At 50.8% G+C, this 142,417-nt stretch overlaps 3 protein-coding genes and 1 long non-coding RNA gene across 5 annotated transcripts; 2 read left to right on the top strand and 2 right to left on the bottom strand.

Annotated features, from left to right (window-relative positions):
* Window positions 1-5,915: 5,915 nt before the first annotated feature.
* On the top strand, window positions 5,916-55,436 carry WNT3 (Wnt family member 3). The gene is made up of 4 exons (XM_068212194.1): window positions 5,916-6,420; window positions 44,425-44,666; window positions 52,417-52,682; window positions 54,582-55,436. Exons 1-4 carry the CDS (start codon window positions 6,341-6,343, stop codon window positions 55,059-55,061), a joined length of 1,068 nt encoding a protein of 355 aa, XP_068068295.1. The 5' UTR covers window positions 5,916-6,340; the 3' UTR covers window positions 55,062-55,436.
* LOC137486777 (uncharacterized) lies at window positions 22,339-29,420 on the top strand (the record flags this gene model as incomplete). Its single annotated transcript, XM_068212261.1, is given in 13 exon segments — window positions 22,339-22,381; window positions 22,425-22,517; window positions 22,555-22,800; window positions 22,803-22,903; window positions 22,906-23,038; window positions 23,076-23,162; window positions 23,194-23,276; window positions 23,279-23,560; window positions 23,563-23,691; window positions 23,693-23,821; window positions 23,823-23,933; window positions 23,936-24,111; window positions 29,372-29,420. Coding segments are annotated over 13 exon segments (1,662 nt in total), but the record flags the coding sequence as incomplete, so codon positions are not given.
* On the bottom strand, window positions 46,625-50,210 carry LOC137486734 (uncharacterized). Its single transcript, XR_011005789.1, has 2 exons — window positions 49,733-50,210; window positions 46,625-46,900 (listed from the first exon to the last, which is right to left on the bottom strand). It is a non-coding gene; the product is annotated as an uncharacterized lncRNA (long non-coding RNA).
* Window positions 55,437-59,959: 4,523 nt separating the features above from the next.
* Window positions 59,960-140,099, bottom strand: NSF (N-ethylmaleimide sensitive factor, vesicle fusing ATPase). Of its 2 annotated transcripts, none has more exons than XM_068212191.1 (21): window positions 139,983-140,099; window positions 126,953-127,038; window positions 119,027-119,126; window positions 116,187-116,226; window positions 111,517-111,683; window positions 109,678-109,785; window positions 109,014-109,089; window positions 103,975-104,130; window positions 91,211-91,410; window positions 88,654-88,819; window positions 88,065-88,139; window positions 86,176-86,363; window positions 83,204-83,299; window positions 82,465-82,621; window positions 81,216-81,349; window positions 79,713-79,779; window positions 79,444-79,523; window positions 68,853-68,987; window positions 67,923-68,036; window positions 60,750-60,805; window positions 59,960-60,158 (listed from the first exon to the last, which is right to left on the bottom strand). In XM_068212191.1, exons 1-21 carry the CDS (start codon window positions 139,992-139,994, stop codon window positions 60,140-60,142), a joined length of 2,232 nt encoding a protein of 743 aa, XP_068068292.1. In that variant the 5' UTR covers window positions 139,995-140,099; the 3' UTR covers window positions 59,960-60,139. The 2 variants fall into 2 exon arrangements, with proteins under 2 accessions (XP_068068292.1, XP_068068293.1); XM_068212192.1 differs by having other exon boundaries at window positions 59,960-60,358; window positions 139,983-140,098.
* Window positions 140,100-142,417: the final 2,318 nt, after the last annotated feature.

The following is a 142,417-nucleotide window of genomic DNA, read 5'->3' as shown; positions in this document are numbered from 1 at the left end:
CATCCTACTCATGCCTCCCCTGTATCCCCAGCTACTGCTTCAAACTGCTGCAAAAATCACATCAGTGTGCAAGAAAACCTTCATTGTGCAAGAAAACCTTCTGAGACCTTTCCTTAGACTGCCCTAAGTGGCTCAGGTGAAGACTGAACAGAGCCCTAAATGGCATCTGGAAATAATTTTCCCACTAAGAGCTGATGGCTGATGGGAAAAGTGTCCTAGAGGACCAGACTTAGATTTCCCTTTACTCCAGGAGAGAGTGGGGATGACTTGGAGCAGGGATGGCATGGACAGAAGAGCAGGAGGTGAGCAGAGAACACTTTAAAGCTGCAACCCAAGCTCTGTCAGCCCAGAGCAGTGACCCCACGTGATGCCAACACTATTTCAGGCAAATCTGTGCCAGTCAAACATAATAAAGTCCTTGTGTTTACTGAAGTTTGAGATGGGTTTCTCTGCTCACTCTCTGTGCTCCACGTTGCCATAGCCACTAAAACCCATGTGTTAGGCCTTCATTAGGGTTGGGTTTTGTTTTTGTTTTTTTTTTTTTAACATCTCCTTGGGAAAATAGAGGAAAGATCTGAAAATCTAACAGAGTTTGAAGGAATTGGAGTGGATGACAGTGAAAGAAAGGTGTTTTTATTGACAGTCTGTAGCTGCTCCAGTTCATGGGCACCCAGGCTCTGAGGTGAAGTGTCCTCAGAGGATTTCTGGCACTTCCACTTCACTCATTTCCTGTGATCCCTAAGCCACAGAGGATTTTTGTGAAGAGGTGAAGAACTGAACCCTGGGCAGCACCATTTCTCCTTTTTCTGCCCTTCGGATATGAAATCTGGGGTTCCAGTTCTGCTCCTCTGCTCATCTGCTCAGAATTTATCAAGCCTGTGATTCACAGCTGTCCCTAGGTGTTCCAGCTCAGGGCTGCCCAGAGGGGGAGGCAGCTCCTTCCTGCAGCACCAATTGGGATACACACAGAAAATGTGATTTCCCCAGGTTTACAAGAAATCCAGGGACAGATAAAGAACATGGGCCAGCAAAATCATGTGAGGAGCTCTTGGGAAAGTTGAGAACACAACACAAGTTTCTTGATTTGGATCTGAGAACAGGCACTACAGCAGGTTACACTGCTGATGTTTTAAAATGCAACCTTTCACTTGTAATAAAAATATATTTTTTGGTTTCTTTTAAAAAAATCAAATTTTTAACAAAAATATATCTTTTGGTTTTCCTTCTTAAAGGGGTAAAAAAAACAAAACAAGACAAAAAAGACACAAAAAAACCAAAAAAGCCCAACAAAACAAACAAAAAAAAAACCCAAACAAACCAGAAATCTCAGGGCCTTGGCCACAAGACTGGGATATTGCAGGAAATTGGCTCAAAAGAGTTTCTACCATCACTAGCAGACAACAGATATCCCAAGTGGAGGAATTCTACTTAGAATAGTTTATAAATAAGTGGAGTGAGGTAAAGGATATTTGCAGGGAAAAAAAAAAAGAGCTATAAAGTTATTGCTAAGCCAGTAAAAGCAGTGGCAAAGGGTTTTGTTAATCTCAGAGGTGTTGTCACAGGATGGCTCTGCCCAGGTAGGACCAGCCCAGGTAACACCAACTCACAGCATCCCCACCAGAGGTGAAGAGCCAGGAACAGCAGAGGAGCAGAGCCTGAAGAGCCAGAGGAAACACAAGGATCCAGGAGAGAGGTTTGGCCAAGAAAAATAAGAGCAGGGAAGTTTAGAGGGAATGTTAATGTTACCTGTCACAGGTTAGCAGCAAACAGAACCCTCAGGATTTCAGTAGTTTAAGATGGAAGGAGTCAGACAGTTCATCAGGCTTCGAGGAAGGATTTCCTCAGCTCTTTACAGATTGTCTATAATTATTTACCTTAGGGCTGATGAGCCATCAGAGTACTAATGTCCTATTTTAAGTCTAAACTTCCACTTTAGACTCTAACAACAAAATTTAGGTCTTCAAACCAGCAAACCCAGCTTGTTTTAGGACTTGCTAACCCTTGAAAGACCATTGCCCAAGAGATCCACCTCCAGTTCTGCTCCTGGCCATGCCCAGAACTGAAATTCAACCTCAGCACCCACCTGTGCCACCCTTCACCTGTGACCTGGGGTGGACCTGCAGGTCAAGCCCTCTGACGCCTCTCACTTCTCAGGGCTGCACCACAGGCCTTGTACATCCCCTGCCATCCCCAAAACTCTGAGCCAGGGCTCTAAACCCCCTCTGAGAGCTCATCCCAGTCATCCACCTCTTGCTGTGAGGTGTGGGTGGTCCTCTTCACATCACCCTGAGCCTGGGGTGACTCCACCAGGAGGGGTCTGAGCTCCTGGGGCCTCCCACTCCTCAGGGGTTCCACACGTTGAAATCCACACCGAGCACAAATCCAGGAGACTCCATGGTCCCATCACCTTCCCCAGGCACTTGGTCTCTTCCTGCTGGTACATTCAGATGGAGAAAGGAGGAAAAGCTAAAAGAAGGCAAAGTTGCACAGTTAGAGCCCAAGGGGAAGGAGAGGCACGTTTCCAATGGGATCACAATGTTCCTTTGCTGAGAGCTGTTGGAATAAACCAAAGGATCCCCTCCAGCAGCTGAGCTTGCAGTGCCACAATGTCCCACAACACACAAGGACCTCTGTACTGACATTGTAAAGGCAGCAGGACTTTTCTTGAGCAGCCAAACCTCTGATTTCCTCAATTCCTTTCATTTCTGGGCATATTGAAACTGGGCTTTGAGAGTCAATATTGCCAAACTAGACAGAGTGATGTGATTGAAAAGCCCCTCAGTTAATAAAACTGTCACTCAGCAGCACAAGGAGGTATCTATGAGTGAAATTTTGAAATTGTACTCTTTTGGGTAACTGTCATTTGCTCTTAGAAATTACATTTAAAATTAATGTTTGCTGTAGAACTTATAAATATTTGTTCAGGCTAGCATGAAATATGCCCAGGATAATTTTAGCATGTACGCATCAGATTTTCATTTCGCATCAGAGAAGACTCAAAGTGAGTCTGTTCCCTTCACAGCCAATGGAGTCTTCATCCCTGGGAGACAGGTCCTCCTCCCTGAGGAGCCGTGCCTGCTGCCTCAAGGCTTTGGGGATCAAGGCTGACACAGCCAAAGACACAGCTGAGAACTGCCAGTGGTTTTCTGCTCGTTTTTCTGCTCATTTCACTGGGAGAATCTGGGAGCCAAGAGTCTTCTGTAGTTAGATCAGGGACAGGCAGGACCTTCTGCTCCCAGGGTCTCCAATCCAAAGCAATTACAGACACACCCCAAACACAGTCTCCTCACAAAAGGTGGGGCAACGCAAATTCCTTATGATGCTGGGACAAGCAGATATTCAGAGAGCAGTGGAATGGAGAAGTTAAAGGATTTGGGGGGATGAGCATCTCCAGAAACTTCCTCAGACACCTGTCAGAGCCATGGAGAGCATTCCCATGAATTCAGTGTGCTTGGGATCAGCCCTTCACTGTGCATCTTTGAGGACCTGCCCCTGGCCACATCAGTGTGTGGGAGCTTTGTGTCTCTGTTCTTGCTGTAGCACAGCCTGTCCCAAGACACACTGAGAGCTCTGCCCCACCACAACAGCAAATAAACCTCTGAATTTGGGTCTGGGGTCACTTTCCCTCCTAGTTCCTGCAGAGGAAGCACTTTGTAGCTCATTATTGGCTTGGTTTATAAATACCAGCAGCCAGAAATGGATAAGGAGCATTTTGTATTCCCCAGTGTCTGATGGACAGGAATGTCTCAGCCACCACAGAATCATTGAGGTTGGAAAAAACCTTGAAGATCATCAAGTTCAACCATTAACCCAGCACTGCCAGGTCCACCCAGACCGTGATGATGGTCTCCAACCAACAACACCTCAATTCAGATTTCCCCAACTGGATTTCTACAGTGTCTGAGGATTTTCTCCTCTCCCATGGGCTCAGCCACCTCCAGCATCACCTGAGACAGTCTCTCCATTTGCTGCCTCTCTAGCAGTGACACTTCAACGACAAAAATTCTGCCCCTTGGTACTTATTCTGTTTGTGCAGCTTCAAAATATCCACCAGTACACACCTGGGCAGCACTTCCAGTTCTGCTTTTGCCAGAGCAGCTCACAGGCACTTCAGGGCATTTCACACAGCCCAGGGCTTTGTTTGGGCAGTAAGGGAAGACTGCCTGGGACCATTCCCTGGCCCTGGAATGAGGCAGACAGGGACACCTTCATCCATCCTGAGAAACTCCCTTAAGCTCCAGAACAGGTGGGTCATTAAGGGTCTATTAAGGGTCTAATTGGATCAGCTCCTGTCCCACACTAACCCCAAACTGTGACATAAATCTGCTTAGGGCTGGGTAAGTTGGCTGGGCCAGCTCCACACCAGGGTCCATCTTCCTGCTTAAAAACATGGGCAGTAAATTTCAAGATCTGGAGAAGATTTCCAGCTCGTGTTAAATTTACTGGAGCAGCTTAAATCCATGTGTCCCCAAATGTCACTGGACAATTGCTGCTTTCTTAGACCCAGTTCAATAAAACCCATCTGGGTTCCAGGGAGATTTGCCAGGACACCCAACATCCCCTTTGGGATTCAAAACCCCCCAAAAGAACAAGAATATTTAATACCTATGGTGGGTCACAGTCAGCTGGAAAACCCATTGGAGTCAGCCTGGAGGAATTTGACCTCAGTCCCTGCAGCAGGTGCAGGCAGTGATGGAGAGGGGAAGAGTTGCTCTGTCCTCCCTTGGGTGTGCCATGGCCAGGACAGCGACCACCCCTTCTGAGAGCAGCACTGCCCCAGCTCAGCACCCAAACACCAAAATCAGGCAGAGCTGGCAATCAAGAATGGCAGAAGCAAAAGGCAGATGCATCACAGGATCATGGAATGGTTTGGGTTGAAGGAACCTTAAAGATCATCTCATTCCACCCCTGACATGAGCAGGGACACCTTCCACTGTCCCAGGCTGCTCCAAGCCGTGTCCAACCTGGCCTTGGGCACTTCCAGAGATCCAGGGGCAGCCACAGCTTCTCTGTGCCAGCATGTGAAACACAACAAGGAATTTGTTTGTGCCCAGAGCCTTAAGATCCAAAGAAGGTCTAGAGCTTTCAAAACCCTGAGATGCCTTGAGCTGCCCAAGACAGGACCTTGAATCTCCATTACTGCCATGGCTCTGAAATAAACTGATTTGTTGGCTGCTCCTAAAGCACCTGATCTCGAGGTGGTTCCACCCCAGGGCAACAACAGAGCTGCGGTTGCTGAGATGCTTTAGGTTAAAAAGCAACTTGTTTGGCTTCTCCCATTTCTTTGTCCCATTCTGTCGAGTCATCTCCTCCGACTGCACAATAGCTCCTGTTAAAACAGGCTCTCTACCCAGTAACAAGGATTTTTAAATAAAATCTTTGTTGGGTCTATTTGCAAATCATGAAACTGATTAGGGTTGGTTTTTTTTTTTTTTTTAGGGTTACATGTATGGGGTTTTGATAATATTTTCATCTTCCTGCACCCAGAGATGCACTTCACAAGCAATCCTTTTGTGGGACACGTCCCCATCTGCCTGCTCCCCTCTCACCATGACATGGCATTTTTTTCTCAATAGAAAGCCAGACTGCCCCTGCTCCCCCCTCCATCCATCACCCCCACACGCTGAAAACCTGGGCACTGCAGGTTTCATTTCAACTTTATCACCAGTTTTGCCCCCACCACCACATGCAGAGGATTTTCTGCCCCTCTGTGCCCCCATCCCTGTCCATCTGAAGAACAAGTTCTGTCTCACTCCCACTGTGAGATTAAGCTCGACCACAGCCACCCCTCACCACAGCCACCCTTCATCCTTACCTTGCCGAGTCCCAGCATTCAGGGGCAGCACATCCTGGGCTCCAAGTGAAATTGGGGTGGGGGGAAAAAATTAAAAATTAAAAATTTAAAATCCTCGCCCCAAATCGCAGTGCCCCAGTGGAGTGTGGTGCACAGAGGGTTTGTCCGTGGCAGCGAGGGCTCGGAACAAAGTTGTGGGGTGGAGGGGGAGGAGAGGGTGATTGACAGCCCTGGGCTGAGCCTCATCCCTCACCTTGGGCCATGCGGTCTGATTGGCCGCCTGCTGACATCCCCGAGCCCTGCACTTTTTAATAGACGCTTTTGGATGATCTACGGGGGAAAGGCTTGGAGAGGTGTGTTTCTGACAAGCCAGAAAGTCACCCGAGCCACGAGGGACTTGGCTTCACTCTTTTACCCCCTTTTTTTTTTTTTTTTTCCTTTTTTTTTTTTTTTTTTTTTCCTGGGAGGAGGGGGATTCTTCATTTTGGCACTTCATGTTTTTCTGAAAACTTCGCGGCGATTTTCCCCTTGCACCAGCCTGGACTAATGGATTACCACCTGCTTGGACTAATTCTGTCTTTTCTCTTCAATGGCACAAAGGTCTTAGCCGGTTACCCAATTTGGTGGTAAGATTCCTTCCTCCCCTCGCCCTTCCTCTCCCTATGATTGATTAATGAATTCATTAATTATTAGCCATGGGAGCTGTGTGTTCCTTCCTTTTCACCCCTCGCCCTGCGGAGCTGCCCACGGCTGCATGGTGGAGTTGAAGCGTAATTTCTTCAGATTTGACCAGTAATTAATGAAATCAGTGAAAAGTTTGGGGGTTATTTTGAAAGGGTTTCCCTTTGCGCAAATGGAGGCTTCCCTACCACTCTTAATTTCTCCATTTTCGGCACTGTAGCGATGGGCTCTTGGTTCAGATGTGAAAGGATGCGGTTTTATTTCCTTGTGCAATGGGAATTTTGCCTCTCGCATGACTCTGCCACAGGGATTTTCTTCCTTTCCATGAAACTGCAATTGATCCTTAAAAAAAATTAATTATATTTTCTGTTTGGTTGCTGCGTTTTTTGGACTTCTTTCCCTTCTTTTGTTGTATTCTGTCATGTGAATTTAGTCCGGCAAATAACGCAAATGGCACCTGAGAAAACATTCATTAGTAAAATTGCTCAAAGGTGGATTTTGTTAATTTTAATTATGGAAATGTCGCTAATTTCCTTGCACCAACGAGAAAAATAAATTTTAAAAGAATTGGTTGTATCTTGTAATGAGGCTGATAAGTAACCTGAGTTACTTATTTTAAAAATAAATCTAACTCTATATGAATGAATACAGTAACAAAATGCAATTGGAAGCCCTTTAGAACAAGAAATATAGAATTAAATATTCCAGGTCATTTAAATCCAGCAGACAGCGAGTTGCATAACAGAATATTTCAGTTTATTTCTGTCTTTATGTAGGATTTCTTGCTGGAATATCTCTTGTTAAGTTTCTGTATGTGCCAGGTAGGGGCTGTGAGCCTGATGATCCGTAGGGAAAAGAGGGAGATGGTGGAATTTGTTGCTACTGAGATTCTTGGGTTATTTTCACCTTTCCAGAAAAGTCTCTCTTCTTTATTACTGAATTAGATCCTTTCAGTGCCAACATGGAGATGGCGAGAAGTAGGTGGGAGTGAACTTGGGAATGGACTGCCATGTCTGGGAATATTTAGAATTCAGGAGGGAAAAGACTATTTTTTTTTTTTTTTAATAATCCATTTAATACCGTGGACTTTGGGAATGAGAATGTGCCATTCCAGAGGAGAAAGACTGAGAGCACAATGAGAAGTCCCCGCTCAGGAAGCGTTTCAAAGCTCCGCAGGTTCATGAAATGGCTAAATCACAGCAGGTTTTCCTGGAGAATTAAATTATTTCCTCGCCCTGAGCGTGGCTGCCGAACTTCAGGCCCTCAGCCCCGGGCAGGGGAGGCTCCTGAAATGCAGACAGCAGCACTTTGATTCCTTCCATCCCTTTTCTCCCCCATCTGGGCACCGCTGTGCGGGCACGGCGCACGCGGTGGAACAGGTCAGAGTGCCAGGGCTGGGTCTGAAGGCAGGAGCTGCCTGGGGCAGAGACACCTCGCCATGACATCAGCTCATCCCACCAGCCCCTGAGCTGCCTCAGGCTTTGATATAAATCAGGATTTAATGCCCAAATCAAGGAGGGTTTCAACTCTCAGAGCGAGGAACCAAAACCTTCTCGATGAAAAGGTCTCATTTTCCCCTGTGAAGCAAAAATGTCCCTGTGAGCAAAATGTCTTCTGTGCCTGTTTTCAGGAGCAAATGCTGCAGACAGGTGTCTGCCCCATTCCCTTCTCCCAAACCCCTCTAAGTTCACCCCAAAGGAACAATACAGAGGATGTAGGGCACAGACACCAGGGGCATGGCAAGCAGCATCCCTGGGAAAGGAGGCAGTCGAACACACTCTCCACAGAATTTCATCCACAGATCCAGGTTTTGCGTATTTTTGTAGATTCTGGCAACACTAACATGTCAGAGAGTCTCTGCTGCTCTGGAGGGACGTGAGGAGGTGCCCCATGTAGGGCTGAGGTTGCAAATGCTGTGGGGTTTTAGAGGTTTGTTTAAGGCTGAGGGAGCAGGAGGGCAGGAATACCTGGGCCAGGGCTCCCTGGTGCTCAGGCACAGACAATGCTCCCAGAGCACACAAATTCAAGGTCTCCTTTGGTCCCATTGAAGGCTTTCAATATCTGCTCTGTGGAAATGAGGTTTACGTGGTGGACTCCGGCACGGTGTTATCTATGCTCTTAAAAACCCTTCATTTTCCAGTTGTCTTCCTGATCCTCTGATCTTTAGGCAGGCACAAAGGAGGCTTTGGGGGATGAGCCCCACTTGCAGGGTTCAGCACACCCCAAAACAGGCCAAGGAGAGCAAAGGTGGGGCTCAGCATCAGCCTGGCTCCCTGTGCTGGTGCCCTGCAGCCCTCCAGGCCAGGCTGGACTGGGGCTCCCCTGGGCTTCCTTACCCCCAGCTAAACCCATCTCTGGTAAACTCGAGACCTTCAGGGGGACTGCTCATGTGGGAGCACCCCAAGGATGCTGACAGGCAGTGCCCTGTCCTGCTGGCACCACCTTCCTGGGGATTTTCCTGCTGGATAGGGAATGTTTTGGCAGCAACATCAAAACAGATCCTTTCTGCTGTGGGACAGAAACGAGAAAAAGGTTTATTCCTGTGGTGGGGAGGAAGTGCTTGTGTGTGCCCTAGCAAGAGTGATGAGAATGGGTTCCGATCACCTTGGAAATGGGTTTGGAGTGGCTGGAATAATCCTGCTGCTCCACGGTGCAGCCAGACAATGCCAGGAGCAGTGACACTGCAGGGGATGAAGGCAAAGGATGGAGCTGCTGAGGGTTTGTGGGGTGTGTTTTACTGAGGAGCCAGGGAAGGACGTGGTCCTTCACCTTGTCCAGAGAGAGAAGAGCCCAAGGGTCCTGCCCCAGCTCTGGGCACAGGCACAGGCTGCACAGCAAAGGGAAGGTCCCTGTGCTGCAAACCCAGAGCTTGGGGTCCAGACCTGCTGGTGGCAGCAGGATGGAGAAGCCAAGAGGGGGTTTCAGCCCAGCTGGATCGTTGCAAACTCCCTGACATCGCCCTGTCCCCAGCCAGGCAGCTCTGAGTGAGCTCCAGGGGTGGCTCAGGCTGTGGATGTAACCTCCAGTGAGGTATTTTGACACGGGTCCAACCCTTCTTCACATGCTGCCATCCCATTACAGCCGTGAGAGGGAACAAATGGGGCACAGATGGGAAAAGGTCAGCGAAATGCTGCCTGTGAGTGCTGACAGGAGGAGCTGAGGCCAACAAAGCTCCCTCACAGATGTGTCCAACACTTTGGCTGTCTGGTTAGTGCTGCTAAAAGAGAAGGAGGAGACGGGGAGCTGTGGTGGGGCCATGCAGGCCAGGCTGCTGCTCCTCCTGACCCCCCAGGAGTGGTGTGGGTGGGGGCAGAGTGGGCAGTGGGGCTGTGGGCAGTGAGGGGCAGAGCTGGGCTGACCTGTGGCTGTCCATGAAAGCAGCCCTCAGCACCTGACTGGCCACAAGCGTTCAGGATCTTGTGGCTCTCAAGGGTTTTGTGGGCTTCAGGGTTTTCTTCAGCATTTTCCCCAGCCAGGTTTAGCCAGTGGGAATCCCCATCCCCACCCTGCCAAGTGGGATGGTCAATCCATGCCATGAGAACCAGAGCCTTTGGAGCTGGGGTTCAGGGCCATGCTGAGTCCTGAGCAGCAGCACAGCCCCAGCCAGTGCCAGAGCAGCTCTCCAAGGGTGCACAGCCTCCTGAGCCTCAGCACACCCAGCACTTGGCAGGACTTCCAGGTGGCATCTCCTGCTGGTGTTGTCCCTCCCCTGTGCAGAATCCCAGCGTGGTTTGGGTCGCTTTGTTCCACCCCTGCCAGTGGAGTCCTGAGCTCAAAGTGCTCCCAGAGCATGGCAGAGCAGAGCAATAAGCATTGTGACACTGCTGACCTTCAGGGGGTCTCCGTCCCTCAGAAATGTATCCTGGAGTGCCCCAGCCCCAGGACAGGGCCAGGGCAAGCCTGGGGCCACAGGAGCCCAGGGAGAAGGGCTCTGACTCACTCAAGAGCCCTTCTGCCCTTAAGACACAAACCTCTGTTACCAGTCCTGTAACTGAAGTCAGAAGTAAATGTAAGTGGCCACAAAGAGCTCTGAAGAGGCTGCTTAATTGCAGCCAGTTGTTCCTCATCTGACTCCTTCACTGAAAGCAGCATTTGCCAAAGTGAAGCACTTGCTAAAGGCACCCCAGGGAAGAGCACAGGGAACTCAGGGGGGATGTTTGGCCACCCCACCCTCTCCCCTGGAGGAGCTGGGGTGGGGGAGGCCACAAACCAGTGATTTCCCATGCCACCTGTGCTCCCTGCTGAGCTTCTGCCCCAGCTCTCGCCCTGATGGGGTCAGGTAGGAACTCACAGCCTGTGACAGAGCCAGGGTGATGCCTTGAGAAGGCTGAGCTGGAACAGAGACTGCAGGAGCTAAAGAATAAAGTAGGGATTTCTTAGGAGGCCTCAATGGATCCACCTTGGGCAGCACCAGAGCCCAGCCAGGGCTGCACCCCAGGTGAACCCAAAATGGTCACAAAATGCCCCACAGGTCACAGGGTCTCTCACTGTGATCAGCTCTGCTCCATTTGCACATTGGAGTTCATTGTCCCATTCCAGCTCCAGCCCATGAAGTCCCATCCTGCTCGTTTCTCTCTCTTCAGCCCACGTTGTTTGTGCTCTTGGGCCTGAGATCTGGATCATTTGTCCTTGGTCCCCAGCTGGGGAAGGAATTGTTTTGTCTCCCTGTTCTGTGCAGAGAGCTCACCATCCCCTCATATGAAGCCCAGACCCACACACTAAAGCAGCACAGAACCTGAAAAATAGAAAAGCTCAAACCTGAGGCATCAAGGGGATGGTGACAGGAACAGGAGCTCAGAGAGGGGCTCACCTCAAACACAGTGAGCTGTGGGGCTCTTGGGGCTCCTGTGCTGCTGAGTGGAGGCAGCTCAGGAGGGATGCAGAGTGACTGGAGTGTGGCCAGTGGGGCTGGAAGGGTGCAAAGGGAGGTCCTGGGTCCTGCAGAGTGACCAGGGCAGGTGAGGGCTGCTCAGGGCAGGCTGTGCCTGCTTGGAGGGCTCTCCCAAACAGCACAGGGCTGATCTCTCCTCTCCAGTGCTGGACAATCCAGTGAAGGGCAGTTGCCCAGTAAAGGCTCATTCCTGAGGGGACCCTCCTTGCTGCAGGGAGGTGAGGAGGGACTGTCCTGGGACAGCTGTAGGATCAGACTGCAGCGCCCCGGCTGGTCCCACTCTGAGCAGGAGGTTGCCCTAGAGACCTCCAGGGATCCCCTCAGGCTCCCCTCCCGTGGCTGTGGCACACTTTGCTGAGGCCAGTGCCACCAAAGGTGGTGCTTGAGGCTCCTCCTGACAGACAGCTCCTGGGTCCCTCCATTCCCAGGACACATCTAATGGGGGTTGTGCCCTCACCAGGGCTCCCAGCAGCTCAAACCCATGTGCAGCCACGGCCCCAGGACAAACCTGGAGGCCCCTCCTGTGTTACCGTGGAGTCAGGGATGACACAGACCCCAGATTAGGAAGCTAAAAGCAGCCAATTTATTGGAACCCCTTCTTTATAGCCTGCTCTGATACAGGTGGACCTGATTGACCATTTAATCAACATATTTCACATGATTCATTAATTAAGAAGACATCCATTAGGGTAAACAAATTATGAGAAAAACAAGTTGTTATAAACACCACCTGCAGATAGCTTACAATTCTTTCTCTCCACCTCCCTAAAAGTTCCCAGACCAATTAATGGGAAAGCTTATTTGGCTTTCTCTCTCTCTGACCAGGCTGTCATATCCACACTCCTGCCCCCTGCTCTACAGGACACTCCTGGACCCAGGCGCAGCCACCCCAGCTGGGTCAGGACAGGATTTCAGCTCGTGTTCTCACTCACCTCTCTCAGGGCGGTGTGGGAGCCCAGGGAGGCGTCTCCAGCCCTCCCTCCCTCCTTGAGGGCAGCCTGAGCCCAGGGACAGGGCTCTGGGTCACTAAATCATCCAGACTTTTGAATTTCACCTTCATCCTCTAGCTGACACCCAGGGGCATTTGATTTCTGCTGCTGTCCCGGAGGACAGATGGACATTCCCTGCATGGGTACCAGGGCTGTGGGCAGCAGTAGGAGGGTCTCTTCCCCCTGACACTGGTGATCTGAGTCTCAGTGATGCTCATCAGACCCTTCCATTGCCAGGTCAAACAGTTCAGCATGGCTGGATTTCACGTGGGAAGGCAGGAAAATGTCCAAGCAGCCAGTTTTTGAGAAAAAAAAAAACAAAAAACAAACATTGCCATGGAAGTAATGAAGAGTAAAGATTTGAGCTGTCTATTGGAACATGCAGGTGTGATGCACAGCATTTCCATTATCTCTGGCATGTTTTAACTCAGTGACATTTTCCTCTGACCTGTGCTCCTCATCTCAGTGTCCAAGGCTCAGCGTCAGCCCTCTGGGAACCCCCCTGGTGTGCTGCTCAGGCCTGGGGGCTGCTGGGGACAGAGCCCTTGGTGTGACCCCAGTTCAGCACCCCCAGCACATCTGGCGGTGGTGCTGAGCTGGGCCAGGGCTGACCCTCTCTCTGCCTCACTGCTGACCCTCCCTGCCCTGTCAGCCTTGCCTTGAGCCCAAGTTGTGTCTGTGGCAACCTGGCTCAGCCTGGGCCTGCCCTCTGATTCGTGCCAGGCCTGAGTGAAGCGCCTTTGGCTTGTCCAGCAGGGGTTTTAAGCAGCTGCCTGAACTGGCTGGTCTGTCTCACTGGTGTCTGGTGGTTCAACGTGTGACACCATATCAATATGGAACATTTTTGAGCATTAAGATAGAAAGAATTCTGGATTCTGGAGTCCAGCCATTCACCAGTGTGGGCACATCACAGTCCTTGATGAAAGTCAGGGCTCATTCCATAAACACTGAGTAGCCATTATCATTTTACAACATTGTGAAGCTCGTGCCAAAGGCTTCTTGAAGACAGATTCATGATTTTCTTTGTGTCCACATGGGTGTGATCCTGTCCCAGTACATAGACTGGAACCTGCAAACTGCAGTCCAGTGCTCTGACACCCCTGCTGTGTTTAGGACCACTCTTCCTCTCAGTTTCCCACAGGCAGCAGCTCTAAGTGGAGCTTGGATGGAATTGTGCTCAACCTGGCGCAGCTCTGAAGAGCTCTGAGCTGCACCTCGAGATGCTGATCTGCAGCCAGGGGACTGTGATGGGATGTCTGAGCCAGGGTTCTGCTCTGGGAAGTCACCAAGGCACCCTCTGCTGCTGCTGCCCTTCTGTGAGGTGCAGAAGTTCTGTCTCAGCCCTGATCTTGAGGGGTTGGAGCCTCCTGGCCTCAGCTTTTTTGGTGGGTGGAGCAGCCCAGAGGCTCCAGACTCGACACCTGCTTTTCACTGGCTTTTGTTGGGACGAGACAAATTTGATGTTCACCTGCTCCTGCTCATGCCCACAGCCTCATCCAGTTCCCAGCACCAGTCAGAGGCTCTGTCAGGGATTTTCCCAGAGGACCTGAAATGGGGAGGACTTGTCAGGAACTCGGCAATAAATTCACACATCACGTACACAGCTCATGTTCCCTCACTTACCTGAAGCTGAATTTCAGCCTTCTGTTGGCATTGCAATCTAATTCTTACTGACCTGATCTTTCATTTTTGTGTCTACAAATGGCAGTGGTTCAGTGATATTGATGTTTGCAGAGAAGTCACAGCGATGCTGGATGTGGTGAGAGGTTTCCAGTACCAGGCTGTGCTATTTAAGGTTGTTTGGGTGAAGTTTTCAGGATAAAGGCAATGTCTGGATGGGACATAGGCTGAGATTTCTGTTTGTTGTGCTGTGATTAACACTTGGAGCCCTTTAACACCACCTGTGCCCTGATTTGTTGCAAATCAACATATATTATTAACACAAAAGGTATTAAAAATCTAAACAGCCTATACTTAAAATAAAAACAATTTTTCTGAAGGAAATATAAATGGTGTCTGATTGGAAAATAATCTTTTTCTGGCTCTGGTTATAATTGGAGCCATCCCAGGCTTTGTTGCTGTGTTTGGTGATGGTTCTGCAGGAACAGCAACATTGAGAGGTTTTTTCTCTGAGAGGCCTCTCTCAGAGAGAGGTGCTGGTCTGAGCCTGCTGCAGTCCAGGAGAGCCCTTTGGGATTCAGTTGTTAGAAATCCCAGAGAAGTAATGTCACAGTTCCCTCTTAATAAATCAAAAAGCAGAGAAAGCTCATCATTTACAAGTCCCAAAACAGGTCTAGTCAATTGTGGTCTGTCACATCTGATAGGTTCTATTGAAGTATTAATTCCTGGGAATTAATATTATTCCAGCTTTTAAATATATTAATTTTTAAAAATATTAATATTTAATATTAATTCATGGGAATTAATATTATTGCGGCTTTTTTTAATATTAATTCCATCTTTTCCTGGGATTAGCTTTCCCTGGGCACAGAGGTGTCCTGAGAGGCCTCAGCTCTCCCACTCCAGGAGCCCTCTCTTCCCTGGGTATTGACTGGGACCATACCCAGAAATGGGTATGAAATCCCGTTGGGTCAGAAATCCCAAAATATGGCTCAGAAATCCCAAGGCAACCCCAAAACCAGTGTTTGTTTGCAAACCACGGGGTGCTGTACTGCTCACTGCCCTGGCTGGGATCCCTCTCTCCAGTCCCACATCCAGCAGCCACCGAGGCTGCTGCTGAGGCACCAAAACATCCACGGCCAGGGACTGGAGCCTTGGCTGGAAGGGCTTCCAGGCCTGGAAATGCCTGTCCATCACCAGGGCTGTCAGTGGTGTCTTCTTTGTTTTTAGGTTGGAATTGAAAAAGTAAGTTTTGGGGATTTTTTTGTTTTTAACATGTGTTTTTTATAGAGGTGTGTTTCGTTTTTTTAGCGGTTGGCAGTATTGTAATTTTTTAAAAAATCTTTTTAATGTAAAATTATTCTATTTTATTTTTTGATTCTGTGAAATATATATGTTACAAATTATTATTAAAATTCTATTTTATATATTATTTTTATGTAGAATAGTAAAATGCCATCCCTGGAACATGAAAGAATTATGCTCTGAAAAGCAAATTTGCCCTGATAAAGGAGCCAAAGTCTCTAATTCTCTAATTCTCTAATTCCACTTCTGAAGATAGGTTCCCTGATTTGCTAATTTGCTCATTTGTCTTTTTTCACAATTCACTGAACCTGTCTGCTTTTAATTAATGTTGCAAATCTAATAAAGTCTAACTGGCACCTTTCCCAGTGCTCACACTTCTGAATGAGAAACACTTTCCCTGCTGCCCTCCAGCACCACCCTGGCTCAGGCTCCAGGTCTTCTGCCCCCTTTTCAACAAACAGACCCTCACTGGGGCAGGAAGGGTTACTGTTGGGTGATAAAACCTGGAGGGTTTTTATTCTCATCCCCTTTCTATGTCACAGAGTCACCCAAGTTCCCTGCAGTTACTTTCTAGAAATTGTGGAGATTTATAATTAAGAAATTTGCAGTGGTCCTTGAAGAATGTCCCAGGAGCTTTTCACGGTCCTAACAAGTGCCCTCAGCTCTTTACTCCTCCCTCCTTCCTCCCGTGGGCTTTGGCAGTTTCTCGCTGCCAGGGGCACATTTGCAAGGCAGGTTTTACCTGCAGAGGTCTCTTAGATGTTTATGGGGGAGGGGGTTCTTGTTGGGTTTTTTTGTTTGGTTTGGTTTGGTTTGGTTTGGTTTGGTTTGGTTTTTTATTGTTGCAAAATATTTCAATTGTCTTTTTAAATTGTGATTATTGCATGTTATCTGCTCTGGCCTGATTAGGTTTGGTGACAACCAACTCCCCTTTAATAAGTTTTAAATGAAATTCACCTGTTGTCTGTCTGACAGGGAGTTTATGCAGAACACCGAGCAATAGCTGTCTCTATATTTTTACTTTTCCTTTCAATTTGCTCATTTTTTTCCCTTACAAATCTACAAATAAGTTCTCCAGAAACCAAGTCCTGGTTTGTGGGTTTGGTGGGGCACAGGCTGCTGCTTCTGTTGGTTAAGTGAGAACGTAAAAGGAGCTGGGAGTTGATATTAAAGAGACTCTTTGCCTCAAACAGCGGTGCAGTGCTTGGGATCACAGTTTTGGAGGCAAAACCCCCAAAGGAGACCCTTCCCTTGTGTGCTGGGGCTGGGGCTGTGATTTTCACATCGTCTGGGGAGCAGTGGCCCCTTTGTGACGTCCCTTACCCCAAAGCCAGGAGGGCTGGGAAGAGCCAGACAAGAGGGGGACAGCACCACCATGGCCATGCTCAGAGGCTCTGGAAGTTGTTGAAAATCAGCCTTTGGTGCCCAGAGGACACAGATGAGCCCACCCAGCTGTGCTGTGACCCTGTGGAGTGCAGATGTTTCCTCCCACCACAGCCCTGCTCTGCAGGAGCTGCCTTTGCCCAGCCCAGTCCAGGAGTCCTGGCTCAAGGGGTTTGGTTTCAATCCTGACACTGTCCATGCTCCTCGTGGGACAGGAGCCTTGGTCTGTGGTGTAAACCCAGCCTGAGCTTTAGTTGTGCCTCCCCCTAGAGCCCTGAGCCCAGCACCCAGACAGCTCCTGGGGCTGCTCCATGGACCAGGGCTTGGGTTCCACCTCAAGCCTTGAGACCTCGGCTCAAGGTGTGCCTTGAGCTCTCTGCTTGGGTGGAAACCACACACAAAGTGGAAAATCAGATTTCTGGTGTGGTTCTGAAGGCTGTGAATTCAAGGCTTGCTGGTGACACCTGGGGAAATGAACAGCTGGGTGTAAAATCTCCCCTGAGTGCTGGAATGAATTCCGATAGGAAAGTGTTCAGTGGGAGAAGACGTAGACTGCTCAAAGAACATTTGCCTTGAGGTTGGGCTTTCAGTTTCTTGAGTCACATCAGGCCCCAGTAACTCCCCAGTTCCCTGGCTTTGCACAAAATATCATCTACGAGAGGGTCCCCATCCCTTCACCCACCTCCCCAGCTTCAAACTCAGTTAAACTTTACTGTAGCTGGTTTAGGGCTGGAAAAAAAATCCATATTCCCAATGATTAAAAAGAAGAAATTTATCAGCGATAATAAACCTGTAAGAAAAGATCTAATTTTTCAAATTGATTCATCTCTGTTCCTGACCAAAAACTCTGGGATTAAAGGATATTTCTCATAACTCCAGATCAGATTATTTTTTACAAAATAGAGAAAATGTGATTTTTTACATTGGTGAGGAGACAACGTCAGAGTTTTGCAAGGACACAGAGTGTCCAACAGAGAAGGGTTGGGGTGGGGGGACAGAGATCAGAGTTGTGGACAAACCTGGGCGAGGGGAAGCTGTCCCTGCCCATGCAGGGGTTGGGATGGGATGAGCACTGAGATCCCTTCAGCCCAAAGCATTCCATGATTTTGTGGGGATTCTGTGATCAAGTTTGGTGATGGCCACACTGCTCAGGGTGGTAAAGCACAAAGGAAACCTCAGAAGACAGGAGTGGATGGCACTCAGTGAATAATCAAATTAATTGTGAATGGCCATGAAATAATGCAAATTGGGAAAAGGGTCCCAAATCTGCACAACATCGATACAAGTGAGATTTTGTGTTAAGGCCACTTTGACAGACATTAATTATTATGGGATGGTCTCTGCATGTGATGCTTCAGTGCTCACTAACCAAGAAGTGAAGCTGAGCAAAATCTACAAGAATTCACTTTTCTGTTCCTCCTCCTGCCCAATTTTTTGGGGCCATGTTGGCTGATAAGTGATAGGAAAGGTCTCTTAGGAGCTGTTGTTGGATTTGCTCTCGGGACAGAAAATACCAGCATGACATTATTTCAATCATTATTTATCTTATTGTTGCACCCCCAGTCTGTTTGCAGATCTTTGCATTTCCTATAAAATCAGGAAAGCACACCAAAAACCCAACACGGGACTGGAAAGGCTGAATTTCTTCAGGTGAGGAGACAATATTTAGATTTGCTGCTTGCACAATTCCAAGTGAATACAAAACAGATCCTGCAGATCACAAATGATGACAAGAGTGTGGTGAGGAACACTTTGTTGCTCAGATTTAAGAACCTGTTGTGGGTTGGGTCAGGTGGGCAGCCAAGACCCACACTGCTGCTTTTCCCTGCCAGGGCCATGGGGAAAAGAGTCAGAAGAGTAAAAGTGTTGGATTATGTCCTTTTCTGACCCAGAGATGGGGCAACTGAGAGGTGTTTTAAAAACCTTTATTCCATTTTCAGTCTCATATGAAGGGTGAGACAATACAGATGTTATAATTCACTCCATCACAATCAGAAGGCAACCATTTCCTAATTACAGTACACTGTAAGCATTTCTTGGTCTATCAGACCACACCATGCTGTAAATGCCTTAAAGCCACTCATCTAAAATTACCCCTCTTGAGCCCTACTACCATGCATTTTTTATAGTTTTTTATATAGTTTTTAATAAGTTTTTTTTAATCCATTTCCTACATAAAAGTATAAAAACTCATGGCTTGAACTAAAGGCAGTTTAATAGGGAAAGAAAAGCTGCTCACAAGCAAAGCCAGGTGAGGAGTTCCTTCAGTCCAGCCCATCACAGGCAGGGGTTCAGCCTCCTGCAGGGCCCCATCACCCGTGGGGGTTACCTGGGAGGCAAATACCAGAACTCCAAACATCCCCCACCTCCTCCTTCTTCCCCAGATTTTTGGTTAGTTGGAAATTCATCATCCAGGGGCCTCTTCAGCACAAGTCCCCTCCCCTGGGGATGCTCCCAAATATTTTCCTTCCTCCCAGCATCCAGCCCAGCACATCAGTTGAGGTGCCCAGAGGAGCTGTGCTCCAGGACCAACCCCAAACCCTACAGATGCTGCCGATACCCCTTCTCCATTTGGAGGGTGTAAAGCACATCTCTCACATCTTGTCCTGACTGGAGTGGCCCAGAAGCCACCATTTCATTTATTCAAAAGCTTATTGTTGCTGCCTGGTGAAATTATTGGACTTCTGGGATTAAAATTAACTGAGACAAGTGCGTAATCAGATTGTGGGGCATGTTCCCAGGAAGGGCTGAGGGGGTGCACAAACCATGGGCTGAGAAAACCCCTGAGCATCACCTCACTCACAGTCCTTGAAAACAACTATCCAGAGCCAACTTCAGCTCAGGCCACCCTGATGCCTTGGGAAGGCTGAGCTGGAACAGAGACTGCAGGAGCTAAAGAATAAAGTAGGGATTTCTTAGGAGGCCTCAATGGATCCACCTTGGGCAGCACCAGAGCCCAGCCAGGGCTGCACCCCAGGTGAACCCAAAATGGTCACAAAATGCCCCACAGGTCACAGGGTCTCTCACTTTTATAAGCTCTGCTCCATTTGCACAATGGAGTTCACTGTCCCATTCCAGCTCCAGCCCATGCAGTCCCATCCTGCTTGTTTCTCCCTCTTCAACCCACGTTGTTTGTGCTCTTGGGCCTGAGATCTGGATCATTTGTCCTTGGTCCCCAGCTGGAGAAGGAATTGTTTTGTCTCCCTGCTCTGTGCAGAGAGCTCACCATCCCCTCATATGAAACCCAGACCCACACACTAAAGCAGCACAGAACCTGAAAAATAGAAAAGCTACAACCTGAGGCATCATCCCCACATCCCATCCCTGCTGGGACCTGAACTGGGCTGAGCCAAATTTTACCCTTGTCTTGTTGCTCATGGTGCTTCCCAAGAGAGCTGAGGTTCCCTGGGAAGGAGGCAGCACCACCTACACTGAGCTTTGAGCAGAGCCAGTGTGGCACATGCTTCAGTTTTTCCTGCAATATTCATGGCAGTTTGTGTCTCACACCTTTCCAGAGCCCAGAACCTTCCACTCTAAGTGCTTTGCTCTCGATGGAAAGAGAATTACACTACTCTGTAGTAAAGCTGCCTAATTTTTTTACCACAAGAAACCAGCAGGACTGGTTCTAGACCTGGTTTCCACAGGATTCAATTTGCTTTTTCACCCCAAGAAACCACCTAATCTAGGACTAATTCTAGATCTGGTTTCCACAAGATTCAATCTGGTGTTTCCATTCTGGATCTGACACAAGACTTTAAAATCCAGTTCCTCCCGCTGAGACAGAGCGGGTGCCTCAGTCTCAGCCACAGTGCCCAGGATGGGCAGCCTAGCTGACCACTGCCCCCACTGACCACTGCCCCCACTGTCCCCTCTGTCCCCTCCATGCCTCTGTCCTCCTGGGGTAACCCCAGGCTGTCCATAGGAGCAGAACCAGCCTGGGGACTCCAGTGCTGGTCTCAGGGTGCAGGGAAGGACCCTCCAAAGAGAGGCAGCCCAGGCATCCCCCTTCAATCCCCCTTCAATCCCCCTTCAATCCCCCTTCAATCCCCCTTCAATCCCCCTTCAATCCCCCTTCAATCCCCCTTCAATCCCACCCCAGACTGTGGCACAGCTGAGTGCATGTGGCAATTCCCATCCACGGGGTGTTTTCCGTGATGTCTGAGTGTTGGGAAGCTGCTTCCCAGTGCCAAACTGTGATTCACCCTGGGTGATTTCGGGACAGTTGGCACCAACCACTTCTTGAGGCCACCCACCACCACCAAAGGGACTCCCTAAACTGGAGTTTGCCTCCCTCAAAGGGACTCCTGAAACTGGAGACATGGCTGGAGGGCTTGGCTGACCAGTGGGAAATGACCAGCACCCTCACTGGCCGGAGTAGAGAGCTCTTCCTTCTTTCCCTGGGTTTCTGATGCTCGTTCTGGTCCCAGTGTCCTGTCCCCTGTCCCTGGCAAGACACATTTCCATCCCCGGTGCCAGCTTTGGGAGGGAGGCAGGAAAGGAAGGTGAGTGGTGCTGGGAATGGCTGGCAGGCAGTGGCAGCGAGGGGACAGCAGCCCTGGGAGGTGGCGTGGCCTCGCTCACAGCCCTGCCAGGACCCAAACAAACCCCAGCGTCTCTCTTTGGAGGAAAGGTTTCACAGCGCTGGAAATCTCGCTGTTTATTGCTGTCACAGCCTGGAAGCCTACATTTGCATATGCAAATCATATGCATTTATGTAAATTCCAAGTCGAATAATATTATCACAGTCCCCGCAGAACAGATCCTCTCCCATGGCAAATCAGTTGATTGTGTTTTCCAAGCCGAGAGTGGCACTGCTTTGCGCGGGCATTGCTGAACATAACATTTCTATCTGGTGTGGGGAACAATGCAGGACCCGGTTCTGGGCACACCCAGTCCCTTGTCAGCAACTTCATTCAGGTTCCAGCCGAGGAGAAGCGGCTCCAGCCCCTGCCCCAGCTCCATCCCCAGTCCTATCCCCATCCCCAGCCCCATCCCCAGCTCCATCCCCAGCCCCAGCTCTGTCAAATCCCCATCCTGCTCGGTTTGCAGCAGAGTTTGGGGTCAGTCAGACCTCCACCCAAGTCCTGACAGGGAATCCCCTCTGTCCCCTCCTGGCACAGAGAGGACAGAGGGGGCAGAGGGGGCAGTGGTCAGCCCCATCCCTATCTCCAGCCCTAGCCCCATCCCCAGATCCATCCACAGCCCCATCCTAGCTCCAACCCAGCTCCATGCCCAGCTCCATCCCCAGATCCATCTCCATCCCCATCCCCATCCCCAGCCCCATCCCCAGCCCCATCCCCATCCCCATCCCCATCCCCATCCCCATCCCCATCCCCATCCCCATCCCATCTCCAGCTCCATCCCCATCCCCATCCCCATCCCCATCCCCATCCCCAGCCCCAGCCCCAGCCCCAGCCCCAGCCCCATCCCAGCTCCATCCCCAGCTCTATCCCAGCGCCATCCCCAGCTCTATCCCAGCCCCAGCCCCATCCCCATCCCCAGTCCCATCCCAGCTCCATCCCCAGCTCTATCCCAGCCCCATCCCCATCCCCATCCCCATCCCCATCCCCATCCCCATCCCCATCCCCATCCCATCTCCAGCTCCATCCCCATCCCCATCCCCATCCCCATCCCTATCCCCATCCCCATCCCCATCCCTATCTCCATCTCCATCTCCATCCCCATCCCCATCCCCAGCCCCAGACCCATCCCCATCCCCATCCCAGCTCCATCCCCAGCTCTATCCCAGCCCCATCCCCAGCCCCATCCCCAGCCCCATCCCCATCCCCAGCTCCATCCCCATCTCCATCTCCATCCCCATCCCCATCCCCAGCCCCAGCCCCATCCCCATCCCAGCTCCATCCCCAGCTCTATCCCAGCCCCATCCCCAGCCCCATCCCCAGCCCCATCCCCATCCCCAGCTCCATCCCCATCCCCAGCTCCATCCCCATCCCCATCTCCATCCCAGCTCCATCCCCATCCCCATCCCCATCCCTATCCCCATCCCCATCCCCATCCCCATCCCCATCCCCATCCCCATCCCCAGTCCCATCCCAGCTCCATCCCCAGCTCTATCCCAGCCCCATCCCCATCCCCAGCTCCATCCCCATCCCCAGCTCCATCCCCATCCCCATCTCCATCCCAGCTCCATCCCCATCCCCATCCCCATCCCTATCCCCATCCCCATCCCCATCCCCAGCCCCATCCCCATCCCCATCCCCATCCCCATCCCCATCCCCATCCCATCTCCAGCTCCATCCCCATCCCCATCCCCATCCCCATCCCTATCCCCATCCCCATCCCCATCCCTATCTCCATCTCCATCTCCATCCCCATCCCCATCCCCAGCCCCAGACCCATCCCCATCCCCATCCCAGCTCCATCCCCAGCTCTATCCCAGCCCCATCCCCAGCCCCATCCCCAGCCCCATCCCCATCCCCAGCTCCATCCCCATCTCCATCTCCATCCCCATCCCCATCCCCAGCCCCAGCCCCATCCCCATCCCAGCTCCATCCCCAGCTCTATCCCAGCCCCATCCCCAGCCCCATCCCCAGCCCCATCCCCATCCCCAGCTCCATCCCCATCCCCAGCTCCATCCCCATCCCCATCTCCATCCCAGCTCCATCCCCATCCCCATCCCCATCCCTATCCCCATCCCCATCCCCATCCCCATCCCCATCCCCATCCCCATCCCCATCCCCATCCCCAGTCCCATCCCAGCTCCATCCCCAGCTCTATCCCAGCCCCATCCCCATCCCCAGCTCCATCCCCATCCCCAGCTCCATCCCCATCCCCATCTCCATCCCAGCTCCATCCCCATCCCCATCCCCATCCCTATCCCCATCCCCATCCCCATCCCCATCCCCATCCCCATCCCCATCCCCATCCCCATCCCCATCCCATCTCCAGCTCCATCCCCATCCCCATCCCCATCCCCATCCCTATCCCCATCCCCATCCCCATCCCTATCTCCATCTCCATCTCCATCCCCATCCCCATCCCCAGCCCCAGACCCATCCCCATCCCCATCCCAGCTCCATCCCCAGCTCTATCCCAGCCCCATCCCCAGCCCCATCCCCAGCCCCATCCCCATCCCCAGCTCCATCCCCATCTCCATCTCCATCCCCATCCCCATCCCCAGCCCCAGCCCCATCCCCATCCCAGCTCCATCCCCAGCTCTATCCCAGCCCCATCCCCAGCCCCATCCCCAGCCCCATCCCCATCCCCAGCTCCATCCCCATCCCCAGCTCCATCCCCATCCCCATCTCCATCCCAGCTCCATCCCCATCCCCATCCCCATCCCTATCCCCATCCCCATCCCCATCCCCATCCCCATCCCCATCCCCATCCCCATCCCCAGTCCCATCCCAGCTCCATCCCCAGCTCTATCCCAGCCCCATCCCCATCCCCAGCCCCATCCCCAGCCCCAGTCCCATCCCAGCTCCATCGCCAGCTCTATCCCATCCCCATCCCCATCCCCATCCCCATCCCCAGCCCCAGCCCCATCCCCATCCCCATCCCCAGCCCAACTCCATCCCAGCCCCATCCCCAGTCCCACCTCCCCCTTTGCTGGCACACTGCTCAGAGCCAGCCCGTGTGCAATGCCAAGACAAAGCCTGGAAGCAGATGCCAAATCACTTTGAAGCCCATGACAGAGCCTTGAGTCACCCCAAGTGCCGCAGCTCGCCCAGAACGGGCTCATCTCACAGAAGTGCTGTTGCTGCAGATCACTAATCCACAGCCGGTGGCAGAGGGATGCTCAGAGGGACCCGGCACGGCCCTGCTCGCATGGGGCTGCTGCTGGCCCTGCAGGGATCTGCATGCCCTGCCACGGGCCCTTTCTTGTGGGGGCAGAGGCATTCCCTGCTAGAACATGGGGTGGGTCTGACTTCATTCCATTTGTTTTTTCCATTCTGGATCTGACACAAGACTTTAAAATCCAGTTCCTCCAGCTGAGACAGAGCGGGTGCCTCAGTCTCAGCCGCAGTGCCCAGGATGGGCAGCCCAGCTGACCACTGCCCCCATTGACCACTGACCACTGCCGTCTCTGTCCCCTCCTGGCACAGAGGGGACAGAGGGAATTCCCTGTCAGGACTTGGGGCGGGTCTGACTGACCCCAAACTCTGCCACAAACTGAGCAGCATGGGGATTTGACAGAGCTCCTGTTGCTGTCTGGGCTGAATTCTGACTTCTCCACGAGGCCTCTTGAGGCCTCAAAATCTCAGCTGGGCTGTTCTTCACACCCAGTCTGATCTCAGGAGCGTTTTGGCCCCAATTCTTCCCCAAGAACCTCTTTGTCACCCCCAGGCCCCACTGCCATCAGCACTGCAGCAGTGACCCTCTCTGTGCCCTTCCTGTCCTGCCCCGCTCCAGGGAATCACAGAATGTCCTGAGCTGGAAGAGACCCCCGGGGATCATCCAGTCCCACCCCTGGCCCTGCCCAGACACCCAACAATCCCAGTCTGGGCATCCCTGGGAGTGGTGTCCAAACCCTCCTGGTGCTCTGTCAGCCTGGCTGGCAACAGAAAAGCAGAGAGGGTGACTCGAGGAGGGGAGGTTGAGATTGCAGCATGAGGCAAGAGGGTTAAAATGAGCAACAGAACAAAGTGGAGCAGAAAAATCCAGGGGTGGGAGATTTATGGAGAAAGAAATTTGTGACTGAGCAAAGGGACTGTGAATAGGTGACATTTTGGGGATAAGACCTTCTCCCGTCAGAAAGTTAATGGCTTTTAGGGTGGGATTTTTCACAAGTGATGTTGGGTTTTAGAACCCAAACTGGAAATGAGAACCCAGAACGTGATTTGGGGTCAGGTGCTAAAAAAGCAGGAGATTGGGAAGTTTGAGATTTGGGATCATTCCCATCTCAGTATTGACCAAGGAGGACACAGGAGGGAAAGGGCAGAAAGGAGAGGTGGGGAGGGGAGGAGGAGGAGCTGCCCGAATGTGGGAAATGCATTTGCAAAGGATTTTTAAAACTTGACAGAAAGTTTCTATAGTTTTGTATATTTGTATGTAAAGACTGAGATAGGGCATGCTGGCTTAGGAAGGCCATGGAGTAGAGATGACATTATTGAGAGAGATTGCACTAGAAACAACTTTCAACAAGTTTCAAAAGATGGCCTTACAAAAAAGACCAGATATTTTAGAGAATTAGAATAATTTTAGAGAATTAGAACTGTAAAAGATACTTTGTAACAAGACCATGTGAATTAAAAATAGAAGTGATTAGTGTTAAAAGGTCAGCCTTCTCAAGGCATCACGTAGGGCTGTGTTCCTGCACTAGCTTGTGGGAGAAACATCCCCCTGGCTTTTCCAGCAGCCTGGCGCCTTTCTGCTTACCTGTTCAAAAGGTTACCTGTTTAAAAGGTGAAGCACCTGCATGGTTGGTGCTTGCAGCCTCATCCCGCTCCAGTGGGGCTGGAAAGTCAGGAAGGGCCATTTGGGAAAATCAAACACCCAGTGCCCAGCCCACGTGTCCAGAGTGCAGTGCAAGAACCTCATCAGAGGGGAACAGCTGAAACAGGGCGCTGGATCATGGCCTGAAAGTGTAAATGTTCTCTGTTTGGCACAAGGGGAGCCTGAGAAAGGAGCTCGGGGGGAGATGACCAGAACAAGGACACCCAAAGGGGGGGTCCCCTGACCACCTCTCAGTGTCAGTGGATGGATGAGGCACTGACGTGGGTGGGTGTCTCCAGGCTCAGGTACTTCCCATGGAAAAATGGGAAGTGAGGTCCCAGGTGTGCCTGTTCTCTGCTGGCTGGAGGAGGATCCAGCACAAGCAGGGTTTGCAGTGAAGCCCCCATCTCTGAGCACACAGCCACACTCCGGGCCACTGCTCACTGAGTTACGGTGCCACAGAGCAATCATTTAGGTTCATCTGATCTCCAGGGTCATCTGCTGGTCTCTCACCACGAGAGCCTGCCCAGAGCAGCCCCCCTGAGCACTGTGCTGGTCTCCACTGCACTCCCACCTCTGTGTCCATGGCCTGCCCATCCTAGAGAGCCCCAGCCTGGACATGGGGATCCACCTGTGGTCTCACAGGTCCTGAGTAGAGGGGGAAAATCACATCCCTCAATTTTCCAGTCTTGCTAATGGAGCCTCAGGATGCAGCTGACCTTTTTGACTGCATGGACACAACAGATCATCCAGCTGTTCCAGCTGTTGCCCACCAGGATCCTCAAGTCCTTTTCTGCAACTTGAGTCAGCCTCCAGCCTGTCCTGCTGCATGGGGCTGTCCCAGCCTGGCTCAAGGCCTTGCGTTTGCTTTTCTTGAGGTTCCTGAGGTTCATGGAGGTGTCTGAGGCCAGGCTGGACAGGGCTTGGAGCCACTTGGTCCAGTGGAAGGTGTCCCTGCCCATGGCAGGGTGGAACAAGATGATCTTGGGAGTCCTTTCCAACTCAAACCAGTCTGTGGTTCCATGATCCTCATTCTGCCTCCAAAGCCAGCTGCTGGCAGGGAGAGGAGGGGATTATCTCCTAATTATGCTGTGATTGAAATTCCTGTGCTCAACTCATTTAACAACAAGCCAATATCTTCATCTTCCTTCTGTGCTCCACACAAGCCTCTGAATTTCATTATTTCTTTAACTGTCAGGACTTTGAGACCCAACTCAGTTTTCCAGCCACAACCAGACAACCTCTTGTGCTTCTTGGTGCCAGGTCCCTGGCAAGAATCAACACATTTCTGGAGAACTGATGTTGGCCACTGAGTCACACCGTGTGACCCAAGAAAGAGTTTTATTTGTGCAACAAGGAACATTCCTGAGGATCAGGTATTTCTTTTCTTTTAGTTAAGACCCTCCTCACTAATAAAAAAAAAAAAAATAAAAAAATAAAAAAAAGCCACAGGGATTTAGCACAGGTTGCCCCTGTTCTCTGCCAAGGGTGTAATTTTGCCACAGCCCTTTGTCAGTTGTTGTGCCCAGGGATCTCCATCTGCCTGTGAGAAATGAATGTGAGCTTCTCTGACAGGAAAAAACAATAAAAAAAAAATCCATGGATCTTTCTGAGATCTACAGTACAGAAGATGCCTGGACAGCTCTCACAGGAGCCAGGACCCTTCTCAAGCAGCACTCCTGGCTCCACATGGGCTCTGTGAAACAAGAGGAGACCACCAAGGTCCTCATCTGAGACACTGAATCTCCTCAAAGGGCTTTGCCCAGCCAGGAAAAATCTAAGAGCAGGAGGGCAAGCAGAGTGGGCAGGGCAAGCTGCAGCTGGCATGGAGTGACAGGAATGGCTTGACTGGATATTGGGAAGGAATTCACAGAATTCAATTTGCAGAATCACAGAATCACCGGGTTGGAAGAGACCTTCCAGACCATGGAGTCCAACCCAGCCCCAAAACCTCGACAAAACCCTGGCACACAGTGCCACCTCCAGCCTTGTTTAAACACCTCCAGGGATGGTGACTCCACCACCTCCCTGGGCAGCCATTCCAGAACTTTATCACCTTTCTGTAAAAAACCTCTTCCTAATATCCAACCTCTATTTCCCTTGGTGCAGCTCGAGGCTGTGTGCTCTGGTTCTGTCAGTTCCTGGAGAAAGAGCCCAGCCCCACCTGGCCACAGCCACCTTTCAGGAGCTGTGAGAGCGATGAGGCCACCCCTGAGTCTCCTTCTCTCCAGGCTGAGCACCCCCAGCTCCCTCAGTGTTCCTCACAGGGTTTGTGTTCCCAGCCCCTCTCCAGCCTCGTTGTCTCCTCTGGATGCGCTCGAGTGTCCCAAGGTCCTTCCCGAACTGAGGGCCCAGAGCTGGGCACAGCGCTCGAGGTGTGCCCTCAGCAGTGCCCAGCACAGGGGAAGGATGAGCTCCCTGGTCCTGGTGTGAGGGTGGGCAGGCCCTGGCACAGGTGCCCAGGGCAGCTGTGGCTGCCCCTGGATCCCTGGGAGTGTCCAAGTCTAGGCTGGACAGGGCTTGGAGCAGCCTGGGACAGTCATTCCCGTGGCAGGGATGGAATGAGATGGGCTTTAGGGTCCCTTCCCACCCAAACCATTCTGGGATTCCATGGTTCTCGAGTGCAGCTCTGGAAATGCCAAACCAGGGTTGTGTCTGCAGAGCAAATTACCTCTGGTGGGGATGGGTGGGAGGAAAAGGGTGGGCAGGGAGCCTGTGAAAGGTCAATGAAATGACCCAGGTTTGGCCCAGGGACACTGAACTTGGAGTTCTGAGGAAGCCTGAGGTACAGGAGGGCTCTGGAGCAGAAATTGTTTCTGCTCCTGAGCCATCAGGAGTCAAAACCCAGGAGAGCCTGTAAGAGAGGTGCCAAAAAGATGGACACAGCAGGGCAGGGAGGGGACCAGCCTCACACAGGGGTTGGAGCAGCCCCCAGGATTCTGGGGTTTGCAGACTGTGGATGTTTCTGCAACGTGAGCTGCAGACAGAACACTTGGGAAAGGTTTCAAGCTGATTTCTTTACAAAGCTTCTTTGGGTCACAAAGGAATAGAGCAGCAGGGGGAAAAAATCAGCAGGGGACAGAGGAATTTTCCTCAGTGCCTGTGGGTTCAAGGAACCCTGCAGCACCGTGAGCCATTGCACTGGAGGGGTCAGCACAGCCCATCTGGGGAGCCTCTGTCCTTCCTCCAGCCCTGCATGAGGGAGCCCAGGATCCCTGCGTGCTTTGCAGTTGCCACAGTGTTATTTGAAATTACTGGGTCGCCTTGGACTCATGGTGTGCAGAACTCCTGTGCCCTGCCCATGCCCTGCAGACCTCAGGTGTTTTACCAGAGGCTGCTGGAGGACTTCAGCTTTAGTTAGAGAATATTGATATATTCAGGAATGTTGATAATATTGATCCCCCCCTACACAACAGCTCCTGTGCCATCCTCCTCTGCTAGCACAACACCCACTGAGTGGCCTCTCCCTCCTCACGGGCACAAGGGGCAGGAAAAATCCCCCTTGCGATGCCAGGCAGGGCAGTGTGACCCCTGAGTGTGATCCCTTCAGCCCGAGGGTGAGCAATTCACCTGCCCTGGCTCCAACAGCTCTTTTCAGAAAGGTACAGGCTGGATTTGAGGACACTCAGTGTAAGAGAATCTGCAACAAGTGTTGGGCATTGGTCTTTTGCTTTGAGATTTGTGCCTTTGCACTCCCCTGCTCTGAATTCCCACTCACCAGCTATTGTCCTGCCCTCTTCTGCTGGACACAAAGTCTTAATCTTCTCCTTCTTCCCACTGTAACTAAATAATCTCTCAGAAGTCTTTCCAATAGACTGATCAAACTGTCAGCATAAGCCACTGCCTCAGCTCACTGCTATTGCTCCTTTGTCCCCTTCCCGTGTTTAACATCCCATTTACAACAAGGAGGAGGCTTAAACCACTCCAGCTCCTGCAGCAGTGCCTGCAGCATCCTGAGCTGGGTGAGACAGCACAGCCCCAGCTGGAGCTCCACAGAGGAAACAGAAGGACAGAACCACCCTGAACACGTCCAGGAGGGAAGCTGTCGGCAAATCCCAGAGCTGAGGAATCCAATTCCATAACCACCACCCTGTCCTCCTGCCCCTGGATGTCTCATTTACCTCTGCTGAATGTGAGGGGTGGCTGCATTCCCCTGGAGATGCCACTGCAGGTGGCAGAGGCTCAGCCTGCAGCAGCCCCAGGGCTGTGGCACGTCCTGCCTGCTCCCAGAGAGGTGACATTTGTGCCCAGGCTGTGGCTCACACCCCCAGACACCTCACCAGGCTCCTCTGCCAGCATTTCCTGGGCTTTGCTCAGTACCAGGGGGTCACGATGGCTTTTCCTGGCTGGCAGCTCAACTTGGAGCTGGTCACTCCTCCCTCAGCTCATCCTGCCATGTGCCGGGGGATAAGAGAGGTCCCTGCTCCCCCCAGACCACCAGGAGAGCATTCCTGAAGGACCTCATGCTCTGGCATCCCCCATTCCTCTTGCCCTTTCCATAGGAATTTCTGAGCTCCCCATGTCCCAAACACAATTCCAGTACAAGAGATGGGCTCTCAGCTCAGGTGTCCTCTGGAAGCTTTGCATTTCTTCAGCCAAACTCAGCTGATTTCCACCCAGAAGGGCTTTGATGCAGCAAGGTCAGGGTAAAATTCACCCTCTCAGAAGGGCTCAGACCTGCAGCTCCGTCTCTGCTCCCCTTGGTCCTCCCTGGAAGCACTCCCCACCCATTCAGTGGAGTCAGGATGCTCCCTCCCTGGGAGTGCTCAAGGACAGGCTGGATGGGGCCCTGGGGACCAGGTCTAGTGGGTGACATCCTTACCCATGGCAGGGGGTTGGAACAAGATCTTTAAGGTGCCTTCCAAGCCAAACCATCCTGGGGTTCCATGATCTCTTGGATCAAAGCAAAAATCCCTTTGACTTCCCAAACCATCATAACTCTGACTCAGTAACCCCAAGCCGAGGGTCAGTGGCAGAGGAACACCTGGGTCTTGTGAGACCCTCTTCTATTTCCATTTATTGCAGCCCAGCTGCCACCTGCACCTACATTATTTTGTAAAACTACCAAACAATGGCAGCAGAGATGTGGGTGGTGGGTGCACACACAGGAGAGCAGCTCATGCCATGTCTACAGGGCAACAGGAGGCAAGGAAAAAAATGGAATAAAACAAGATTTATTTCTGTTCATGGGACAAAAAACTCACCACAAACCTTCTGGGGGTCAGTCCTTGGTCATCCTTCACCCAGTTGAGGCCCATGTGAACTGCACTGTCCAGGACCCAGGGGCAGGCTCAGCTGACCTCATCTAAGTCCTTCTCTAATTCTCTGTGGGGTCAGGGAAGCTTTTGTGGGGTGTGACACCTTCTCTCTACAATAACTCTCCATGGACCAGAGTGCCTGGGCCCTCTTGGTGCCTCCTTCTCTCCACCAGTTCCTGGGAATTTTCTCTGGGTTACAGCCCCTGGAGTTTAAAGGGGAGCAGTGAACCCAGTGACAGGGGGACAGGAGATCCCTTCAGCTCAGTGTCAGCTTACGAGGAAAGCTACAGAAATCTGTGTTCTTTGAAACCCTGGTGCACCCCACACCTCCTGGCACCCATCCCACATCCCCAGCAAACCTTCACCTCACTAAGACTCTTCTGCCCTTGGTCTGCACCTGTTTGCACTGCCAATATCTGCGTTTCTCCAAAATATTCCACATCAGAGAACTTAAACTTCTCAGGTAGCACTGATCCCTCCCAGGGCAGGAGCAGCACTCCAATGGTGCCACTGGAATTCACCCCCCTCAGGGTAACTGAGCCATTTGGCCATTTCAGAGCTGGATGTGGATTTTCCATGCTCCTGTCTGAAGGAAGATGCTTCTCCCAGGTGACAGGAGCCAACTGCAGCCCCTCAGAGCACACAGGATGTGGAACAGGCCAGGGTGAGAATGCCCTGTGTCCAACAGCAGCAGCCCCTGAGTGTGGGGCTGTTTTCTCCCTGCTGAAATGCAGTTTGCTCCTTTGCCTTGTGTCTTGGTTTGAAAACACAGGTGTGTGCTAAGGAAGGCAGGAGCCTCCCTTGAAATGGAAAATGCAAACCCCCTCCCTCCAAATTATTATCATTTTGAAATTAAGAGGCTCTCGGGCAAAGATATGGGAATAGAAATAACAGTTCTTTATTGGGAAACATAAAAATACAAATGTAATAGTTCAAAAAAAGGAAATAAACCACTGCCAGAGTCAGAGCAGGCCCTGGCAGCCTGTGGGTCAGGGAGGTGGCAGCAGTCCCATCCCATGGTGGCTCAGCCCTCCTGCAGTGCCATCTGTGCTTCTGCTGGAGCAGGGATCCTGCACAAGGCTGGAGTTTTCCTCTGAAGCTCCAGGGCTGGTGGGGATGGGCCTGGGCTCCCTCTGGGAATGCAGCGGAGAAGAAAGCTGCTCCTCTGGGAATGCAGTGGAGAAGAAAGCTGCTCCTCTGGGAATGCAGTGGGCAAAGGCTGCTGTGGTGTTCCAAGGTCAGATTGTATCCAGGTAGGAATGCTTGGCTCCTCCCCTGGGCAGAGCCTCTCCCCATGGATGATGGAATTTTCTCAGCCATGCAGGGACACTCACTGGCCATGAACAGCAGAGATCTCCTGGAGGGAGGATTGGCTGTGGGAGAGATAAAGAAAACTGCCCCATGAACAGCAGAGAGCTGCCCCAGCTCTGACAGATGGCAATGGAATACACACCCCCCTGAGACAGGTCTGCAGTCCAACCTCCCCTGGGGCAGAGACATCCCCAGCACCATCCCAGGGCAGCAGGGGCTGTGTGCAACCCAAACCCCCATGGATGAGATCCCCCCTCTTTGCTGGGCACCTGCAAAGGGAATTTTTCCTCATGCCCATCCTACATTTCCAGCTGCGCTTCCAGTTGTTTCCCATCATCTGGGAAGAGTTTGGCTCTGCCAACTGTCGGGATCTGTGATATTCAGATGCTCCCGAGATTGTAGAAAGTCTCTGTCTTTCAGCCCCGCTGCCAAAGAAGGAGTCGTAATTCGTCTGTGCTGGTTTTCAAGGCTGTTTATTCTTTCTTATCTAAAATATTTTCTCTCTGACCTGCAGTAGGTCTGTCCTGCAGGACAGCGTGCAGGGCTCTGCCCCTCAGTGGGATGTTACAAACATTATATACCAAAAATTACATGTGCTATATTTACAATAATGAGCCAATACCTATCACCCATGTTGAACAGTGTGTCCCCAGCCCAAACCAGCAGAAAAATGCCAACACCACAGTGAAACAGGGAGGGCATGAAGAAGAAGAAAAAGGACAAGGCACACCCAGTTTCCTCCATCTTGCCTCCTTTGAACCCCTTACCTAGAATCTTAAAATTCTACTTTTGCACCCGTGCCACACTAATTACTATTTATATCAAACACTCAGAGCTTGTAACTCATCCTGAAAGACTGAAAACTCTTTTGCATGGACAGAGATCAGAGACAGTGTCTCTCGGGGCTCTGTACAGGGGGTTCCTGACCCCCTGCCAGGGTCCCAGACCTTCCAGGGCAGCCAGAGGGATGCTCTGGATTCCCACATGCCACATCTGGAACTGCTCCACAAGTGGTTGTGGGCTGTTGTTGGACCCCTTCAGCCTCCTTTCCTGCCCACTGACCCTGCCCAGCCCTTCCTCCTCTCCTGGGACCCCTCAGCCACCCAACCCCGAGCACATGGTCACATCTCCTGGACAATGTCCCTTTCCTACACATCCCTCTGTTTGCAGCATTCCCAGCCTGGAGCAACCAGCACCAGTGAGGCCCCTGGATGTGCTGAGCCCACACTGACCCATCAGGAGAGGGTTTAGACTGGTTTGGGTTCAAACTGGGCACGTTCAGCCCATTCACTCATAGGAGCTGTGGGTGAAGATTGTGAGAGGAGACAAATGACCCCAGGAAATTCACATAATTAATCAAAGGTCTGGAAAAGCTGTTAGTGGGGCAGGGCTGGGCTCTGTGGGGCAGGGAAGGTCTGGCTGGGCACTCGCTGGGGAAGCTGCAGTGAGAATTGCTCAGCACAGCCAGGTGGAGGGGGCATTTCTAGGGCAGCATCCCACTGGCATGGAGAGCTGGTGAGTTTGGATTTGTGTGGATCAGGAATGGCTGTGGGACCAGAAACAGCAGCAAATGTGAGGGGGCTTAACCCTGGGAGAGAGGAGTCGCTTTCACCATGGTGATGAACACACCCCTTGCAGCTCCACACCTTCACCACCTTTTCTGCATTTGCTCTTCTTCTAAACCCCAAAACTCCCCAGGGTTTTGAGGGAGAGCTCAGCTCCCTCTGCTCAGGTGGGTTTTAGGCACTGCCTGCTCCAGGAACCGGCAGAGGGGGATCCCAGGGAGCTGAGCTCTGGGAATTCCGGGATCTCCCTTCCTGCCTCTTCCAGAGCTCAGGGATTCCCACAGCAGCTTTTGCTCGGCCCAGGCCCCGGGAATGGTTCAGCAAATCCAGGAGCCACACAGGCCAGTGCTAGCCAAGGGCCAGCCCCAGGTTTGGGGGTGATCTCGATGGAGATTTGGGAGTCTCATGTTCTGAAGGTCGTGCGTTCGGTCCTCACACAGGACACCATTAAATGTTGAGTTTTGGGGGTTTTTTGGTTTTGTTCTGGTTTGTTTCGGTTTTGTTTTTTTTTTGTTGGTTTTTTTTTTTTTTTTGTTTCGTTTTTTTTTTTAATTTGGGATTGAAGTTTTTGAGATGACATTTTGTGTTTAGGTTTAGATGTCTATTTTTTTTAAATCTATGTTATAGTTTCATAGATAGTGAGTTTTGTAGTATTTTATTAATAAGGTATAAAATGGTTAACTATGTTTTGTTAGGATGTTTTTCAAGGTTAAGCTATCTAGTTAAGAAATGACACGTTAATTATTTTTATTTTTAACATGAAAACTAATTACTCTAAGTCTGCAATGCAGACTTTTTTTGTCTAATTATAAAATACTACTTAAATTAATGAAAAAGAAAGAAGAAGAAGGTAAAAAAGAAGGATTAGTTTTTGGTTTAAAACTTCTATTTTGTTTCATATATATTACTATATTTTAAAACCTTAAACTCTAAGTTTTTTACTTTGTGATATTACATACATTTAAATTAACTACACACTTGTAATTTCACTGTTCTCAATTAATTTTGGAAGCCTTTTCCACGGCTTTAGGTTAAATGTAGTGTTTTCTTGGGAGTCAGAGTTTGTTAGCATAGAAAGTGTAAAATTTTTAGTATCTAGAACTCTAACAGGGCAGTAAGTCAGTTCTTCTTACAGAAGATGGGTCCTGAAGCCAAGAGAGGGAACAAGAGTGTGAGCAGGAACCCTCAGCCCACAGGCAGGGCAGACCAACCTTCAGTGGGGAAAACCCCCGGTTCCCAAACCCTCCGTGCTTGGCAACAGCCTCAGGAGACAGCCCTGCCCCAGAATTCCTGTCCCACCCCAGAACATCTCCCTGGCACGGTGGGATTCCTCTCTCACCTGCTCTGTGCTCATCCCCACCCCGATGTGCTCAGGACAGGGGGATCCTGGGGCTGCTCAGCGTGTGAGACTCAGCCCAGCAGATGGATTTGGGGGTTTTGGAGCACCCTCCTGCCACGTGAGCAGCAGTGATTGCCAGCAGCACTCAGGAGCTGGAGATGGCAAAAGTGGCACCAATTATTGGGTAGGTCACTGGGAGATTGGAGAAAACACATTTGGAGTTTAGAGACAAAAATCTGCCCCAGCCAAGCACAAGTGACTCCTGCTTTCAGTAAAGAAACCACCTGGTGACACAAGCCCTGAACAAATGCTTGGGGCTTGAGTGATGTTCTCCCCTCTTTGCCCCTAAATTTCATTAAATCTGAAGGATCTGGGTCGATTTTTAAAAGGAAAGAGGGAAACCCCATCCCACAGTGACTTTTTTTAGAGTACAGGAAGAAGATAAAGCACAACCAGATGCTCCTCTTTGTGAGGATGATCTGTCATCACTGGGTGTCATTTGGCAATTTTTAAAATGATTGATAGAGCACAATGAGAAATACATAAAATGCTGGTTATTATTCCCTGAGTGCAAACACTCACACTGAGCAGGGCAGCCTCCTCCCAACACTGCCCTTGATGCTTCCCCCTGGATTTTCCCTGTTCTGGCTTTCCCTTGCTGCTGCATCACTGCACCCCTGAACCTCCTTCCCTTTCAGTCTCCCTGGGATTAGACACTCGGAGTGAAAATTATCCATCCTCTGCCAGTCTGTCCACAGGGAGAGCCTCTTCCTGCCTCCCTACCATCCCTCCATCCCTCCCTGCCATCCCTCCATCCTTCCCTCCACCCCTTCCTGCCATCCCTCCCTCCCTCCATCTCTCCATCCCATCCATCCCTCCCTGCCATCTCTCCATCCCTCCCTCCATCCCACCCTGCCATCCTTTCATCCCTCCCTCCATCTCTCCATCCCATCCATCCCTCCCTGCCATCCCTCCATCCCTCCCTCCATCTCTCCATCCCTCCGTGGTTGATCCCCCAGGGGACAGGAGGGGATCCCCACCCTGGGGACATCGGGGGGGTTGTTCTCTGCTGGTCATTCCTGGCCTCAGCCCCAGGGATGGAGCTGTGGGGCCACGATCAGTGCCCAGCTCAGGGCTCTGGGGTGGCCTCACTCCTTGCTTTTTCCAGCAGATCTGAGCAGTTTAGTGGGAGCTTTCCAGAAAGCCCCACGCCGCCTCTGGCAGCTGCAAATGCCCAGCTGAGGGTGGCAGAGCAGCCTGGGCCCCTCTGCAGTGAGCCCAGCACTCAGCCAGGCTCACCAGGAGCTGATCCCACAGATCCCACACTCCAGCTCCCCTTGCTGCCTGTCCAGCCCTGGTCTCTTACCTGCTTGCCCTGCCAGCCTCAGGTGACCCTGAGGGCATTTTTGTGATACCAGCATTGCTCACAAACCCCTTTCCCCACCCACTGCACACGGCTTCCCTTCCCAGGGTGTGCTGGTCACGGAGAGGCACCACCGTGTGCATGGCCAATAAACAACAATCACCCAGGACCCAGAGGAATTGAAATACCCTGAGCTGAGGAGAGCTCTCAGAGTGATGATTAAATTCTTTCCAAGCAGCCACAGGTTTGAGAGTGATTTCTAGATGGACTTTTGCTTTTTAAAAGGATTATGGCCCTTAGTGACTACATTAAGGGGGAAGTTTAATGGGACAGAATCTGGCCTTGTGGATGTTAAATGTTGTTCAGATCATACAACTCATGCACACTCTTTAACGAGGTCATTTCCAAGCACACCAAGTGGAAAAAGAGCTCTCTGCTTCAAGGGGTCACACTGGGCTGTAAAATCCGTGGACACTTTCCAGGACAGTTAAAGATCCCATTGCTGCCCTGGCCCTCACCCTTGGCTGGGCCATCAGCCTCTAATGCTCAGGCAGCTGAATCCCCTTTTAAAAAATGAATTTTTAGTCTGTTTTACGGACCCCCAAGGACTGCAGAGTCAGGTGGGGAGTCTGTGGTGACACAGGTGTCCCCTCTATGCAAAAGATCCAACCTCCAGACATGCTCAGAGGGTGATTCCTGAGTGAAAAGCTGCTATCCAGTCCCTCTCCTCGTTGGAATTCTGTCAGGTTTTGTCTGTTCTCCACATTCAGTCAAGACCTGACATTTCCCCCCTCAGATGTGAACATCCATTGCATGCTTTGACTTGCAAACTTTCCCTCCTGCTGCTCTTGATCTTCAGGCAAACCCAGGAATTTGTGTGCTCCCCTGCCCACAAAGGGCTGCAGTCAGCACAGTACCAGAATTAAAACACGTGAGTGTTGCAGCAGGTGTGAGACAGAGAAAGAGCCAGGATGGAAACTGCTGCTCCCAGCGCCGTGTCCCCAGGCCAGCACAGCCAGGATGCACCAGTGCCACTGCTCGGAGCAGAAACATTGACCAGAACTGGAAAACACCAAATACACCCCAAACCTGTGCAACAAACCCCCCTCCAGGCAGAGACAGGTTTTCCCAAAGGCAGCAGGTGGCAAACAAGGTCCCAGCTGTGAGCTGCTCTTTCCTGCTGGTTCCCCAGTGCTGGGTAAGAACCTCGGGATCAATCTGAGGCATTGATTGGTGTCAGAGAGCCAAGCAGGACCATGTTTGTAACTCTGTGCTGCAGGGACCTGAGCTGCTGTGGGAGGAAACAGCTCCTGCCCAGAGCAGCTCTGGCTGCCCCTGGATCCCTGGCAGTGCCCAAGGCCAGGCTGGACAGGGCTTGGAGCAGCCTGGGACAGTGGAAGGTGTCCCTGCCATGGCAGGGGTGGCACTGGATGGGCTTTAAGGTCCCTTTCATCCCAAACCATTCTGGGATTTTGCAATTGTGGTTTCAAAGAGCTTCGCTGGAGTTCCTGGGAGCTCTCAAGGAGTGCTGCTGGCCATGGCTCTGGAGGAATTCGGGAAGAGCAGGAGCCACCAGGACCAGCAGCACCCTCTGTGCAGCACTCATGGATCTCCTCGTGCATCTCCAGGTGTGCTGGAGGCTCCAGTGAGGAAAATGTAAAATCTTTCTAACAATTTTGTCAGGCTAAATTGTTAGAAAGGTGGGTTTAGACACTGGATTAGAGTGGGATTAGACAGAGTGAAAATAATCCATCCTCTGCCAGTCTATCCACAGGGAGAGCCTCTTCCTGCCTCCCTCCATCCCTCCATGTGCCTTGTCAGGGCAAGTGGCACAGAGGGGCCCAGGATCCCTGCAGCTTGTCCCCATTAATGTGGGAGATCCCTCGGGAGGGGAAAGGGAGAGCTGCAATGCAGGGAGTGCCCCAGGGGACAAGATGTGCCCTTGGTGACAGCCCAGAGCTCTCCTGCCACAGGGCTGGAGCTGTCCTGGTATGGGGAGGGGGAAAATGAGTTCTTCAAATTCATCTGCTTCCAGCTGCTGGGTTCAGAGCCAGAAAACATTCCCAGAGCAGTGCTGGAGCCCTGGCTGCTGAGAATTTCAGACTTTCTGTGCTGGCAGGCACTGACCCCCAGGAGAACACTTCATTGACCTGAGGCCGTGGAGAAGCTTCTAAAATGGAATGATAAAACTGGGATTGTGGGTGTGGAGTTTGGATAGGAGTGTGTGATATCACAGAGTGGAAAACTTAGAGTTTAAGGGTTTAGAATATAGTAATATATATATAAAGCAAGATGGAGGTTTTAGGGTGGAGGCTGGTCCTTCTTTTTCACCTTCTTCTTCACCTTCTTCTCCATGGGTTTGGGTGGTTTTGTGTAATTGGATAAAAAGTCCACACTGCAGGCACCGGTGGTTGGTTATTGGGTTAAAAGTAAAAATAATTGAGGTGTCATTTCTTAATTGGACAGTTTATCCTCAAGAGGCCTTGTAGGGAGAGACAGGGCTCCATTTTTAGTTTGTTAGAGGGAAGTGCTGCAGAACTCAGGGTTTGTGAGACTGTCGCAGAGATAAGAATTAATGAGTATCTGAGTCTGAACAAGAAATACCACCTCACACATTTAATCCCGACCCTGGCAATAAAAAGAAGCAAAGATTCCTCACAGAGCAGCACACCCCAGGGAGGTTCTCCCTGCATTTCCAGTAAAAAGCTGCAGCACTGAGCTCAGGCTGACACAGGTGCTGGACTCCCACAGGCTGGAGCACACTCCTCACACAAATGCCAATATTACCCAGGGCTGAGCAAATTCCTGTTCATCTCCAGGACCCCAAGAGCTCCCAGGACTCATCACAGACAGCACCAGCTTATGGGATTGCAGAAGAAAGAGAAAGGGGTGACCCAGCAGTTGTTCCCCAGGACACAGGGTCCCCTGCTGGCCCTTTGCTTATCTCTTATCATGAACCTGTAAAAGCACACGTGAGCACACCCCAAGGGCCAGCCCTGACCCACCCTGATCACACAGCACAGGACAGACCAACACCTTCCCAAGGAGCTGCTTTCCTGGAGGGCAGCACCCCCAGGGGGCTGGGAGCCCTGTCCCATGGAGGGGTGTCATGGTTGAGACAGAGACAGCACAAAGCAACACTCTCCATTTTCAGAAGGCTTCAAACTGTTTTTATTATAGCCTGCATGCTTTTTATACATTCTTACAAAGCTCAGAAGTTTACACTTTACTCATTGGTCACCAGAGACAAACAAAGTGCTGATTGGAATAGGCAGTTGCAGGTTTCTCTTATTTATCCTTCCTTCTTTCTTGGTTTCTGTGTCAGCAACCTTGGAAGGAAATTCTTTCAGGGGCAAACATGGATCCTCTTATCAAACTTCTCTCTGGCTCACAGAAGTTGCTGTAAAACCTCTCCCGCAGAGGGGCAGCTCACAGGGTTGGCTTTGGCTGGTAAATCCCAGCTGCTTGAGCAGCCCCTAGCACACAGTGGATCCACCAGCCCTGAGTGCCCCCAGCACTGCTGCCTCCAGGGAGGGAGAAAGAAATGTCCCAGAACCTTTTCATCTCCCTGGCAGGAAACCTGCCCTAAATGCTGCTTTTCATGAGCCCAGGAACAGTTCTGACCTGCTGTTTCCAAACACTGCTGGGTCTCATCTCTCTGGGTACCTGGGGCCTCTCCAGCCAAAGGGAAGATGAGTTTGTGGCCAGCTCTGCCGGGAGGATGAAGATGGGCGTGGGCACATGTGGTAACCACATATCCTCTGAACAGAGAGAGAGATAGCTCTCCCAGGATTTTCCTGGGAAGCTGTGAGAAAGCTCGGTCAAAAAATAAAAGAGAAACAATTCTTATCTTCACTTGCTGCACTTGTTGTGCACACGTGGAATGTGTTATGGAGATTTGTTTACCAAAGAGTGGTTTCTTAATTGCCCAGTAGTGATGGTGTTTAGATTTCAATTAACCACTCTGGTCTGTCTGTATCAGACTGTCTGCAAGAGTGATAAGTTTTTCTTAATAGTGTAATATAGTATAGTACAGTAAAGCAATTGATCAACCTTCTAAAATCATTGAGCCAAGGCTAATTATTACCCAGCAGGGACAATAGGCTCAGCTCCTTCCAGGCTGGGGAGTGGGAAGAGTCAGCTCTCCAAGGGTGGAGGGAGCCCAGGAGCAGCCACAGAAGGAGGAGCTGCACAAGAACTTTCACTGCCAGGGCTTCAAGGGCTCATCCCAGACCATGGGAGCACAGAGTCAGCTCACCTCTGCTGGATCCACAGCCCTGCTGTGCCTGGCATCATCAGGGGGGACAAAAGGAGCCCTGGCCTGGTCAGGACTCCTGAGGGGCTGAAGGGAATGAGCAGAGGAAGAGCAAAGGGATTTGCTGTGTGTCTGTGTCTGCCTCAGGCACTGCTGCTCATGCTGTGTCCTGCTCTCCCACAGACACAACGCCAGCCCCTCTGTGTACATCCATCCCTCACACCATGGGAGCCACAGCAATGTGGGACCCAGGAGGGACAGAGAGCAGGAGAGGGAAATGGGTCTGGCAGTCCTGCAGCTGCCAGCCTTGGGGTTATGTTTGTGCCTTTAAAATTGTGCTTTTCCTCCATCTCTCAATCTCTCAAATTCACCCTGTGACCCTTCCTCTCTTTATGTGCTTCCTTCATCCCCATGAGCCCCTGTGATTCAGATTTAACTCCTCTGATTTAGATTTGATTCCAGTGATTGAGATTTTAGCTTTAACGTCTTGTGTAAGACACAAGATTTGCCCCTGGGATCCCAGATCTGGATTTCAAAGAGGTTTTGTTTCATCTTCACATCTCAGCCACTCTATAAGGAAACCATTGGCCCAGGGACCCCTCAGCCACAGCTCCTGACTTCTGTGTCTTCCCAGCACTCCTGGGGAGACCTGGATGATGGGGCAAGAGGAATGAAGTTTTTATAACTGAGTTGCAGTGGGGAAATCACAGGTTCACTGACACGAGAAGGAAAATGAAAATGAGGTGATGGCTGGAGAGAAGGTGCTGCCTGTTCACTGCACCACTGGGGCAGGGTCTGTTCCTCGGAGCTCAGCACTCGTCCCAGCAGGGCTGAGCCCCATCCCATGGGATGGGAGGGAGCTGGAAGCACAGAGCAGCTCTGGGAGCCAGTCCCAGGGCACTGCCCTTTGTGCTGCTGCCTCCCAGCCACATCTGGCTGCCTCCACGTGTCCCATCCAAGAGTGGGGGATGTGGAGCCCAAAGGTTGCCTGAAGCCTCAGGCAGGTGCCCCAGGGGGCAGAGAGGGGCAGGAGGAGCAGGGAGCAGGAGCTGTGGCAGAGGTCAGCACTGGGGCAGGGGTGGGAGTCAGGTCCCCCCAGTTGGTGTCTCCAGCAGACACATTTCTCCTGAGCAGGTACCCTGGGATTCCCTTCACATCCTTAAAGTCATTCAGGTGTAATTAAATCAACTGGTGCCAGCTCAGCCTCCAGCCTGAGACTCCAGCCTGGGAGAGCAGCTCTGGGTAAGGACAGTCACCTGTGTGTCCCACGGCATCTCTGTCCTTGGAGGAGCTCAAATTGTGGAAGGACAAGGCCCTGAGAACCCAATTGTGACCTGGAAATGGCCCTGCTCCGAGCCCTCCTGAGGGCTCTCCCTTCCTGGATGAACAAAGGACTACAAATGATTGTTTTATTCCACACAGTCTCCAGGAGCTTGAGGAAGAAACACAAATGCAGTGGGGGAAGTGGTTGGTCCCACAGGTGCTTGGAATGTGATGGGAATGGGATGAACTCCAACCAAGGGAGCTGGGAGAAAACAGCCCTGGGCACCTGCAAAGGCTGGGAGCAACCAGCAAAGAGTGCAGAGCAAGAGCTGGGTGTGCTGCTGGACCAAAACCTGGCTGTGGAGCAGCCATGGGACATGGCAGCACAGAGAGCCACCAGGGCTGCCCCAGGGACAGCAGGGACAGGGAGGAGATCCTGCCCTGCTGCTCAGCACTGCTGGGGCCTCACTCAGCTCTTGCCTGTGAGCTCCCAGTCCAAAAGAAACTGAATCAAGGGGCCAGAGAATCTCCTGAGCTGGAAGAGACCCAACAAGGATCATCCAGGCCAACTCCTGGCCCTGCTCAGGACACCCCAGCAATCCCACCATGGGCTGAGAACACGCTGAGTCAAAACTCCTTTTATCTGTCCACAGTGGTGCCTGCACAGTGAGGTCTGCTCTGAGTTCCTGATGGTCACTCTGGCACAGAGCTGCTGCTCACACACTTCTGAACCCACCTTCTGCAGGGACACCTCAGGCTGTGCAGCACCAGGTGTCTCAGTGCCTCTTTAGGCCCTGTGTCGTCACCCTTCAGTGACAATTCCTGGCCAAATAAGCAGTTTGACTGGGCCACTGGCAGCTCCTTGGAGCAGTAAAAGGATCCTCTCAAACCTGTCTTGCTCAGCTCACAGCTGCTCCCTGAACCTGGTGTCCATCCAGGTGGAACTGTGCTGGTTCAGTCTCTGCCAGGGCCACCTGCACAGGTGTCCAGCCAGCCTGGAGCAGAGGCACTGACACCTCTGACCCCAGAGCAGCCCCTGTGCAGGAATGTTGATCCCTCTGCTGCTGAACTCGCCCTTGGACAGGGCACTTTCCACCTTGGACACAGCTGAGAAGCTCTCGTGTCAGTTCTCCTAACAGCTGAGAGATCCCAGCGTATTCCCCAGGTTCCAGGTGTTGCTGCCCTGGTTCCAGTCCCTGGCAGGTCCTGTCAGATCCTCCAGCCCCTTGGGGAGTTCTCAGGTGCTCTGGAGCACCCAGGATGGCTCCATGCAGAGCTGAGTCCCTCTGTGCCCTCCAAGGCCCGGGGTGCTCCCAGCTGTGAAAGCCCTTCCCACAGCAGGGCCATCAGCAGCACTTCTGTGCTCAGGAACCCCTGGCTTTCAGAACTTTGTCCCCCTGAGCTCTTGGCTCATCAAACTCCCCCTGTGTTGGACAAAGCCCTTTTCTGACCCAGAGATGGGGCAACTGAGAGGTGTTTTAAAAAGTCTTATTCCATTTTCAGTCTCATGTGAAGGGTGAGACAATACAGATGTTATAATTCACTCCATCACAATCAGAAGCCAATTATTTCCTAATTACAATACATTATAAGTGTTTCTTGGCCTATCAGCTTTTGCCACCCCATGCTGTAAATTCCTTAAAGCCAGTCATCTAAAATTACCCCTCGTGGGTCCCACTCCAATGCATCTTTCATAGTTCTATTTCTCCAAAGTATCTAGTGTTATTTGCAAGGCCATCCTTTGAACTTGTTTCTGGTTCCATTTCTCTCTCAGCAATGTCTGTCCTATTCCATGGCATTTCTAGGCAGCATTTCTTATCTCAAGGTTTGCACACAGATGCACACTGTGTGAGCCTTCTGCCAGGCTTGGAGAATTCCCTATATATCCATTTCCCACACCCCTGGGGACGGTGGGGGCAGGGTTGGGGTGATCAGTGGCACCAGGACAGGGCACAGGCAGGCATGGGGGTGTTCCCCAGCCCTGACCCTGTCCCTGTCCCTGTCCCTGCAGGTCTCTCGCCCTGGGCCAGCAGTACAGCTCCCTGGGGTCCCAGCCCATCCTCTGCGGCTCCATCCCCGGCCTGGTCCCGAAGCAGCTCCGCTTCTGCCGCAACTACATCGAGATCATGCCCAGCGTGGCCGAGGGGGTGAAGTTGGGCATCCAGGAGTGCCAGCACCAGTTCCGGGGCCGCCGCTGGAACTGCACCACCATCGACGACAGCCTGGCCATCTTCGGGCCCGTCCTGGACAAAGGTAACCCCGGGGGGCAGCTGGGCTGGGGCAGAGCTGGCACAGCTCCCCTGGGCTTTGGGACACACCAGGATTGCCCTGCTGCACGGGGAAAGGGGCTGATGTGCCAGCTTTCAACCCCGATTTCTCTAATTTCGTTCTCTTCCAAGTTTTTGGCATGTTCCATCACAAGGGGTAATGAGGGAAAGGTTCCCATCCAGGAGCTCAGAAGGGCCAGGGAGGATAGAAAGGAAGGGGAAGGTTTAGCCCCAGGCACTCTCACATGTTCTGGAATCATGGGCTCCACCTCCCTGTCCTGGGCATGCAGCATTTCCAAACAAGGTCCAGCAGACCCGTGGGAAAAGCCAAGGAGAGGGGACGTGGTTGAGCTCTTTGGGATCGAGGCAGAGCCACTGAAGCACAAACTGCCCACCCCAGGAGATCCCAGGGCTCAGGTTTCCTCACCAGTGAGGAACCACGGTTGAAATCCATGGTCCTGATCAGGCTTAGTTCAGGAAATCTTTTTTTTTTTTTTTTTTTTCAATGGGATTTCAATGAATATTTTCACAAATGAGCCCAAAAAGCAGGAAACAAGGAGAGGTTATAAATTCACTTTCCCTCTCCTCTCTCCAAACTCATCCCCTGCTCCTGAAATGCCACCTTTCTAAAGTGGCACAGATCAGGCACACTGGAGCATTGATGAGGCACCATAAAATTGGAATTCCCAGTGAGATCATGGGGCATTACACTGGGAAAAGTGAGAAAGGGCCCCAAAACAGGCTGGAAGGAGGTGCCGGAGGGGCAGATCCTAGAATCACAAAATTCCCTGAGTTTGAAGGGATACACAAGGATCATCCAGTGCAGCTCCTGCCCTTCCCAGACACCCAACATCCCCACCCTGGGCACCCCTGGCAGCACTGTCCAAACGCTCCTGGAGCTCTGGCAGCCTCGGGGCTGGGACCATTCCCTGGGGAGCCCGGGCAGTGCCAGCACCTCTGGGGGAAGAACCTTTCCCTGAGATCCAACCTGACCCTCCCCAGCACAGCTCCATGATAACCTGTCCCACATCTCAGATGCCCCAGAGCCCAGATTAAAAGGCATTCCCAGAAAACTGAACCAAGTGCTGAATTAGAAACTCCCAGTGGATAAAAATCTCCAGTTTCTCCTGTGGATTTTGTTCTCTCTGTGCCACATTCAGTACAGGGCATATCCACAGGTGATATCTTGGTTTCACAGCTTCGTGAACACAACCAAAACCATTTCCCTCTCCTCTTCCTTGGTGTTGACAGCACTTGGGTCCCTGCAACCCAGATTCTCCTTATTGCACAGAAATTATTGTTTCCAGTGGTGCTTTGGAAATGGGGATTTTATGGTACAAACTTCAAGGAACTGGAGAAATTGGGGTGAGAGCAGGACTTTGGACTCTTTCCCAACAGTGCCCTGGAGAATGCAGGAGTTCTGGTGAGCCTTTCTTACAAAGCCCCAATATTCTACAAAGAAACAGCTCATAATATTCTTTTTTTCAAGTTTCAGCCTCCCAGTAAGGCTAGGTATCGTTTCAGGTCCCTGAAATGTCAGTCGAGTATTTCAGTGAAAATCATTTCTTTGTGTTAATGTGGGATTCTTTGCAGGAACCAGGACTGTCAAACCTTATTAGAGCACTAATAGGCACCATGAGATTCATTTCCCCTCTGTTGTGCCAGGGTGTATTTTGGGGTAACTGTTGTATTTACTACAAATAACTTGTCAGCAGGGCTCAACACACTCTTGATTTGCTGCCTCATAAAAGCCTGTCCTAAATTTCAGCACTTAAAAGATCAGAAAGTTTTAATTTTCTTAAAAAACGGCCGCTAAGAAACTGTCATTAAAATTCTAAACAAGTTATGAAAGAACTGTTCAAGCATTGAGACACTGAAAATCTCTCACCACCATTTCTGTCAGCGGGAAAGCACTTAAAGATTAGATTTGATCCATCCTCCCTGTAATGAGCAAACTGAACTTTGAATTTATGGAGAATATTTTAAGATTCTTTCGGCTGCAGGGACTCGAGCAAAGCCTCATGTGTGGACTTGCCTCAGCATCTCCACGCACCCCGAGCTGACAAGGTAAAATATCACCCAGAGCTCTGAAACGCTTCTGACAGATGGAGAAAAATGAGTGAGCTCGTTGGATGTTCAGCTTTCCCAATCCCACTGTGACACATCTCCAGACAGCCCTGCCAGGCTCCCAGGGCGTATTTATCCTGATGTCTCACTAACCTGTAAGTGGAGCAGTTAAAAATAAACAGCATCATCTGCAAAGGAGGACACATCAAAGCCCAGCCCACCTGATCGTGGGGATTATTCACATTTTTGAACCGTGCTCGTGTCTTTTCCCTGCTGCCTTCAAAATTAATGAGCGGATTGGGGATGGAACTGGTGTCATTGTGTGGCAGTGAGGAACACGGAGCCTTTGAGATTCCCAGTCTGCAGGACAGGAGCCACTGCAGGGAAAAGCAGAACCTTTCCAGCCACGCTCCCTCAGCTGAGGGAGGAGAGCAGGAGATGTGGTCGAGCTCACAAGGTTGGTGACAGAAGTGAGAGGTGCTGTCGGCTGTGGGCAGGGTGGGACAGCCCTGCCTGTCCCTGACAGGGGCTGTTGGACACCCCTGGGCCTTCAGGGGTTCATGGAACAGCCTGAGCTGGAAGGGACCTTTCAAAGAGCATCTGGTCCAACTCAGCTTCTTCCGTGGATGCAGCAACAGGAGTCACAGACTGGTTTGGGTTGGACAAAGCCCATCCCATCCCACCCCCGCCATGGCAGGGACACCTTCCACTGTCCCAGGCTGCTCCAAGCCCTGTCCAGCCTGGCCTTGGGCACTGCCAGGGATCCAGGGGCACCACAGCTGCTCTGGGCACCCTGTGCCAGGGCCTGCCCACCCTGCCAGGGAACAGTTCCTTCCCAATATCCCATCCATCCCTGCCCTCTGGCAGTGGAAGCCATTCCCTGTGTCCTGTCCCTCCATCCCTTGTCCCCAGTCCCTCTCCAGCTCTCCTGGAACCCTTTAGGTGGTCCTCAAAACAAGAGTTTTGGGCCCATAATCTGGATCCTATGGCCACCCTTGTCATGTTCCCTTTTCCTGACTTCCAGCACACCCAGGGGTGCAGCCCCACAAACCAAAACCCAAACCCAAACCAAGACAATCCCTGTCACAGCTCACACGCTGCATTTGGCCAACAAAGGGTGGGGGTTTCACCTCACAAACACCTGGGTGAAATCCCCTGTCAGTATTAGCTTGCATAATCTCAGCTCCCTCAGGTAGACTGAGGCTATTTTGGAAAAGCTTCAGAGGTGCAGTTCTCACTACAACAGCATCAAAAATCCTTTCAAACAGAGCCTGAAAAGAAACTGAGGATAATTTCATTTTAAAGGAGCTGCAAACCTGTTAACCATGGTCACTTCCACTGAAGGAGGGCTCAGCCTGCAGAGCAGCAGTGTGGGAGGGCTCAGCCTGCAGACCCTGCCCTGGCACACGGTGTCCAAGCCTTCCTGGGCTGCTCCTCCTGGGGACATCCTCCAGGCACTGGTGCCAGTGTGGGGCACAGGGCTGCCCTCCCTGAATAGCCAATACCCCTGAATACTGCCTCCAGGTCCTCCCCTCCCATGCCCACCTCACTTCTCTCCCCAGTGTCACCCACAGCTCCAACCTCTCCTCCTGCAGCCCCTGGCAGGGCAGAGAACACCAAAGGCAGCTCAGGGAAACCCCAGGAGCTGAGCCCATTTAGGAGCTGCTGAACAACAGCCCTGGTGAGGCTCTGCCCTCACCCACCCGGGTTTCTCCACATTTCCCACCCCAGAGTCAGACTCACAAGGTTTTGGCTGCTGTAGCTGCCCAGGTTTTGGTTTCCTGAGGCCACTGATGATCCTCCTGCAAGGACAGGCTGGGAGAGCTGGGGGTGCTCACCTGGAGAGGAGAAGCTCCAGGGAGAGCTGAGCCCCTTGCAGGGCTCGAAGGGGCTCCAGGAGAGCTGGAGAGGGACTGGGGACAAGACTCTATCAGTGAAAGGACAAGAGGAATGGCTTCCCACTGCCAGAGGGCAGGGATGGATGGGATACTGGGCAGGAATTGTTCCCTGGGAGCGTGGGCAGGCCCTGGCACAGGGTGCCCAGAGCAGCTGTGGTGCCCCTGGATCCCTGGCAGTGCCCAAGGCCAGGCTGGACACTGGGGCTTGGAGCAGCCTGGGACAGCAGAAGGTGTCCCTGCCGTGGCAGGGGTGGGATGGGATGGGCTTCAAGGTCCCTCCCAACCCAAACTGTTCTGTAGTTCTGTGAGTCTACGTTTTCTTTTTTCCATGTCTTATTTTCTAACGCAGGCCGTTAAAAAAAAAAAAAAATCCCCGAATGTGGGGTAAGATCATGTTTTTACAAGCAGATTCCCCCGGATGATTTATACTGCAGGTGTGCAGTCTGGGATAAGGAGGGAAGAAAAACCTGCTTTCCCCTTCCCTCCTTTCCCTTTTCTTTGTAAAATAAGGTCAGCTCTTATCTAAAGCCAATGGCTCTTCCAGCCAAGTCCTGCCCAGACCAGGGCTTAGCCAGCAGCCACACGTTGCTGGGAGGGGGAAGCAATCGCCTTTCTCGGGGCTAGTGATGAAATCCGTGATTTTGGTTGAAGCTGGCAGCCAGACAGGGCCGGCTGTGAGTGCCCCGCGGGCAGCTGGAGAGCGGCAGGAGCCTTTGCAGGCTCACACCTTTCCCCACTCGCTGTGCTCCTGTCCCCTCAGCCCGGGCTGCCCCGGCTCCTCTCCTGCTCCGGGGAGACGCCGGGGACATTCTCCGGGAAGATGCTCCCGGGCCGGGCAGCTGCGGGGGCGGCAGCTGGGCCCGGGCTGCCCTCGGGGGTCCCCGTGAGCTCGGCTAAGCCCCTGACACGAGCTGTGAAAAGGCAGACCCGCACCACGATAACCCATGGCTTTTCTCAGCCATGACACTCGCAGTCATTTGCATCTAAACAGGGGTGTGTGGGATCAGGGGCCGGCTTGATATAAACTCAGCAGCTTAAAGGGAGGGGGAGGGAAAGGAGAGAGGGAGAGAGAAAAATAAGCTTATACCGATGAGAAAGAGCTAAGCTTCCTCCCCTACTGTGAGGCAGGGCGAGCGATACCATCGCAGCGCCGCAGTCGTTTCAAATCGCTGCCGCATTCACACGCCCTTTAGCCATTCTGGGGGGCTGGGGAGCGCCATCAATAGGGATTTCCCAGCCGGGCTGGCGGGATTGGAGGGTGACGGCAGGACAGGGGAACATTGCCCCGTTGCTACGAGGTGCTCCTGGGGAATGCCAGTGCTCTGTGCCGTGGGTACGCTGGCCGGCGGAAACATTCCGCATTATGCTGGTAATACAGTGTGACACCGCGGGAACAATGGCAAATTGAGTGTCCCAGCAGGTAACGGGCCTGGCTGGGAGACAGTCGCAGTGGTGCACTGTCAAGGCGGCTCTAATCCTCCCTCGCCAGCCCCTCCCCTGGTTCTGGGAACGCTGCTCCCGCATTTCATCTCTGGGAAATTCTCCCAGCTCCTCGCCCAGACCCAGGAGAGAATTTCAAGGCGAGCGGTTTGGTCGCAGCTCGCTCCCCCCCGCGCCGGCACCGTGCGGAGGGACACGGGGGACAGGGGGACACGGGGGGACACGGGGGACACGGGGAACACGAGGACACGAGGGACAGGGGGACACAGCGGGACACGGGGGACAGGGGGACACGGGGGACAGGGGGACACGGGGGGCACGGGGACATGAGTGACAGGGGGACACGAGGACACGGGGGGCACGGGGGACAGGGGGACACGGCGGGCACGGGGGACACAGGGACACGGGGGGACACCGGGGGCACGGGGGACACGGGGGACACGGGGGGACACCGGGGGCACGGGGGACACGGGGGGACAGGGGGACACAGGGGTCACGGGGACATGAGTGACAGGGGGACACGGGAGACACGGGGGACACGGGGAACACGAGGACACGGGGGACAGGGGGACACGGGGGGACACGGGGGACACGGGAGGACAGGGGGACACGGGGGGCACGGAGGACACGGGGGGACAGGGGGACACGGGGGGCACGGAGGACATGGGGGACAGGGTGACACGGGGGGCACGGAGGACATGGGGGACAGGGGGACAGGGGGCACGGAGGACATGGGGGACAGGGGGACAGGGGGCACGGGTGACACGGGGCAGCTGCCGGAGCCGTGTCCATCGCGGCCCTGCCCGGCGGGCACTGCCAGCCCCGCTCGGCCCCAGCCCAGCCCGCAGTGATGTTGCTCCCCGTGCCCGTTCACACCTCCCAGGGAAAGCGGAGCCACATCGGTCCCGAGAGCGATTCGTGTCCTCCCCCTGTCCCCGGGCTGTCCCGGGAGGCTCGCTGGCTCCTCCAATCTGATCTGCTTTGGATCACGGGCCACCCAAAGAGCCTTTGTCAGGCTGAAACACCTCACTGGGAGCAGGGACCTTCCACCGGTGCCCACAGCCCCCAGTGGTCCCAGTATGAGCAGCTGGTGAAAGATCCTCGAGGAAAACCCTGCTGGGTAGAGGCTGGATCCCTGCTGGCAATCGGAGATGGGAAGGGCAAGGAGGGAAGAGTTTGAACTGAAAGGAGATGAAAACCTCAGCGGGGTGCTGCCGGCACAGCCAGGACTGAGCCGCCCTGCTTGGAGATCCCATTTGGGAGGTCCCCGGGCAGGGCTGCACATTCCCACAGCTGGCACCCACCCACAGCCACCTCCCCTGAGAGCCTGCTCTGCTGGCATCAGCTCAGCTTGGCAAACCTGGCTTTTGGGAGCCAGACCCACCTCTGCAGAGAGACTGAGGCTGGGGAGAGGGGCCTGCTGTCCCCGGGCACCAGGCAGGAGCAGGGCAGGGATGCAGGGGACAGCTGAGAGATGGCTCCTTCGTGGCTCCCACTTTGGAAGGAGTGGACTGGCTCCAAGGTGGTTTTCTCAGCAGAAATTTCTGATTCATCCCACGTCTGCTGATGGCTGTCCCCATGATCCAATCACACCAGACCCACGAGGCAGTCAGAGCCCTCCAGCCCAGGCACCACAGCCCCTGAGCTCCAGCCTCCAGCCCCTCCCAGCCCCCTGCACACTGGCACAAGGTTGGATTGGCTCCAACATCTGCTCTGGATTTAGAGACCTGAAGTCTTCATCCTCATAGATGGGCTGAAGCAGCCCAGTGTCACTGCCATGGGGCTGCACCTCTGCAGAGCTCTGAGACAAAAGGTGTCCCCAGGGAGAAAGCTGGTTCTGAGATACTGACTGTGCTTGGGAGAGCCTGGGTCAGTGCAGCCACTGAGGCCAAGGGTCAAACCCTGTTCTCCCACAGTGTGTCCTGCATCATCCAAAACTTTTCCCCAGGTCAGTGAGCTCCTCCATCTCTAACCCCTGGCATGCAGCCCTTCTCTGGGTTCCCAGGCCAGGAATTACTCCAGTAACTCTCTCCTGAGGCCCCTCAAGCTGCTACTGATGCCCTGTTCACCCCTGAGCACTCATGCTGGATCAAATCCTGGATCCTGTGTTTGGGAAATGCTGCACGTGTGACCCCCAGAGCTGGAGTCACACCCCTGCCCCACCTCCTCCTGCCCAAGGGTAATGCTGGCAGCTCCCAGGAAACCTTCATTAACAAATTAACAAAACAACTTATTGCTTTGCAATGAGGTTTAGGTGCTGCTGGGGGAGGTTGGGAAGGAGAACACCAGTGTAGCACTGACCAGTGTCCGCCGGGCTCTGTGTCTCTGCAGCCACACGAGAATCTGCCTTCGTCCACGCCATCGCCTCGGCTGGGGTGGCCTTCGCTGTCACCCGCTCCTGCGCCGAGGGCACCTCCACCATCTGTGGCTGTGACTCCCACCACAAGGGACCCCCGGGGGACGGCTGGAAGTGGGGGGGGTGCAGCGAGGACGCCGACTTCGGCGTGCTGGTGTCCCGGGAGTTCGCGGACGCGCGGGAGAACCGGCCGGACGCGCGCTCGGCCATGAACAGGCACAACAACGAGGCCGGCCGGACGGTGAGTGTGCAGGGGGGACAGGCTGAGTGAACAGAGGGGACAGGCTGAGAGTCCAGTCCTGCATGGACGGCCCAGTGCAGCTCCTCCTGACAAAGTGGGACCACAGGAATTGCCAGGCAGCGACTTTCTAGGATTATTTTCCAGGGCACAGCATTTCCTCTCCCTCCAAACAGACACATGGGGTTAAGAATTAAAATATTCCTTGATTCCAGTGCAAACAGAATTCCAGAAAGGTTTGGGTTGATGGAACCCTAAAGCCCATCTTGTTCCACATCTCTGCCAAGGGCAGGGACACCTTCCACTATCCCAGGTTGCTCCAAGCCCCATCTTGCCTGGCCTTTGACATTGCCAGGGTGGGGCAGCCACAGCTTCCCTGGATATCCTGAGCACCTTCCGAGGCCGTGCATAGAAACCCATCCCCAGGTCAGCACTGGATGAAGAGGATTTTCCTCTCAGTGCCTCCTTCCTGCATGTTCCCTGTTATAACATTATCCCACCCAATGATTCCTTGGAGTAGATGACAGTCACAGCCCCATCCAAATGGAATATTTCACTCCACTCCATTCCATTCCATTCCATTCCATTCCATTCCATTCCATTCCATTCCATTCCATTCCATTCCACTCCATTCCATTCAATTCCATTCCATTCCATTCCACTCCATTCCATTCCATTCCTGCAGTCAGCAGGTACCTGGGCCTCTGCCTGCCCTGGGTCATTTGCAAACCTTTCCATCAGTGCTTGAAGCTAACATTGATATGGGTTTTCCATACCACAGCAGGTAGAGGTGGAAGGAGAGAAGCCTGACAGCTTCCAGTACAAAAATTCCCCACCAAACTCCAGTAATTTTGTTCAAAATCATTGATTATTTTGCTCTGCACAAAGGAGATTTTGGTGAAGAATCCTGTCTGTAGATTCCCAATTTCACACACTTTTTAGTACAAACTGTTGGACTTGGGACATAAATGAAGGGTCATTAGCAAGGAGAGGATAGGGATCAGTCTCTATCCACAGGGCTCAGAAACATCTCCAGCCCTCAGCTTCTCTGGGCTCTGACTGTCCACACACATAGGACAGGAAGGACCCCCACAAAAGGATCAGACATTGGGATTAGGTTAGACTGGATTAGAATAGATTGGGTTGGGTTGGATTGCATTGCATTGGATTGGGTTGAGTTGGGTTGGGTTAGATGGGCTGGAAGATCAGAGCAGCTGCCCAGCTCAGCTGTGCTTTTGTAGTGTGACATCTCTGGAGATCTTTAAAGCCCCCCAGCATCTCCAACCAGCCCGTGCTTACAGACTTACAGAACCAGAGAATATCCTGGGCTGGACAGGACCCACAGGATCATCCAGTGCGGCTCCTGTCCTGCACAGACACCCCAGCAATCCCACCCTGTGCATCCCTGGGAGCAGTGCTCAAACACTCCTGGAGCTATGGGACCATTCCCTGGGGAGCCTGGCCAGTGGCCAGCACCCTCTGGGAGAAGAACCTTTCCCTGAGATCCAACCAAACCTCCCCTGGCCCAGCTCCACCCATTGCCTTGGGTCCTGTCACTGGTCACAAGAGTGAAGAGATTGATACCATCCACTGCTCCTGTTGAGGGTGCTGAGGACCTCAGTGAGGTCCAACCTCAGTCTCCTCTCCTCCAGCTGAACAAACCAAGTGCCCTCATAAGGCCCTTCCAGACCCTTCCCCATCCTTGTGGCCTCCTTTGGACGCTGTCTAGCGGTTTAATGCCTTTTTTTATGTTGTGGGGCCCAAAACTGCCCCCAAAACTCGAGGTGAGGCTTCCCAGACCGAGCTTAGATCAGACATTTAAACCCAGGTGGCAGAGGCGGGTGATGGAGAGCAATCCCCCATTCCACCCGCTGCTGCTGACTGTGCTTTTCCCCCGGACAGACCATCCTGGACCACATGCATCTCAAGTGCAAGTGCCACGGGCTCTCGGGGAGCTGCGAGGTCAAGACCTGCTGGTGGGCCCAGCCCGATTTCCGGGCCATCGGGGACTACCTGAAGGATAAATATGACAGCGCCTCAGAGATGGTGGTGGAGAAGCACCGGGAGTCCCGGGGCTGGGTAGAAACTCTCAGGGCCAAGTACGCGCTTTTCAAGCCGCCCACGGAGCGGGACCTGGTCTACTACGAGAACTCCCCCAATTTCTGTGAGCCCAACCCGGAGACGGGCTCCTTTGGGACGAGGGACAGAACATGCAACGTCACCTCCCACGGCATCGACGGCTGCGACCTCCTGTGCTGCGGGCGGGGCCACAACACCCGGACTGAGAAGCGCAAGGAGAAGTGTCACTGCATCTTCCACTGGTGCTGCTACGTGAGCTGCCAGGAGTGCACGCGGGTCTACGACGTCCACACCTGCAAGTAAGCACAGGTGGGTCTGCACTGGTGGAGGTTGCTCCAGAGCAGGGCCCAGGGGTCCGTCAGCCCCGCGGTCAGCCCCACGCGTGGCCTCACCCTGCAGAGGACGGCACAAAACTCCTGGTGGCCCCGGCCAGGGCACACACCCAGGGCACGGAGAAGGCTCTGGGCAGCTCACCCAGGCGAGGTGCGACTGCTGATCCCCGGGGCAGGACAGACTGCCTGGGGAGGGCAGGGACAGGACAGGGAGAGCAGGGACAGGACAGACGGCAGAGACCAGGGTCAGCTGAGTCCCAGCAAGGCACAGCCTCACGAGGCAGAGCTGCTGCCACAGCAGCCCCCGAGCTCCCAGCTCTGTCCTGCTCCACAGCCCCTGCAGGCACCAGGCTCAGGTGGAGATAGATTTTTCACAAAGCTTCCCCAGCTGCTGCTGTCCTGGTCTCAGCAGATGCAGTGGGGAGAGGAAGGAGCCCCCACCCCAGCCCAGCTCTCTCCTTCCTGCTCCAGGGTGATGCTGGAGAACCAAACCTGTCTGAGCACACCAACAGAGCCCACGCATGGTCCCTCCTTCCCCCTCCCCTCTGCCCACTCTGTTCCCCACAGCCCCACGTCTCCCATGGAGGACTTCAGGAAGGCAGAGCCCAGAGCTGACCCTCTGGCACCTGGCCCAGGACAAGAGCAGGCACAGGGCACTGCTGCCACCTCCTACAGGGGACAGCATCGTCCCAGCCACCTCCTCACCATGCAGCTGCCCAGGAGAGGATTTTAAGGATCAGGGCAGTGCCTATTGACTAAACATTCCCTAACACGACTTTACATCCCAGAGGGAGCTCAGGGATCTCTCTGGGGACAGGTTACCTGCCAGGTGACCTGCTGCACCAGCCCTGAACATGAGAGACTCCAGGGAGAGAGGAAATCTCTGTCCCAGCCTCCTCGTCAGCCTTCCCTCCAGCCAGTTGTGGTCCCACAGCACAATGCTGGGCAGAGCCTTCCCCTGCCATGGGATTTACTGAGCTGTCAGCAATCATCCAGGAAGTGCCCCCAAGCACAGAGGCTCTGTGCCATGAGCAGGGATTTGGGCCCCCCACATCCCACGGCCCTTCCCAGGCAGCAGAACCAGTGTTTGTCCCCCCTTGCTCCCCAGGCCATCTCCTGTCCCTGAGCACATCCCCTCTCCCAGGGTTTACCTTCTCCAGGAGTACTGACCCATGAAATTAAAAAATAAATTAAAACTCCCTCTGTCCTAGTGGGCTCCAGGACCAACAGCCAGGCTCAAACACACCCCAGTCAGTGAAATCCAGGGAATGGTGGCCACTCGGGCTGGGGCTGCTGCTCCACTCTCTCTTCTCCTGGGAATGAGCAGCCCCTGGAGCTGCACAGAGCAATAACGGGGAGAGACCCCTGGCAGGGAGCAGAGGGGGCCCTCAGGCAGAGCAGAACCCCAGGTCCCTCCCGTGCAGAGCATCAGGACGAGCTCCAGACCCCCTTCAGAGGAGCCTTTGCTCCCAAAAATTCAAATCCCAGAGCTCCAAAAGCCTCCCCCAGCCGAGCCACGCCGTCCTCTGATATGCATCTATTTAAAGTATATATTAAATCCCATGTCTGGAAAGACTCCCAGTACCCGACTTTAAACAAAATCCCTTCTTTGGTTGTTTGTTTTTTAATCAAGAAAAGGTATTTAATATTAAATAGAACATTTATTGCCTTGTAATTATTTTACTGTAGCCAGGTATTCTAGCACTGAATGGAAGATCTTTTTCCATCAATCTGCTGTATCCAAAGTTTTGTATAAAGTTGTAGAGGTCGATTTTTTTTTATTTTATATTCAGAAAATTTCTCTTTTTATAAGCATTATTTATTATACAATGTATATACTTGAGTTAACTAAGATTATATATTATATAAATATATATATTTGGAGAAAAATATATTTCAACTTCCATTTTTTTTTGTGGTACATCATTAAAGAAAAGGTAAAAATTCAAAAAAATGCACTTGCCAGCTTGTGTGGTTTGGCTCTGAGGGTCCTGCTGAACAGCTACAGAGCAGTGGGTCATCACCCAGCTGCTCATGGACAGGGACAGCCACGGAACCATGGAATCCCAGAATGGTTTGGGTTGGAAGGGACCTTAAGGGTCACACAGTTCCAACTCCCTGGCATGGGCAGGGGTGTCTGTTATAGGAATCAAGACAATGATGGCAAAAAGAAGAGATTTTACAGCTGAATGCTGAGATTTTGATTCAGGGAGTGCCAGGGCACAGTGTGCACAACTGAGATTCAGCACAGTCATGGAACCCTTGGGGTTGGAGAAGACCTTTAAGATCATTGAGTCCAACCATTCCCACCACTGGTCCCTGTCCCCAAGTGCCACACCCACACAGTCCCTCCAGGGATGGGGACTCCACCCCTGCCCGGGCAGCTGTGCCAGGGCTGGACAACTTTCCATGAATAAATCTCCCAAATATCCCATCTAAACCCTCCCTGGCCCAGCCTGAGGCCGTTCCCTCTCCTCCTGTCCCTGTTCCCTGGCAGCAGAGCCCGACCCCACCCCGGCTGTCCCCTGCTGTCAGGAGCTGTGCAGAGCCAGGAGATGAAATTAAGCAATGGATCAAACCAGGCTCCAGACTTTGCACACTCCCCATGTGTACTCACTCACAGGCTGCCTCTGAATCACCTTCCAATGTGCTGGACAGACCAAGGTCCACATTTTCTCCTATAAAAACCTATTCTCCTGTCCATGAATAATCCAGTGGGTGTTTCTGCAGCATCCCCTCGCATCAGCAATGCTTTTAGGTGCACACCATTTTCCACTGCACTGGCCTCAAATGTACCTGTCTGAAGGACAAAATAAATATAGAATCACTCATATTCTTGCCCTGATCCCCAGATTACACACAAAGCCATCCCATGGATCCACGTGCATGGCCAGGGTGTCTCTGCTGGTGCCACCACCACTGACATGTCCTTCCTCACCAGAGAACCTCACCCATGGAGGGTTATGGACTTCCCAGCTCTGGAGTGAAGCTGTCCCTGTCTGCCCACCTGTCCCAAACCTTCCTCCACCCCACACCGTGCCCCCAAAACCCATCCCAGCACCTTCAAATCTGCCTCTGGTCAACAACTCCATTTCAGGGCCACATTTCTGGAAAGTTCAAGATGAAACAGGGAAAGGAATGGGGTGAAGAATTCAGCCCTTACAATGAAAGCAATATTGTGTATGTATTATACAATTAAAGCCTCTCTGCCAGGAGGAGCCATGGAGAACACACAGGTGGTGGGAAGGCGCTGCCCTTCCCTTGTGCCACCTGCAGGGAACATCTCAGATGGAGATCTTGGAGTAGAGGTTGGAGTGGGTCAGGTGTCACACCCAGCAGCCCAGCCTGGTTTTCCAGCCTTCCCCAGGTGTGGGATATCCCCACCCCACACACACAGACACACACAAGGCTTGCTCAGCCCTGCAGAGGCCACACAGCTCCAGAATGGGCTGGACCAGAGTGCTCTCACTGACTTCTGTCAGAGTAAGAGGGGCCAGCTACTCAGGCTGGGCTAAATTCAATCCATCCACACTCAGGCACACTCTGAGCACCTCTCTGGCAGCAGCAGCCCTGGAGCAGCTCTGCTTCTCACACACACCAGCACCAGACACAGATGGCACCCAGGTCATCACAAGGAGTTGTGCTTTTTATTGAATCCATTGAATGTGCAATTAAACCAGATATTTATTCATCAATATAGTTCTGGACACAGACACGATAAGGTTTACATCATTTACTCTGAAATATAAGTTACTGTGTGCTGCTGTCACTCGGACTGGCAGAGGGAAGGGAGGAACAAATAAATTCACAAGATCATACACAAAATGAGAGGGAACCACCACTGGGACTCACAACAGCATCACAACACAACAGCACTGCCAGAGGAGCAGAGTGGAGTGGCTGAAACACTCCAACTGCTGTGAGCACACTGAGGACAACAGTACCTCCACCTGGGCCTGGAAGGACGTGGGGCACCCTCCTTCCCTGGGAACACCCCTCTGGACACCACTGTGGGTCTGGTCGAGTTTAGGAAGCTACACTGACTAACATCTGCTAAATGGCTTTGATTTCATGCCCCACCACACTGAGGTATGTTCCAGGAACCTTCTGGAAGGAGTGGAGCCCAGGGCAGCAGCCTCAGCATCTCCCTGAGGCCACAGGAGCACGGGAAGGAGCGCGGAGCAAGGTTTGATACATTCCTTTATTTCAGTGCAAAAACATGGCCATACACATCTCGTGCACCTGCAGAGCATGGCTTCCTCTCTGTCTCTAAGGAGGAATTTCAACCTTTGGTAACATGGCAGGAAAAAGGGATAAAATGAGGCTGGAGGATACCAAAGCTGCCAACTACAGGAACTCAGGAAGAGCTGGAGGCTGTAACCAGCATCGCTAAAACTGTTGTTGAATTAACAACAAGGTTTGATGCCTTAAATACTGGATTTGGAAATTTCCTCTACTCTGATCAACACTTCCCTGCCCTCTTCCAGTCCCCAGTGCCACCAGCAGGGTCCCATCAGGCCCCAAAATACCTGGCTATAAATAAAGTGGGTGCAGCATCCAGGCACTCCTGGAGCTGGACTCCTGTGGGCTCTGTCTGTGGGGCGTGGGTCTGGCTCAGAGTTCAGTGAGGGCTGGGGTGACACCACAAAAAGCCTTCACCTGACCAGCATCAGGCAGAGCAGTGCTTCAGCATCCCTCCACCAGACTGGCAGGATTACTGAAAGCCAGAATCTCTTTCCTACTGCAGGAATGCTGGACACAAGTGAGGGTCAGCCCCAAACCTCACAGGACATTCCCCCTGCTCACCCCAAAATGCACAGAGACAGAAGCACAGTGTTCCAGGAGACACTTCCACATGACATCAGAATATGAAAGACAAAGAATAAAGGTACTGTATTGCACTACACATGCAGGTTCCACACGGGGCTCTGGGGATCAGGGGAGCATTTCACTTTGTCCAGTGTGTTGAGCACAGGAGAGTAAAGATCCCAGTGTTTGTTCTCCAGGTTGGTCACTTTTCCAGCTGTTGATCTTGCACTTGGTCCACCTTCAGTCTAGGGTAGGGACTCTTGCAAAAGAAGCCAAATCCATCAGGAAAGCATCATGCACATGTATAAAGCATCAAGCACACACTGGAACCCACTCACATGTAGCCAGGATAGATAGTGGTGTGAGTTTCCCCAGCACAGGTACTGCCCTACATGTATTAGAAAGTCATTCTCTAGGAGATGCCACTGTCCCACTGGGTTCAACTACTCCCTGTGGCACCTATGGGGAAAGAGTAGGACAGCCTTCTCTCAGACAGCAGACACAAGAAACCAAAATTCCAGATTTTAGATAAACAGCTGGATTTTAACTCAAGCAGAATCTCTTTTGATTTACTTTAGTTAAAGAAAGGTAAATTTTGGCCCAGTATCTCATAGACACTTTAAAAGTCAAGGGTAAATTCAGAAAAGCAGAGAATTCAGGCATGCAGGTTCCCAAACCTTCAGGACCTCCCCCCTCCCAAATTGCTCTAAGAACTGATCTGATACAGCTCTGACAATACAGAGGGGCCAACAATGAGAGCAGATCCACCCCAGTGCAGGCTCCCCTCACAGCAGCTCATTTCTGAGCAGAAAAGAGAATTTAAACACTGCTTTAAAATAAAAGTACTTACGTTCCTTCTTCTCTCAGAAGAGCCAAGAACTTCTTCACCCGATACTCAGGATCCATCTAAACACCAAACAGATCCCCATTAGTGCCAGGCAATCCTTCAAGCAGCCAAAAAGGAAAGCATAGAATCATGGAATGTCCTGAGTTGGACAGGACCCACAGGGATCATGGAGTCCAACCCCTGGCCCTACACAGACACCCCAACAATCCCACCCTGGGCATCCCTGAGAGCTCCTGCAGCTCTGGCAGCCTCAGGGCTGGGACCATTCCCTGGGGAGCTTGGGCAGTGCCAGCACCTCTGGGGGAAGAGCCTTTCCGTGAGATCCAACCAAACCTTCCCTGGCACAGCTCCAGCCCTTCCCTGGGTCCTGTCACTGGTCTCAGAGAGCAGAACTGGGGCCACAAAGGCTGCTGGAGCTGTGTTTGCTTTGCCTGGTCCTGCCCTGAGCAGGGACCAGCCTGGCTGTGCAAGAGTTCTGGAGCTGCCAGGGCAGGCTCAGCCCTGCACCCCGAGAAAAGGTGAGTGGCACAGGCTGTTTGTGTCACAGGGCAGGAGACGGGAGCACACACAGGCCCTGTTCCCATGGCACCTCACACCCACACCCTGCTGCCAATTCCAGCCAGGCCCACTCCAAGTCTGCTTCCACCCACCCCTTCCCAGAACTGGGGCAGCAACTCAAACAGGAGGAAAGGGGCTGAGGATGTTCTGAGGGCTCCTGTCCCCCCTGAGGTGCAGCAGCACCAGGGCAGGGCAGGGGCAGCACAAACCTGAGCCAGCACAAGGCTCCAGAAGGGGCAGCACCAGTGAGTGCTGTGCATCCATCAAACAGGAACAGCCCCCAGGGAGCAGCCCTGCCTCCCCCAGGACAGGGACAGGGACAACAAGAATGGGGGTTTCCATCCCTGGGTTCCCATCCCTGCTTAAGCAGGGCGGGTTCATGCGCAAACGTGGCCATCCTCCATCTCCTGGGATACCTGCCTCTCAGCTGTGCCACCCTCCCAGCAAAGAGATTTTTCCTACTGTTCACCCTAAACCTCCCAAGCACCAAGGTGTAGCCACTGACATGTTGTATCTCATGAATTTTCTTTCTTAATCAAAAGCTATCAAGGATATTTGAATGACAATTCAAATCGTGACACGGCAGGGACTGCAGGGAAGGACAGCTCAGCAGACACCCAAGCTGCTGCTGGAGGACACCAGCTGTAGCTGGATCTGTGCCCTGTGCTGGTGCACAGGATTGCTGATCCTCTCATGGAATGGCTCCAGGGAAATCTCCCTTAGATTTGCACCAAAATACAGTGAGTGATGACTATAAACATTTGAAAATCAGAGGCTGCTGTTTCTCAGAATCTTGATGTTGTATTCCAGAAGTTCTTGTGTCCTATAAACTCCAACTTGTGTTCCCTCTGCAAATTCCATCACCAACTGTATCATCACAATACAGGGGATTCCCTCTGGGAACACCCAGGTGATTTATGAAGTCACCTGGTGTGAGATTCCCAGCTCCATCACCCACTTGGCAATACACAGGCCAGCCTCTTTAAACATAAAACTGGGACTCGTCCTTGGAGTGGGGAAGCAGTGTCAGCCTGTGCCCTGGCCTCCCACCAGTGAGGCCACACGTGGGTCTGGAACTCCTCCATCACATCACATCACATCACATCCATTTTACATCCCTCAAGGAGAATTTCTTGCCATCCCAGATGTGAAGAAGCCACCTATTTAAAATTCTGACTGCTGCAACAGAGGGCAACACAAATGCCTTCAAAAACAGCTCAGAAGAAAATAAATCCTAAACCAACAACAGTGTCCCAGCAATGCGGGGGAGAAAGAGCCAGCAAGAATTTCTCCTTTGTGCTAAGAAAAGCCTAAAAATGTAAAATCTCCCATAGTCGTGAGATAGGAGAGCAAGGCCAGTTCCTCAGTAGCAACTGCTGAGCTACTTTTAGATCAGAAAAATAATTTCACTGAAACAAGAAGATTTAGAGGAACTTACTGAGGCTCACTGAGCATTTCATTTGGGGTTTAAGCAGCAAAGAGCACTGGCAACAGTCAGGGTCCAGGAAGAGAAGAAAGGTGAACCCCCCCAGCAGAGTGTTTGGAATGTGAAATACTCAGGGACTGAGAGGGACTGTGGTACCACCCACAGGAGAGCAGACAGAGGGTGTCTGCAGGGTCCCTCCAGCCTAAGTTTTCTCCACAACCTCTCCCAGCTGACAAGGAAAAGCTCACCTGTCACTGTGCCAGTCTCACCTTTCTGTGGGGGATGTGGCACTTGGGGACATGGTCAGTGGTGTCCTTGGCAGTGCTGAGGGAACACTTGGAGGGCTCTTCCCACCTCAGTGACTCTGTGGTTCTGTCAGAAAGGCTGAAGGCACAGGAGCTGGCACATGAACCCTGAACTGATCACCTGGACACCCCCTGCCTCTGGGGGCATCCACAGGTCAATCCACACCCCCAGACCCAGCATGGGACCCTCACCTGGCAAAAGGTCCTGAGTCTTCCCCACCCACAGGGCTCTGCTCTGACCCCGTGGCTGATCCTGCTGAAGCACGAGGTTGGACTGAGCACAGAACACCCTGGGTGGGAAGGGACCCATGGGGAAGGATCATCCAGTCCAACTCCTGGCCCTGCACAGACACCCCAACAATCCCACCCTGAGCATCCTTGGGAGCTCTGGTGGCCTCAGGGCTGTCCCTGGGGAGCCTGGGCACCCCTCTTTCCCAACAACCCCCTTTCCCCACAGCCAACAGATGAGACTCCCAGGTGCATTCTGACCTCGCTTATCCTACAGTCCCATGACAACTCCACCACCTCCCTTCCTGTATTTCTGAATGTTCCTGGCATTTCTGGATAAAGCCTGAGCCCAGCTCCAGGTGGGCCCACAATCAAGGTGTCATTCATAGACCAAGCCCAGTGGATTGAACACTGCTCAAACAGCTGGGCCCAGGGAGCAGGGCTCAGGGGCACAAGTCCCTGTGTGCCCACATGCCAGGCATCACCTGGGAGCCAACATTCCTGAAGCTCCTTAGTAACCAGCGGGGCTGGGGCAGGCACACCCTGAGCCTGCAGGTGTGGGATGGCACCAGGAGAGGAGAGTCCTGCCCTGCTGCTGGTGCTGCCACTCAGGCAGCCTCAGCTGCAGGGAGATCCAGCCCCACACACCCCTCATGCAGCTCAGTGAAGGGGAATGCCAGCTGGGACATCCCCACACACCAGTACAGCCTGGGGACAACTGCCTGCAAAGGGATTTCTCAGACAGACACAGGCTGTGTTTGTAGATACCACACTGAATGTGTCTCCTTCTGAAAGGGCTTCTTCAGAGCAGATCCTGAGGTGAAACCTTAGGAAACCATGGGAAGTCATCACAACCAGGAAATAGCAACGGTCCAGCCAGAGGGTTCTGCTAAAAACCCAACAGGACCTGACATAGTTAGACAAATCTCTTCTTTTCATCCTTAGAAAGCCTGTTCTATAGCCACCAGCTGGAATTCAAACTTGCCAAGGCCATTGTTCTGTTCCCCAAATGGAAGATGCTGCCTCCCACCCCTCTCCACCTGGACACCAAGGCTGTCCATGGACACTGAGTCCATTACCTGCACTGGCTCCTGGGGAGACACAGCATTTACCTGCACACACAGCTCCTTGTTCAAGAGACTACAGCTGGCAGCTGAAAGGCCACAAAAACTCAAACTTGATCAAATTTTGTATTAAAAATGCAGGCACAAACCCCAGAGGCTGGGAAGAAGCAGAAGCTGGAGTCAGTGGAGCACAGGGGCAGCAGGGTCAGGACTCCTGGACATACCTCTGGTGCTCTGTGAAACAGGAAATGCTGCTGCCAAACTGGGGGGAAGATTCTCTGGAACAGCAGCGTGGGGACTGACCCTGTGACAGAGCTCAGAGAGGTGACAAGAACCTGGATGTTCCTTCCTGGGGAGTGCAGCATCCCCAGGACATCCAGGACCCCTCAGGAAACAAAGGAACTGAAGGGAGGTTGTAAGCCTCCAGTCCAGAGAAGGAGATCGTCCACCAAGACGTGACCAGCCCCCAGTGCTCCTGAAAACCTGCCATGAACCCCAAACCCTCAGCATGTCCATGTGCAGCGTTTGGTTTAAAATAAAGCAGGCAATATTCTATGGTGATCTTTCAAAGTTCCCATGAAAGTTAAGATACATTAAAGACAAGCAGCTTAGATTAAGTTTTCTTTATGCTGATTAAGCTTTATTTATGCTAAACAGAAGTTACCAAATCAGGAAACCCTGGAGGTGCCAGAAGGGGCTTTTGGGAACACTGCCTGACTCATCCAGGCTCAGGAGACAGACCTTGGCTTTGGGAGTGCTGCCAGCAAGGTCCAAGAGCAACAACACAGGCAGGGAGAGGAAGCAGGAGAACCAGCCCCCAGCCATGGAGAGAGCACCCAGCAGTAGCCAGGGCAGGCTGAAGCCAATGTGGGACCCAAGAGCACTGGAGGTGGCCCTGTCCTGCAGCCAAGGCCACTGCAAACACTTGTGGATTCACATTGCAAACCCTGAGTGTATCCAGGGATCAAAGGCTTTGTTTGAACAAGAACAGAATCATTCCAGGATACTCAGTGTACACAAATGTGCTTTAAAGAAAGCCAAGAACACCAATAACAGAGTTTGGGGGAAATTAGGCTGCCAGAAATTATGGGGTTACACAGCTCATAAACAAGGTGGTAATTCACCCAGGGGACTAGAGCAGTTCAGGTATCCCAAGAAAGGATTTTGATACTGAGGGTCTGGTTCACTGTGACTTTAGCCTGAAACACACTGGAAGTTATTTGAATAATCCTCTGCAGGAATCCCTGCAGAGAACTGAGAGTGGAGCCACTGCTTTAAGAAAACAAAACCCACCATTAGATTCAGAGGAAGACACAATGTGCACATTTTTTACAAAGAATTCAGTCACCTGGCATCTAATCAGCTGAGCTCTGAGAAATTTCTTCCATCACTTGGAATTCTTAAGTGATTCCAGGCTGAAATCTCCTTTGAAAAGCTGTGGTACAACTCAGTGACAACAAGATGCAGTGCTGGATTTCTTACCTAGTGCAATTGTGCTTTCCTGTAAGAGCCTGGCAGATCCCAGCTCCCTGTGGGCTCCAGTGCCCAGATCCCAGCTCTGCTCCCTGAGAGCCTGCACTGCTCTCCTGTATTTATAGCACTTCAGCAGATGGAGTCATGGAAACACCTCAGACCTTTTGGAACAGAGCTGGTTCATATTTAGCTGCCATATGCTGTTACCTCTGCTGTTACACAACCACCTGAAGGCAGTGCCAGAGCAGGAACCACCCTGCGGCTGCCAACCCTCCACGGGCAGCAAAGGGACACCCTCAGTGGCTCTAGGGACAGTGGCAGCAGTTCATGCTTGATGTTCAGTGTGTGAGAAAGGGCACAGTCCCAACTCTGCCTGTCTCCTTCAGGTGGTCCTGGACTCACCTACACAACAAAGGTCTGCTGAAAAAAATTAATGCCCGAGAGCAGCTTGCCTGCACAGCCTCAGGCAGAGTGAGGATTCTGTGTCAACAGTGTCACTGGTCACAGAATCATGGAACACCCTCAGTGGGAAGGGACCCACAGGGATTATCCAGCCCAGCCCCTGGCCAGGCCCCCCAGCAATCCCACCCTGTGCATCCCTGGCAGCACTGTCCAAACCCTCCTGGAGCTCTGGCAGCCTCGGGGCTGGGACCATTCCCTGGGGAGCCTGGGCAGTGCCAGCACCTCTGGGGGAAGAACCTTTCCCCGATATCCAACCTAAACCCGCCTGGCACAGCTCCAGCCATTCCCTGGCTCCTGTCCCTGCCCCAGAGCAGAGATTGGAGCTGTCCCTCAGGAGGAGCTGCAGCCCCACTGAACTCTGCCCTCAGCCTCCTCTGCTCCAGCTGAACAAGTGACCTCAGCTGCTCCTCCTATAGCTTCATCTCCACACCCTTCACCATCTTCAGGTCCCTCCTGTGGACACTCTCTAATTCCTTTCTATCCCTATGACATTGTGGTGCCCAGAACTGCCCCCAGGAGCAGAACGGGCACAGGGGCCAGGCTGGGAACAGGGCTGGGGTCAGCATTCCCACCTCAGAACTCAGAACTGCCCATGACTTACAGAACCTCCACCTTCAGCTTTGAAAACAACCAGCACTTGAGGAGAAAGCAGCACAAGAGCACGTCCTGTGTCACAAGAAGGGAGCCATTGTCAGGGCTCAGGGAGCACGAGCGTGGCAGAGCCCGGCAGTCCCTGAAGGCCAGCACCTCTTAAATGCTTTTAATACATGTGAGCAATGACTTACTGACTTGCCTCTAGCTATGGAATTAAAAGCCAAGGAAGAAGAGGAAAAAGTAATCTAGATAAATGACTTTATTCCCTGAGGTGACGTGCAGTCAGAGCATATCCTTAGTGCTGAGCAAGTTTTAACAGAATTGTGAGGAGTGAACAGAGGGGTACACGACTCGTCTGCTCTGAACTACAAGTCTCTTCACTTCTGCCCTGCCTCTGCGAGGAAGATCTGAGAACAGCTCACTCAGCTGCACTAAATCCATTTGATGGGAGCAGGGGGGGGCTGGGGGAGCACTGGGATGTCAGGGGAGGATTAGGGCTGCACCCTCAGCCCGTGTCAGCATGAGCATGAGCTTGCTGGCTGGCTCCAGGCATGGGTGCTGCTGCGGGGGAGGGCTCAGAGCTGCATAGTTTTACCCTCTGCAATTATTTTCTTTAAAGTGCTGAAAGTGGTAAATAAAGAGAAGAGCAGCTGAACAGCCTGACAGATTTATCTTCTTCAGGGAAAGAGCACATACACCTGCACAGGCACCTTCTTCTTTAAAAAAAAAAAAAAAAAAAACTGAGGTGATTGCTATCTGCAATCTTAACATGCTGGGTGGAGAAAAGAAATTCCATGAAAGGTGAGTTAATCCAACCCCTCCCATAGCCAGATGGTCAGATGCTCTGAAGTGCAGCTCTGAACAGTCCATGGGCACGAGGGAGGATTTAAAGATCTCTGTGGACCAAGATGTAGTGATTTCTTTGTTCTGAACATTTCCCCTCACTGCAACTCTTTTCCCAATTAAACCAATGCAGAGGCTCCCACCAACACCACGGCTCTGCAGAGAAGGGAACCTCCAGCACTGCTCTAGGGCCCCAATGCTTCCTCCCCAGAAGCATTCCTACCTGTAAGGACATTTCTATCAGCATCAGCAGCTTCTTGATCCCGATCCACACCGGCTTCCCTTTGACGTTCTGTGCAATCGTGCTGCGCTCCTTGTCTTTGAAGTTACCCAGGAGCTGGGGGGGAAATCATTTTAAAAAATCAACAACAGGAGACTGAGAGTAGGAATAATGGCACCTACCTTGGGAGAAAGGGAATGGGGAATGGGTAGCTAGAAGCTTTTACTAGCTGAGAAGGAAAATGTGTTGCAATGTATCTAAGACAAGGCAAAACACAAAGAAAATTTCTTTAATTCCCTCATGTTTTTTTCCATAATATCCCTTATCCAGCAGTTAGTGCTGTGCTTTTATGCTGCACTCCAGGTCTTCTCCAGATCAGGGTCTACAAGGAAACTATGGGTCAAGCCACAGGGAGTTTCCACAGCTGCTGCAGGAGTGTCTGTGTCTCTCAGGCTCCAGTGACACCACCACTGGGACAAGTTTGCCAATGGCACCAAAGATTTGCCTGTTCAGTTTATTTTAACAGCTTTCAGTACTCACTACAACTCCCACTAGGGCATAGACTAAGGAGACACTGAAGGCAGGAATATATAAGGAACTTATAATTTCTCAGCACCAAACACCTTCAGCTGATGCTGTTCCAACTCAGAGCTCAGCACCTCCAGGCACGTTCAGTTTAAGTGTCCCAATTATACTCATTACCCACTTCCCTGCCCTTGGAATGTTTCGATCCAGACCACAAACCCTTCCCCAGACCTACTGTTCTCTAATTTTGCCTTAATTTAATTCATTAAAAAGCAAATTGAAAAGCCTCAGAACTGCTATGTTATGACATGATGACAAGTGGGATGGGTGTTACCAGACACAGCTACTGCAAAATCCCTCATTGCCAGCAAGTTTTGAGTCTTTTGTCATCCTTGAACTTTTCCTCACCTCTAAAGCCTCCATGAGCTGCTCCCCAGTGGCAATGTTGGGCACGTGGATGGTGGTGCTGAAGGCATTCAGCATCTCCATCTCCTGCAGGACGTCCTTGCGGCTCGTGGTCCCGATGATCAGGAGCTTGCGGCCCTGCCCAGGCAAGGGAGCCAGAGTCAGGAAAGGAAAAACTGCAGAGAACCAGCCTGGGGAAGGTTCAGCTAACTACAAATGATGACTGGGAAATGGCCATTTAAAAACCCACTTCAAACAAAATTAATGGGATTAAATCTGTCAGTAATTGAAGTCACCAACAGCAGCCACAGGAGACCAGGATCAGCTCTCGGAGCAATGCCACCAACAGGGTCCAAGAATTATGGTGCACAAAGCCCCACCACACTCACAGCTCCTTCTGAACCCATCATTATAAATAGCTGGATCCTCATTAAATTTAAAAGCCTGAGCAAACTCCCACTCCCAAAAGCTGAATTACAAATGACTTCTCGGGGGAACAGTCTGTCTTTAGGAATCTGTGGGTACAGTGAATTCCCTACTCCTGCACAGGCAGTTCCAGTGGATTTCCAGCTCATGCTTTTGAGCAGAGGCTGCTGTGAGTCCCTGAGTTCCCCCTGCAGCTGTACAGGACAGTCCCACTCCAGCAGCCTCCAATTCCCAATCCAGAGTGCACAGAGTAACCCCAAGTCAGCCCAGGCAATAACAGGGTTTAAGAATAACAGAGCAAGTTGTGGAAAACATCAGCTGCAAATGCAAATCCACTGTTGTTTGTTCACCCTGTAGAGCCCTTTCCACTGCTATTTGAATTCCCTGTGCAGGGTTTGGACACTGATCAATATTGGCTGACAGAAGGAGCTGCTGGGATAGTCAGGCAGGATCATCAGTCCCTTTTCTGTCCCAGTACACAGGGAGCTGGGAGGGGCCTGCTGGCCAAGGACCCCCCTCTTCTGCTGTCCAAGAAGTTTGGCTGAGGCTCCAGGAGTGAAGGGAATGTCCAGTGCCCACCTAGAGGATGCTGGGCACTGCCCAGGCTCCCCAGGGGATGGGTACAGCCTGGAGGCTGTCAGAGCTCCAGAAGCATTTGGACACCACTCCCAGGGATGCACAGGCTGGGATTTTGGGGTGTCTGTGCAGAGCCAGGAGCTGGATTTGATAATCCTTGGGGGTCCCTTCCCACTCAGGATATTCTGGGATTCTGTGCAAGTTCTATATTTCAACTTCATGACACAAAACTTCATCATTCTAAAATCTATTCCCATAATAAATCCTGTTACTGCTTTGCATTCCCTTTGCAGAGGATGAAAACCTATTTAAACACAGTTTTGATGCACAGCGCATCTGCACAGGGTCTGTTCTTCCCTGCACTCACTGAACAGATTCTGCTCCAGGTGCTGGACACTGAGCAAGATCCTGAGCTGGGAATAAGCTCCAGTGCTCACTCCAAGTTGGGCTTTAGTCCAAGAGAGCAAAGAGAAGGAATACCAGGCAGGTGGAACCGGAGCATGTCCCAGGTCTCCAGTGTCACACAGGGCTCTGCAGGGGACACTGTGCTGCCCCTCCTGAGTGAATCCCCGTGTGCAGCTCAGGAGGCACCACAGCACCACTCAGCCACCTCTTTGGAAAAGAGAAAATGGGGAAAAACAGCCAATTCCTGAACTGAAAATGCAGCTTTAGAACTGCAGCAGGATGTTTCAGGGCTGAGGGTCCAACACTGCCTGCAGGTCACCTGGGAAAGGACACAGTGTCCTCAGGAAGCAGCAACACAGCCACTCCATGGTATTTCTGCCCAATTCCACAGGTGCTGCTCCCACTACATCCTGCACAGCCACAGCTTTACAACTGCACAAGATTTATTTGCTTTTTGATGGTCCAGCAAGGCCAGGAAAATATTACAGCATTTTATAAGTTTGAGCCAAATCAGGAAGATCTGCCTGGCAAGATGAAAACCCAACACATGCAGTGGAGGGAAAGTGAAAGGAGTTTGATCCTCACTCCCACAGGAACTCAGGAAGCCCCATTGGGGGCCCATCTTCAAGGAACCATGGAATCATGGAATGGTTTGGGTTGGAAGGGACCCTAAGACCTTCTTGTCCCACGCCCTGCCATGGACAGGAACACCCCCATGGGAGATTTCCAGCTAAAGCACTGCATAGACCAAGAGGATTAAGAGATGCTCAGCAGCAGAAAAGCTTTTTGCCTGCACAAAGACAAAATTCCAGCAGCTTTCCACTACAGAAAGGGTTGGTAAAACAGGGTGTAAACACTGACCTGGAAGCTGTGTGAGATGAGTCCCCAGAACACCCGAATCACGTCCTGCTCCTGAGCCCACAGGCGTGGGCCAGACAGAGACATCTGCTCCCAAGGACAGGGCTCAGAGGTGCCTCAGCCTGCTGAGATCTCCTGGCAGGGCAGCAGAACTGCTCCAGGAGCACTCAGGAATTAGCAGCAGAACTGACTGGGAACATTTCAGCTATGCCTGCCTTTGCTTTCACTGCTCTGAATTTCCTCACCACCCTCTCCTCAGGGAGCTCTTGCTCCTCCTGTGGTGCTGCTGTGGCTGATGTGGCAGACCCTGTAACTCAGCAAAGGAGAATTCCTGCTCCCTTAGCCAAGGAATCCTAATGTCTTAGGTTGAAAGATTTAGCTGGGGGTGTGTATTCTATCACTATCTGTCAGAGCTGGGGCAGTTCTCTGCTGTTCTTTGGGCAGTTTTCTTTATCTCTCCCACAGCCAATCCTCCCTCCAGGAGATCTCTGCTGTCCATGGCCAGTGAGTGTCCCTGCATGGCTGAGAAAATTCCATCATCCCATGGGGAGAGGCTCTGCCCAGGGGAGGAGCCAAGCATTCCTACCTGGATACAATCTGACCTTGGGAACACCACAGCAGCCTTTGCCCACTGCATTCCCAGAGGAGCAGCTTTCTTCTCCACTGCATTGCCAGAGGAGCAGCTTTCTTCCCCACTGCATTCCCAGAGGAGCAGCTTTCTTCCCCACTGCATTCCCAGAGGAGCAGCTTTCTTCCCCACTGCATTCCCAGAGGAGCAGCTTTCTTCCCCACTGCATTGCCAGAGGAGCAGCTTTCTTCCCCACTGCATTCCCAGAGGAGCAGCTTTCTGCCCCACTGCATTCCCAGAGGGAGCCCAGGCCCATCTCCAGCAGCCCTGGAGCTTCAGAGGAAAACTCCAGCCTTGTGCAGGATCCCTGCTCCAGCAGAAGCACAGCTGGCACTGCAGGAGGGCTGAGCCACCATGGGATGGGACTGCTGCCACCTCCCTGACCCACAGGCTGCCAGGGCCTGCTCTGACTCTGGCAGTGGTTTGGTTTTTTGTTTGTATTACTGCATTTGTATTTTTTAATTTTCCTAGTAAAGAACTGTCATTTCTATTCCCGTATCTTTGCCCGAGAGCCTCTTAATTTCAAAATGATAATAATTTGGAGGGAGAGGGTTTGCATTTTCCATTTCAAGGGAGGCTCCTGCCTTGCTTAGCACACACCTGTCTGTTCAAATCAAGACACCTAACCATCCATACACATGCCAGGCACCTCAAACAGCTTCACTGCTACACAGCTGAGGTACCAGGGCACAGAGGAAGCCAAGGACAGTCTCCTGACCAGAATTGAGGCCTCCAAAACACAGAACAACCCCTCCTGCAAGTGCTGGAACACCCAGACCCTTCTGCTTCAGAAGTGGTTCTCCTAAAAACTTATTTATTACTGTATGGAACTCTCAAAATCCTGAACAGCTTGGGCAAGGGGCTGTGTTAATAACAGTTTCCCATGAACTATGAGCATTTAAGAGGGAAAAAACTGCTCAGCTGCACTCAGGCAGTGTCTGTTCCCCAAATATAGCTCCCAGCATGTGTACAGTGCCTGGCACACTGATCAGGCATCAATCAAGGGGATAACTACCTCAGAGTGGCTGCCTGAGGGATGCTGCCCTCATACATTAATGAAGTCTGTACCTGACTACAATAAAAATGGAATTTATCTTGGAGTTTCATCAGGAAAGGACACAGGCAGCACAGGAATGCCACAGTGAGGGGAGTTTTACCTGCTGGCACTTCAGGTGGCCATGACTGATCTCAGTCTCAGCCTTTCCTTCCCAGCTGCTGGAGCCCAGATGACACACTCCTCCTCCCAGGAAAGCTGCCCACGCTCTGGACTCATCCAGCAAACATTCCCTAAAGGACCAGTTCAGTGGTGGCCAACCTGGCCAGTGCCACCCTGAGTCAGCTGGAGCCAAAGCCAGCAGGGCAGTGGGAGATGGCTGCACACACAGAAAGGGCCCTAAAGCCCTGTGACCACTGAGGGAACCACTGGCATTGGTCCCTGGGGGAATTCTGTGGGAACACCAGCTCAATCTCACTCTGTGTGCGACCACCGGGACAGAGCAAAACAGGATCACCATTCTGCCATGTGAATCCAGGAGCTCCTTCCTGTCCCAAATACAACTTCAAATCCATCATTTCTGAGCTGGGATGTTCACCTGGAGAAGGGAAGGGCCTGGGGACACCTTAGAGAACATTCCAGTGCCCAAAAGGGGCTCCAGGAGAGCTGGGGTGGGACTTGGGACAAGGGGGAATGGCTTCCACTGCCAGAGGGCAGGGCTGGATGGGATATTGGGAAGGAATTCTTTCCTGTGAGGGTGGGCAGGCCCTGGCACAGGGTGCCCAGAGCAGCTGTGGTGCCCCTGGATCCCTGGCAGTGCCCAAGGCCATGCTGGACAGGGCTTGGAGCAGCCTGGACAGTGGAAGGTGTCCCTGCCATGGCAGGGGTGGCACTGGATGGGCTTTAAGGTCCCTTCCAACCCAAACCATTACATTTTTCTGTGATTCTGTTTAGTTGGAGAAGTCGGAGAAAGCACCAGGGATGGTCAGAAACAGGGAATAACTTCCCTAAATAGATCCTTGGTAAAAACAGAGAGGTTTATAAAATCATAGGTGGTGTAGAGGAGATGAGGGAGAGAGTGCTGCTTGTCATTTCAGAAACCAGGGAGCACAAGAAGGAATTCTCAAACATCAGATAAACTGAACTAAAGGGTGTTTGCTCTCACCAACAGCTCAGCTGGACTCAGGCACGCACAGTGCTAAGAATGGAAAGGCTTAACAAGGTTGAAAAGCACCAGGATGAGTTCCCAGAGGGCAGATCCATGAGAAATTTTTAGATATCTCTGTTAAAATCTATTCCCAGGTCCCTGAACCACTGACGTGGTTGGGAGCTCCTCAGAACAGATGGATACTCCTCAAAAGTACTTCAAATTTTTAACAGCTCCACCCAAAAGATCCTGATTTTCCCTGCTTTCCTCAGAAGAAGCCATGCCTTCAATTCCCATCCTTTAAACCTGACCCCTGGAAAGCAGCCAGAGTGACCCCAGCACTGACAGGGCAGGAGTCCCTCGAGCTCCTCAGACTTTCAGGCAACCCAACAAACAAGTGAGAACCCCCAGGGCAGCACTGCTTGCCCCAGGAATTATGGAGGCAGCAGGAAAAGCCATCAGACTGAAAAAGCTGCCCTCACCCAGCTCCTCTGCACTGACTTCCTGGAATTTGTTCTGGTTCCAGGATCCCAGGATGGCTCAGGCTGGAAGAAGCCATGGTGCCACTCCCTGCTTCTGCAGGGTCATCCCAGAGCACACAGCACAGGCTTTCATGTACTGATGATGTGGTCCCATTTTCAGAAAAAATTCACTTTTTTCCTCCTTAATTTCTACAGCAGCCATGGTGAAGGCAATGTGCCACGTGTTCAGCCCACGGAAAATTAGGATTCAAGCCAAACTTCCAAAAATCAGGCATAACATGAGAGTAAATTACCAAGGAAGGAGGAACAGCTTAAGATGATTTGGTGTCAGATTCACAACCAGGGCAGTTCCAGCCCAGTTCTTCCATCACCAGAGATCAGACACAGGCACAGCCTTAGACCTGAATTCATCCTGTCCATTTTTAGGCAAAGTGGCCCAGCTTGGAGCCCAAGATCCCTCTGTGCTGACAGGGGGCAGAACAGAGGTGTGTGTCCTGCCCTTCTGCCTCCTAGAAAAGGGATGAGCCCAGAGCTGACCCCTCTGCTGCAGGGATTTTACCTGAGTGAAAGATGTTCTCATGCACAGAACTGTGGGACTTGAAGAAGCCTCTTGAACTAATTAAATTTTCCAGGATAGATTCGTCTACCACAGCAGCCACTTCCCAGCAGGCAGCACATCTCTGCCCAGGGGGAACCAGAACGTGACACAGTTACAGACTCTGCTGTGAGCAGCTGGAGCCTCAACACACCAGTGGAGTCCCCAGCTACAGAATTTCAGCAAATCCAGCCAGCCCCAGCAAGGGGAGCCTGAGCTCTGCTGGAACCAGACACTGATGACACTGAGGTGCCTCTGTCACCCACCAGCTGCTCACTGTGCCCAGGACCCTTGTACACCTTTATCCTTCTGTCTGGGGTCTTGGGAATTCCTCCCATGCAAAGGGAGACACACAATTCCCCAGGTTTGTGCACATAAAAGTAACAGCATTGCTGACTAGAATTGCTTCCAATTCACACCAAGTGATGTGGAATCAAGAATGCATCTGGGATTACATCAAACAAGGAGATTACTTCCCTGTAACTTTCATCAATTGTCAAAAGCCTCCAGTGTCCCAGTGAGAAAAGGGGCTGGGGGTTTTGGGAGCAGTGGAAGGGCAGCTCCAGAAGAGAGTCTCCCTTCAAGAAGAAGGGCTGGGGGCTCTGGGAGCGATGGAAGGACATCCCCAGGCATGAATCTCACTTTGAAAGTGGGGCTGGGTGCTCAGGGGGCAGTGGAAGGGCAGCCCCAGGCATGAATCTCACATTGACAGTGGGGCTGGGGGCTCTGGGAGTGTTGGAAGGGCAACCCCAGGAGTGGGTGTCCCTTGGAGGGAAGGGGCTGGGGGCTCTGGGAGCGATGGAAGGGCAGCCCCAGGAGTGGGTGTCCCTTGGAGGGAAGGGGCTGGGGGCTCTGGGAGCGATGGAAGGGCAGCCCCAGGAGTGGGTGTCCCTTGGAGGGAAGGGGCTGGGGGCTCTGGAAGTGATGGAAGGGCAGCCCCAGGAGTGGGTGTCCCTTGGATGGAAGGGGCTGGGGGCTCTGGGAGCAATGGAAGGGCAGCCCCAGGAGTGGGTGTCCCTTGGATGGAAGGGGCTGGGGGCTCTGGGAGCAATGGAAGGGCAGCCCCAGGAGTGGGTGTCCCTTGGAGGGAAGGAGATGGGGGCTCTGGGAGCAATGGAAGGGCAGCCCCAGGAGTGGGTGTCCCTTGGAGGGATGGAGCTGGGGGCGCTGGGAGTGGGTGTCCCTTGGAGGGATGGAGCTGGGGGCGCTGGGAGTGGGTGTCCCTTGGAGGGAAGGGGCTGGGGGCTCTGGGAGTGGGTGTCCCTTAGAGGGAAGGGGCTGGGGGCTCTGGGAGTGGGGTGTCCCTTGGAGGGAAGGGGCTGGGGGCTCTGGGAGTGGGTGTCCCTTGGAGGGAAGGGGCTGGGGGCTCCGGGAGCGATGGAAGGGCAGCCCCAGGAGTGGGTGTCCCTTGGAGGGCACCTTGCCCAGGCAGACATTCCCTGAGCCTGCCCAGCCCGCTCTGGCTGGCTGGGGATGCTGAGGGTCCCTCCGCCCAGGCCGATTGTTGGGAAGCAGCAGGGAGGCACATGTGAACCTCGGTGGGGCTGGGGAGAGCCTCCAGGCCCCGTGTGACTCTGCATGTAGATGAAGCAGCCCCGGCTTTGGGAGCTGCTGCTGCTCAGTTCTCAGGGAAGGCTTTTTCTCCTGCTCGGCTCCCTGCTGAGCCAGCCCTTTTCAGCCTTTCCATCCCCCAGTCCCAGCTCCTGCACAACACAGGCAAACTTGATTGAATTAAAGACCCAAGAGAACATGGTTTATTTTCTTCTCTTCAAGGCATTTCAGAAAAGATTTTTAATTGGTTTAAAAAAAGATGCTGAACAAAATGGAATGGTTTTCAGTCCTCTTGAAGCAGCAGTAACAGATAGCACTATTTAACACTGCTGAGTGGAACCACAAGCAGGAACTGTGACTGGCAATTTAAAGCAAGCTCAGAGAGGTTTCTAGTTTATTTAAAGTGTTTACTCTCAAAAGAAAACCAGAACCTCCAAGTGTTTGCCCTTCCCACACCACGTTCCAATAATCCAGCCTCCCTCAGAAGAGTGGAGCCTGGGAGGCAGCTTCAATTCAACAGAGACACACACCTCGATGCATAATTAATAACATTTCATCCCAGAAACGCTTCTCTTCCACACAGAGCCTGCAGTGATTGCAGGGAGCTGCTTGCACATCAAGAATATCCCTGCAAGTGACGTGACACCCCACTGAATTCATAATCTGGGCCACAGCAGTGGCAGCAGCCGTGGTGACAGGACAAGGGGGAACAGCAGGGATAGATGGATACTGGAAGGAAATTCTTCCCTGTCAGGGTGGGGAGGTCTGGAATGGAACTCCCAAAGAGGCCCTGGATCCCTGGAAGTGCAGGGGGTGGAATGAGATGGGCTATAATGTCCCTCCCAACCCAATGATTCTTTGAAATCAGCTCAGTATTTCAGGTGCCCCCACAAGTGAAACACTGAAGCAAAGGGTAACAGGTATTGTCTCCCCAGCATCCTGCCAAGAATTTCTCTCAGCACAGGGATGTCCCAGGACATCCCATTTTTACAAGGAATGATCCTAAACCATGATCCCAGTCCCACAGAAATCCACAGTGCTTTGTCCCCACGCAGGTCAGTCCCACTGATGCTGCTCATGCACTTAGAGCCTGAATCTGCATCTCAAATTCCAGCAACCCCCTGAGATCAGCCATTCCCTCCAAAGAAACTGCTCCTCAAGGCAACCTGTAATCTCAGAGGGGACTTGGAAGGTGCTGATTAACCCTCAGGATTATTTCCATCACAGGTTCCTAACTTGAGTTGAAAACCCCCAAAGAGTCTCCGTGCCCAAATCCAACCCTTCTAACAGTAAAGTGTCACAGCAGAAAAGGCCTTTCCTGCACAACTCTATTTCTTACACACAGCTTTGGGTTTTTAAGTGCCCAAGATCCCCACATGCATGGCTATCCCAGGGAACTCACTACAAACACATCAGGAAAAGCCCTGCTCCCAGAACTGCCAGAGCAGGGCAGCCCAAAGGGCCCAGCTCACCCCATGTCCTGATTCCCACAAAGCCAACACTGGACACTTAAAAAAAAAATAAATAAAAAGAAAAAAAAAAACCCCACATGATCAATCAACCAGTGACATTTCCTCAGCAAACTCGCTCTCTACCCTCCAACAATTTATGGCTTAAGTCACCATAATATTGGCTGTCAAGGCAGAGTCTCCCAGCCCCCAGGGCATTTCAAACCCTGCTGAGCACAAATCTCTGCAACAAGTGCAAACTTGGCAAGTATCTGTGAGCTGCAGCCCTCGTCCTGCTCTTGGGAGCCCCAGGTGCCACCCAAAGTGCAGCCCAGCAGCAGCACACATTCAGGATGCAATGGGCAAATGGACAATTTAACACTTTAAGTTCCTTTGAAAGCTGAACCAAATCAAGTTCTGTTTTCCCTAGTGATGTATGGAACAGCCATGTCCTGGCACTGTGGAACAGCCTGCAGCAGGTCAGTGATTACGGGAGATGAGGTGACCAGGACTGGCTGTGCTGCTGCACACAGGCAGCTGCTCTGTTCCAAGCATGTGATAAAACTTGGATGCTGCTGTGCTACAGACTTCACATGGCCTAGAAAGCTCGCTGGGAAAATCTTTGTTCTCCCAGGCTGACAGTCACACGGGGAACTCAGGGCCTGTGGCATTACAATTTAGTTCAAAGTCCTGGATTTGAAAGGTCTTTTCACCAAACTCTCTAATGAAAACAACACTCACGCACACGCGCCTGTGCCAGGATATTAAACATGACAAAAAACTGACTTCACCCAGACTGTGCTTCTCTGCTTTTTCCTGACACCAACTTTCAAGGTGTTCCTGTTACTGTGTTATTTATTCATGCAGATCTCTCACACACAGAGCAGAAACGCAGTGAAGGACAGGAAAATGGCAAACAAGAAAGGAGTCTCAGCCTGCCTGTCTCACCCAGCACGAGCTGCAGAACCCTCAGCACTTGTGATGTTCTTAAATCTCATCGACACACAAAGTGCAAACAGACAGGATCAGCACGAGAGACAAGATCTTAAGCTTCCCTCAATCACTGTAATTAACACCTGATATTTCAAGTTAAGAACAAATTAAACCCCTGACAGCCACAATCACAGATTACACAGAAATTGATTTATAAATAGGGAGGGAGCACGTGGCTGAGCCAGGGATCTGGCCTGAACAGCTCCTCAGAGGGCAGGCAGCTGGCAGAATTCAGCTTTACATGGTGAAGGTTAAACTGGTTTCCTTAGTCAGTATTTTTAGGACTAACTGCAGAGGATTCAGCCCCCCGTAATTAGATATTTCAAGCTGAATCCCTTGTGGTTATCCTAGAAATGTCCAAGTGAATGAAGAGCAGCAGGCTGGATTAACGTGGCTGACTCAGACAAAGCATTAATAGCACTGGCAGCTCTCAGGCAGCCACAGAGCTCCCACTGTCCCACTCCTGCAGGAACAGGGCACCCCTGCCTTACCTGAGGGGGGGCTTTCTTCAGCAGCACCAGAAGGGCTTGCAAAACCAGATTGGAGAACCGAGGTCCAATTGGGACATAATCTGAAAGGAAAAACACATTTTAATGTCCAGAGAGCAGAGGCACATTTAAGCCAGTTCACTGTATCAAAACCAGTTCAATGCCCCTGAAGTAAATGGTTCCAGATAATTTCCAGTTTGCAATGTTTCAACATTGCAAATAAATCACTATTTCTGCAGCAGCCAGCACAGCTCTCCCTCCTCCTGACTCACCTAAAAGTCGCTCAATGTCGTCCACAACAACACAGCTGAGCTGGGACTTGTAGGCATCATCAAAGATCTGAAAAATAGTGAAATATCTCAGCGTTAAACCTCAGCCACAGGACTGTGACAGCCACAGCTGGGCCTGCTGATGTGGGTTCAGCTAAACACAGCAGCACTGAGAGGAATAATCTGAGAATGAAACAGGTAGGTAATGAGAGATCAAGCTCCCTGCAGGCAATAAAACACTGCCATCTCCACAAATTTAGTTTATTTATTCATTTACCCCCCACCCTTGGCAACAAGCAGCTGCCCTGAGGTTCACTGTAAGCCAGGGAGAAACCAGCACCGTTCCTCTGGTTTTGGAGCGGGGGCAACACTGATAATGTGACACACACACACACACACAGAACCTCCCCAGCTGTAACACAGCTGTGAAGCTTTTCTCCTCAGGCTGGATGTCGGGTACTGCCCAGAACAGCAGCCTGCAGAGAAGGGACTGACTGAGGTGTGGATGTCAGCCCCCATCACCCTGCCTGGAGCAGCGCAGTGTCCTGCACAGCTCTGGGTGTGAGCAGCAGGCAGCACGAAGAACAGCAGTGGTGCTGCCTCCAGCAAACCCTGATTCCAGTGAATCCAAAGGCTCCTTTTGGAATCCAAGTCACAAACTGGACCTCCACTGCTTCTCCTAAGAACTTTCCTTCCCTTACAAACTCTACAACCCTGCACCAATGTGATCAGAGTAACGTTCAGCTCACATGCTCCATTCAGTGCCCATCATCTGAAGAGTAAGTGCTGGGCTGCTCCAGGAAATGAAAATGTTCAACTCATTCACATTCCCCAGCTCGCCAGGTTGCTAAACCTCGTGTTTATCAGAAGACCCCACCTCAGAACAGGTTCCAGTCCCACTCAGGCAGGATCTGTTCCCCAAGTGCAGCCCTAAGCCCTTCCTGCCTCCCCCTCCACAGGCAGAGCTCCAGACCTGCTCATCCCAGATTTGTTCTGCTGCACTGTTTGCCAGGATCACACACCAGAACTGAGACCTGAAACCTTCCCTGAGACACTCAGTGCCACATAAACATTGTGACAGGAGTCTGGCGTGACAGGACAGGAGGGAATGGCTTCCTACTGCCAGAGGGCAGGGATGGATGGGATACTGGGCAGGAACTGTTCCCTGGCAGGGTGGGGAGGCCCTGGCACAGGGTGCCCAGAGCAGCTGTGGTGCCCCTGGATCCCTGGCAGTGCCCAAGGCCAGGCTGGACAGGGCTTGGAGCAGCCTGGGACAGTGGAAGGTGTCCCTGCCATGGCAGGGGTGGCACTGGATGGGCTTTAAAGTCCCTCCCAACCCAATCCATTCTACAATTCTGTGATACATCCAACCTTATAAATAAATATATGCAGGATTTCCAGGCCTAGAGAGAGCGGAAACACCATCCCAAAGGTAATTCACCTTGCCCTCCAGGAGAGAACCCAGAACTGGGCTGTCACCAGGCACACGGGACGACACACACATACCTTCTTCATGGCCTGGCACTTGGCTGTTTCAGAAAACCCAATCATCTTATCAGGAGAACAGATCTTGATAAAGGGGAAGTTGGATTCTTCTGCTATTTTTGCTGCTAAAGCAGTCTTCCCACTGTGGGGGGGACCTGAAGCAAAGGACAAACAAGGGATAAACAAGGGAGAAAACAGCTCTGACAATGCTCAGTGTGAACGATACTTAGGGTATGTTTAGAATTCCATCCAGAGGCATCTGCAGTGTGAAATGAATGTTTTTCCTGCTTGCAGAATGAACACACTGACTCCTGGTGCAACCCAATGCTCCACATGAAGGCAATTAATGGAACTACTTACGCATATGCAGAATGATTTGCCACTACACAAAAGAGGCCATTACACTTTCTGTAGGAGCAGCCATGGCACCAAAATGTGTGAGTTTGTGTTTAGGATAAATTTCTTGAGCTGATGTCCTGTCTCAGTATGATCTCTGCTGGCACCTTGGCAAACAAGTCAGCAGCAGGCACACCAGGGAAACACTGGCAAAGGCAATTTGTTATTTGCCTGAATTCACACCAAGATAATTCAGAGACCAAAGACACACCTGAATCCATGCAGCCAACATGAATCAGTGTGGAGGGACAGAAGAAATTGCTGGGCACTAACACAAAGAATTACTCAGGGTTAACTCCAAAGCTACATACTACAAGCAACAGTGGTAACACATCTTTTTGGACTCTGGGAAAGGAAAAAGGGAAGAGGTAAGTAACAAACTCTACTTCAGTATAACAAATTCTCCTCCAAAACCTGTAACACAGATACTGGAACCAGTTTCCAATATCTGAAAACTCTCCTTAGGCAGTAACAGTCTGGATAGAGGGAATCCACCTTTAACTGACAGAGACACCCAAATGTGGCTGTTTGAACTCAGCTAATTGCACTAATGAGCTCTCCAGTGACTTCAAAGAGCATTTAGGCAACTGACTCAGCTAGAGACATCTCCACTGTAAACCAGCCAAATTCAGGTTCTTCGCTGGGTACATTTTGGTTATTTAGTGAGTACATTCCCTTCTCCTTTGCTCCAAGCACAGGATTCCCTCTGGCTGAGCAGACAGTTTTCTGCAGCATCCAAAGGAGTTTCACCCAAGCAAACTGAAAGAGCCCAATTCCATTTCTCCCCCAAGGTGTCTCCTGCAGGTGCAGGATGTCAGAGGTGAGCAGGAGCAGTCTCCAGAGGGGATTTCCCACGTGTTTCCCTCAGCTGTACCTTCCAGCAGGACGCTGACCAGGGGAGTGCGGTCACTGTTCTTGGTCTGCTGCACCAGCAGCTCCCCATCATCCAACACCCTCGTCACTGGGTCCCCCCACTTAATGATGCCATTCATGATGTAGCTGGCATAGTCTTCCTGGTTGGTTCCAAATGCCTGTAGAAGAGAGGGAACACTTCTTTTACCAAAGAATTTTTCATCCCATCAGAAAAACTGTGAAACAATTGAACAAAAATGACCAGGAGCAAGGCTCTGGAAGATGCTGAAGTGAGACAGTCACAGACCCTGGTGATTCACAGCATTCCAGCTCAGAGGGCTGAACACCGGTGGAGACCAGGCACGTTCAGAATCATCTTTTCATACACCCTCACAAGCAGTTCTCATCAGTGCAGGTTACCAGTGGGTTCTGACTCCACACTGTGTGGAGTCAATTCTCAGAAATGAGGCTTAAACCTCCTCCTGCAGCCCAGGGTAAAGCTGTCACCCAGGAACTGAAGTGGCCTAAAAGGGAAAGCTGTGACCAGGAGAAGAAACCCCCAGCTGTTCTTTACCTGTTCTAGTTCTCTTCATGACTCTCTGGGCAGCAACAGGCACACAGAGAGCTCAGCGCTCCCCACTTTCACAACACAGGACATGCCAGCCCACGGGGCACCACTGCTGTGTGATCCCAAGGAAGTGTCCCTCCCATCACTGACTGCACTGGGTGCCTGGTCCTGCAGTCCCACAGTGCCCACTTACTGGTTTGATGTCGTTCTCCAAGGATGCAAAGAAGTCTCCTCTGGTCACTCGCAGGCTCTCTGCCTTCTCCATGTCCACCTCCACTTTGTTGCTGGCCTAGAAAGGCAATAAAGGACACTGAGGTCCAGCAGCACCACCCAGCTCATCCCCAGCCTGTGGCTGTTCTGGGTCAGTAAGAAAAATGCTTCTGTGGGGGCATTTGCTGGGTACCCTGGAACCATCCCCACCTCCAAGAGCCACATCCCAGCCGCACAGAGCCACTCAGGGCAGCTGTCCCACCCCACTGGGTGATGCTGAAGTGCACAGGATGTCTGTGACCCCCATTCCAGAGACCCCACCCCAGCTAAGAACAGGACTCTGGCCCATCCTTGCTGCTGCTGTGCTGCAAACCAGGAGTCAGTGAGGCTCAGACTGGTGCCAGTGTGGGACTGACCTCACCCCAGTTCAAACTTCCAGAACTTACTGGGATTACATAGGTACCTTTTGGAGCTGGGAACTAAGACAAATAAACTACACTTAACCCTCAGAGATGTGTCTCAGACATTCCCCTCCAACAAGGACCTGCAAGAACAGAGTGCACCTGAGCATGGGAAGGAAAAATAACAATAAAAATAATGACATGGTGCTTATCTTGAAGAGCAGCAAATGCAGCCCCTAACCAGCAACCGCAGCCTGGCCAATCCTGCTGTGCCAGAGACACACCTGCAGCCAGAGAATGGCTGAAATGAGAGTCCCTTCCCCCAAAAACACCCACCAAGCACAAACACAGATGCCAAATAAACAACAGAGGGGATCTTTAGTACAGGTGATCACTTTTCTACTTTGCAGAGGGATATGAAGGTACCTGAAACACTCAATAAATTCCTGAAGTTGTGTGTACACTTAAAACCAGGGGGGCTCTTACTTCCCCAGCCTTTAATGAGTTCATGTTTTAATTTTTCACACACACACTTTGAGAGATAATCACAAGAGTTTAAATGATTCAGAAGACAATGTCCCGTCATTTTCCATTCGTGCTCTTGCTTCTCACAGGTGCTTCTGAAAACTAGGTCAGCCTGTGATGTATATTTTAAGTTTTCAGTACTTGTAGGAAAGAATAAAGTATTTTACTGCATCATTTAGCTAAAAGCAGCTTCAGAATAAAGAATATTACCCAAAATTACTATGTCAAAGTGTCTGAAAAGCAAAATAACACGTGGCTACTTCCCATGTGGAAAACACATCCATACATTACTGAGATGTGGATCACAAAGCACCCCAGAGGAGGGGACTGCTCTTTCACATTTGCACATTGCCATCTCCCCTTTTCCCACATGATTTCTTAGCACAACAGGGAATAGATCAAAACACCAACGCTCCCCAAACTCACCCAAAACTCAAGCACTGAGAAAACATCAACTATAAGCAAAATTAATTATTTAAGGAAAATGTTTTGCCTGCAAAGGGAAGAATCCAGAAGTGATGATTTTTTTTTTTTTTTGAGACAGAGCACAAGAAAATGAGAAAGTGATAAGGTTTGTGGTTTTCTGCTATATGAAACAATAACTTGTCAAGTATTATGGTTATACAAGACTAATTAGCAGGAAGAGTAATTTTTCCTTTAGAAAGAGCACTCCCAGGAGATACAAATGTCTAAGCAGCAAATGATTTCTCACTTAAATGAAAGTGTGATTTGCTCTCCTCACATCTGAGGCTGAGCAGATCTTTACAGTCCCTATGCTGTGGGATTGATGTCCAGGGCTTCTCCCTGCAGGAGCTGCCCCCAGTCCTGGCCAGGGGAGCAGGGGCTGTGCCTCAGGCTCCTTCCTCACCACCTCATCATCTCATATTTCAACACCTCTGAATACTGAGCTTTGCATCTGCCTTCACACCCCTGACATTTCATGGCCCTGAACTCCCTCCTGCAGACACACTGGGACTGGGAAGGCAGGGAAGTGTTCCCAGGGAACTTGGGAAGGTTGCATGAGCCAGAGGACGTGGGGTGATCACCATGTCAGGACTTATCTGCAATGGAAGACTGAACAAAGCCCTCTGAATTCGGCCAAGACTTGGAGCAGAGGATTCCTTCCATGGCTGGAACCCTTCTCCACACGAAGCACATCTCCTCTGCTCTTCTAGTTCTTGCATGAGGAAACAGTGAACAGCCATCCCCATTCCCTGATCCCAGCACACTCTTCATAACCCTTCCCCATGCTTTCTTCAAGCTGAGGAATCTGAGTTTAACCATTTTTCCAAAGAAAACCCTCCTGTACCTCAAACCCCCTGCTGCCTTTCCACACCCTGGTTCTAGCACGATCCAAGTACACCAGGGATGTGATCCATGATGTAATCACAGCCTCACTTTTGCTCTTTCCCTCTCCTGGTAAATTCTAACCTTGCTATTTTGCTATTTTCACTGACAAGGACTGAGCTGGGATTTCCAGACCATTCCAGCTCCAAGAACTTGACCCCAGTCTCCATCCCTGCCTCCACCTGTCTGAATTTTCTCTCCCAGGGGACACCTAAAATTCACTGGCATCCGGTGCACTGACATCCTTTCAAATGCCCCTGCAGATCTCCACTGGTGACCTTTGTCTTTATGCCCCCAAACCAGCTCTGAGATGGTAACCTCCCCCTCCTTACAGAGCATTTATGAACACATTGAGCTGCTCAGGGTCCAGCAGAGCCTCCCTGTTCTAATTCCCACCTTGTCTCCCGGGTCCAATGCACAAACTGTGCTCAAGATTTTCAGGTTTTGGCAAAACATCCTCAAAAACCACCCCTTCCACCCCACCAAGCTGTGCAAGAGGCACCTGGAGGGCAGGACAGGGAAGAGGGAATTCAGAATGAAAGAAAAGCACACGGAAAAGGTGGTGGTGCCCACATGACTTTCATCTCCTAAGGTACACTGATAGGCCACTTTCCAGTTGCAAGTAAACATTCAATATAATTATTTTCCCTTTTTTGTCCCAGTAGGAGATGACAGGACTGACCTTTATGTGTCTGTTCATGGCAGTGGACTGAGCAGCTCTAACCAAACCTTCCAGCTCAGCACCACTGAAGTTTTTGGTCTCCACTGCCAGCTCTGCGATGTCCACATCCTCAGCCAGGAGCTGGTGCTCCCTCATCCTCACTGTGTGGATGTGCAGGATCTGGAATCGGCCCTTCTCATCGGGCAGGCCTGGGATGGGGAAGAGAACACACCCAACCCCCTGAGCACAGCACTGCAAATCCCCTGTCCCTCCCCTCAGCATCCCTTCCTTCCAAGGCCCCTTCTCACCACAAGCAGCTTGCACTCACAATGAGGGCATTTGATGATGCTTTTCACTGAGAACATTCAATTACATTAACTGATAAACTGAACAGTGTCACCACCAAACCAGAGAGAACAGCACAAGGCTGAGTTTCTTTCCTCAGGGTTCCTCCAAGTTGGTTGCTCTCAGATTTCCACAGCAGGAATGACAATCTGGTCAGTCCCCTGGCATCCCTCAATCCAGCTCCCACCTTGCAATTACCATGGAATGGTTTGAGTTGCAGTGACCTTAAAAGCCATCCAGTGCCACCCCTGCCATGGCAAGGACACCTTTCACTGTCCCAGGCTGCTCCAAGCTCCAATGTCCAACCTGGCCTTGGGCACTGCCAGGGATCCAGGGGCAACCACAGCTTCTCTGGGCACCTGTGCCAGGGTGTCACCACCCTGTCCATAACAGATTTCTTCCTTATATCCCATCTGACCCTGTCCTCTGTCCATTAAAAGTCTCTGCTCCTTGCCCTGTCACTACAGGTCCTGGTAAAATCTGTTCTGCTCCTCTATCCCTGAGTGCCCTTTCCTAAGGGGTCACATCTGAATCAACTGAAAGTTTACTCTCCCAAAATCCAGAGCCTTGACTTCCCTCTTCACATGGTCCATATCATTCCTATAAAATGTTCCTTTTCATCAGCTGAGGTGATCATTTCCCAGCCTGCACCTTAGCAAGTTATTTCTGAAGCCCACAATGGCTTCAGAGGATACAGAAGATACAGAAGATACAGAAGATCCTTCTCTTACAAGTGTAACCTGTCAGCCTGGCACATCACCCTGAGCCCCACTGTGCTCAGCCCCTTCCAGCCTCTGCTCCAAGGATCTGATATTTGCACTGATCAATGTTTGTGTTGGGGGGATGTGAAAAGTCATTTTACAACACGCACAGTACCCAGGAGCATTCAGTCCTTGTCACCTGATAATTCATTCCAGGATCACTGAGCTTTTCATCAGTCCCAGGCTGTTCTCTACTCCATCTTTCTTCAGGGAATTGTCACCTCAGCACTGAGGCCCCAGGCCAGTCACCCTTTAGGCTCCACCATAACCTTCACTGTCCAAATTCTGATCTCAAATGCAAAGCCAGTGATTTGTCCTCATGAATCTAAGATGACCTGGGCTTACTTTCTTAACAAAGCCTGTATGATCAGATATTCCCTAATTTACCCTGCACTGTGTGTGCACAGTTACAAAGGTCCCTTTCTAGTTACTGACAGACAGCTGAATGAAATGGCAAACCAAGCTCTTGGCCCACTTTTAGTTCACCCAGTGCTCTTGCCTGGCCTCCCTGCAATTCCTGCCCAGGAATGACCTGTACCATTATTTGCCTCCTTTCCTTCACACAAATATTCAGGATCCTGCCTGCCCATCCCTGCCCACTCTGCTGGGCAGAAACTCAGATCAGGTTTATCAGTAGGGAAATGCAAAGTGGAACTTTATTGGTGTGATTTAATTTATGTTCTGGAGGGAGCTGCAGGAAGTTCAGCACCTGAGCCATGCTGGGGATGGCTCACATTATGATCTGTATTTGCTTTGCTGCTTAGGTTCATGGAGTTGAGGAACTGGGATCTGCAGTGTGCTTACCAATCTCCATCTTCACCTCCAGCCTCCCCGGCCTCAGCAGGGCCTCATCAATCAGGTCAGGTCTGTTGGTCATTCCTGAAGTCAAAGTTCAAACAAAACACTGTTATCTGAGCTTCCTGAGTGGGTTTCCAGCCCCTGGTACAGCCCATAGAGCTAGGGAGACACTCAAGGAGTCCCAAGAAAACAGACAGAAGACACTCATCTTCTGGAATGCTGGGAAATGCCCAGAGGGAGAGTCAACAGGGATCAAACCTGTGCTTGTGGCTGTGTCTGCCTGTCCTTGTGCAGTGCCTGCAGGGCTCCTGCAGCAGGACAAGCACAGCAGGAGCAGCCCCACTCCCCCACGGGCTGATACATCAATTCTATCAGTCCTTGCAGGTTTCCCTAAACTATGAAACCCTCCTTATCAAAAACTAAATAAGGAAATTGCTGAAAGCAGCAATATCTGCCAACCACAGCAGCATCTCCCTTTCAACCTGCTGCTGATGCTGCTCCAACAGCAGCCATGGCACCTCAGCTGACCTGCAGTGAGGCAAACCCCAGCAGTGCCCACCCAGCCCTCAGGACACAGCAAGGCAGCCCCACCTACCAATGACCAGGATGTTGTTGAGCTGCTCCACGCCATCGATTTTGGAGAGCAGCTGGTTCACCACGGTGTCGTGCACGCCGGTGCTGCCGGCCATGCTGCCCCTCTGCTTGCAGATGGCATCAATCTCATCAAAAATGATGATGTGCACCCCACTGTTGGCTCCAAGCTGTGGGAGAGAGGACATGTCAGGAGTGTCACCAGTCTGACTGCTGAGAGCAATCCAAAATCAACACCAAGCTCAGCCACACAGACACAGCACTGATCCTCGCTGTGTGCTCAGTATCACACGCGCGTGTGTGTGTGTGTGTTATCTCACCCCTCTCCAGGGGAACATCATGCCCATCTCCAAATCAGGGGGCTCAGGGGGCTCTGCCCAAACTCAGGACTTTGCAGCTACACAGGTTTTAAGGAAGAGCACGAGGCTGAGCAAGCCAAGCAAAGGCCAAAGCTCAAAGGGTCCCAGCACTCAGCACCTGGGAAAGGGACAGGTACCAGGGACAGGGAACAAGGCTTGTCTGTGGAGGGAGGGATGCACCAGGGTGGGAACACCCCAGGCTGGACTAAACTTGGTAAATACACAGCTTGCCAGAGCAGCCTTGTTGATAATATTTTTAAGGAGCCCAGTCAGCCCCAGAACTGCCATTTCCAGGTTCACTCAGGGGTGAGGCAGTTGCAGCTGGTAAGAGAACAGGATACTTTTTGTGACTACATTATGAAGCTTTTCCCCTTCATTTTCCACCTCTAAAACATCTTTTGTGGCCAATGCGGACCATGTTATCACTGGGTGCATGTGCTGGCCCTGGCAATCTGCCCCAGCACAGGCAGCACAATGCCAACCTTTTGGAGACCTTTTTAATCTCCCAGCTGTCATCAGGCCCAGCCCCTGCGGCCAATATCGAGTGTATTTTAACAGGTGTGTTATTGCCAAGGGAAAGCAGCTCCCAGAGATACTGCAGCCACCAGGGAGCAGGAGATTGTTCACGTGGGTCTGTGTTACCACACAGAGCTGATTGACTGACTAATAAACCTTTTGCTGAAGAAATGAAATTATTTCAAGGCACCACCAAAATCTGAGTCTTGCGAGCTGCGTAAAATTAAGGGATCATTTGCTAATGACTTCTAAAAAGACTTCCCTGTATTTAACTGTGAATAGCCTGACATTTGATTTTCTTTATCAGAAAAATCTATCAAGATCAAGTGATTCACAGCAGAGAAAAATTACCATAGCACACATGAAAGAAGTACTTACACCATGAAACTAAAGACTGGGGTTTTAAAAGCCAGCTAAAGCAATGGATAAAAAACATCACTGGGAAAAAAAGAATCTTTATCTTCACTTCCAGTTTCAGAGATCTCTAGTTTCAAGACATTATTCTCATCCATTAGTTTTCTGCTGAGAAAAATTAATCATGTATTGATTATAACACTTCAAGTGCTGTAACATGCCAGTATGCCTGCAACCTAAAAACCTGAAAGCTTATGTGCCAGCTTAATTTCGTAAGAAAAATCCAAACAGATTCAAATATCTCTCCCACAAAAAAAAAAAAAAAAAAGAGAGAGAGAAAAAGAAAAAAAAGAAACTAAAAACAGAGGAAAATTTGCACAATTTGAGTTTTAAGGAGTTTTGGAGACTGTGACAGCACATGACCCAAAGCAAGCAGGGTGGGCACTGCTGTATTACTCCCAAATAACTGTGCATGGAATCTCAGCACACTGTCCCTGTCTGCAGGGCTGGCTGGAGCCCAGCTGCCTTTCCAGCTTCCAAGGCTGTTTTCACAGCTGACTGTGTGTGAGCCTGCACAGCACCAATACTCCACAACTCACCAGGAATAACCATAACCCCAAGCCAAGCAGTGACTGTGTGTTGAGTCATATTTTCTTTTTGCTAGGGTTGGGATTAAGTGTGAGATGGTATTTCTTGTTTGGACTCAAATGTTTGTTAGTTCTTATCTCTGTTACAGTCTCACAAACCCTGAGTTCTACAGCACTTCACTCTAACAAACTAAAACATGGAGTCGTCTCTCTCTATAAGGTCTTTTAAGGATAAACTGTCTAATTAAGAAATGACACCAAAATTATTTTTACTTTTAACCCAATAACTTTTTTTTATTTTTAACCCAATTATTTTTACTTTTAACCCGTGGTCCGCAATGCAGACTTTTTTATCTAATTACACAATACCACCTAAACCTATGAAGAAGGTGAAGAAGAAGGACCAGCCTACTCTCTAAAACCTCTATCTTGTTTTATATATATATATATATGTTACTATATTCTAAAACATTAAAGTCTAAGTTTCCCACCCTGTGATATCACACACTTCTATCCAAACTCCACACCCACAATCCCATTTTTATCATTCCATTTTAGAAGCTTCTCCACGGCCTCAGGTCAAATGCAGTGTTCTCCTGGGGGTCAGTGCCTGCCAGCACAGAAAGTCTGAAACTCTCAGTAACCAGGGTTCCAACAACTCTGCCTTTAATGCAAGAAGTAATTGTGAGATTCCAAACCTCTCCCGGCCTCATTCCCACCACCCCCCATTCCTGTGTGTCCTTACCCTCCTCTGCTCCTCCTCTGCATCAGCAAACAGCTTCCGGATGTTGGCCTCGGACTCTCCCACGTATTTGTTGAGGATTTCGGGCCCGTTGACCACCTTGGGCTCCCTGGCATTGAGCATCTTCCCGATCTGCCGCGCCATCAGCGTCTTCCCACAGCCTGGGGGCCCATACAGGAGGATCCCCTTCACGTGCTTGCAGCCTGCAAGGAGAGGGAAGGGATGCCTTGGGAAGGCTGAGCTGGAACAGAGACTGCAGGAGCTAAAGAATAAAGTAGGGATTTCTTAGGAGGCCTCAATGGATCCACCTTGGGCAGCACCAGAGCCCAGCCAGGGCTGCACCCCAGGTGAACCCAAAATGGTCACAAAATGCCCCACTGGTCACGGGGTCTCTCACTTTTATAAGCTCTGCTCCATTTGCACATTGGAGTTCACTGTCCCATTCCAGCTCCAGCCCATGCAGTCCCATCCTGCTTGTTTCTCTCTCTTCAGCCCACGTTGTTTGTGCTCTTGGGCCTGAGATTTGGACCATTTGTCCTTGGTCCCCAGCTGGAGAAGGAATTGTTTTGTCTCCCTACTCTGTGCAGAGAGCTCACCATCCCATAATAAGAAACCCAGACCCACACACTAAAGCAGCACAGAACCTGAAAAGCATAAAAGCTACAACCTGAGGCACCACAAGGGCTGAGAGAGGATGGGGACAGCCACGGAGCACTGAGGGAGGCACTTCTCCAGAGATGGGCCTGAGCTCTGCTCAGTGCTGCTGTCAGAGAAATTCAAACACCAGCTGGATCAGCATCACCCCAGTGATGTGCCAAGGGAAAACAACTTCTAGAACAACTCAAGTGCTCTCCATCCATCAGCCACACTGAGCTGTAACTCCTGGTCAGGAACACACAGCACCAGAGATCCCTTGGGAAGTTGGGAATAACAAAATTCTCACCAAGAGGTGGTTCTAGGGATGCTGCTCATCCCCAGGTAGAGAGGGGCTGCAGATACTGGTTTTTACAGGCTGCACACCAAGCAAAGCAGACACAGGTCAAACACACTCATCTGATTCTTGACAGAGAAAATGAGGAATATTGTGTGATAACACCGAACTTTTTACCCTTGTACTGGGCTTGGTGAGTCCCATATCCCACATCCAGTTCTGGCTGCAAGTTCATAGAATAAATATTGAGAAAACTGAAAAAAAAAACCAACTTCCAAGAACCAGCAGAACCATCAGCCCAAAATCCCTGACCTGTAATTAGAAAGACCTGAAATATTCTAATTTGTTCAAGAACAGGACTTTGGGTATGAGAATTTAAATTCTCTCCTGTAGGGAAGGAGAGGGTGCAACTGCTGCAAGCTGAGGCTGGACACATCCCAGCCAGTGACAGGCACACGTGTCCCAGGTGTGCTCACAGCTCCTGGAAGAGGCTGCAGGGGCGAACAAGAAGAGTTTCCCTGAAGGATTTGTGGAATTGTGAGCCCCACAATGCTGTGCTGTCACTGAATATCCTTATTTTATCACTACACTGTCTCTGAATACCCTTATGCCCCTGTTGGGGAAGATGAAATAGGAAAACCTTATAAATATGATTGCCTGGCAAAAGATTTGGAAAATACAGACATTGAGATGAGAACTAGATTTGAAATAGCAAACCTTGACTACTGAATAACTAGAAAACAATAGTATAGCCAGGCTGAAAGCAATCCCCCTTCTGATTAAACAACGCCCTTTACCTGCAGATGGGTCCAAAGGTCACATGGAATGCTCTGTCTCACCCCCAATGTCTGGTTCATCCCACACCTGTGACCCTCCCCTGAAGTATCAGGTATCTGGGACCCCATTGGCCCAAGTCCTGCTCCAGCCCACCTTGAAGCCCCCTGATAAGGTGTGCCCGAGGGACCAGACTCCCTCTTGGACCTTCCCCTGGGACCCTCACCTGGAACCCTCGCTCCCTCTCTCTCCCTGGGCCTGCCACGAGTTGCGCCTGGCAACTCCAAGCAGGGCCTTTCCCCCCTTTTAATAAACCACATTTTCTAAGACCTGACTTCAGAGATCTCTCATCCATCCAAACCGTCCTGGAGACCCGCGCTCTCTACATGCCCCAACTTCCCATGCCCAGCCTCACACTGTGCCAAGAGAGGTTGTGGCACCAGCCCCTGTCCACAACTAGGTTTGTTTTGTTCCTTTAACTGCACAGACTAAACCTTTGGCCTGGAAGCTGCGGCTGGAAATCCCTGCAGTAGGAGATGGTGTATCAGCACCTGAGCACCAGGCTCAGGGAAAGCCTCAGAGGAGAGAGGGGACATGGGTCAGTGGTGGCCTCAGCGGGGCTGGGGAATGGTGGGACTCAGAGGGTTTTTTCCGTTTTTTAATGAATATATTTTTTACTCCATTCTGGCGGATTGACTTCTTAAGAACACAACCCTCCCAACAAGAGCCCTGCAGTGCTAGGGATGCACGCTAAAAGCAAAATCAACAAAAAGCAGCTGATGGCCCCAAGCTCAGACTGAGGGGACCTGAGCTCAGTTTCTGCCAGGCTTAAGGAGCTTGAGCACATGGAGCTGTCTGTCACCCCACAGGATGAGTTCCCTCCTGGTGTCTGGCTTGTCTCAGCTCCATGGTAACCTCACCCCATCCCACAGAGCCCTCAGGGCTGCTCACACCTCAGGGCAATTTTGCCTGTAAAGGACAAACACTTACCCCTTATCACCTTCCCAACACTCTGCTGTGATTTCACTTACTCCTGAAGGTTATGGCAATAAAGAATTGATTTCAGTCTGAACAACAGCTCAATGTTATTTAATTCCTGTGACCCCACACGCTCTCTCCCCTCTCTCTCTGGCTGTTCACTCACTGCAGTGAAGTTCCAGGAGGACATTGCCACGAGGAACAGCTGATCCTCCCAAAGCCCAGAGAGCAGCAGTGCTGCACTGGGTAAGCCCAGCAATAAAGCTGAGCTTCTCTGCAGATAAAAAATTTACTACAGAAATCCAGAGCTGTGGCTAAGAACTCATGAGTCAGCATTGAGGCATTTGTGAGTGAAAAGCATAAACAATATAAACTGGCAGTGAAGACAAATCTCACAGGGGAGAGAGTGAGGCACAGATAAATTAAAAGCTTTTCCTGTCAAATCCCTGCCATGAGAGCATTGTTACCATGGGGGAACATGATCTCCTCTGTAACCAAACTGCACCAGGCAGGGTGGTGCTGACAAGTGATCTCTGCAGGGAAATCCCAGCACAACAATGCTCCATCAGCTCCTGGGCTCCAGCAGGAGACCACCAAAGGCCTACAGAGGCCACCAAAGGCCTACAGAGGCCACCAAAGGGCTCTGGCAGGTCAGGGCTCTGCTCCCAGCCCAGCCAGGCAGGGCCATGGTACTGCAGGGAGTGGCTGTGCCAGTTGTTCACAACACAAACACCAACAGTCTGGGCCTGGTTGGTTCTTCTGGTTTTCTTCTAAGTCCTGTGAGAAGTGGCTGAGGGAGCTGGGGGGGCTCATCCTGCAGAAAAGGAGGCTCAGGGGGCCCTGGTGGCTCTGCACAGCTCCTGACAGGAGGGGACAGCCGGGGGGGTCGGGCTCTGCTCCAGGGAACAGGGACAGGAGGAGAGGGAACGGCCCCAGGCTGGGCCAGGGCAGGTCAGGGTGGACAGCAGGAGGAATTTCCCCACGGAAAGGGGGGTCAGGCCTTGGCAGGGCCTGCCCAGGGAGGTTTGGAGTGCCCATCCCTGGAGATGTCCCAGGAACGCCCTTGTCCAAGGAACGTGGCACTCTGTGCTCTGGGCTGGAGACAAGGTAGGGATCAGGCACAGGGTGGACTCAATGGTCTTGGGAGTCTTTTCCAATCTTAATGATTCTGGGACTCCTGCAGCTCCCCATCTCTCTCCTAGAAGAAGTACAACTGAGTCATACCCCCAGAAGCTTCTCTTCCACAGCCCAAAAAATCTGAACTTCCTGAGAAGCACAAACATTCCCCTCTGTGCATGAGCTGCCCTGGCCACAGCAGAGGGCTCAGCTGGGACCCCCCCACCCAGAATCTCATCTCCCACGGGGAGACTGGAACACAAAACACAAACTGGCTTGGCCAAATCTGCTTAGAAACCTCCCAGAATGTTCACCTTCTTCCTGTCCAAGGGAAAAGGAAAGGAATTCTGGAATACTCTGGAGTGGGAAGGGACCCACAAGGTTCATCCAGTCCCAGCCCAACAATGCCACCCTGTGCATCCCTGGAGTGGTGTCCAAATGCTCCTGGAGCTCTGGCAGCCTCGGGGCTGTGCCCATTCCCAGGGGAGCCTGGGCAGTGCTCAGCAATTCAAGTTTAATTCAATAAAAGGAACATAGAAGTCACACTGAGCACCTTCCCTTCTTCTCCCAAAGGGCAAAATATCCATGACCCCACACTGAAATTCCCAAAATCCAACCCCAAACCCTCTGGAAAACCCCAAATGAGTTTGGAAATGGTTAAAATCCAACTTTCTGCAGACCATTTGCAAGGGTTCAATATTAAGTCAATAAAAAGAACATAAAATCCAGATCATCGCCCTCCCCCTGTGGGTTGGAGCTTTGGGTTTTCCTCTCCCAGAGGTAAAAAATCCATGACTCCACAGCAAAATCATCCCAAAAAATCCATGACTCCACAGCAAAATTATCCCAAATATCCCCAGTCCTCTGGAAAACCCCAAATGAGGGCAGAAATGGTTAAAAATTCAACTTCTCTGGGGGAAAGAACCTTTCCCTGATACCCAACCAAACCCTCCCCCGGCACAGCTCCAGCTGTTCCCTTGGGTCCTGGAGTCTTCCTCAGAGAAATCCCAGCTCTGAGCCCAGCAGGGTCCCTGGGACAATCCCCCAGCCTTACCCAGATGAGCTCAGCCCCTGCTGGACAATCCAAGCTCCCCTCCCTGAGCCCTGAGGACATCACTGACCACCTGCTGCAAGACTTGGTTGCCACTGAATGGGCAACATTGAGAGCAGGGTCTGAGTCAGGTGGCAGAACATTCCTGAACCCAAAGCAATTAGTTCCTCTTCAAATAAAAACTGCCACGAGGTACTCCAGCAGACATTTCCCTTAACAGCCACGTTCACCTGGCTAAAATCAAAGTTTTAAGGACAAGCAGGACTTTATTAAAATAGACAGGTGATGACAAATCATAAATGTTACCTCTCAAATCACAGTGGGATCCTCTGCACTACACAGGAATTTTGATTAAATTTATCTCCCCTCTGCTGATTTCACCAATGTGGCCCAAATGTCAATACTATTATGAGAATCTTTCTAAACACAAATTACAGCTGTGCAGACATCACCAACCAGTTCAGCTCATCATTTGATGAGCTCCAAAAAAGGTCATTGCTGTAACCTGATCCTTAAATTATGCAATTTAATGACAGCTAGAGGCTGAATAGGGACATTAACAGGAACTCAAACATACAAATATGGGAAAAAATATGAGGGGAAATTCATAAAAACTGCTGAGAATGGGAGAGTTACTGGTGTTACCAATGGAAGTCAAACTCTGTTTTGACCCAGAACATCACCTGCCCAAAGACAAGATAAAGTTTATTTGCTCAATTCTCCTTCTTCAATTTATTGGAGAGATCAGAAGAACTGATTTAGTGTAACAGGGATTTTCTACTTGGGAGTGTAATTCCCCTTTTAATTAAAATCAAAGCATTCTGGTGTGATTGGATCACTCGGATGCACCACCAGGAATGGCTGGTAAGGCCCAGCACAGCAGGGAGATTTTTATCTCTGCACATTCATCTTGGGGCAGGTTACAGGAAGTTCAGTGTTCCCAGACTTCACCTGCCACACAGGCAAAATTTCCCTAAAAGCAGAGCTGGGTGGAATTTCCCTCTCCTCTCATGCTGTAAGCCCAGAGTGTCCGCTTTGAATTCAAAGCTGGGGCAGGGAAAGGGCCACACCTGAACCAGAATTTTTATTTTCTCAATGGCCAGAGTTTTGATGTATCAAATCTTTTGCCACTGGAAAGAGAAGACAAAGTGAAATTCTCCATGGACCTTTGGAAACTGATTCCTCACCACATCCCACTGGCTCTGAGGAGCTCAGTGCACACATCTATCAGGAGGCAATAATGAGATTTATGACAAGAGCATTTATCCATTTCTGAGGGAACGTGCTAGAAATGAAAATAAATCAGCATCTCAGAGAGACACTTCCAACAGAATGCCTCTGGCTACAAAAACAGCATCAGGACACTCAGGAAAAGGGATTTTGGTAAGAGTATAAACAAACAAAACCAAGCACTAAGGGAAGTCAGCACGGTAGCAAAGAGTAAATGTCTCTTATCAGAGCTGCAGAAAGATCCCTAATTCCAGAGGCAGGTTCTGTGGGAAGCTGAGCACAGCCAGGATGTTCACAGCCCCATCCCACCTGGATGCCAGTAACACAGATGCCACCGGCATTCCCTGCTTCCTGGGATAAAGCTGGATCATTCCCATCTGCTTAGAAAGCCAGCATGCTGGGATGTGGGAATGCCTGCTGACCACTTCTGCCTTGTGCACACACACAGACACCCCAGGGGCACAGGGACACCCCAGGGCTCCCAGCTGGGGACAAACTGGGGGTGCCAGACCATGGTGATGCCACCAACAAACCCCCCTGCAGCCACCTGGAGCAGGAGCAAAGCCCTCCCAGAAACAGATGCAGAAATTCCTTGCTGCAGGTTTGGTGTAAAGCCCCTTCCCCTCCCTCCAAACCATCTGCCACATTCCCATTTCCACATTCCTGTGTTAAAAGGGAATAATTTTCATTGGTGACTGTGCAACATTTGGAAGCCCCCTGTCTCATATCTCTCCAAGGACTGAAGTCCTTCAAGTCAGTTCACTCTGAGTCCAGAAGCTTTCCTGTCCCCCCACCCTGATGCCCTCCTCCAAAGTTTTTCCAGTTGTACTGCATCCCTTTTGACAAAAAGGCTGCATCCAGCAACCCAACACATGAACAAATTACACATCAACTCCTTCCCTTTCTTCTCCATCCCTGGGGGATACCAAAGTCAATCTCTGCTTTTAAGAAGGGGAGGCAAGTGACAGATGTCAGGGACTTCTTTACTGTTCTCTCCAAAGGAAGAGTTTGGTGCCCAGACTCAGCCTGGCTGGCCCTGGACCCAGGAGCCTCAGGGTGAGCAGAGCACTTCAGGTTAAATCCCACTAGAAGGGGAAGAGCAAGAAAGCATTGGTCCATTCTTAGCAAGGAAGAAGAGTTGACAACAGCAAATGCTGAGTTCAAGCTGTTAAATACTTATTTACACCAGTGAAGAGCTGACACATTGTGTGACAGCTGATATTAATAAAAGTGACAAACGGGTAGGAACAGCAAACAGAAGCAGAAAAAGAACAAGGGACACAAGAGCCCACAACTGTTGGATACTGGCAGATCACTTGGGCATGAACTTCACCCAAGAGAACTCAGAGTGGGTGAAATCTTCTCAAAGTCAGTGAGAATCTGAACAGGGTGGGTGAGAAACCAGGGGGATGATGGTGAATGTCATCCCTGGTGTTATAAAGGGAAAAGGGAGAGAACTGTGAGGTTGGACTAAATTGAGAGGTCCCTTTCAATCTCAGCTGTTTTCTGACTGTGTTGTACAGACCTAGCACTAACCTGAGAGCTGGAAAATTCTGAGATAATGTATTTTTAAGTAGGTAGAAGAAAACAAGACTACAAGAAGTAGCCAGAACAACTTTATTAGGCCAGTCTGAGACAAGTTCCCTCCAGGAAAATATGGGGGTCCCCACACAGAGGGTTTGAGGAAACAAAGAAAGCAAGAGAGGCACATTTAGACTTCCCTAAAGATATAAATATGTTAGACATCCTACAAGACATGCAGGAAAAGCACAAGCTGAATGAAGTTAGAGCTGGATGAAAAGTAGATTAAACCCCACAAACTTTAAAGCACAGCAAGAAATGATCCATCCTGAATTTAGTGGCATGTGGTGCCTGGGAGATGGAACAGAACAGAATGCTCCAATTAAATCTGCACACTGCAAAGCCAAGAGCGACAAACACACAGGCAGGATTAAATTCATCTGAAATCCATGTAACCTGATGCACGAGTTTCTAATTGGGGAGGAATAATGAACTGCATGTTGCAAAACAAAAAAAAAATCATCCCTGTGAGGATTCTGCCCAGGCCCAGACAGCAAGGCACAGCCAGGACCTGCTGATCCAGAATGGATCCATGGTTTGGGTTGGGCACCACAGTCCTGAGCAGGGAAGGGAGGAGAAATAATGATGGGTGATGTAGAGGTCATAGAAACGGCCTCAGAATCCCAGAGCTGCCCTGGAGAGACAGGACCAGACTGGATGCAAAGGCTGAGAGCAGCGCCCAGCACTGGGACACGCTGCCCAGCAGGGCCTGGCATTCCCAGCACCCCAGCTGAGGTTAGACATGCCTGACACTGATTTTTCATTAAAATTACCCTATTTTCAGAATAGCTGGGTGAGAACCTTTCCATCATTATTCTTCTCCTACAGTATCTGAGTACTTTGAGAACATTAATGCATTAATTTTTAAGGCAGCTTAACAGACAAGCCTCCACTTCAGACAGAATCTGAGGAAGAAAATAATCTGTCTGCTCATTTCAATGTTCCCCTTGTGTTCTGTTGATACTTCACTTCTCCATCATGAGCTGGACTTCAAAATTACAGAGCTCTGAGACCAAGTGTCGTGGTTTGACACGGAAGTGAAGCATTTATTTTGGGAAGGTGTATTTTCATGGGGGGCGCAGGCATTGCGCCAGCGTCAAACCATGACACCAACTGATCCCAAGAAGGCAGGTCAAGATGGTTCCCAGGAAACAGAAACCACCTTCAAAAAGTCTGATTTGGTTTATTTATGGTAGCAGGAGAGGATGGGGAATTTGGGTTCCATTTCAGTCTCTTAGAAGGAACGTGACCTGTAACACCAAACATTTCTCCACTTGTTATTAAACCGTAACAACATGTCCGTGCAGAATTTGCTCTTTGAGGCCTCTACAACTAATTAATGTGCCACAGGAGTCAGAGAATCCCTTCCCTGCTGCAAGTCAAGACTCTGTTTCAAAGCTTGGGGACACCAGAGTGTTCTTAAATAAGGAAAAGAGGGTCAGCACAAGTGTTTTGTTTTCAGGTCTGAGAAGGGACTTTACAGGTTTGTTGCAAGTTACAGCTCCAGGCACCAAATACCAAAAATGTTCTTCCAAGTAACTAAATATCTGCTGGAATCAGGGGGAAAGAAAAAACAAGAAGAGAGAAGACTGTTCTAGGCAAGAGCAGAAGCTGCTGAATGAGCTGGGTTTAAAGTCTCAGAAGAAATCCAGCGTCTACCATGGGTGGGAAGAAAACACAACATTTGTCAAATAAACAGAGGAGCTTTAACTGGAGCAATAGGATGCTCTGAACTGCAGCAGAGAGTAACCAAAGCCAGACTCCCTTCACTACAGAGTGACACAGTTTTATTCTGAGCTGGCACAGACATCCTGAAAGGGCTTGGAAAGGAGGAGGATTCCCTGGAAACAGGGCTGTGAAGGGCTGTCCCTCAGGGAGAACTGACTGGTATCTCCCTCCACCAGTGCCCCGAGGTACTACGGCTCCTTCCTCAGAAGTGTCATTCCTACAAGTGAGGCACTAAAATGTTTCCAGACATCTTCCTCAAACCTCATCCAGGTAAGGATTTAATTCCATTTGGCAGCCAGAGGATTATCAGGAGCCAAGCATCAATCTTCCCTGGGAGGGTGGGCAGGCCCTGGCACAGGTGCCCAGAGCAGCTGTGGTGCCCCTGGATCCCTGGCAGTGCCCAAGGCCAGGCTGGACAGGGCTTGGAGCAGCCTGGGACAGGGGAAGGTGTCCCTGCCATGGCAGGGGTGGCACTGGATGGGCTTTAAAGTCCCTCCCAACCCAAAACATTCTGGGATTCTGTCACATGACACCAACCAGGGAGCTGATCTAGCTGAATACTGACCCTATAAACTGTCTGGATTAGCAGTACTTTTTGCTGCCAACTGTATTAGCTCCCCACAGAGCCATGCAAGCCCAAAGCCACCAGAGCAGGGCTGGCACATCCACAGATGGGAAAAGCAAACTGCCCCTTTCCAGGCCAGGAGGGAGCTTGGGCAGGGTGAGTGCCCAGCTGGGGCTGATCTAACATTTCTGCTCTTGGATAAACCAAGGCTTGTACCAGCAGAGCAGTATTTCCCCCCTTGGATGATATGGTTAACTAACATTGATTTATGTGCTCCAAAACCAGAGCATTCCTTGGAAGTTAGATAAACCACACACAAATTGCAAGTAATGCTGGAAGGGTCTATAGAGCCTCTGTGTAGTTATGGACAGAAATATTTATTGCATTTGGCGTGGAAGCTGCAGTCTGGGAGCACTGGGCAAAGAACACAACTGGGTGAGCACTGCAGCACCAGGGAGCAAGCAAATTCCATCTTTTCCTTTCCCAATAAATTATTCACAAAGGTGAACAGCTGTCACACTGACATTTCAGATCTGAAATATAGTTAAGAGCAAGTTAAAACTAAGGCAAAGAAAATGAATGTCAGAAAGTTTTTGTTTTTTCAAATTTCACATAAGCTCTTTAGCCCTGGGGTTAATCAGAGCTCAGGAGCTCTGCTCCCAGTCCAACTTCTTCCCTGAAAAATGTCTCTTTGTGCAGAGGGTGTAAACATGCACACTAAGGGTATTTGTATTTAATGTAATTTAATGGGGCACACCTTTAATTCATTGCCCAGGGTAATCCAAATACCAGTGGTCCTTCACAGAATCTTTGTCTTCCTTTATTAAACAACACCAATTATCTTCTACCTTCACATGTGGTCCCAGCCAAGGGCTCTGTACTGCAGCCACAGAATCAGAGAATCATGGAATGGTTTGGGTTGGAAGGAATCTCAAAACCCACCCAGCGCCACCCCTGCCATGGCGGGGACACCTTCCACTGTCCCAGGTGGCTCCAAGCCCCAAGCAACCTGGCCTTGGGCACTGCCAGGGATCCAGGGGCACCACAGCTGCTCTGGGCACCCTCTGCCAGGGCCTGCCCACCCTCACAGGGAGCAATTCCTTCCCAATATCTAACCCAAATCTCTCCTTTTTAAGTTTAAAACCACTCCAATTCTTGTCCAATCATTACCTGTCTATGTAAAAAATCACTCTCCTCTGTTTTATAAGCCCCCTTTAGGCACTGGAATGGGCTCTAAGATCTTCCTGGAGTCTTCTCTTCTCCAGGCTGAACAGCCCCAGCTCTCTCAGCCTAGCTCCATGGGAAGACTTCATGAATACACACAATAGCTACTTCAAAAGGTAAAAATATTTCAAGTACAGGAGGCTGACTGTTAGCAACAGTGCTGAGCTGGACACCAGTGCCTCTGGGTAAGAGCTGTTCTTTCCACAGGCAGCACCATTTCTCTTATTTCTTCTCTCTACAGAGCAGTGAAATATTTAACAAATCTAAGCATTTTATGTTCTCAAGCAGAAGCAGAGAAGTTGCATCTTGCCCACAGCCACAAAACCCACGAGACCCAAGAGCATCCCCCAAAGGCCTCAGCTCTGAGATCAACAGGAATTAAAAGGCAGGAGAGAGAGAATCAGGCACTGGCTGGCCCAGCCCTGGGGTTTCTCCATAGTTCCTCATACGTGTCCAAAGCCCCAAGACAAGACTGAGGGCACATCCCAGGGAAGTTTACTTTGCATCAATTCCACAGGCACTGGAAGCGGACACGGCTCCACACACCCCCGCACAAACAGGATGTATCTCCTGATGGAAATCTGTTTTGTAATCAAAATCTTGATTGCTTCATTTGTGGGGAGAGGGAAGGTGGATCAGAAACATAAACATACACAGAAATTATACTGCTATGGATTCCAAGTTCAAATAGGAGCCCACACAGATTATATTCCGAGAACAAGGAGCAGCCAGAACATCCCCAGCCACGTTCTGTGACAGAATCAGACACCTGCAGCTGCACACCGCTTACTAAAAATTAAACCCTGCACCATTTATCTGCCTGCCAGCAGATGTTTACAAAGTACTGGGACTGCCTTTCCTTCCCTTGACCCAAAAAGAGAAGTTATATTTAGAATCTGTGCTTTTATTTCACAGACTCCAGGACGAGCCGTGGCCTCTGCATCCTGCCAGCACCTCAAACCTGACCAGCAGAACTCACATCCCAGGCTGGGTTTACTGGGCTCAGGCTGGGCGGGACAGGACTCATGGTGCAGCTGCCAGGAGAACTTTTCTGAGAAAAGAGATTATGGCAGGAGCATTAAGACAAAATTTCCTCTGAGCTGCATGGACAGATCATGGCCAGGCAGCCAGGAACAGGAGCAGTGTCACTGCTATGGATAAATGAAGCATTCGAGGAGGGAGGGTTTCACAGAACCATGGGATGGTTTGGGTTGGAAGAGACCTTAAAGCCCATCTCATTCCAACCCCCTGCCATGGGCAGGGACACCTTCCACCAGACCAGGCTGCTCAGAGCCCCAGTTTCAGTTCCACCAGAATAGAATCCAGTTAAACCATGTGTCTGATTCCTTCAGACATTCCATATGCAGGGCTGAGTGCTTGTGTTGGACTTGTCTCCCTTCCCCAGCCAAGCAACAAGAATCCAAAATACATCTGGGAGCACCAGGGGAAGAAGAGGCTCTGGTGGTCAGTTGGATCTCTCAGAAACTGCTGTGTTACAGAGCACAAGGGTGTCAGCTGTGTCCAGCCCTCACACACCAGGACAGGCCTGCAGCCTGTGCCCCAGCCACACTTTTCCAGGTTATACTCACCCATTTGCTCCACAATTTCAGGTGGGAAAACTCGTGAAGCAAAAGCTCTTCGGAAGATATCTGAGAATTCTTTATCTAGGCCTCCAATGCCCATTTTCTCAAAATTCCAGTCAGGGTTGATGATTGACTGCCTGTTCTCCTTGGTCTTTGATTTACCTGCAAAAGCCAAGAAATGGTTTCAAACACACAGCCCAGCAGAACTGCAGCACACACAGGAACAGACACCAGAACAGCTCTGCAGGTCAGACCCCATCCCACAAACTCTGTGCTCAATTCCAAATGTTGGCCAGGAGGACACACTGTGACAAGGATGCAAGGACAGGACACCAGAGACCCAGCTTGGTAAATGATTCCCTGCCTTCCAACTGCTCAGCTCAGGGGTTTCTCCAGCCACGTGTTGTTCCTATGCATTGAAGAATCCACAGTAGATTTCTCTGCCACAGATTCACCCAGGTGCCCCTGGACCCACGTAACCTCAGCACCCAGCTCACGTGGCTGCTGCCAGAACCAGTATCCATCCTGTTCCAGGCCACCTGGGATGACAACAGGTTTGTCCTGCATCCTCCTCAGTCCTGCCTTTCCCAGTCCCCAGCTGTTCCTCCCTGTGCAGCAGCAGCTCCACACTGGAACCCTTGTTCCTCTCTGTTTTCTCTCTTTCTCCCACACCCTCTGACAGGCTAATGGACCTGCAGGTGCTGCAGTTCAGTTGTACCTTCAATACAGGTAGAGAATGATGGATGCTCTGCTTTGTTCATATCCCTCTAGAAAAATATGTGATCATTCTTAGCAGCCACATTTAATAGCTCCTAACAACAGGGCTCACACTGCAGGAGATGGGTGCAGCATTCCCTTGATCCTGCCTGGGATGTGGGCCCTCTACAGCCATCAGTTTTACCCAGGTCAGGAAAGCTCTTCCCCCCACACATCATTTACAGTTCTTTCTACTGAATCTCCTCTGCCATTTCCTGCCTCAATCACTGAGCTCAGTCAGAGCCAGCCTGGGCACCTCATTGCTCCAGCTTTCCCCCAGCTTATTCAATAATTACAATGAGCAGCAAAGGCCCAGCAGAGATTCCCACTGAACTCCACTGACATCAGCTATTTCCTCCTTCCCTTTCATCACTCACTGACTCATGCAAGGACCTTCTCTCCCACACATCTCTGTTTTGATTCTTTCTTAAGAAACTTTGACAAAGAACTTTGCTGGAGGAGCTGTGACTATCAGCCCATGTCAGCCCTGCTGCCAGTGCTTTCTGATTGCTGTAATGAACTCCAGCAGGATCATGAGGCAGGACTGCCCTTAGACAAGACAGGCTGGCCCTTCCCAGTGTATCACCCTTTTTCTCTAATTTAATGCTTTATTACAGTTTTTCTTGATGTTTTTTCTATACAGATCTCAGGTTCTAAGATCTGCACCACACCAAACCTTCTCCAGAATCCCTTGGAAAGGAGCAGCACACTAATCACTCAGTCCCCAGACACTGGAGCAATTTGCAGCAAAGTTACACAGAACAATTCCTTTACAACTCAGAAGAACAAAAGCCAGTCCTGGCAAACCATCACAGTTCACTGGCTGTTCCACAACCTCTTCCAGAGGCACTCCAGATCCCTGAACACAGGTCTGCAGCCCTTTAACCACCTCTTTTCCCTGCTGCTGATGAGCCACTGGCATCACAGCCTCACAGAGCTCCCCACTCCCTCTGCAGAGGAGCTTGGGAGTACTCAGAGTGCTCAGGAAGCAGAAAACAGGCACAAATGCTCCTGGAAGGATGCTGGCAAATCCATGTAGTCCCATCTTAGGTTTATTCAAGGGAGTCTATAAACAAGCACTGACACTTTCATCAGTCAGATCAACCTTCCACATGGCTTTCAGCATCCTCAGCTTCCAGGGAAACACACAGAGACCTGACAACCCAGAGAAAAAGCAAAGACACTGCCAATTATCCTCAGCTACTGCAGAAATGGGATGTTTCCTTAGGCTTGCACAGTGGTTTAAGGGTTGGCTCTTAACGGTTTTCCCAATGGGGGCCATTCCCACCCCAGAACACCACAGAATCACAGAGTCACGGGTGGCTTTGGGTCAGAAGGGTCTTTAAAACCCATCCAGTGCCACCCCTGCCATGGCAGGGACACTTTCCACTATCCCAGGTGCTCCCAGCCCTGTCCAACGTGGCCTTGGGCACTACCAGGAATCCAGGGGCAGCCAGAGCTGCTCTGGGCACCCTGTGCCAGGGCCTGCCCACCCTTACAGGGAACAATTCCTGCCCAATATCCAATCCTAGCAAACAACAAGGGTGCATTTTGCTGCTCTGTTCCACAAGCTCTTCTAAGAGGTATTTCAAGTTCAGTCAGATAATGAATGAGCACCAAGAGTCCAGGAAGTACAGCAAACAGCAGCTCTGTGTGAGCTCAACCAGACTCTTTAATCCTGGTCTAAACACATCTGGAATCAATATTTCGATTTCAAGGGCAGCAAAACAAACAAACAGGTACGTGCCTCTGGGTAAGATGCCAGGGACAGCCCAGCAGCACTTGGGACACAGAGCACCTACAGCCCTGCAGGGAGCACCAATCCACAATTCCCCTGTGTTTATTATCCCAGTGCTGCACTCCAGCTTTTAGGTCAGACCCCTCATCCAGGGCTGTTCCTGCTCCCACAGAGCTTGGCCTACACTCCCCCCTTCTGGCTGCACCTCAGCACAGTAACATTCTTGCAGATTGGATTAAAACCTCTTCCAATGGTTTCATAATACAATTTTATGCTAAACAGAACAAACAGAATTGGCTTTTTAAAAAATTATTACAATTCTTCTCTATTGAAATAATGCAGGCCCTTTACTGAAGGCAGAGCTCAGTGACACTCACTTCACTTTCATCTCCTCTCTCACAATTTAATTATTCAGAACTTTACAATTCCCCAGAGACCAACAAAGCACATTAAGCAGCTCTGCCTCAGATCAATGAGGAGATTAAATGAAGTACCAATTTGACAGAAGTAAATTGAGGCACAAGAAGCTCTTTTGTCTTGTCTGAAGACAATGAAACAGAATCCTGGGGAAGGGTCTCTATTCCCAACGCAGCAGCTCTCCCACAGGACCACACGTGCCAAGAGGGAGATCCCAGGTCATTATATGGCTCTGAATATTAACCAGGTACAATCCCCTGCTGGCTGTGACTCAGTGAACAGGGTTATTTCACACTGCCCCCAGCTGTCCTGGCAGCAGAGTGAAACCTGAACGGGTGGAATCCCACAGTCACAGGTGGGAACTCACTGCCCTGCCCCTGCAAGTTCCATTTGGTGCTATTAACAGCTGTACCCTCGTTAGGATGCTTAATTACAGCCATCTACAGCCCAGCCCACAGAGCTGTGTTAGGGCTTCAGCACAGGATGAGTGTTCAGACCAAAACTCTGGCGAGGTGCAAGGTGTGGTTACACAGCAGCCTCACATCCTCCCGCTGCCTGCAGCGACTGGGGCACGGGAAGCAGCTACAGGACACAAAGTCCCAGCCCAAATGTGGCCCTTCAGGGCAGCATCAAACCTCAGCCCCTGCCACAAGCTCCTGCAGTGCTGGATGAGCTGAATTCTCCTTTCCTAAGTGGCTGCTCCCCTCAGATGGTTTATTCCTGTAGCAAGTACTCACAGCACTGAGCACTTCCAGCCAAGCAGAGCTGTGCTTTGAAGCCTATTGCAAAAATAAACCTCATGGCTCCCTGAGCCCCCTCCCAGCAGCCTGCACCTGCCACTCCTGATCTGTGGAACAGCAGCAGCAAACGGAGGAGTGTCCTTAGCTCATGGATTCTGGGAGGAAGGAACAAAACAGGGAAGAAAAACAAGAAGAAGATTAAAATAGAAGTGTCTGTTCTGTGGCAGGTACATTCTTGTCTCTCTCAGGATTTTTTTCATAGAGGAGCACAGAGAGAAGATAGAGAAAGCAATTTCTATTTCTGCTCCTTGTTTTTCCCATGTGGAATGTGTTTGGAGAATTGTTTACCTGGGGTGATTGCTTGGTTGGGTTCTGGTGAGGATTGTTTGAGCCTGATGGCCAATCCAACCCACCTGAGTCTGCACTCTCAGAGAGGGTCACGAGTTGTGAGTTAGTTAGATATGGTAGTTAGAAAAAGTAGGTATGTAGTTTTAGTATCTTTCTTTAAATAGTGTATTAATGTATTATAGCATAGTTATAATAAAGAAATCATTCAGCCTTCTGGACTGGAGTCAGACATCAGCATTTCTTCCCACCAGGTTCACCTGCATTCACAATACTATTCGGCCTTGGATCACAGCAGCAGCAAGGAAGGGATCTGCAGCTGAAGCTTGGAAAGAGTCACCCACCTCATAGCACTGGTAAGAAAGAACAGCCAAAGGAACAGCAGGTGTCCCTGTTGCCCAGGGAACCCCCACAGTCCGAGGGCACACAGAGCCTCTGCAGGGAAGGGCCTCACTGCCCACCCCAGGGCCCAGGTCCCACCACTCCAACTGGTGCCTCTATGGAACACTCCAGATCCAGCCCAACCCCTACAGCAGTTTCTTTCTAAAGCAATGTGTGGAGGACACACCAATTATTCCCTAATTTCTTTGATGGCCAAGTGTGATATTGCACACAGGGATTTGTTTTGTTGAGGTTTTAGAAACTGTCTCTTTAAATCACAGTTCCCAGCTGTGTGAATAAACTCCTGGAAGCAGTTCCACACAAGCCCCAGTGCTGTGCTGCAGCTCCCATGGCCTTCCAAAGAGCAGGACTTTGACATTTTGACCACACATTTTAAAAAGCTCTCAATTTCCTAATCCCTTCTCTTTTAATTAAATTTAATGAGAGAGCTGGTTGGCTTGTTACTGTCCCTGAAAACAACATTCTCTGATGTTTGAAGAGTTAAAATATTTCAAACAGCTGCTGTCTGCTGGATCTACTGGTCCATTTGGTCTTGCTAATCTAAGCCTAGGAGTGAAGACAAACAACAGCCTGGAGGCAATGAAGTCTCCTAGGCCTGAAAAGCAGAAGATCTCAAGCATTATTTCTCTGTGGGTGCAGGAACTCACCAATCAGATTGAGAGAGGAGTTCTCAGCTTTCTCAAAGGCAACTTGGCTGTTTCCAAGAACCAAACCAACCTCGATCTGCAAAGGGAAAGGAAAGAAATAATTACATTAATTACCATCAGACCCAGCTCCAGATTGCTCCTTTGGTATCTCCAAGAACACCTCAGAAGGCAAGAAAAAGCAGCCAAAGCTCCACTTCCTGGGAAGAATGAAAAATACCAACCCCTCCTCTAAAACACCACTGAATGGAGAAGCTCACCAGGTACAACAACCTGGCTTTTAAAAGTTACTGGTTCAGTTCAAACCCAACTATTTTATTTCAGCAAGATCTAGCAAGCAAAGGAGAAAATAAAATCTCGTCCTTTCTACAGAAGGAAAAATCAAAAGTGAACATATCTGGAAGACAAAAAAACTCAAGAGAGGCTGTTTCCATGAATTAGTACTTAAAGCCCAAAAGGCTATTCCTGTATCCTCCCCAGCTCTGTAGTTTAGTGGAGGCTGCACTGAACTGCAAACAATGCTCTTTGTCTCCTCTGACACAGCAAATGAGCCAGACGTGTGACTTCTCCACAGGCAGGTCACCTAAACTACTCTTGGTAGCATGACCTGGTAGGACTTGCAGCTCTGCAGTCCCCAAGGAATGGACAGAAGCTCCTGGGAGCTCACCTTCTGCTTTTTGCTTGTTCCAGACTCCCCTTTGAGAATGCTGGGGTCCATGGCTTCCATGTCCTTCACCAACAGCCCAAAAAGTTTGTCATTAAAGCTGAATACCAGCTGTGGAAAGGGAAAACAAATCTCATTACAAAAAGCTAAAAAGGATTCTGACAAGACTACTAAGATTTGAAGGGAGAGAGGCCTGAACACCAAGTTAACCACCCAGCAGCTCCCTTGGAGGTTCTTCCCTGGAAAGCTCTGGAATGCTGACCATGTTCTTTCCCTGCCCTAATATAAGAGTAACAGACCTAAAGTTGCAGAACATGAAGTCAGCTAGAGAAACTCAAAGAAAAATCCTCCTTCCAAGAAAATCATCTATTCCCCTCCCTTCTCCCCAGCTCCGCGTTCTGTATCATCTGATGACATTTTTCTCTCACTTCAATAATTGGTGCTAGTCATGGAGAACAATTTAGCTCAAAATTGTCAGATCTTTTGCATTTCAGCTTGACAAGGACACTTCAGGAATAATGCTAATGAGAGACAGAATGAATGTAATGAGAAGTAGAGTCCATCCCACAGAAAACCAGGCTGCGTCTGCAGCCTTGACTTCCTTTCCTTGAGTTTGTATTTCCAACTGGCTTAAGATTCAGATCCTGCAAGGTGTAAATACTATGAGTGACCAACCTTGGCCTGTTTTGAGAACAAGGCCAAGCAGAGGCTATCACACAGGTCTTTGCAGGGACTGAAGCCCATCTGCTGCAGACCCCTGCAGGCTCAATTACAGGAACATCAGCTTTCCAAGGTCCCCAAGGAAAATACTTCATCCCTATTTCACTGCTTAAGTCCATAGAGCAGCAATAAATCGTGGAATTCCAGAAAAGTTTGGGCTGGAAAAGATCCTAAAGCTCAACCAGTGCCACCCCTGCCATGGGCAGGGACACCTTCCATCATACCAGGCTGTTCCAAGCCCGGTCCAACCTGGCCTTGGACACTTCCAGAATAAAATACACTGCACTTCGGAGGTGCCACTGAGAATGAATTAAACCTGGTGCTCGTCTTGATCTTATAGAGAAGGAGACAAAAGTGACTTCCCAAAAAATTCCAGGAGTTGCCATGCTCACATCCATCCAGGCCACAATGCAGAGAGACCCAAACTCTCCCAAGCCCTGGGATTTTCCTCACAGATTTAGGATAGGGCAGATTCTAAACCCCTCTGCCCATGCTCTCAGTGAAAGTCACAATGGTTTTACTTTTTATAAAGACATCCTTCTGATGCCTTGGGAAGGCTGAGCTAGAACAGAGACTGCAGGAGCTAAAGAATAAAGTAGGGATTTCTTAGGAGGCCTCAATGGATCCACCTTGGGCAGCACCAGAGCCCAGCCAGGGCTGCACCCCAGGTGAACCCAAAATGGTCACAAAATGCCCCACTGGTCACAGGGTCTCTCACTTTTATAAGCTCTGCTCCATTTGCACATTGGAGTTCACTGTCCCATTCCAGCTCCAGCCCATGCAGTCCCATCCTTGTTTCTCTCTCTTCAGCCCACGTTGTTTGTGCTCTTGGGCCTGAGATCTGGATCATTTGTCCTTGGTCCCCAGCTGGAGAAGGAATTGTTTTGTCTCCCTACTCTGTGCAGAGAGCTCACCATCCCCTCATATGAAACCCAGACCCACACACTAAAGCAGCACAGAAAAATATAAAAGCTAAAACCTGAGGCATCACTTCACACAAAGAACAATTCCTGCCCCTCGCCCAGCCTTTGCAGAGCTCTTGGCACCCTCAGATGCTCCCTCACAAGGCTGCACGAGGTGTTTTAGCCCAGTGTAGCCTCAAAGCCCCAGAGCACAGCCCACCTGCTGGCCCACGGAGAAGGCCTGGCTGTTGAACTGCTGGATGAACTCTGCAGCCATCTTGTCTGTGTCGTAGGGGTTGGAGTCAATGTTTTTCTTCTGCAGGAAGTCAATCTCGATGGTCATGGTGCCAATGCACTGCTTGGTCTTGTCAAAAGTGTATAAGGAAACTGAAAAAACCCAAGAAACAGCACATTTAAGGACAGCAAGGTCCCCCCCAGTGTATTAAACACGTTTGGCAATACACACCCTTCCCTTGAGAATTTCACTTGGTAAAACTGAATATGTTATTTCTGACAGAGACCCTTATTTCTCTTAACCCATGTTCAACTACAAGGTCAAAAATACAGTAAAATTGTCACTGAAAAGTCCTGTTTTTCACTGAAAATGCCTGCATTGCTCTAAAAACTCTTAATAAACCTTTAAAACAGCTCAAACACCACACAGACATTGGGGGATGAAGACAATGACAGCAAATCCAGACATGCTATGGTCCCACATGGCTGTATCTCCACCCAAGGGTTTGGACACATCTCCAGGAAGCCCAAAAGCAGCTTTAAGGGTAGCCTTGGCCAAAGGCAGTGACAAGAGGCCATCACTGGTTTTCTGTGGCAACAGGTTGCCAAGTTGTTCTCCAGATGAGGCAGCAGAAAGTGAATTACTGCACATTCAAATGCAGCAATGCAATCTGTCAGCCCAAACAAAGCACATCATCAACTGTCCATCCCTGACCCTGAGGAAACAGCCCCTACCCCAGAGGTGTCCTTGGGCCCATGCTGACATCTCCAGGTTTCCTTCAGTGATGCAGAATCCCCTGAACAGAAAGCCAAGGGGCAGGGAAGGCACTGCACAGTCACTGCCACCCTGATCCCACAGGTACAGCACGTGGGAAACAAGAGGCCACTCAGGCTGGAAAGAGGGAAAGAGGATGGAAAGGAAAGAGCACACAACCCACAGCTCCAGGGACCCTGCCCAGCATGGGTGGCCCAAGGGCAGGACCTCACAAACAGGCAGGCCCAGCAATCCAGAAAGCAGGCTGCAGCAGAATCCAAAGATTCTCCAGAAGACTGAGGAACATTAAAGGTTTGCTTTGAATTTGGAGAACAAAGTCTCCTCTGCTCCAGCAGTAAGGATGAAGTAGGAGAAGGGGAATGTGGGAAAGGTGCTTCACTCCATCTGTGATTTCCTGGCCAGCCCTTGGCAGCAGAATGGCTCCAGAACAAACCAGCAGATGCTGAGGTGTGATAGCAAAACAAGCCCCCAGCATGGGCTGCTCCAGGACTTGTGCAAGTGAAGGGAACAAGGAGAGCCTGTCTCCTGCTGAAGGTGTGACCAGAACACACAGCACACACACCAAACACCCTTCCTGGCATGGGCCACCCTGGGAGGAGCTGCCAAAGACAGATCTTCCAGGAAACAGGGATAAAGATGAAAACACTACTCCTGATCTACTGCACTGAGCTCTTTCAAAAGGGATACAGCAGCAAGGGTTATCCCTTTGGTCCTGCAAGCAAACACCAGGAGCTCCTCTCACCTTACAGGTCACCTCTGAGCAGTTTCCTTTTCCTTGCTGAACCTCATGGCTTTGTCAAATAAAAGCTTCTGGAATATCAGCCCCTGGATTTGGTCACATCACAGGCCTGAGGTGTCAGCAGCCCTTACATCCAGGACTGAGTGCTGAGGGGAACCCCCAGCACGGGGCTGCAGCGCACCCAGCAGAGTACAGCACCAGCTCCAAGAGCCTGGAATGTCCCAGAGAGAGGCTGGGAAGGCAGCAGGGACCTCCCTGGGGTGGGAAGGCATCTGAGGCAGCCTGCCCTGGCTCCAGCTGGACATCTCTGCTGGGAACACAGGAGCTGGTGCAGCTGGAGTGCATGGAAGGCAGGACAGACAGATCCATCAGGGCACTCTGCCTTCACACCAGGAAAACCACTCACCTGGAAAACCACTACTGTATCATCAGGGGCTCAGCAGGACTCATCACTGCTCCACAGAGCTGTGGGCTGCATTTATACTGACATTTAAAATACAGCTTCCACATTATCAGGGGACCAGGACAAAGCACAAGCCCTGGGAAATCACTGCATTTCTGAACACTTCTCCCTGCCTGCAGAATGTTTTTACAAATCCCTTCCACCCAGCACGGAGTCAGATGACATTTAGTCACTCTGTACAGAATCACTGCATTATTTTTGTTAACACAGGCTCCCACGTAGCTGGAAGGTTTACAGCAAAGCCCAGGACAAGGACAGTCACAAACTGCTCTGAGAGCTGATCACACCGAGTATCAGTGCTTCTTTCCCCAGAAGACCTGAGTAGTGAAAAGCATTGACCCGTGAGTTGGCACATGATCAGCAGCCAAACAAGGGTGAGAAACAAATTAATTTATGACTCTTCCCCTGTTATAGGTCCTTCTTCAGTTAGAACAAGACCAGCTAGCAAAAACTCAGATTAACAGAATCATCAAGGTTGGAAAAGGCCTCCAGGATCACCAAGTCCAACCATCAACCCAGCACCAGCACCATGGTCACCACTAAATAATGCCCTCAAGTGCCACATCCAAACATTTCAAATATTTCCAGGAATGGTGACTCCACCACTGTCCTGGGCAGCCTTTTCCAAGTCTTTACAACCCATTCTGTGAAGATATTTTCCCTAATATCCAACCTACACCTCCTCTGACACAACTTGAGGCTGTTTCCTTTCATCCTGTCCCTTTTCTCCAGGGAGAAGAGACCAAGCTGCTTCCAGGTCACTGTATGGAGCAGAAAGGTCTCCCCCAGCCTTCCTCTCCAGGTTAAAATCCTGGTCTGTGAGACATCCAGAGAGGCAGAGACACCCACTCCAGCCTGTCCCTACAAACACATCAGACTTCACATCCGAGTACTGATCCTGCTCAGGGACCTGCTGAGACCACAGGAGCTGGGAAAACAAACAGCCAGGAGGGAGCTTCCCCCGGAGCACCTCACACCCACAGTGTCTGAGGCTGGAAATGAGGGTGTGTATTCCATTGCCATCTGTCAGAGCTGGGGCAGCTCTCTGCTGCTCTCTGGGCAGTTTTCTTTATGTCTCCCACAGCCAATCCTCCCTCCAGGAGATCTCTGCTGTTCATGGCCAGTGAGTGTCCCTGCATGGCTTTCTTCCCCCCTGCATTCCCAGAGGAGCAGCTTTCTTCCCCACTGCATTCCCAGAGGAGCAGCTTTCTTCCCCCCTGCATTCCCAGAGGAGCAGCTTTCTTCCCCCCTGCATTCCCAGAGGAGCAGCTTTCTTCCCCACTGCATTCCCAGAGGAGCAGCTTTCTTCCCCACGGCATTCCCAGAGGAAGCCCAGGCCCATCCCCAGCAGCCCTGGAGCTTCAGAGGAAAACTCCACCCTTGTGCAGGATCCCTGCTCCAGCAGAAGCACAGCTGGCACTGCAGGAGGGCTGAGCCACCATGGGATGGGACTGCTGCCACCTCCCTGACCCACAGGCTGCCAGGGCCTGCTCTGACTCTGGCAGTGGTTTGTTTTTTTGTTTGTATTACTGCATTTGTATTTTTTAACTTTCCTAGTAAAGAACTGTTATTTCTATTCCCATATCTTTGCCCGAGAGCCTCTTAATTTCAAAATTATAATAATTTGGAGAGAGAGGGTTTACATTTTCCATTTCAATGAAGACTCCTGCTTTTAAAACAAGACACACAGCCACACCACTCCTCAGGCCCAGCCTTCCTTATCCTGACACAGGATGTAGTCATCAGCTCTGCCCACAGGCCCAAAGGAGGGAATTCCCTGGAACCACTGCAAGCTGCTCCAGGGGCAAAGCAGTGGCCTCTTGAACAGTGTGCTGCAGTGCAGAGAGCAGGATCCCAGCAAGGCAGAGGAGGAGCTGCCCTCTCCAGGAGCACAGAGGTGACTCCTGATGGTCCAAAGAACAAATGTGATCCATTACCTGGACCTGCTGGAGCAAAGAACATGGAGACCCTCCTGTAACAAGCTGCTGCCAGGAGTCTGGTCAGCATTCCAGCAGCTACAGACAGGTTCAACAGCTGCACCTGCACCTGACAGTGATCCAAAGCAGAGGGAATAGTGACACACCACACAAAGTGACAAAAGAGCTAATTGCTCTCCTCCAAACATTCACCAGGGCTTGTAAGGCTCGAGGAAGACTTGAAATAGGGATAGAAATTCACCTCAGCCCTTCACAGCCCTTGCTGCAGAATATTCTGGTCAGTTACTGGTGCAAACATCAGTGCTGCTCCCAAAGCTCAGCACTGCAGGGCACACTGCTGTTCCTGGAACTAGAACATCTCCATTCATTCCAGTGCTGGTGCCAAGAAATTCCCCAAGGACAAGAGGTGTCTTCTGTTAGTGGGGGTGTTCCCCAGAGACCCAGAACAGGCTATCCAGGACATGTTCAATGTTCATATCTGCATGTGGACACCGACATCCCACACAGAGCCAGGCTGAGACACCAGCAGGTATCTGGAGAAACTGCCAAAACAGTCTGCCCAGGACTGGAAAACATTAAAAGCAGAAAAGCTGCAGACAGTAGAGCAGCTCCTTCACTAACGAGGGCCTCACATCACCTGGAGAAGGACTGGAGATCTGTGAGTTCCCAATTCAGTTTCCCTTCAGGATGGAAACATGAATTCAGCTTTATGAACACATCCCAGTCGCTCTGACTGACTCACCATCAATCTCCTGCCCGATGGAAAGGCCGGCCCATTTTCTCTGAAAAACAAGACAAAAAGGTCAGAACACCTGCCCTGCAGAACAAACACCTACCCTGCAGAACACCTGCCCTCTCAAAGGCAGCCTCCTCACCCAGAGGAGCAGGATCCCCCAGAGAACCTTCAGCGGTAGAAAAAAGGGGCAGAATGGAATTTCCCAAAGACCTCCAAATTAACAGGAAACAAGTCAAAAACATTGAATAATCTCTCCAAATAATTCCTGTGACCTCAGAAGGTTGTTCTGTCCAACCTCCTTCAGCTTACTGGTCTCCCCACCATTCTGGAGGCAGAAGCTGTGGTGCTGGATGGGGCTTTTTGTCCCTCTGCTAATTTCCTACCAAAGCCAAAGTTCTGAGCACTCCAGAGGTACCAGAATGGCTGTTACACACCCCATGAGCATTTTAAAAGATTGTTCTAATGTGCTCCAAGGTGCAGTATTACCTAAACCAAGAGAACCAGTAAGAATGAAACTTCAAATCTTTTAGATCCCTTGGAAATTCCTTTAGAGAGGCTTGTGCTGCATGGAACTGCAGAACTGGGAAATGGTTCATGAATTATGTGACACAAAAAAAATCTATAACCTTTACAATTCCAACAGTTCTGGCTCGATGACTGTAAAAATGTGGTTTTCCCAGTGGCTGCTGCTGTGTTACAGACTGGCTGCGATGTGTTCACAGCCCTCATCACAGGCTCTGCCATGTTCACAACCCCTCAGGTATCAAATAAAGGCACCAGTCACATGTAGGTATTGTTACAAACAGCTCCAGGGAGATCACATTTGAAAAGCTGTAGTTTATGGCCATTTCTATTTGCCTTTTTGTCTGGGAGAAGGAACACAGTAACTTTGTTTACAAAGTGAACATTTCTCCCTTTACACCCTCTCCAACATCCACAGAACACCCTGAGTTAGAAGGGACCACACAGGATCATCCAGTGCAGCTCCTGGCCCTGCTCAGACCCCCAACAATGCCACCCTGTGCATCCCTGGAGTGGTGTCCAAAGGCTCCTGGAGCTCTGGCAGCCTCGGGGCCGTGCCCATTCCCTGGGGAGCCTGGGCAGTGCCAGCACCTCTGGGGGAAGATTTGTCAGGATCTTCTCTGTGGCAAGAGATACAGCTCAACCCCCATGCTCACTTGGCTGGTTTCTGCTAAAGGTTCATCATCACTGTGCAGCAATTCATGTTTTAGGCTATCAGGATACAAAATCAGTCACAGCTTTCAGTGTTAAGAGTCAAGATTACCACAGAATAAAGGTGGTCAAGAACTCCACGTGAATGTTGAGTGTACAACAAACAGATATTCTGGAGGCCTCAGAGCACAGACATCCCTGAACAGGAGCAGTAAACACACAGTGGGTGTGAGACTGACTGCAACTATCTGAGGCTCTGGGAAACACTGGGAATTTTAAAATTAAAACACAGTATCAGGAATGCCCCAGTGCTCAGAGGGCTGAAACAGCTCTGCTGTGGAGACAGGCTGAGTGAATGGGGCTTGTTCAACCTGGAGGAGGCTCTGGGGGATCTCATTGTGGCCCTTCAATAGATAAAGTGGGCTTCAATCTTTTTAAGGGGACAGAGTTTTAGTAGGGACTGTAGCAAAAGCAAAAGGGGAAGTAGCTTTAAGCTAAAAGAGGGTGTATTCAGACAGGGTGAAAATGGTAAAACCTTACCCAGAGACATTCCAGGGAACATTCAAGGTCATACTGGACGAGGGCTGTAGACAAACTGGTCCAGTGGGAAATGTCCCTGTTCATACAGCCTTTAAAGGCCCCTTCCAACCCAAACAGCTCTATATATATCAAGCATTCACCTCCCAGAAGCTGCAACACTCCCTGCACAGCCCCTTCTCCAAGGGGAGCACCTGGCCTCACCCCTTGGCAGATGGGCTCTCCTGGCTCCACATCCACTGCAACATACAAAAATCAACCCTAGACCTGAGTGCACTGACTTGAACAGCACAAACATCTCCTGCTGGTCACTGCTGGGCACCTTGGGCATCACAAACCACAGCCAGACACTGGAGAACATAACATCCCCCACCCACTCACCGGGACAGACCCAGTTCCAGCAGCACATCAAAATGTCATTTGGGGGCTTCTGCCAAGATGTGCTGAGGAAAAAAAAAATCTCCTGTGTCTGCAGCACAGAGACTGGGCTCTGGAGCAGTGAGTGGCAGGGAGATATGAAAGCATTGAATCAGAGGCAATTGTTGCAGGTTCATGGGATGAGACAGTGTGAGCAGTAAAAAGCTACAAGCTTCATTTTTCAAGTTAGAAGTTAATTACATTCATTATTTATTCTAACCATCATTTAACATCTAATGATGACTTAATTAAGAAAGAGGAGACAAAGGGGTTTGGGGTTTTTTTAATGCATTTCATTGCACTTTTCATCTAAAAATACTAACAATGACTGAATGTAGCCAATAAAACTTCCAGCAGGTCTTAAAAATGAAAAACACAGCAAAGAAACCCTTTAAAGTCAAGGGAAAATGGGGAACAATAAAGATTCACAAGGAAGGGCAGATATTGCTTAGGCTTTTCTTTTTCAAATAGTTTATTTCTGGTGGAATTTTAAAAGGTTAAATTGCACATTTTCCAGTATCTTTATCCCACCATGCACTAAAAATATATCAAAGCAATATAAGCACAGTCACTTCGACTGCAGTACGAGTATCCTTGAACTTCTGCTGGCAGAAATCAAATTTGCAGCACACACTTATTAGAGAACTTATCTTCAATCCTGGTCCTAAAAGAGATTTTGCTTATTCTGTAGCAGAGTAGAAAGTCCAACCATCCCATACCTGGGGCAAGCTGAAGGCAATGCTGCCAGGGACAACCGAGGGGTGGGTTCTCAGCGTGAAGATGTACTTGTGGTTGGGAGAGGTCTTCACCACAACATGTCTGGAAAAGAGATCAGTATTTTACTTTGATGTGTACCAGGAGGGTTCTGCATTGCTCACAGTGCTGTGAGAGCTCAAAAGAAACACCCAGCTTATCTCTGGGGCTGCACAGGAAAACCAAAAGCATTGGAGCCACAGCCACAGATACACAGCAGGGTGACAGAGCCCACCACCCTCACTGTACAATGTGATCTCAAAGCCCAACTGCAAGACTTTGCACCAAAAATTAATATTTACATCCCCCCAGTAGCCCTTTTCTTCAGGATTGCACTGTACAAATGAGAGAGAACCAAACCACAACCACAAACACCAAGGCTGCCACAGCTAAAAATCAACACAAGTTTCACATCTCGAGCATTAACACCAAAGCATCAATATTTTACCCCCACACAAGCACCATCCCCAGCAGTGATGCCAACAAGAAGTAGATACAAAGCCTGTACAGGGATCTGAGTGTATTGTTTAGAAATTTGATAGTAGAAATAGTGGGAGGAATTTCTGTACAAAAAGTAAAATCACACAGGCTCTGGGGCTGTTCCTCCTGGCACAAGTGACCGGCTGATCTTGAACTCAAGACAGCGTCTGTGTGGCTGGAAAAACAGCATCAGTGTTGGAAAGTGGCCCTGTGGGAAAGGACCTGGGGGTGCTGATGGACAGCAGTTGAACAAGAGCTGATGTGTGCCCAGGTGGGCAAAAAGGCCCAGGGCACCTGGCCTGTATCAGAGTGGCCAGCAGGCCCGGGGCAGGGACTGTCCCCTGTGCCGGGCACTGCTCTATCGGAATAAATCAGCAGACTCCATTTTCTTCATGGTGGAAAAAGCTCCCTCTTTATTCACAAAACTGGTTTTTATACAGTTTTACAGACCTCATGAGTAACTCCAATTGGTCAGTATCTTTCTTGCCAATTACTTTAATGGTTAGTAACAAGCTGTTACCCTGTCTTGATTGGTCACTCAAACCCCCGGGGTGCACATGCAGAAAAAATTGTTTATAAAAGATGGTTCTCATTTTTCTAACAGTATAAAAAGAGTTTATACAGGTGCTAGCTGGTTTTCACCCAGGAATAGATTGTTATGCTAATGAACTGCTCACACCAGGATTCCTTTCACATGGGAACTTGCAAAGTGCTATCTTGACAAGGCCAGCCACTGATTTTAGGAGAGCAGATTTGATTTTATTAGGCCTTTCTTTATAATTTTTCTACCTTACTGCAGCACTGGTGAGGCCACACCTCGAGGACCCGGGTGAGTTCTGGCTCTTCCCTGCCAGGAAGATATTGAGGGGCTGGAATGTGTCCAAGGAATGGAGATGAGGAAGGGTCTGGGGGGGGCTCAGCCTGGACCTTCTCACTCTCCACAAGTCCCTGACAGGAGAGGGCAGCCAGGATGGGAGGGGGGTTGGCCTCTGCTCCCAGAGAACAGGGACAGGATGAGAGGAAATGGCCTCAAGATGTGCCAGGGGAGGTTTGGATTGAACATCAGGAAGAACATCATGGAAGGGGCTACTCAGGGAGGTTTGGAGTCCCCATCCCTGGAGGTGTCCAAGGAACACCTGGACGTGGCACTCGGTGCCCTGGGCTGGGGACAAGGTGGGCATTGGGCACAGGTTGGACTCAGTGATCTGGGAGACCTTTTCCTCAATGGTGCTGTGATTCCATCATAGAACAGTTATAAAACCAGAGCAATACAAGCAGTCAGGAGCAGACACAGCAGCAGCCATGGCATGTGTCTGTCTGTCACACTCAGAATTGAAGCTGTCAGCAACAAAGATACTCAAAAGCTGCTTCTAGCTCTCCTCAGACTATGCCTGATAGCTCTTATCATGTGACAGGCAGACAGCTTGCTGGCATGAGAAAGCAAAACCAAAGGAGGCTGGGATTTGTGTGCTCTGGCAGCAGGGTGAGGTGGAATCAGGGTTCACCTCATCTTCCTCTCACAGCTGCTGGCACTGTGAGCACCCTTGGGTACACAAGGCAGCAGTTCCATGGGATTTTACCCCTCACCGACCCCACGGTCAGGAAGGGCAGGATGAGCTGTGCTGGCAGCCAAGGTGCACTCTCCTGGCCCTCCTCCCTCCCTGCAGCCCATGTTTTCCATGCACATATACTCCCTGTACTTCCATTTGCACATGCCCAGCCAATCCAGCACCACGCAAGTGAGGCTCTGCACTGGCTCCATCCTGTGTGCAGAACAGCTCCAGCCACACCAGCCACAGGAAGGAGCATATGGACCTTGGAGACAAGAGGAAATGTAGCCCAAACCAGGAGCCATGGCCAGCTGTCACCTGCAAACCCCACCCAGGCACTGCTGGCACTCGGTGGCCTGGCAGGGTCAGAAGCATTTTCAACACACCAAAGTGACAACAGAGCTCCCAGCTCAGGCAGACACTGAGCTGAGTCCTCACTGGTTCTGACCCAAAATCACCCATCAGCTGCCAAGACACCCTTCCCTTGCCTCCTCCTCCTGCCCCAGGCATAAATCCAGGAACTTGGTGTAGGTGGTGAAGTTCCATACAAATGTTACAGCGGAGAACAAGGCATTAATTGGTGCTGCACAGCAGCCAGGGAAGATTTATGAAGATTGGAAGACAGCAGATGTCACTCCTGCCTTCACGTAGGAGGATCCAAGGAATTACAGGCTGGTCAGCCTCACCTTACTCCCTAGGGAAGTGATGGAGCAACTAATCCAGGAAGCCAAACAGATTAAAGCACAAGCCTTCACGTAGGAGGATCCAAGGAATTACAGGCTGGTCAGCCTCACCTTACTCCCTAGGGAAGTGATGGAGCAACTAATCCAGGAAGCCAAACAGATTAAAGCACAAGAAAGTGACTGGGAGTCACTCTGAGCATGGATTTAGGAATGGTCAGCGTGGATTTACAAAAGAAAATCCATCCTGACCAGCACAACAGCCTTCTCCAATGAAATGGTGAGCTCTGGGGCTGAAGGGAAAGCTGGATTTATCCCAACACTGGCAAACTTTCCACACTGCCTGGCACAACCACCCTCAGACCCTGCTGTGATACAGACTGGGCAGGGAGACAGGCTGGAAAATGAACTGCTGCCAACATCATCAAATCCACTGCAGGTCACTGGGATCTGCAAATCCCACTGCAGGTCACTGGGATCTGCAAATCCCACTGCAGGAGGTCACCCCAGGAGTCCACATAGGGCCAAAACGATTTAACCCCTTCATTCTGAGCAGCTGAAGGGACAGAGCTCCTCAGCCAGCCCACAGGGGACACGCCTGGGTGTGCTGCTGCTCAGAGGGACCTCCAGATCCTAATCAAGCTCAATAAGGGAAAATGCAAAGTCCTCCACCTGGGGGGAACAATCCCATGCCCCAGTGCAGGCTGGGGGCCAACTGGGGGCCAAGAAGCCCCGGGAATCAGGTGGACAATGAGCTCAACGGGAGCCAGCAACACATCCCTGCAGCACATGTGGGTAAGATCCCCTCGGGGTGCATTAGCCAGGAACAGGCTGCACAGGGTGCCCAGGGGATCCCTGGAAGTGTCCAAAGCCAGGCTGGACAGGGCTCGGAGCACCCTGGGATAGTGGAATGTGTCCCAGCCCATGGCAGGGGCTGGAAGTGGATGATCTTCAAGGTCTCCTTGCAGCTCATTGGGTTATTCCATGATTAGGGACAGCACCAGTGTCAGAACCCAGAATGTCCCTTGGACACTCTTGGATGTTCCGGGCCCAGGTCAGAAGCATTTGAGACCCTGGAATGCGGCCACAGACCCCTGTGGCTTTGAACCTGACCCATGGAACAATTTACCAACCTTACAGGAAGAACAAGGAATCACAAAAGTTTAGATATTATAGTAGAAGTAGTCACAAAGTGACAGGAAGAATTTTTGAGTGCTGTACAGGGGGGTTTTAGGCCTTGTACAGAGGGGTCTGAGTTTTGTACATGGGGATCAGAAGTTCTAAGATGGAGGGACTTGGGTGTGCCCTGTCCTCTTTCCTTCTCCTTCCTAACCTCCATGTTCTTGGTGATGTTGGCACTCACAGATTGGTTTAGAGTAGAAAGTCACTATTCAATATAGGTGATGGGCACTGGGGAAAAACTATAAACATTCAACACGTAATGGATGATATAAAAGAGGGCACCAGCCCTCTGTTGTTGGAGTGTGCCTTTGTCTGACTGCTGAACGGACCGCAGCAGCTCAGGGAGAAATCTTTTAGATAACACACAATAAACTACCTTGAGACCGGACGACTGAAGACTGCTGAGTCTTTCTTTGGAAGCTCAGGTTGGAGGAGAGATTTTTTCCATCTTTCAGGCTCACCCCAGTCTGGGGGTGAGCCCTGACACACCAGCAGCAGGAACAGGCAGTGATCCTCCCTGGATGGAACAATACTCCAAGGACAGCTCATTTCAAACTGAGCAGTGGGTAAAGCAGAGAACTATCCAGGAGGCCAGGACTGAAAACAGGAGTTTTCCAGCACAGTATCACTCTGAGTAATCCAACTTAGTATCGACACACAACCAAGCAGAAAGGAAGGTGTGACAGAGTATGAGAGAAACACGCCCAGAGGCAACAAACAAGTTCCAGCTGCAATTCAGAAATATTTGTTCAGAATATCACAAAATGCACCTGATGACAACTAACACCTGACTGGAAGCAGCTCATGATACAGGAAAAGACCCAAAATTAAAGCTTTTTAAAGCCCCAAATGGGTCCTGAGCAGTGCACACAACAGTGACTTCAACATGTACAGATTCAGCATCTCTGAAGGAAGAAACAAACTCCATCACTGCTGGGCTTTACTTCAAAAACCCAAAATGCAAGAAAATGACAATACCTGGTAAAAATATTGGGGAGGAGTATCCACAAAGATTTTATACCAATTACTAAGCTGGGACATTCCATTCACCAGAAACATCTCCAGCAAAGCAGAAAGACAGCAGAGCTTGGCAACAGACAAATAGATGCCAGGAAGAAAAAACAAAGAGAAAAAAATGAAAAAAAAAATCAGCTTTCTGAAAGAAAATACTAGGAAAGGTCAAATCCTGACAGGTACTGTGAGAAAAACCTGCATAAGGCACAGGAACAACCATGTTTCTTCTCAAAGACAACAGGAACAGGCAGCTTCCAACAAGCTGTAATCTAAGTACTACAAATGCTCAAAACAAGGCAACAGCAGAAAAACTAAATGCATTTTCCTACACTGATGTTCACCAGGAAGGAGCTCAGAGAACTCATGGAGACACAGGGGGGAAATCTCAAACTCATTAAGAGCTTCTGGTTATACATGAACAAAAGGAACAACAAATCACCAGGGCCAGACAGCTCCCAGAGCTCTCCCAGGAGGAACTGCTGCTCTCTTCTGTGTGTAAATCCTCGCCTGCAACTGTCAGATCCAACCCATGTGCTGCCAGCTCTCAGGAAGGGCTCCAGGAAACTGGGCCCAGGAAACTGCTGGGAAATTTGCTGGCCAGGCTGAGCAAACCAAGAGAAACTCCAGCAGACATGAATTAACCTGTGAGTGCATCAGATTTTCTGTTGCTGAAGCACGAGCAGGGCTCCTGTGAGGGAGGGGATGACTCAGGTATCCACGCGGAGGTGCCAGCAGGGATCTCATCCCATGCAGTGCATGTTTGGAAACCCAGAGCAATCATTCAGCAAGGGCTCCTCAGAAAACTAAACTGGCCTAGGAGGGATGGGCTTCCCATGTGAAAGGGAACAAGCAGTTCTTAACATGAACAAAAACCTGCTACTGAGACAGCCTGCGCTGACTGCTGTCCCCTCACAGCCTGGCTGTGCTCAGAACTGGTTTCTCTCTCCAAACTGCACCAAGAGTCCTCAAGGTAGAAGCAGGACACAGGATGAAGATGGTGCCACTCCCCAAACCATTACACACCACACACTGGGGCCATACAGTGCATGGCCTGGTGTGAACTCCGAGCACTGACTCATCCCTGTCCAGCTCACAGGGTGCAGGAAGCAAAGCGTGAGAAGATGATCAGCAGCACCCTGGGGTTAGACCATCTCCTTGATCCAAGGGCAAACTCCAGCTCTACACCCCCAGCAGCAAACAGAGCAGAGCCCTTGTGGAGGTATCACCAAAAACCCTCCCGAGCAGGCAGCATGGTGAGGGACCCGAGCCAGGGGTGCTGCCAGCGGAGCTGCAGCCAGGCCTGGCCCCAGGGAGCTGCAGCCAGTGCTGGCCCCAGGGAGCTGCAGCCAGTGCTGGCCCCAGGGAGCTGGAGCAGGGCTGGCCCCAGGGAGCTGGAGCAGGGCTGGCCCCAGGGAGCTGGAGCAGGGCTGGCCCCAGGGAGCTGGAGCCAGGGCTGGCCCCAGGGAGCTGCAATGCAGCACCAGCTCCAGCCCCAGCCCTGCCAACACCAGGAGCTGCCCGTGCTCCCTCTGACACTGTGCAGCCATCTGCAGCATCTGCTCCCAGCCAAACACACTGCTGGTGTGTGAGCACCACTGCTAGAAATAAACAGCTCCCAGGGGCACGGGAACAGCCAGAACCACATTCAGCCTGCTGAGCCAGCACATCCCGGGGCACTGCCTCCTGCGTGCTGCCACAAATGCCAGGAGAGAGCGTTCTGGAAGTGAAAGGAGCACAGCCGCTGCAGGGCTGGCAGCTGGGTCCCTGCAGGACATCCATACTGGAGGAAATTAAAGTTTTTATAATGCATGAGGTACAATGCTCAGTTCAGGTATTTTTGTAACTCAATTACGTTGGAAAAAAAATCAACCTGGGGAAAACCATACTTTGAAAAGACCAGAACACTTTTCTGCCCAAGCAGACACTTTTACCTGCTTCTGACTCAAAAAGTTCTGCTGGTTTAGGGGGTGGTTTTGTTTGCTTTTGGCATTTTGTACTCCAGCTGGGTTCATGAAATCACAGTTCAGTTCATGGCTCCAGAGCCATGACAGGTGCCAGGGCAGCAGAGCTGGCTGACAGCACGGACAGGCTGAACACATCCCTGCATTCCTGCAGCTCAGCACTGCTGTGTTCTCCACCCTTAGCAGAGTTCACCTGGGACAGGTATTTTATATAAAAGGTGGATATATCATTCAGTATCTCCTTTAACATTTTCCCCATTTTTCAAACCCAAGCCCTTCTGCCTTGTGCTGCACGTGATATTCCCTTTCAGCTGAAATTAATGACTTCTGTCTACAACCTACATACTCAAATCTGTCAGAGCTTCCCTAAAGCTGCAGCAAAGCAAAGAATCTATGTGAATTGGCTTCTTGTAACACAAAACCCTTCTGTGTGGGCTGAGCTGAACAATGCAGGTGTTTTCCACCTAACAGAAGTAAACCCCAGAGTCGGGTTCCATCAGCCACCCCAAAACTGCAATTAAAGAATCCAGCTTGTTGCGCCTACACTATGGCTGCTTCTCCCTTTTGTTCTTGTGCATGAAAACCCTGAGAACAAGAGCTCTCCTGGCTCTGCTCAGCACTCCCAAATGATGTGAAAGTGAGAGGATGCCACAAGTAACACAATAAAATGATAAAAACATTTTTGAAATAGTTCAAATATCCTCACTATGTAGCAGGAGCAACAGCAAAACCAAAACAAACAAAAATTATCACAAGAAGTACTTCATTAAAATAATTATTCCATTAGTTAAGCAGATGCAGTTCCCAAGAAAGAAATACTTTAGAGCCACAGCCACCCTTCTTCCAGCATCTCCCATTTCCAGAAAGAGCCACACTGGAAGTTCTGCTCTCTAAGGACACAAAGTTTTGTTAATCAAACTGCTCTGTTCACCTTTCCAAACATGAAGTGTCGTTCCCCCTTCACACAAATTTTGAAAACAATTCCATTTTGGTTAAAAGCTGAAAGAGTAATAGTGCACACTTACTGCCCAGACTGGAAGTCCTTCTCGTTCACCACAGCACAGTTGGTCAAGGACAGCTCATCAGTGGGACATCTCGCTGCTTGCATAGGCTACAAGAGAGGGGTGGGAAAAATGTCAAATAAAATTCTGTTTTTCCTTTACCAAGCCAAGCCTCAAGACTTCTGCAAAACCACAAAGCACAAAACAGGTCTCCTGAGTCCTGGCACACTCTCAGAGCCCGCTGGTATCAACAAGCTCCTCTGCCAGGTTCCTCCAAACATTTCCACATGTCACAGGTATTTGTATCCCAAAGCTCTGCATTTTGGGACTATTATGTACTTTGTATTTTCTACCCTACCTACACAAATACTTTAAAATTACCTGGGAGAAAGCCTGCAAGGCAAACACTGTTAACTTGCAAGTGAACCCTGACACTCGTGAAGCTTTCCCCAATGCTGGCACAAGGCAGCAGGTAATCAGCATTCCCTGGAAGGTGTTTCTTGCACAGTGACAGGGCACTGGGATCTTCTGAAAGCTGCTAAGGAAAAGCAGCCTGGAGCCAGAGCAGTTCCCCTACAGCCCTGTCTCACAGTGCTGGGCTGGGTCACAGAGCCCATGAGGGGAGGAAGGGAGGGATAAAGATGTGACCTTCCCTCTTCCCTGAACACAACTCAGAAAACTGGAATTTCAGCATATCCATTCTCCATAAATCCCTTCACCCAGTGCAGTACAGGGCAGCACTGAGAGTCCACAGGAAGATTTAACCTCAGCCAGCTGCTGTCCAACCCCACCATCCCTTTGTATCACTTCTCAAAAGAAATATCACATGTGGATATTTTCCACTCTATAGGAAACATCCCAGATCTGTAACACACAGAAGAAAAGGAGGTAAAATAGTTAATTCCATCCTATCACTATGAAGAAAATTACTGCAACAAATTTTGTGGGGGAGTCCTCCCCCTCTTTTATTCTCTAACGTCAGAGGACCAATCCTTTTTCAGGAGTATCTGCTCATTTCTGTCCCTTCCACTGTTACTCATCAATCAGAAATTAAAAACCAAAATAGCAGCACTCCCAGCCCAAGCTGCCCATCCCCATCATGAGCCAGGATGGAGCATGGGGGGACAGCAGAGGGACCTCAGCCCCATCCTACACCCTCACCCCACCTGCTCCAGCAGAATTATACCACAAAACAATGGGTGAACGATGAAAATTGTGACCAAAACGCCTCCAGAAGTGGAGAAAGGGATGGAAAAGGCAGAATATTTCTATCATAGCTATGGACTGAAGAAATTTTATTTGGGGAAAAGCTAAACGTGCCCCCCAGGGTGTCATTTTGAGAATCAAAGCACAGCTACCTCTGTCAGATACAAATTTGCAGGCAGCACAACAGAAACTATTTGACAGCATCAACCTATTGCTAAAAGTAATTCAAGAGGGATTTTCTCTTAAAACACCCTTAAACCCCAGCAGCAAGCACAGGAAACACACTGATCCCAACACACACATCTAAACCATTTCCCAGGAGTGACTGCCCTGCTCAGCCTTCCTCCCCCAGCCCCTCTGGGACAAGAATTGGAGAAATTCCCCCCCCAGTGTGGCCTGCAGCCAGCCTGCTCTCAAGTTCAGATCAACTTTTATGGCACAACATGATTTATCTCAAGTACTTGCTATTTAGAAAAGGATCAACTCATTACTTTTACTAAATAATGCTCAATTGCCCTTGACATATGTGACAACCAAAAAAGATTCCATCTTTGTTCAAGACCTGAAGCAGATTTATCTATCTGAACGCTGAGTGTAATAAAAGACTCAAATGTTGTTGTAATAAAATATATGACACCAGTGGATTTATGAGATACACAGCCTGTCTGCTGAGGCCCCTTGGCTTGGGGCACTTCACAGCAAACATTCACCATTTTATCACTTCTGCTCCCATCTGCAGGGCACAGTTTTGTGAAGGACATGCCCTGATAAAACGCATTACAGGGGATATTTCTGGAGAAAAGTGGACACGGAGCTCCTGGATTAAACCTTTTTACAGCACTAGTCCTCAAGTGCATTTTTAATCCTCGGTGACAAACTGCTTCCTACACGCAGCGAGCTGCATTCCCAGCTGCATTGGGAACACAGAGCTTCAGGAAATGCAGGAATAGCAAGGAGTGCATTCCAAACCCAGCAACAACTGCAAGCTCTCCAGCACAGCAGAGATGATGGCAGAACACCCTTGGGTGTCTGACACGTGAAATAACGTGGCTGCTGCAGCAGCAGAGGCCGTGCCAACCACCCCTGAGCCCAGCTCATCCTCCTCCTGGGGTGTGGCAGGAGCCCATTTCTCCCTGGCTATGACCAGGCAGCACCTCTGCTCCCAGCCCTCCACTACACACCCTCCTCAAGCTCCAGGATTTTGCAGATCTTCAGAAGGTTATCTATATTCTGAAAAGGTTTTAACATCACACAGCTGCAAGACAGGGGTCTCGCTCCCAGGCATGGAGTTCCACAAGGGACAGCTTGAGGAAATCTGGTCACGAAGAGGTGACAATTAAACTGGAAATCACCCAGGCAGGAAGGAGGACCACGCTGTTGTGGGGAGCTGTAGGGGCTCCCCCTTACCTGGCCTCCCCGCAGAGCTCAGATCCCAGAGCTGCTGCTCCCAGGGATGGATCTTTGTCTCTGTCAAGCAGCTGAGCTGTCACAGCCAGGACACAGGCACAGGCTGCTCCTGAGGAAGCTTTCCTGGCATAAACGCACCAGTCCAGGGCTGGAACACCTGGCTGGCATATGCCAGTGGTGCTGCTGTCAGGAACACTTTAAGCTCTTGCATTTTGGGTTCCAGCTTCCCAGGACAGCAGCACAAGGACTCCCAGAACCTGCTCCTCTCCCCTCTCTGCCATCCCACACCCACTGTCAGTACTGACACACCACATCAGGGTACAGGGGCAGGAAAATCCTTGTGAGCATTCCTAGAAATCTCAAAGTAGATTTACACAAACTAATTTTAAGCAAACTGACAGGTTTCTGCTGGCAACCAGGCAAGACAGCTCTAACAAACCAGAGAGCAAGCTCCTGCAGGTGACATCAGATGCCACCTGCTGCAGTCAGCCCCTGGCACTGCCAGGCTGGAGGTGACCCACATACCCTCACAGGCTGCTGTTACACCCACGTCCACAACGTAGATAGATTTGGCTTAAAGAAGGCAAATTAGGTTTAAATTAGGCAAAAGAATCTTCCCAACACCTCCAGGTATTGTTCTGGTTTCTGCAAAGAGGAGACTCCAAGGACAGCACAGTCCTAAGGAGGTGACTGCACACTGCTAAAGCATTCCCAGCATCCATCATCCAGCATCAGCCAGGCAGCACCTGCTATTAAACCCAGGCCTGTGCAGAGGCCTGTTCCAGCATTCCTTCTGTTTGCCAAGAAGAAAACAAGACCATATGATGCACTGATAAATCTCACTCTGAGAGACAAACGTGAAGGACCCCACCTCTGGGTTTGTGACAAAGCAGTAACATTGCCTCAAAACCCAGGAGGCATAATGATCCTGGCATATTTCATTTTTACAAAGTTACCCTGAAGAACAAACAGCTACATAATAGAAACAATCACCACAACCTCTGATCTTTCATACTTTTTTTTTTTTTCCAAAGCTGCAAGCACTCATTTTCCTCCACAGAAAATACAAAACTCACATGTTCACAAAACCACAGAATAGCTGGGGTTGGAAGGGCCCTCTGGAGATCATCCAGTCCAAACCCCTGCCAAAGCCCAAAAAGTGGTGCTGCTATTTGGATATTTTCACACTTATATAAACCACGCCTTTTGTGTTTTGTCAATTCACCTCTTGTGAATCATTAAGGCTGATGGTAGAGGAAGCCACGGAAAAACATGTTTCTCCCCACAGAGATAAGGTGGTGGTAATGACTGAAGAGCACTGCTGACAGCTGGTACTGAGATGAGCTGAAACATTAAGTGCTAAGGCAAAGATGCTCCTCATCCAAGACAACTGAACTCATTTCATTTCCTAATGCTGAGCAAGAGATTATGAAACAGCCTCTAAAACTGAGGCAGGTTTGGTTCTGTGCCCTGTTCTCACATGGTTTGTACAAGACAAACATTGTTCAAGTACTGTATGTTCAAAAATCTCCATGGTGTAAAACAGACACAGATACACGTCCCATGTATATGCAGGTGCACAGAGATGGAATTTCTGGCACACAGGTGCTGGCAGAGGAGTGTTAGGAAACGTGACAACTCTGGGTACCAGACATTTCCATTTCCCCAGCAGAGCCCACTGCCAGCTGCACTGAGATGGGAATCCCTGCTCCAAAAAGCACACGAGCTTTCCTGTAGCAGCTGCTGGGCACCAAAGTCTCTCCAAGCCCAGAGCCTCATCACCCAAAGAGGGCAGAGAGGTGTAATACACCTGCAGAGGTGTAATTCCTGGTGAGCAGTGCAGTCCACACTCCCTGGAGCCCCAGCAGAGGTGCCTCTGTGGGCTGCGTGGAACCACGGCTGGCTCCAAATCAAATACTCACTCACCACCACGGGTCTGCCAATAAAATGAAGTTTGAATACTGACAGGAAGAATTATGATGTCAAAGGAGCTCTGAAGATAAACAGGGAACTGACATGATGAATCACAGATCCTACACATTATCCAGGAGTGTGCTCCTGACAGGAAGCACACGCACAAAGCTCTGCCTGTATCTCTACATCCCAGAGACACCAGGAGCCAAGGTGGACATTACAGCTGGGGACACAGGGGACAAGCAGGAGCTGCAGCAGGGGGATGAGCTGCAGAGCTGGCTCAGGGGAAGCCCAAGGACTGTGCCTGCTCTCTACACCCACCACAGAGCTGAGCAACAGCTCGACACCGAAGGACACAAGAAATGGCCATAAAACAGCAACACCAGCAGAGCTCCTGGCTGCCAGGTAAGAGTGGGTTCCTGACCTGGAGGGGAAGCTGGCTCTGTGACAGGGGGAAACAGCAAAGTCAAAACCAAGACTCCTCTAAAGAACAGTTCTATAATACTCATAAAAGGAATGACAACATGCTGTCACCATCAGGGACCAGGCTCAGGAACACAAGTTGTCCTAAATGCTGTGGTTCTAATTTTTTTTAAATTAACTAAGGAAGTTTATTAGCTTGCAGAGGGTTTTTCTGGACATGTCAAAAATACTGAATAAAGCTTTCATATTTCTGCAGCCACAAGAGCAGATCAACCTCCAAGGAACTTTTTGGAGGCCTGGCCAGACAGGCCCTTCCAGACCTGCAGTGGCTGTGCTGGCAGGATAAGCTGCTGTCCCTGAACACACAGCCCTGACTCCCTGTGCAAGCCTGGCCATTCCACCTGCTCCCCATGACCTCTATGTGTTTGCTGGAAGCTTTTATTCTCTTCAGGAAGGAGCTGCATTCTCTCTCAACAACAAACTCAGAAATACCAACTTTCTTCTCCTAATAAAGAGGAACGCATTGGGAAGCTAAAATCTCAGAAGTAATATTCAAATTTTTGACAAAGGCAGGGATCACTGAGTGAGCTGCCACCAAGGCAGCCTCAGCACAGCGTCCAGAGCCTGCATGAGATGGATCCCCCCTTCCCACGCCCCCCGAGCCACTCCCACGCCGTGAATCACCTCCCGTGACCGTGCTGCACCGAAGAAACCCAAACAGCTCCGAGGAGGAGAGAGGGAAGAGCTCCCATCAGCACCTCCTGCGTCAGCCAGGGCTGGAAATGGAACAGGGACTGTTGTCTGCCTCTGGCAGTGGTAACGTCCCTGCCTGGCAAGAGCTCTCCCCCAGCACAGACGGGCAGCAGGACACAGGAAAGTTTCAGCTTTCTCATTTTTCAGATTCTGTACTGCATTAGTATATAACTCTGACCTTCATATAAAGTGTTAGCAAGTTCACAGTTTAGTTAGACAAAACAATCCTTTTCCAGCCCAAGAAGGCCCAGAAGTACAAACAGCGAATTGAGGAGAGCAAACTGGGAGGATGGGACTTCATACCCTGAAGCTGTAACTGGACAATTAACAATACCTAAATGGACCAAAACTTTAAAAAGTGTGAAAACTCGTGACCTTGTGTCCATCTTGGGTGGAGCCAGGGCAGACTCCTGTACTGCCCAAGGTGTATCCTTTGAAGGCTTTCTTTATTCCTTTAACACAGTGTAGCCTGTGTTCCAGGGAGCGTCTCAAGGCATCAACCAGACACTCTTCACTGGGCACTCTTTATCAAACACTCAACACGTTTCCCAGTTTCTCTCTCTGAGAGCAGCCCTGTGCTCTCTGGGCCTGAATCCAGAAATTACGGCCTGTCCTGGCACTCTAGAGCCACTTTATCAGGGCAGAAGGGCCTCTCCCACAATTAAAGGATACAGGGTTTTACTGCTGCTTCCCTTTGTTTGCAAAGTTCAAGTGAACTCAGGTCTGCAGGGGCAGCTCTGTCACTCCAACGTTGATTACCTGCAGTTACAAGGTGCTCACAGCTTTGGGAATCCGGCTCTGCTATTGCCAGTATTTGTCAACATCACAAGAAAGACAATTTACAGTCCCAAGAACAGAGCTCCAAGGGTTTGTCTGATCCAACAGAGCACAAGAAACAAGAGTGCTAAAGGAGAGCTTCTCCAAGCAGAGCATCTACAGTCAAATTACACAGGTTGCTCTGCCCAGAGATGTCCTTCTCCAGATCAGCTCTTCACAATATAATCAGTGATTTTAGGAAATACACCTGCACCTGAGCTGCTGTGCCACAGAACCAGGGCGCTGCTCTCTGACAGCTCAGCAGGAACAGCTGCTCCACCTTCCTATTGAGCAATAATGACCCAGGATGTGTGCATTTTAATTAACACATCCATTTTTTGAGTGGATGTTGCTTCACATTCCTTTCTCAAGCCAGGATGATCAACAACTTAATTACAGGGAACTGTTGCTTGTTGCACTGCATCTAAACATCCTTTAAAAATGCCAAGGGAATGAACCAGCACCCCACCAGAGTAAGTTGAGGGCCTAGGATGCAGGTCACAGGATTTTGCCACATGAGCAGTGAGGACACCTCATGGATGCAAATTTCATTCCATTTATTTTAAAAAGTTACCCAATGGCAACAGGGACAATATGAATACATGTTAATGTTAAAAATATCCCTCTTGGAATTTGCCCTGTGAAAGCCCAGGATGCTGCTGTCCCAGGGCAACACCTGGCACTGAACTCCCCACGACTCTGAGGTACCAAACACCACACAGCCCCCAGCAGCTTAAGATGCAGCAGCTTGCAAGCAGTGCTCTATTTTTTACAGAAAAAGCACATGACACAACTCCAGGGCATCAATTACTCCACATTTTTTGATAGAAGGTCATTGCTTTAGTGCGCCCCAGGAGACAGGTGAAACGTGTTAAATCTTTTCATACTTCAAACCTTTGACCTCCCTGAGGGCAGGATCTGCCTGCACAGGAAGGAGCAGGGCAGCAGTGCCTGAGAAACTGCACACCCAGCCTTGGTTTATGAGCAGCAGCACAATCAGCTGGCTCAGACACAGCTCCAGGGCACTGCAACAGAAGCTCTTCCATTAATTTTAGCAACTGGCTTTCTTGTTTGGCTTTTTCTGTTCACAGACCTTCTCCATCACAGTTCTCCAGTTCCTGGGGGTGTGAAAACCTTCTGGAGATGGTCAACACAGGTGTTTCATCACAAAATTCTGGTGTCTGCCAGAGAACCCCCTGATGTGAGGCAGCATCCTGAACACATCGTGCAGAGCCCCCAGGCTGACCCTCATCCTTCCAAAAGCCACTGCAGTCCCCAAGATCTCTGTCCCACTGCTCAGGGGTGTCACTGCACCAGCTCTCCCTAAAGCTCGTCCCCTCCTGCACTTGTGAGGGCACCTGAACATGTCCACCAACACTGCATCAATACAAGATCACTCCATGACATGGGGACCAACATTTTAGTTGTTTTCATGTTAAAAAAAAAAAATAATAATCAATGGTAATTTCATTGCACTAAAACTACGTCCTGCCTCGTGGGTAATCCAGCAAAACAGAAGTGCCACTACTGTCTAGCAACTGCTTTTGTGTGGACTCAAGCAGATCTGCTTTTATGCCAGAACTTCTTCCAAATTCAGTCAGGGTTTATCCTGAGCCCCAGGATCTTCTCCTGAATGACCTCTGTGGTCTGAGGCACAGAACCCAGAACAGGCGAGGAAAAGAGAAGATCTTGCTGTGCTCTGGGAAAAAAAATTAAATGTAACACTTACAAAGTTCACACTTTAAATGATCCTCAAAAAGATTCTCTGACTTTTTCAAAAGGTTTTTTCCTACTAAAAAAAAAAAATGTATTACCTAAATTTAATTATTCTGGCAGGTCCACATAATAGGTGTGACGCACCAGCACCCCAAAAACTGGAGATGGAGAGGCAGCAGTGACATCTCCCTTTGGCAGTGACTCTTTAAGCACAAGCTTAGGACACATTGCTTCTGCAACACTGAGCCAAGCAACAAATTAATCGAAGATGACAGGGCCAGATATACCCACAAACATTCACATAGTCTTCAGAATTTTATTCTAAATAATTTTAGAGTTTTTAACAAATTATGTGACTTTATTTTAAATAATTCAGCAAGGCAGAAGTTCTGAAAGCAGGCCACAGGCTGATTTGTGATGACTGCATGAGACAGTTACGAGGTTGCAAAAGTGATCACAGAGAGATTCAGATAGAGTTTTCTCCCATTTTCCTGAAACATTGCTAAAAACCCATTTCTTCATATTACAGACTAGAAAATACTAAAAAAAACTAAGTGACGATAGCAGGAACCGTACCAAGCTGCAAGAAGGAGCTAAGTTGATTCATAAACCTTTCTTTAGTTGCCTGACAACCCCTGCATCTCTGAAGGCTGGTTCCATATGTTATCAGAAATCACCTTACAGCTTTAACCCATAAACATACAGCCCAGCCCCCATTATTTCAAAGTCCCTACCAAACCATCCAACCTAAAACCACACTGTCTACATTTTAAGTATTTTTAAATAATTCAAACAAATAATATACCAAATATTATTAATTGTCTAGTGCTGTTTCAGGTATATTATATGCATTAAATGTTAGGAAGGAACTCTTCCCTGGGAGGGTGGGCAGGTCCTGACACAGGGCACCCAGAGCAGCTGTGGCTGCCCCTGGATCCCTGGAAGTGTCCAAGGCCAGACTGGACAGGGCTTGGAGCAGCCTGGGATATGGGAAGGTGTCCCTGCCATGGCAGGGGGTGGCACTGGGTGGGCCTTAAGGTCCCTTCCAACCCAAACCATTCTGGGATTCTGTGCTGGCTGCAGGAAGCAGAAGAGAGCGGGGTTAGGCCAGCCCTGCCTTTGGCAGCACTGAGCATCGAGGGCCGCAGTCTGTCCTTCACCACCTTCCCACTCCTGCTGCACCTCTGCATTGGACACCTGGTGTCACCAGATGCCAGCAGGACCCTGTGCTCAGTCTCAGGCTCTCGAGAGGAGTGACAGCACCACTCTGCAGGGTCAGACACCATCCAGTACCTGAGTGAATCCAAAACCATTTCCAACCCAACACAAAGGGAATCTCTTCTTGAGGAGTCAACAGTGCAGAGTCTGCTCTCACTGGGCTAAAGGCAGCACTGCCCCAAAGGAGCCCCAAAGAGCAGAGGAACAAAAATGGGTGTGTTACACCAGGGACACCCCCTAAACCAGCCATTATTTCTAACCATGAACTGTTACACAAGTTCAGCTGTTACAAATCTTATATTCCTTAAAGAAAGCCACACCAGTGTCTGCTGAGGGATCCTCACCAACATCCACATGAGCACCCTGCACACACAGGGTGTCAGAGGAGCCAGCAGCATTGACCCACCTGCCCCCCCAGTCCCATGGAGCTCTCCAGCCTGTGCAGACACAGGCAGAAATGCAGCTTGTGCTGCATCCACAGCTTGACACTCACTGGAACAAGGCACAGAAATCATCTGGCCTTCCTAGATCCTTTTGGGAACTAATTCCTGATGTAGTTCAAATCAATTAGTTACAGACAGCTCCAGTGAACTTCCAGGGGTCCACTCGGTACAAGAGGTCCATAACCAGCCACAGACACAGCAGCTTCCCACCATTCCCTCTCCTGCAGATGCCTCACTGCTCTGCCTGCGTGCCTAATGATCCCCATGCAGAGATACAGAATAAATTATTACAGAAACAGCCATTATTTCTAATCATCATAAACTGTTTTTCCTGTAAACTTCAATCACTGCTAATCACCATCTCTTCCTTGCCGTGGAGAGACCCAGTGCAATTAGGGGAGCAGAGTACCACACCTGAAACAGCATCACACAATTAACCAGATTTGGCTTATCATTCACCTGAATTATTCAAAATGTTACTAGAAGTTTAAATATTTTGTCTCTCTCGTACATCAGGACAGCAATTCATTTCTCCCTGTGAGAATGTACTGCAAAATCAAATCACACCAGTCCAGTAAAAGAGATTAAGCTCTAAATGGCATTGCAGAACAGATTTGCAGGGCAAGAGGAGTCACTGAAGCTCCTCTTCCCATCTTGCAGGTTGAAGCACCTGTTAAAAACGCTGACAACAGAACAGCACCTGTGTTCCAGCATCAGCCTCACCTGTTGTGCCTGGAGGTATCACACACCTCCATCCTCCCACCAAGTGTTCCGTGTTTACCCTGACACAGCTCTGGGGTCGCAGCCCCGGGTTCTGCTGCCTGCTTCCCCTGCTCCCCACCCTCCCCAGCACTGCTGCTGGCCCACGGGCCAGCTGGAAGGAGCAGGCAGCTTCCCTGGTAGCTCACGTGGGAAGCGTTCGAAGGATCAGACCTAGCTTGGAGAGTGAGATGGAACACTCAGCTTAGGGATTCTCTCTGCAGCATTAAACAACCTGATAATTCTGCAACAACTGCATTTGTAGGCAAATCATGAAAACACTGAATACTGAGAAGCTTCCTCATAACCCAAGAAGAGCATCACTCATCCAACTGCCAGGTTAGGAGGCAGCTAAGCATCAATCTTTCCTTTAAATTCACATAAATCCCCCTTTCCTTCACCAGGCTCCCAGGCTGGTCAAACAAAGGCACACTTGTCTCACATTTTTTATTAGCAGAAAAGCTCAAAGCAGAAGAATAAAGTTGAGGTTGATCCCTCTCCTTCTTCCCCACATCCCCAGTCACCAATCCCAGCACTCAGCACGCACCAGGGTGTTCCCTGAGGACACAGCTGGGAGGGCTCAGGGGGGCAGGACCACTGCAGCCAGGTTGGGTTAGGGCCAGGGAGTCTCAGAACCACGTCCAGTGTGGGTAAAAGGATCTCACCACTGACCAGAGCACTGGGCTCCTGTTCTGGGCAACAGAATGCTGAAAAAAAGCCAGTCAAGGCTCACAGAACTCCCTGGGTAAGTGCAAAGGGTGAGATGAAGAAAAGAAGGTGCAAGGAGGAAGGTGAGACCAGGAATCTGGAGCAGGGACAGACCACAAAATGGGTCTGTCTGTCTGGGGTTTTTCTCAATTACTCAGCACATTTCAGGGGTGGCAGTGGAGCACCTGTGATGCACAGCACGTCACCAGGCCAGATTTCTCACCCCTGCTCTGCACCATAGCACTGCACCAGCTGCCCTCCATCCACCAGCCCAGCACAGTGCAAAAAGCACTTGGAAAACCAATTCCCCAGCATTTCAACCACTGAATGATTTGGCCTAGAGACAAGATTCCAGCCAGAGGCAAGCACCAATGAAAAATGTGACTTCCCCAGGCTGATACCCAGCAAAGCATGACTGAGCTCCTGGCAAAGAGCAGAGCAATCCAAACACATCCTGCAGCACCTGGACACCTGGAAAGGAGGGGATGTGCAGGCACCACAAGAAGGGATTTCACAGTCAAGGCTGTTCCTTCACATTTTAAAGCCTTCCTGGCCACTCTACCACTAATGAGGGAATTTTTATTTTTTTTTTACAATAATACAGAACAAAACCACTGCACAACCCTTAGGATGTTTCCACACAACAAAAAGTGGACCTGGCTGATTCCCACAGGAAAAAATCTCCCTGTATCCCACAGCACCAAGGGGTCACCAGAGCCTCACAGCACCTTTAGGGGACCCTAAAATCTTGCTGCACACCCCATGGATACAGGGGCACTCCAGACCCACAGGGAATCCCAGAATTCTGCCCCACATCCCAGAGCACCAAGGGATCACCCCCTGTCACAGCATCCCTAAAGGTCCCTGCCCACAGCCCACAGGGAGAGGGGTCACCAGAGCTTCACAGCATTCCAGACACCCTAAATCCTGACAGCAGCACCGAGACACGCCGGGCTTCACTGCACCCTCAGGGGACCCCACAATCCTGCCCCACACCACAGGGACACGCAGCACCCCAACTCCTGAGGGAGTCCTAGATGCTCATCCCACAGCACCAAGGGGTCACCACAGCCTCTGAGCACCTCCAGGAAACCCCAAAATTCAGCTCTGCACCCCACAAGGCCACCGCAACCTCACAGCACCCTTAGGGAGCCCTAAATGCTGCCTCACACCCACATGGAGAGGGGTCACCCTGCTCCTGAGGGAACCCCCAGTTCTGTCCCACACCCCACATTGCCAAGGGGCCTCAAGGTCCCACAGCACCCCTGGGGGACCCTAAAATCCTGCCCCACAAGGAGACGGGTCACCCTTGCCCCGGCTCCTGAAGGAACCGCACTCCTGTCCCACATGCCACATCACCAAGAGGCCACCTCAGCCTCCCGAAAGCCACGGGGAACACCGGGAGAGGGAACACCGGGAGAGGGAACACCGGGAGAGCGGTCACCCCCCAGCCCCCCACAGCACCGGGGGGGTCTGCACAGCCTCACAGGACCGTCAGGACCCCCCACACCGCCAGGGGTGAGGGGATCACCACAGCCTCACAGCGCTGCCGGGGGACCCCCAGGGCTGAACGGCCTCCTGGCTGCGGGGCTGCGAGAAGCTCGCAGAGCCGCGGGGCGCAGGGAGGAGCAGGAGCGGAGGAGGGGGCAGGGGATGGGCGACAGCGGCCGGTCCGTGTCCCCCCCACTTACCCGCCCCGCCATGTTGCCGCAGCGCCGACCGACAGGCCCTCCCCGCGGCCGCCAGGGGGCGGTGCAGCGCAGGCGCCGCGGCGCGCCGGGGCGGGGCCTCGAGTGAGGGGAGGCCACGCCCACTGCGCGACTCCGCCTTCCCATTGGTCGAGCCGCCCGCCGCTCAAGGGCCGCGTCACGGAACGCCCCGCCCATCGGCCTGGCTGTGAGGGGCAGGACGTTCTGCTGTCAGTCATCGGGAGAGCTGCGCGGATTGGGCGGCAGGACGGGGGGCGGGGCCGGGGTTCCGGCCGGTGCCGGTATTCCCGGGGATCCGCGTTGGGCACGGGGGTGCCCGGCCGGGAGTGCCATGGCAGCCTGGAGGGAGCTCGGCTGCTCCCGGTCCCTATCCCGCGGTGCAGCGGGATGGGCCGAGCGCCGTGGTGTGAGGGTGAGCGGGGCCGGGCCGGGCCGCCCGGGAACCGCTGCTTAATTATTTAAATTATTTAATTCTATTTTAATGTGGTTTTGAGTAATTAATAATGTTTATAATAATTGTTCGTAATTTTGTAGTAATGCTTATATATTAATAATAATTACATTGCACATTGTATAGCATATTGTATGTTTTTAATATAGGATGCTGTATTTTTATATAGAATAATACACAATATGAATTTAAATTTTTTTTGTACATAAATCTTAAAAAATTAATTCTGTTTTAATTTCATTTTTAATCTGGCTTTGATTCTGTCCCTGCTCCAAAGAGGCCACACAGCAGCAGTTGTAAACCAGGCATCGTGGTCTCCTTCGATGACATCTAACGGCTTAACCGTTTCCCTGCGGGACTTCCCGTTCGGCAGCACCGGGCCGACGCGAATTGTCTCTGTTTGGCAACAGTCGCAGCTGTGTGCGAGCCTGAGGGTTGGTAATGGGAGCTCAGAGCTGCCCCGAAGCCCTGGCAGGTGTCGCGCCGGCCGGGGCTCAGCGCTCCTCCAGCCCATGGCTCACCCACCACACGGTGTCTGCTCGCTGCAGCCGGGCCCTGCCTGAGCACCCAGAGCTTCCAGCCAGGCTTCGGGATGGGGATCCATGTGGGATTTGTCCGAAATCGTGCGTTGCTCTGGAGAAGCAGACCACACTGCAGGAGTGGTGCTGAGAGGCGACAATGGCTTCTTCGCAGAGCTCATCCCGCTGTGTGATGTTCAGCCAGAGATGAAATCCCAGCTGTGCTCTGAGGTTTGTGTTCTGAGGGAGGGCATGGCAAACACTCCGACCCCAAAGCTCGGTGGTGTCTGCAAAGCCAACCCGATCATCCTGGGAGCTTTAACGCATTAGCAGCCTGTCCCAGCAGCTCCCTGCGTGGGCTTTGACAGCATAATAAAATATTAATACTGATTGTAACTGCTGGTTACTGCCTTGAACAGGTCCCAGAGCCAGCTGGGACCCAGAGGGATTGCCAGGTCCATGGAAAACTGGCATCAAGGAGACTTCACCACACTGGCCAAAGTGGTCGGTGCCCCAGGCTGTGGATGTGCCTCAGTGCACAGCACAGGCCGGAGGGGAAGAAGAAATGGGGTCAGTGCCTAAATCTGCCGTGGGCCAATCCCAGCAGTGCAAGGATTCAGTTTCCTGCAGAGACCCTGTTGTCCCTGCCTGCAGCTGAGCACTTTTACTGTCCCTCGACAGCAATCACAGCACTGGGAGGTGGTTGTTGAATACTGCAGACAAGCCCTGTGCTTTGGGGTGGCAGCGGCCAGACCCCGACAGGTGACGGTGCTGACACCGTTGTCCTGCACAGCTGGAAAGGTGCCCAGCCAGGAGGCTCAGCCCAGCAGTGAGCTCTGGCTCAGTGATGGGTTTTGGGGGGGATTCTCACTGCTCTCTGCTTCCTAGATCTCTGCTCTGTGGCCTTAACGGAGTCTCTTGCAGCAGGAAATGCAATGTATGAATTTGTAGGGAATAGCTGAGAGGGACAGGGAGGCAGTGGCCGTGCTTCCCCACTTTTCACCATTTTAAAAGGGGGAGAAAAACAAAGCAAAGCTCCCCCAAACCAAGCACAAAGATCACACCGACTCCTCTGCAGATCTGGGACTAAGGGGGAAGGCAGCCCACACCTGGCTGCTCCAGAGCCAGCTCCAAATCCCTGCCCCACAGCCCTTCCGTGGGGCAGGGAGCAGCAGATGGACCTGAGGTCTGGGACACACTCTGGAGCCAAGACCTTCACTGACAACCCCCTCATCTCCTGGAGTGAATCCTCTGCCTTCCAGCAGACAGAACATCTGTGTCTGCAGTCCCTGGGTGGGTTTAGGAAGGGGCTGGGCAGACCTGGCTGCCCAGGCTCCCCGCTGCCCTCCCCATGATCCTGCGGGCTGGCAGCACACACTGAGGAAGTGAGAGGTGTATGACAGCACAAGAGACCCCAATTAATAAAATAACCTCTGCTTCTGTGGGTC

Source organism: Anomalospiza imberbis, chromosome 22, assembly GCF_031753505.1.
Source record: "Anomalospiza imberbis isolate Cuckoo-Finch-1a 21T00152 chromosome 22, ASM3175350v1, whole genome shotgun sequence".
NCBI lineage: Eukaryota > Metazoa > Chordata > Aves > Passeriformes > Viduidae > Anomalospiza > Anomalospiza imberbis.
Note: the sequence above shows the minus strand (reverse complement) of the source record. Positions and strands in the feature narration are given on the sequence as shown.

Coding starts and splice junctions, on each gene's coding strand:
- WNT3 (XM_068212194.1), top strand. CDS start 6,341: ATGGATTACCACCTGCTTGGACTAATTCTGTCTTTTCTCTTCAATGGC. Junction 6,421..44,424: donor GCCGGTTACCCAATTTGGTG/GTAAGATTCCTT, acceptor CTGTCCCTGCAG/GTCTCTCGCCCTGGGCCAGC. Junction 44,667..52,416: donor CGGGCCCGTCCTGGACAAAG/GTAACCCCGGGG, acceptor GTGTCTCTGCAG/CCACACGAGAATCTGCCTTC.
- NSF (XM_068212191.1), bottom strand. Junction 79,780..81,215: donor AGTGCCAGGCCATGAAGAAG/GTATGTGTGTGT, acceptor ACTATTTTTCAG/ATCTTTGATGATGCCTACAA. Junction 68,988..79,443: donor TGAAGAAAGCCCCCCCTCAG/GTAAGGCAGGGG, acceptor TTGCCTGGGCAG/GGCCGCAAGCTCCTGATCAT.